Source organism: Puntigrus tetrazona, chromosome 16, assembly GCF_018831695.1.
Source record: "Puntigrus tetrazona isolate hp1 chromosome 16, ASM1883169v1, whole genome shotgun sequence".
Lineage (NCBI taxonomy): Eukaryota > Metazoa > Chordata > Actinopteri > Cypriniformes > Cyprinidae > Puntigrus > Puntigrus tetrazona.
The window spans coordinates 24059546-24178308 of NC_056714.1; the positions used below are offsets into that span (position 1 = coordinate 24059546).

The 118763-nt window shown below is 37.1% G+C and overlaps 4 protein-coding genes across 4 annotated transcripts in view; 2 read left to right on the top strand and 2 right to left on the bottom strand.

The window, feature by feature from the left end:
* pou3f1 (POU class 3 homeobox 1) overlaps positions 1 to 1598 on the top strand; it is a 2894-nt gene extending 1296 nt beyond the window's left edge. The window contains exon 1 of the mRNA XM_043260154.1: positions 1 to 1598. This exon is cut by the window's left edge and continues 1296 nt beyond it. The gene's annotated coding sequence lies outside the window, so the exon portion shown is untranslated.
* Positions 1599 to 24941: 23343 nt separating this feature from the next.
* Positions 24942 to 27794, bottom strand: utp11 (UTP11 small subunit processome component). The gene is made up of 8 exons (XM_043260240.1): positions 27595 to 27794; positions 27263 to 27324; positions 26700 to 26802; positions 26470 to 26583; positions 26291 to 26384; positions 25949 to 26079; positions 25456 to 25569; positions 24942 to 25245 (listed from the first exon to the last, which is right to left on the bottom strand). The coding sequence occupies exons 1-8, from the start codon at positions 27652 to 27654 to the stop codon at positions 25162 to 25164; spliced, it is 762 nt and encodes a 253-aa protein (XP_043116175.1). The 5' UTR covers positions 27655 to 27794; the 3' UTR covers positions 24942 to 25161.
* Positions 27795 to 31562: 3768 nt separating this feature from the next.
* On the top strand, positions 31563 to 64922 carry fhl3a (four and a half LIM domains 3a). Its single transcript, XM_043261907.1, has 6 exons — positions 31563 to 31734; positions 57377 to 57555; positions 58903 to 59077; positions 61826 to 61995; positions 62618 to 62804; positions 63322 to 64922. Exons 2-6 carry the CDS (start codon positions 57400 to 57402, stop codon positions 63471 to 63473), a joined length of 840 nt encoding a protein of 279 aa, XP_043117842.1. The 5' UTR covers positions 31563 to 31734; positions 57377 to 57399; the 3' UTR covers positions 63474 to 64922.
* A 10415-nt stretch (positions 64923 to 75337) lies between these two features.
* rspo1 (R-spondin 1) lies at positions 75338 to 94877 on the bottom strand. Its single transcript, XM_043260043.1, has 6 exons — positions 94455 to 94877; positions 89788 to 90375; positions 85780 to 85971; positions 83256 to 83396; positions 81288 to 81497; positions 75338 to 77033 (listed from the first exon to the last, which is right to left on the bottom strand). The coding sequence occupies exons 2-6, from the start codon at positions 89882 to 89884 to the stop codon at positions 76879 to 76881; spliced, it is 795 nt and encodes a 264-aa protein (XP_043115978.1). The 5' UTR covers positions 89885 to 90375; positions 94455 to 94877; the 3' UTR covers positions 75338 to 76878.
* Positions 94878 to 118763: the final 23886 nt, after the last annotated feature.

Genomic DNA, 118763 nt, shown 5'->3' on the forward strand with positions numbered 1-118763 from the left:
TTTGTTTAGGCCTATCCCAAGACATCAGAGACAGAAAGTTTGGGGAGAGTTCGCTGACAGTGAGCGGGACAGCTTACGGGACGCCAGAAATTCCGAGTAACGTGAAAACGCATTCATTACGGCGCCAGCTTCGCGCGCATTTATCAAATCAGTACCAGTGTTTACGAAAATCGTGTCGTTTTTGTGCCACTCTGGAAAAAATTCGATCTTTTCACCGCCGATCAAAAGGAGCTACGAGCCACAAAAAGGGCAACGTCTCCTTGGACAAAGGAGAGGGGACAGTGAATTTATTAAAGCGAGTAACCAGATTAATTATCACAACGATTTATACGATATTATTTGTGTTGTTTACTTTATTTTGGAATGTTTTAACGTTAAGATCTTTTTTTTATTTTTTTCTGTCTAGCGAGTATTTTACTTTCATTTCAACTAAGACAGATGAAATTCGTGATGTGAAAACAGGCACTTGGTCTAAACCTCCAAAAAAAAAAAAAAAAAAAAAAAAAAAAAAAAAGCAAGTGCACCAGAAACTGTTTACAGTGATCATTTCTTAGCACCTGATACCGTCTAAAGATGCATAGACGTTAAAATGGCAACGTGAATACACTGTCTGAAACGATATTTAGTCATTTGAGTTCTACTGCTTTCTCTTTTTATTTCCTCTTTGCATGAGGCACTTATAACGTTATTTTAATTTCACTCTTTATTTCTCAGTGCATTCGTTCGAGGTATAACGACATCAATGCTTTGCTTGTTTACAGTTTCCTTTTCCAATTTCGTGTTATTTTGAACCGGCACTATTCCAGCAAGTCTGCTCCAGCTAAACATATTGAGAGTGATGCGTCAAAATGAAAAAGAAAGAAATATCTCAGGTAATTTTCAGTGCCCAAAAATCGTGCTGTACTCTTAGTTCTTCTTGAATATTGGCCAACTCTTGACACTCTCTATGTCAGCTGTGCCCGTTTAGTTTATGTTAATTGCATTTTGCATCCTACAAATGAGCCTGGACACGGGGAAAAGTAGTTGTTGTAGTTAATAAGGGATGTGTTTTCGGGACTTCTTTTCAGGATTGGGGGAAAAAATAGGAGGCTGATAACGTTTCGTGTTGTTTCTCAAGGTCTGGCATTTTTCATTGGACAGCAGGTGTTCATTTCTGCAACGTTATTTGAAACAGTGTGAATATACAACCTTTTCCAAAAAAGTAATAAAAATAAAAAATAAATTACAAGAGAAAAAGATTTTAAATAAATAGTTGTCAGGATTATTTCCAATATGTAAATATGTCGAATATGTAAACATATGTATTTGTTTTGGGTTCGTTTTGTTTTGTTTTGTTTTCCGGGCAGTTTTGTACACTTACTAATTCCAAGAAGATATTTTAATATTTCATTTATGACCATTTATATATCTATATATTTATTTCCTACGTGTGTTTGGAGCTTTTTTTGTTCGGCTCTGTTGATTATGTTGCAGTGGATTACAAATGTTTTGTTTACTACATTGGTTGTACGTTGATTGCGAAATGTAGACTGCAAAGTCACGTTTATATTTATGTTATAGTAATATTTTATTACTTACATAAAACATATATACAAGAACACGACTTCTGTCTTTTTTGAAACGCATTTTCACGCACACGACGGTGACGGTGAACGAAAGAAGAGTTCGCGAGAGGACTCTCGTGTGTTTGTCGCGATCCGAACCTTAAAAGCGTCGACGCGTTCAAACCAGCTCGGCCATTCACGACGCATTATTTTGTTCGCGCGCGATGAGTTCACGAAAAACAGGCATTTACGCAATATGCCACACTTCAGCGTAGACAATCACGCAGTTAGAAAACATTTCAACGATGTTTTAAACTGTATCTCGCGGACAACAAATGCTGAAAATTCACTTTCGCCCTATTCAAAGGTAATCAAAACCTCAATAAGTAAAAACGTACGATCAGAACATTACACGATGGCGGAACTATTTAGTCTTAAGCAATGCTTTTATCTATTGAGGTGCGTCAGACATTTCAAGTGCAACCATTTCTTTATTAAATACCCATTTTTTTATTCCACAAACGTTAGTTTTAAAATACACAGCCTGCATTGTGGTTGTTCTAAAACCCAGTGGACTGTGACAGGCTATTAGCTTTCAGAACACCAAAATCCTTATGGTGCAAATTCATCTCCAAACTAATCACCGAAAAGCAGACTTGACTATTTTCTAGGAAAAATCGTAAATGCATAAAAGGACGTGGCTAAACTCACGTGAGAATTCACTGGGAATTTGCTGGGACGGTTTGTTTTTATCGCCACAAGCAAATCAAAATTCGGAGATTGTTTCTCCTTTAAGCATTTTCTTTTGATGATGCTGATTTCCCGTAGACAACCCCCTCGGTTCATGAATGTAGCTGTTAGCTCTCATTAATCCTCACCGTTTGCTTATGATAGCCTATATGTGTCTCCCGTTTAATAACTTTTAAGAAAGGCTTGAGACAAATCAAACGTTGTAGCATTAATGTTGTCGGGATGCTGATAAACGCTGCTTGAAAATAAACGCAGTCACGTAACATCTATAATTACAATGAGATGTTATTATTTAGTTGAGTGATGCAAAGAGCAAAAATTGCATCGCAATCTTTGCAGATGGGGCATAATAAAAATGCGATATTTAAAATCTGCCGTTGGATATGTTAACATTTGTATAATTTTAAAAAGTTGTCACTGAGCGTTTTATTCCTATTCGTTTTTCCCGGCTCTTCTCCGTTCGCACTGATTTTAGGTGCTTTGTTTAATACTGAACGTATATACAAAATTAGATTAAAAACAAATAGTCTCTGAAGTACAAACCATTTATACAATTAATGATTAAAAAACGTATATGTGTGGTTTAATTTAATCTCAGCGTCCCAAACAGGCTGTGCCAGTTGTCAAAATTAGTCAAAACCGAAAACAGGTCTTTTTAGGGTTTGCCTATAAAATTAACAAAAGGTGGCAGTTTAAAATTCTTATAGCCTGCCTTCTTTTCTTTTCTTTTCTTTTCTTTTCCTTTTTTTTTCACTTGGACAAATAATATTTCTGCTGTGTGAAATATGTGAAACGAGCCGTGTGTCCAATTATTCAGGCATCGCATTGGAAGAGAAGTTCTGAGGAAACAGTGATTCCCAAGCGCCCCCTAACGACGTAAAGAATTAGTGCACGCGCTACGGTGCACTGGCTTCGTGCTTCAATTTTACACAATCCTCTTCAAAAGTCAGCCTAATAATCCATTGGTTCTCAAAAGATGTGCTTCATTTAATCCCATGCCAGCATTTATCTCTAAAAAAGCTTATATTTCAAATAATAACTGAGAAAATTCCGTTAGAAATTAGTCTCTTTTTTTATGGGTTTTCTTTTGGCACACTTTCTCTTCCAATAAACCAGCTTCCTAAAACAGATGCTCCTTCTTTACAGTCTGCAGGCCAACTCTAACCAAATCTGTATTGCTCAGTTGTTTCGGCTAATGTAATGCTTGTTGGGAAAAAAAAGATGCATGTATTTACCAGTAATAAAAACTGTAAAGATCAGGAAACATATAAGCGTCTTGCATAAAAACCTGCCAGGTTTTAGCCCACCCTGACACAGAGCAAAGATGGTATAGGACTGTATGGTGAAGACTTTGGAAACTGAAGAGCGATGTTACCTCGAATGAGAATTTCTCTCATTCAGAGTAAAAGCATGAGAATAGAAGTTAGAATGGACAGTGACACATAAGACACATGTTTTATAAGCTATTACAGCTATTCATGTAAACAGCCTTTTCTAAATGTGACATCATATCAATCCAAAACTAAAAATGCATTACCACTGTGGATATAAATAGACACAGTAAACCATGAATGAATGTGTGTGGAATGAGTCTCCGGGGCCAGAGTTTGTCCAGATGTCACTATGAACGACAGCTCTGTAAGAAAGCAGATAGCATGTCCACAGCAGGCTGTATTCCAAAAGAGCTAGTCTTTTGTTCCAATGGGATGCATGCCCAGATTGACAGTGACTTATGAATCATTAAATTCTGGACCGTACATTTCCAGTGACCACCAGTTTAACTCGCAGGACAGGGGATGCGCATTAATTTATCCTGCAGTGAGACTGAAAGTTATTTTATGGTGGCTTATGGTCGTACGTTATAAGGATATTTCATTATTTCAGTTTCTGGTCGTCGTGTTTAAAAAATAACAGCTCGTATAAGACATTATTGATTGGTGCATTCTAGTAAAATTGGATTCTAAAACCGCCGTGTAAAGTTCTAAAAGTTCTCAAACTCCAGTATGGGTTTAGTGTATAAAGACACTAAATGCTTTAAGGTTGAATAAGAATCACCCATTAAAGAGAATCTATGGGAGAAGATCACTTAAATGTGCATGTCTGATGAGTACAGCTTTGTTACTTATGCATAATTAGGCCAAGATGCACTCTGGGATGGCCGATGCCATCAGGCCTACCTTAAAACCCAGTGGCTTCTCGTACAAATTGCTTCTAAGCTTATGCCCACGACTGGTGAACCACGGACCGGGGCTGATCCTGGGCATTTGAGACACAACGCCACCTCCTTCATCAGTAGAGTATCATCAAACACAGGAGATGTGGATTAGCAATGATTAGCAGGGATTATAGCTGGTTAATGGTGGGAAAATACATTAGGAGCCACGGGCTCAGGGAGGGATTTCGCTCACGCTAGCGGATTTGCATTGATCCAGAGCAAATGAATGAGGATTAGCCGCATCTATCTACAGATAAATAACATTAAGCGTATTATTTGGGCACGAGCTGTTATTAATGACATTACATACACCACAACAATGCCGGTAATTATAACAAATGGGCCGAATAATGCATTTAATGGTATTTTTAAATTTGTGTCTTGTTCTAAGAGGGTGTGAAGATTTTCAGGAGCTGAGATTCAGTGGAAATACACCACTGGAATGTAGTGCGAGATTTCTTATTAGAATACTTTAAAACTGGCTCTTAAAGGGATAGTACACCCAAAAATGAAAATTCTATTATTTACTCTCCTTTGTGTTGTTCTAAATTTGTATGACAACGTAAGACACATATTATGAATAAAAATTAGGGGTCACTTTGGATTTCAGTGTATGGAGGGGAAAAAAATGTTTTTATGACCACATCCAACCCTGAAAATTAAACACTTTTTAGCTTCTGTGCCTTTAAGATTCCTACAGCACGTAAAGACTCGTTTCACATATGAAATGAGTCAAAGCATATTTACACACAGGTTATAATTTGGATCTAATACAATGGTTTTTAACTATACGCTTTATCAATAACAAAGTCTACATGAAACCTGCATTAAAATCTGACAGATTTCCGAAACAATGTCAAAACATGCCACTGTAAAGATCAGGATCTTGTGAAAAAAAGAAGAAGAAAAAAAAGAGCTAAAAAAGTTATTCTGGTGCTTAATACAATTAATAATAAGATTAATCTAATTTATACAGAATAACTGAAAAAAAAAATACTGAAGTGCAAAACTGGGCAGCTGTGGGACATACTGTATGTTCAGAACGAGCCATTTCTGGAGTTTCAATTAAGGCTCTTATTTTAACTGTGAAGGATGTTTTGAGTTCTGAAAGTTGCAGTATGTTTTCGCAGCACAATGAACCCCTTTTCTCAAGAGACCAAGGAAAATTAGATTCTTCATGATATGACCCCTTTAAGCCGAATTTCTTCAGCGACGGCCACACATTGTGGTGCGTGATAGCATGCTGCTGCACAAGGCCGTGTTTGTCCCCCTCAAAGCGACTGATGGGAAGGCAGCGAGGAACAGAAGCACGGAGGTTGCACTGGCATCGCCAAAGTTACCCAGCAAGTGATCTGATAATCTTTACCATTGTTCTGTCTACCTCGTCTCCTGCGCTCACTACCCTCGTCGGCCTGCACTCGACTCTCCGCTCGCTATCATTTATGTAATAAACACCTGACCCCGACAGCGAAGGGCAGAGTGGTCGAGAATCAGAGGAGGAAGGAGTGGAAAATGTATTTTTTCATCAAAAATTCTCTCTCTTCCATACCTCAAGGTTTCACCTCAGAGCTGCATGAAAGATGGGCAACAATGTGGCCACACAGCGATCAGCTATTTACCATATGAAAAGCTTCGGCTGAGCACAGGAGGAGTCAGATGCTTAGTAATTTATGATGCCGAGGCCTTGTACCTATATGGACCCTCCTTCAATTTGATTCTCAAATGCAGACCTGTATATAGAGGATACAAGTTAAGTCATGGAGAGTCCTCCAACCTGTTCACTGCTTCTACTCTCCGCTTCAAGTGGGCCACAGCACCTGTCTGTGCCGGTGCTCTGGCGATGTAATGAATCTTCACAACTGTAAAGTAATTTTGGGGGTTAAAACTTTTGCTTTTAAAGATTTTAAACATTTTGAACTTTAAAAAAAATTATGTTTACAGTAATGCAGTTGCACCGTAGGGGGTTTTTCATCCGAAATCTGAAGTTTGTATTTATGCTAAAGAGCATACAAAAATATTTACTATTCCATCTGTAAAGTCTAAATCACCTTTGGGTTTATTTTGATAGTCCACTTTAGGCGTTAAGTAACTAAGTAACTCTGTAACTACAGGTCATATAATTCTCATTTATTCGCAAATACATACTAACTCTCAGACTGTTAACTAGACTGTTAGGGTAGGCTTAGAGTTGACGTATGCATAGAAAGTTTCTTATTGTCAGTATGTTTTGGACTCAGAAAATAAAGTGTTAGAAGATATTAAGCAGGCAGTCTACTAATACATGTTAGTTGAAGTTACTTACTATCAGTATGTATAGAGTTGGCTATCCAAGAACACATCTTAGAAGTGTAGCTATTAATTATATTTTTAAGTGTAAACAAGTAAAACAAAAATCTGTCAGGGCTGTAAAACAAAAAAAATTACATTTATATTTAAGATGCAATCTAAAACAAGTCTTAATATATTGTAAAGTGTTGCTTTTAGGCAAAAATTAAGAACTTCCATAATTATTATGCCGGGATGGGAGTATAGTTCCTAATCATATCAGCTTAGAAAATCACAACTTTTTTTCTTCTGGTCTTTTTACACAATATAACTTAGTACGTGATATTAGTTCACAATATTAGCATTTGTGAAATCCATGTTATTGCAAATACAGTATTATTGTTACTTGCTCATCATTGTGCATCAGTGTTGTATTCACATAAGCAACATTTTTGTCCTTAAATACAATTCTCTCTAAGGGGACCGCATTGTATGCAGATATAATTAGCTCTTTCTAAGTTAATAAAAACATAACAGTTGATTGTTTAAGGTCTTTGTACACCATTGAAAGCATAGTTACATATTTTAGATTGATCCTCCTAAATATTAAACACTGCACCTTTAAATCACAAGGTTGACTGTAGCTCTAGAAAGAAAAAAAAATAATAAAATGACAGCATCTGAAAGAAGGCTATGCTAAACAATGGGAAGGTCAAAAGGGCTGGGAGATGTTCAGGGTCCTTCACACAATATCTGTTCCGTATTGTATTTAGCAATTGAAAAAAAAAAATATAGAAACCAGATAAATAAACACTTATTGTGCTGTGCGATTGTTTGTATTCCCACAATTCTGCAAATGGACTTGGTTCAACAACGTGTTGCACACGAAGGTTTTTCTTTTTTAACAAAAGAAGAAAACTAATCAAATGTCTGTTTTTGCTTCAAAATATGTAACATGGCATTCGCCCACAACTCAACTTGACATTTCGTATTTGAGGGTGATGACCAACTTCTTTGAAATCTCTTTCATTTTTCTGCGTGTTCTGGTTCAGGCCCACCCTCCTTGCCCTCCAAAGCACTGCCACAAGAGAGAAGAGCAATGTGCAAACGAGCCCTTCGGCTCACAACTGCCAAAATAACAACAACAACAACAAAAAGAAATAAATGAGAAAGATGAAACGAGGGGAGACAAGGAGGCAGCGCGAGACGGAGCGAGATGAAATAGAGACCTGCCGCTGAGCTCAAGGACGCAGCGCGCGACTGCGTAATTAGAAATGTACACAGACGATTTAGATGCAGGGATGTGATTAGGGAAAGCAGCCCGGTCTTCATCTTAATCAGCTCACTTCTGAGAGCTCCTTATGGACGGGAGGGGGACAGACTCTCAGAGAACAAGACCGAAACCATCCACTCAGTCAAACAGACCGAACAACTGAAGGAGATACCAGCAAAGAGAGGAGAGAGACGTGACAAATAGAAGTGGAGAGTAGGAAAAGTGTGACTGGCAACAAAGAGATTGAGAGCTCTGACAGGATAAAGAAAGAAAATAGAGAAAAGGGCGAAAATGGAAACATCAACGATTGCAAGAGTCAACCATTTTCAGAAAACAACTTATTTAAGCCAATTAAGGGTAATGCAAAATTATAAATTAAAAAAAAATTATTAAAGCTACTAAATGTTTTCTTTTATATATATTAAAAATAATTACATTTGTGTATAAGAAATGTGTTAAATATTGTAATCATAATAATATATAAAATGTATGATTATGAATGATGATGTATAATTATTATTTTGAAATAGTTTACATGTAAGTAATTCAAATTTTTGGAAAATTTTAAATAATAATGCTAGTGTTTATTTAATATTGTATATCATGTATAAACAAATTATAGAAATAATAATAAACATAATTTTTGAAATTAAAAAAGGTCTTAAGTTAATATAATAATAAAAGAAATGTAAATTTAGTGGCAAAAAGAAATGGAAAATGGAATGTAATTTTAAGTAAAAAAACAAACAAACAAATCATCAGGTTTCACAAATGAAAGTAATAATGGGTCAGATCAGCAAGAAATAGCTAATGGTACATCACTTATTGCCGTTTATCCAAGGCCATTTTAATGTGTACATGCTGGGAAAGTCACTAAGAGACATTATACAGTGACTAAATAGTGGACAATAGAGGTAATCACAGACAGCAGAGGCACAGAGAACAAACAGAAAGCAGACGGATGCTAATGTCCACTATCCGTCACTGAAATGTGCCCACTCATCCACCTCTCTTATTAGAAAGAGAACAGGTTCTGCTCATGAGACAGAAAAAAGAAAGACAGACACACATAGAGCCACATAATGAGTGCGGGCATTTAAAAAAATACTTAGCCTCCATCCCTCTCTTTCTCTCTCCTTCTCCATATCACCAGCCATGTTATTGATCACCTTTAACCTCTGCTTTCAGCACTGTCAAAACTACCATTTAGGACCTCCCTGGGGCCGAGCAGCCATCAATGACACCCCTGCCCCATAAATCATTACCAAGCCTGTGAGGGTCTGCTGCCCAGGGGCCTGACATTCAGGGGCAAAACCCAGCCGATCTCCCCTAACACGCCCCCAGGGGTCAGAGGTCATCCCGTCAACCCTGTGCCAGGCTCTCCCTCGGCCCACTGCTGGCACTCGTTTGATTTTTAAATCAAAACAAAGGTCAGGAAGATCGTCCTCTTGCTCTTTGCACCACTAAAGTGACACTTTCACACCATTAACACTCCTAATCGGGCTCACAGCCAACAGGACGCGGTCTTTCGACAGGGGATCCAGGTGGTGTCAGAGGTGACGGCTCCAAATACTTCTGGAATAATCTATAAGTTTGGGTCAAAATAAGGTCTGGATCATGTCAGGTTCAGGGAAATAAGATGATTCGCTAAAATATACCATCAGATTTAGAAGACTAAGTTGTTTTATGTCCAAACCTTCCTCATAACTGATGTGGAAGTCTGTGTGGGCTAAAAAATATTGATTTTATGATTAATTGCGGTCTTTATTGCGGTCCAAAAAAAATTATAATGAATAATTAGCTTAAAGAAATAGTTCACCCAAAAATATTTAATAATATTTAATAAAATAATAAAATTATTTTGAAAAGCCAAACAGTTGTTGGTCCCCATTGACTTCCTTAAGGAAAGAAATATTGTGGAACTGAATGGGGACCATCAACTTCAAATATCTTCAAAACATCTCAATTTATGCATAAAAGGTTTGGAATGACATGGAGAGAAATTGGATGGAAAGACTGTAAATCAGAAATGACTCAGAAAATCAATATTGATATAATACAATTGGATTACAAATAATACAACAAGTAAAATACAGAAATATATTATTACAAAAGCACCAAATTTAAATTTAGTTAAACAAAATGTGTGGTGAATTCACTGCTATTCATATTAGTATATTAGTGACATTCATTCATTTTACACCAAAGAAATAAATGATTAAAGGTCACATCAAGTAGAAATGTCTCTTTAGCAGTACATGCCTATACAATTCAGTGCCCAATACAGAGCAGTGAAATTCAATTAGTATTCTGTACATAATAATTAGTATATCTGTGCGTCCCTATTCTCAGATAGGTCTGTAAAATAAAGATAGGTTGCCTTGAAATGCCTTCAAGATACATTTAACAACATAATCATATTCTCTCAGAAAGATTGAGAAGAGTCTCTGTTACTCACAATCCAACTCCAATCAAACACTCTCATTTGCAAGTTGCAAGGTTTTGTTTCCCAAAACATGAATGATGAGCTGATATAGGTGACAGCTGGATGTGAAGGAGCTCGGCATCCCCTCAGGAGGAAAGCCTCATCCCCCTCGTCTCTCCCCACTCTGGAGGTGAAACAGAGAGGATTAATTGGTTTAGCGCCTTTTTCGCTATGCTTGGTCCCAGCAATTAAATATTGGCCCTGGGCCCTCTGTGACCATTAGCGTACAATGCTGTGTTAACTGGGGCCGCTCCGGTCTTGTGTTTGTGTTCACGCAGGGCCACGGCCGCATTAGCGAAGCGTTAAAAAGTTAGCCGGACTAAAATTCATCTCCCCGTTCTGAGGGCCGGCGGTAATTGATTGTTGCGCTCCAAGTTGGTGAGTAGTTTCTCAAAGGGAAAGGAAAGAGAGTAAATAAGGGATTTCAAAAGCTTATCGGGTTTACTATTTACAGAAAAAGAAGGAAGGGGCAACGCACAAGAAGTTGAACGCATGAAAGAAGAAAAAGCAAATAAAGAAGCCAGCTCGCATTTTAAGTCTGTATACGCCGGGAGGAATAGTTTAGTGGGGTGGGTTTAGCAGCTTTCATATCTTTCTTTCGCTCTCTCTGTCTATGTCGCTTCCACTCCCTCAAGCCGTCAATTAGTGGTCCCGAGCTTCTGAGGGCCAGGCTCTTCCTCACATGTGCCTTTGTTGCAGTGACATTGACTCTCTCTCCCAGCAAGACGTTTGAAGGTTAGGATAAGACACTGTCCAGGTTATCCATGGGTGCTCTCTGGGGTGCTGGTCTATGCCTCCCAGGATGAATAGTGTGTTGAGGAAGCAGGCTAAAGGGCCTTTCAACTGCACCAGGCTGCACGCACACAAGAGTAGCTTGGCTTGGGGCCAGTATTTGTGCACTCACAGAGTGCTTCAAGTTGTCTTCAAAGAGCTATTGAATGCTGGAGTGTCCAGCTGTGGAAACTGGACTGAAGAGTCAGTGGGGACGTGCTTGCCATCTCCGCAATATTAATCCGAAAAATGGCTAGTTAAGCTCGTAGTGCGCTAACACAACAATTCGGATTGTGGCGGCTAAGGCCATTTGTTGTGGTGTTCAGTGTCGGATTATCATCTAGACCTTCTAGAGCATCTTTAGGACTACATTCATCACGGTGTCTGCTATTCACACCCCCTACACCCTGCTGGGGGACCGGCGCCATAACTCAACCCTGACATGACCGTCGATGTAGCCTCTCTGCACTCGTTCGGGCAGGTCCAGCCGGCTCCTGTCCTCCACCGGCCCCCCCACCTCTTCTCCAGCTCCATCCATCAATCCTGCCACGCTCAACAGATGAGTGGCTTGTGTGCAAAATGCCAGGAAGCCCCAAAAGGGACCAATTGGTGGAGAGTGACAATTGTGATGGCCTTTTGAAAGAGCAGGTTGCCTATCGAGCAAGATGTCCTGTGTTCTTTTCGGTCAAGATTTTGTATTTATCCCACATTAATAATGGAAAAAAAGGAGAATTTGTTGTGAAGTCTCAGCACTGAGTGTATTCATAATCTAGTCCAGAGCTTCAGAATGTGAGAAAGCTCGGACAATGGCACAATTGTATTCATGGCCCACCGTTATTAATTATGTATGTTTCGATTGCTGGACAACAACAAAACAAGTGCATGGCATTATCACTAACAATAACATTGACTATCGCTCCTACACAGTGTTGGTTTGAAAGTCTGTCTGTTTGGGTTCCATCCAAAGGGAGCGGATGCAAAAAGCCCACCTTTTCACTCATGGAAAATTAAGGTTTAAACCAGTCTAAAATTAAAAATAAATAAAAACATTTTTTGTCACCTGCAACAAATATAACTGGGACATAACTAGTGAAAAACTAAACTAAAATACATTTTAATAACTCAAACACCTAATCAAAATGAAACGGAACGAAAATAATATTGGTCTTTGAAACATTTTATCACACCTAAAACTAGTTAGAAATAAAATGAAGCCACTTCAAAAATTTACATTGGTAGCCCCAAAAACCTTACTAAATCAAACCAAACCCAATCATGGTCTTCATTCTGTCCTGGCTATTAAACCATTATAATTGAAACCATAAAGTGAAATCATTCCGAGAATTAACTGTGGTAGGCCAAAATGAAATAAAATCATAGTAGAGATCATAGCAAGCTCTCATAGTCTGCTCAAGACAAGGTTAACCCTTGTTACATATTACTTGTTATAAAATGCATAACATGAATGGATCCACATGAGCACTTCTCAGGGTTCAAGGGTGAACGGCCCACCCACGTCACTCCACGGTGAAGAGACACCCAGGAATGTTGAAGGTCAGTGCCACGCAAAACCATATCTCTAAACCCCCACGGGACGCACTCCCCTGCCCTGTCACACCCCCATCAGTAGCCCATAACCTCTCCTGCCCTGCGATCCCCTCAGTCCTGAGCATATGCACCCGAAAGCTTGCTAGAGCCCTGCGTTTGTCACTAAACTTCTGCGTCATTGCCGCCATACAAAAGCAACCCAGTGTTTGCGTGAGCATGCGAGTGCAGATGTCCCGCAGCGGTGCCGTGTCAATGCGTCTGTTGTGAATGCAGCAGGGAAACGCGTTGGAGGCCTGGCCTACACAGTGGCTGCCATCTGAATGGATGGAATTCAAGATGGCAACTCTGACGAGCTGATCATGCAGACGCGAAACAATACCCCTCTCTTTCTTTCCCCTCGCTCGCTTTCTCGGTCTCTCTCACAGTGGCTTTTCATTATTGTTTCATCCCATTCTCTCTGCTCTCTGAGTCCCATGCGGCACTTTGGCTGTGATGGAGACCTATCCGGAGTTCTTTGGTGTGCAGGGATACCATGCTTTGCCCCGGCAGACTCGGGCTGATTATTACGGGGAGTCCTTCAGATGTGTGTTAAATCACAGGGATGGCTTATAGATTTTTTATGATGAAGTGGGTAAGGCTTGAGAAGTGAAGAATGGCTGAACAGGGTAGTGTACCTCCTCTGATCTTCCTCTGTGCTGCTCCATGCTCTCGTTTTCGCCACCTCGGTCGCTTCGGCACACTGTCAAACACACTATTCATATTTTAAAGAGAAATGTGGCAGGATAGAAATAAATGTGTCATAACTACGCCCCGTTCGATGGAACGGTATGGAGAAGAGAGTGTTACCCTGCAGCGGAGGATGATTGATTGCAAACGATCATTATATGATTGATCTATTGATTATGTGTCCGGCAGCCCTCACCCTGTTAACAGGAGACATATGGCATCACTCTGGGGACATTAGGAAGGCATGCCGCAGCCCATAATGCACCTCTTCCATTTGCCCTATAGTCTCCCAGCAGGTGAAAAGGAGTCTGGAGAAGAAACAGAGGAAGTATAAGTACAGTGCATCAAGATTCACATTATAAAAACTCATCTCGCAGCATGATCTGAATGATTCATTTGAACGAATCTCATGTTGCCCTCTGAGCACATGTGTTTACATCACACCCAACAAGGTTTGCGGCTAAAGATTAATATATGATCCAAAGGGCTCGCTGTGGATCACTGACACCATAATGGGGGTCTTTCAGCGCACATGTCTTTTCCCACAATTAGCAAACAATGTAATTAGTGTAAAGCAAAGTAGTTTAAAACTAAGGGGTCTCTGGAGAACACAACCGTAGACTGAGGCTGAAAGCCAGCCTGTAACTAATTATTCATATAGCTTCTTTGAAAAGATATTAGAAGGGATCTGTGCTGTATCATTTCAATATCTAAAACAGAAAAACGACGGGTTCAGATAATAATGATTAAGAGGAATGGAAAAACATGAATTCTCATCAAACAGATAAAAATCACAGAGATGCTGATAAAGGCAGTTGATCTCCAGATGAGTTAATGAGTGAAGTACATGAGCACAAAATTCAGAATTAAAGAACTGGTTTGCATTCATATTTGTGAATTTGCCACACCTCACTGGAAGTTATAAGGAATATATCTAATTTTCTATCTATCTATCTATCTATCTATCTATCTATCTATCTATCTATCTATCTATCTATCTATCTTTGTCTATAAGACCTATAAAACACTGGTTACCATACTTTTCTAAAAACAAAAAAAAAGTTAAAATACAAATGTATTTAATTAACTGAATAATTTCAATAACCAAATGCTATCCTAGATTTATACTTTGCATCATAAATTAATTTTAGGATTTTTAATTACTTTTTTATCTATAGCAAAAATGGCATAACTAGATAATAATAACTGGAAAAGTGTACATTACAAAAGTACATTTGACAGAAATATAGATGAATTTGTAATATTTGATAAATTTACATAACATAAGAAACATGATATCAGCATAAAGTATATCAATTTAGTCCACTTTGCAGCCCTATTGGGGCCCCAGACCCCTGTTTAAGAACTATGGCTACAAACCCTCAAACGTCAGAGCTTTATAAACTTTTTTCAAACAAGATGTCAAACCAACATTTTAATGTTTGTCTTGACAAGCATTCCTTTCAAAGTTACACTAATTAGTTACGTGAAGTGAATTTTATTTTATTGTAATATTACTTGTTTTCTCAATTCAGTTTTGAAGTCGCCAAAATAAATTGGATTTTAAAAAAGTATTTATTTCATTTCCAAATGGTGCATTCTATGTACAATAGTAAACAAATAATTTAGTAAGAATGCATGTGAGAAAAGAGAAGGAGGGTAAGAGATAGCGAAAGAGTAAGAGCCAGAGAGTGAGAGAGTAAAAGAGAGCAACCAGCTCTTTGCAAAGCAGCCTCTTTGTTCCCAGGGATCCCAGCGGTGGGCGGATAGCCCTAGATGAGAGAGAAACATTATCTCTCCGAATAGAGCCAGTGCACTGGTTCCAGAAGCCGCACTGGCACGATTCGCCCTGTCCTCTAGGTAATTAATTCTCTGAGTGGCCCTTGTCTCATGGGAACAAAGTGGCTGCTTGTTAGAGCAAAGTGTTCGAAGATCAACCAATCTCGCTGCAGACATGCCGCAGGACTACCACTGTTCAAGAGCGGCCACGTGTTGGCTATTCCACGCCCACAAAGGGCCTCTTCATCGCAAAATTTAGAGTCTCATAAAAACATTATTGTGCAGCGTCGGGGATCATTTGTCCACTTCACAAAAGAATCGCAAACCAAAACACTGACCCCTCTGGTCTTTCGGGGTGCATTTTTTAAATTCTGCCCCCCTCCCTGCCACTCTTGTGCCCACACTGACGTCCCAGCAGTGCTCCTACGCAGCCAAAGTCACCATGAAGGTATTTCAAAGGTTGCGTGGTCAAAGCCTCCACCATAGAGGCCATTATGCTTTGGCCCTCGTCTTGCCACCAAACAGAGGAGGCTCTGTTGGGCGATTGCGTCCATCTACTGCGATTTAAATGTCTATCTTTCACTTGGATGATTCCAAAATGCGTGTTTTTGTCCCTTGTTGGTTCACCTCTCCTCCTTTCAAACATAGCCATGAATCAACGGGCCCAACTCTCCATCAATAATATTCTAAATATGGCTGCTCCGCATGGCTCCGCTCTTCCACACCGTGTACCTGCCAAGCGCTTGGGCAAGGTCATGTCAGCCTATTAACCATATTAAAACATCGCAATTATGGTAATTGGCAACTACTAATGCAACTTTAGCTAGCTTTGCTCCAGGCAATTAATCATAATGGATTAGCCACTAGCGTGTAGGGGGAGGGAGTCGAGAGGTACAGGGTCACATGCTTTAGGCCCATCCGACTGGTCAGAGCTTGACCCTGACTGCACCGAGCTCATTCAACTTCATTGCGCTCATCTAATTTGCAAACATCATAGAGGAAATAGACCTTGTGCAAAAATAGTCTTAATGGCTTTAACATCACTAGATGGCTAGTCGTGTCTGGTATATCTCAAGACGTGGATTTAGTCTCAGGTGATAAACATATAGAGTGAGCTATAGATTGTTGCAGTGAGCAGACATGCAAAATATTACCGTCTCTGGGGCCTCAGATACCTTTAAGGGTATTTTGTGGCATACATAAAACAATAGTTTTATTTAGCAAGGAAAAGCCAGTGTAAAGACATTTATAGTGTTACAAAATAATTATTTTAAACAAACACTGTGTCTGAACTCAAAGAATATCCGAAGAATTAATTTTTTTAAAATATTAAACAGAATGACTGTTTCTGATAATAATAAGACGTTTCTTGAGCAACAAATTAGAATATTAAAATGACTGATGAAACAACATGTGAAAACGAATAGAAATGGCATAATGAAAATAAATTCTATAAATATTTCATTTTGCCTTTTTTGGATTCAATATATGCAGCCTTAGTGAACATAATATACAATAAAACATCAACTTTTTTTATCTCTTACTGTGGAGAGGAAATGCCTACACGTTATGTAATACGTTGTTGGTTGAAGGTATCCTGCTATGTAGTTGGCCCAAGAAATTGCAGAGTTTGATTGGGAGGAAAGGAAGTGTCATTCCTTTTTGGTACCAACCTCTCCCTATCGTTCCACTGTGCAGACCCCCTCCACCCCTCCTCTCCAAGCGGCCCTGACTGTGTCTCTCCGGGAGGAGAGAGCATTCTCCTTTCATCCCCTTTAGAGGACAAACATCAGCCCCATCTTGCCGCCATCCATATTCATGAGCCTCTTATAAATATCTGATAGCGGCCGCTCTACAGCTGTTTAGCTCTGAAAGCAGCGCTTAGCCCATACACACACACACATAGGCTTTAACGTAAGCACTTATTGGTCGGTTCTCGGGCCCTCATCACCTAGTGTGCCCTGGCGGCCCCATGATACCATCGGCTCATTGCCGGGGTATCGCTCTCGGCTTAATTAAAGACTAAATGTGACCGCTAAATGAGAAGAGAATCCAAAAGAGCTGCGCTTACCTTCCACATGATAGCACAGCGCTTATCTAAAGAGAGAAAGAGACGGAGAGTGCTTGATAGAGAGAAAGAGATGGCAAGGATATACAGATTTCAGTTAATTGTCACTTCCTCATCTCACCAGTTCACAGTACAAGGTGACTGCTATATCAATCATGTACGCTTAAATTATTCAGTTATGTGTGTGTGTGTATAGATATCTGTGTGTATATATACATACATACACACACACACATATATATATATATATATATATATATATATATATATATATATATATATATATATATATATATATATATATATATATATATATATATATATACATATATATATATATATATATATATATATATATATATATATATATATATATATATATATATATCTATAAGTGCTGTCAAACGATTAATCACATCTAAAAGAAATAAAAGTTTCTGTTTACATATATTTGCATGTATATATTTATATATTTATTATCAAAAAAGTATATACACCAAAGTTGTCATATACACACACACACACACACACACATATATATATATATATATATATATATATATATACACTCCATTTTAAAGGAAAATACTTTATGTATATATATATATATTAATTGCAAATAAATAATATAAAATAAACAGTAGACATGAATAATTTTAACAAAAACTCGTAGTTTGGATTAGATTAATTGTGATTAATCCTTTGACAGTTAATAATTTCACTATTTAAAAAACTTTAAATGTAAAATGTTAGAAATAATTTTTATTTACTAATGATTTATTGCACTCTTTACAATATTGTTATATATAAAAGTAATTGCACTATGTATTAATAAACCGTCAAATAAATCTATATAAACAATTTAAATTCAGTGTCTCATCAAGTAGCTGTTATCAAGTAGCTCCTGTATACTCTACATCACTGTCTCTGGGTCTGTAAAGGTTAAAAGGATTCAGTCATACCAGAAAATGTTGTTGTCAGAATATCTAACCAAAAGACATCAGATGGCTTGGACTCATTACTAAATGCTAAACTTAACTAGTTTATGGGCTGGGCACTTTGTGTTCTCGAACACAAGGCAGAAAAGAACATTTGTGCCTGCCTGAGAAACTGTTCTTTTTCCCCTCAGATAACGCTTCCAGTCCTCCTCCAACTCATTAGAAATGTTAGAATTGCTGATCCAGGCAAGAAAAAATGCACTTTGCTTCGTTTTCCAGAATATCCTTGTTCTGTTTCCAAAACAAATAGCAAGAAATTTAAATATTGCTCTTGTGGTGTGTGTGTGTGTGTGTGTGTGTGTGAGGGGGAGGGCTAGAGAGTGAGAAAAAGGAAGAAAGACAGATTGTGAGGTTTAAGATAAGTATCACAGTACCCAGTGGACTGGATGGGTTTAAAGTATTAACATTAGAGAATACAGGACGAGGAGAAGCAGAACAAATCACAGGGAGGAAACGAAAAGAAAGAAACATGCGCTAAAAGAAAAGATCCCACAAATACCGAGGAAAGTAAAGCATTGTGCGCATATACATAAAATAAACAGGTATATATGAGGTGGGTGTTTCCTCTGAGAGAAAACGGCACGTCGGAACACGATTGATTTCAAGAGACAATAGGCAAAAAATAAAAAGGGCCTATGAGACACTAAGATTTTACGGAGTCTGAGGGGAGAGAAAAGGAGAGATGGGGGATTTCTTTACCGCTCATTAGCCATGCACAGTGATCTGGCTTTTCTCCCACACCTCGCGGCTTATTACAGCCCGAGCCCTGCCTGCCAGCACAGCCCCCCTCGCCACCCTCCTCCCCCGGCCCCCACAATCACGCCTGCAATCACAGCCTCTAATTAGGTTAATTAATTTGTATCAGCCCTTGTAGGGACTTGGCTGATGAGCCAGCCATAAGAGTATCACTGCTTGGACCTCATTAAAATACAAGAAAGACGACGAGATACACAGAATGTTGTTGTTTGTGTACGACACGGACAGGACAGGGTCGTAAAGCATTTCAGATCGGACCCCAATCCAGCTACAAACCCCCACCTGCTCTCTCTATCCCACCTCGTGTGACGAGGCCGCCCCGTTCAGCCACAGACAGAAACGATAAAGAGTTGGTGCTCGGAAAGGAGGGGTCTTCTTTTCGAAACAGAGGCATCACATTACAATCAGCAAGGGCCGCTCATCAGGACACTGACGAACACACTCTGATTAACAGCGCGATCTGATTACAGCAATCACACAGCCCCTAGGACCAGTCCCATGAGAGACGGAAAGAGAGAGTGCAAGGTTTGCTGGGAATGTGCGATAAGTATATTGGAATGCTCATTCGCCGTGTTCTTACAATGACGGGAATAATGCAGTACAGATATGCAGCAAATATCATAACATAAAAGTATTATTATACAGAATAATGCAGGAAATATTAAAGATTTAACCCTCGCATTCTGCTTGGGGTCTGAGAGACCACTAGAGCCTCAAAAACATTCTTGACATTGAAGTGTCAGTTCGATAATTAATATTTGAACACAATTTTAAAGTGATAACACCGACCGCATAAACTGAATGAAAAATGTTACACGTGTCGGTGTCCGCAGAGAAGCCAGATTTAAAGCAAGAGTAAATTTGATGGATTTATGCAAACATTTTCCGACTAGTGTACATACTGTAGACATGCTGACATTTGTTTCGTTGTACTTTCCACAATGTGTTTTGTTAAGGTAAAATCAAGAACAACCAATAATGTTATTAGAAAACATTACAATCAGTCAGGATGCAGGGATGCTAAAAGTCTGACGTCGGATGGGTTTTTTCTTTCTTTTTTGGTTGGTTGGTATGGCTGATAAACGATTATGGACACTATTTAAAAGTTCTACATTATTTTGTCTGAATAACTGCAGTTTAAAATACGAAAAACTAAAATTAATTTTTAAAAATGAACTTAGGGATGACAGTGTTATAATGTACATATATTTATTTTAAATTTAATAATGACAAAAGTCTGACCAATACCGATAAGCTGATAATAAAGTCATGGCTATGGCTTATAACCTATTATGGACAATTTAAAATCTACATATTTTTCTAAATCAATACAGTTAAAACACCAAAAAACCTAATTAAATTAATAAATATAATTATAATGTGCTGTATAATGTACTTTCTGTGCTCAGATTTAAATGTGTCATTAAACTATTATTGTTTGAAAGAATATATTTAATTGAGCATTAGAAGATGGCACAGTAAAAATAGAGAAAACTCTAGTATTCTCTGATAATCTAAATGGTACAGATATATTACACCACCCTGCCAGTCACATTTCTGAAATATGAACTGCAGTAAAAATGTAAAGCTTCATATGAACCTATTACTATAATTTAAAAGTGAAAATGACTCGTTTTTTACACATCTCACTCTGGAATATGGTCAGCTTCAATATTAAAAAGTTAAACAGAAATCACTCTACATAATATTTATGTAATTTCCAACCTTTATGGCTTCTTTCTTTTGCAGCACACAAAAGAAGATAATTCAAAGAATGTTGTAGTTCAAACAACATTAACCTTAGCGACTTTCAATGGACAAAAAACAAGAAAACCAGAGCCATACATGTTTAAAACAAGAGGGTGTCGAGTAAATGATCGCAATTCACATTTTTTGGCTGAACTACTTCAGTTTTTGAAGTAACGCTTGAAAGCACTTTACTAAAGCCAACAGAGACTACTATTGTTGTGGCAAACAACAATAAGGTGCATCCGTTAACGGGCCATAATAGACCATAAAGCCAGACTGTTGTTCTATAAGGCTGAGTGAAGCAGAGTGTGGAGGGATACGCAGAGATAGACAGACAATGACACCCGGCTGCCTGCAGACAAGGACAGATCCAGTAGTTAAAGTGTAATGAACACATCCCCCAGGCACACGGCTGCCAGTGGGAGAGTGATGGACTAACGGTAATACCCAGGCAGATGGGTGCGCGCCACGCCTTGTCCTGTCCTCTCACCCGCAGCGGGTCCCCCCCATGGGCCCGCCACGTCTGGGGAGCAGAGGGGGAAACGAGCTCCACCGGGGAGGAGGCCTTAGCGTGATTTAGACTCCCATGCAAATTTAATCAATTCGAGTGCCTCTTCCAAACAGGCTCATGGCTAATTAGTGACAATTTAAAGGGGTCTCTGTGATCCCACCTCACACACACACGCGCGCACACACTCGCACGCAGTGAGGGTTATAAAGATTTTCCTTCAATCGCTTTCCCTCTGGCACAGAGACAAACCCCCACCCCTCGAGCTCTAGCTACAATCCGCTATACTTCAAAAGCCGTGTGACAAACTGCGGGGCAGATATAAGAACCTCAGCCATTTTTTCTCCACACGACCCACCGATTCTACTGTTCACCCACTCGGTTACCCTGCACCGTAATTGGCAAATCGATTAGCGCTGTTCTTAACCTCACTCATGAAAGGAGTCTTTGAGGCACGGCAGAGGAGAGGCAGCTAAGGGCTTGACATCCAGCGGGCTCAGGTGCTGTAATAACAGCCAAGGCCATCGTTCTCTGGTCCAAACTACTCCGAGTCACCAACTCTCTTATGTACAGAGTGATTAAGAAACTGCCTTACTTCCAGTGCGTTTCACGACGCTCTATTCACTATACAGCTGTGAAAAGCTTTAATTGCCTACACAATACCGCTTTCATATTATTCATGATATACTATGTGAGTCTGTAATTACAGTTTAATCCATGGAAATTGTTACAGCGTGATGCATTACATGAAAAAAAAAAACTCCAAGTAAGGATACAAATAGATACAAATCGGCAATAAGCAAATTGCTCTGCTATGAAATGGTTCTTCCCACTCACTTACATACTGAGGGGCCCCAACATCATTTACAGCTCATTTTATTAGTGCTATTCAGAATCACTTCATATTAATTACTCAGGAGTCAGGTTAAGACATTATCCCAATTACACATCTTAATGATTTCACTACGGTATTTTTTTCTGTGAGAAACACTTGACAATTCTAATTGAAAATGACAAATACACGACCTGTATCCAGGTTCTTGATATACATTTTAACCCCTAATGTGGGCGTAAAACATCTCACAACATATTTTAGCATACAGTTTAAAGCTAAAAAGTTTAAAATGCTATTTTAAACAAAAGAAATTTGTCTTCATTTTAATTCGATATGAAATCCCCCTCATGTTAATTATCTTTTTGTGAATTCATCCATAGGTTTCTTTTTTTTTGGATTGACCTTGTAATGTTTTAACTCCACCTTCAGAGTGAAATCACTGACTTCTCTTTGTTGTAGTATGCTAAAAATGTCCAATGATTTAGTCTGCTTAAACCACTCCCCTTTCATACAATCAAATGCAAGCCAAATTCAGCCAAATCTGCCTCCATCCAATCAACTACAGACAGAGAGTTGCCAAGTTACGCTTTCATTTTCGCTAATTTGCTTCACTTGGATGTTCATCATTGTAACAGGGAAGAGCTGAATCATAGCTACCTCTGTTGCATTGTGACGTCAATGAAAAATTCACTCTTCCTCTAAAACTACTTGTTTCGTTGTTTTAGCTAACATTTGGTTATTTGATTTAGTGGGCAAAGCTCATTTTACAACTCAATAAAGTTGATAAAAAAACAGAAGTACCATCCAGTATAACACCTGGTTTAGATGTTCTATTACCCAAGCAAAACACTGCAAACAGCAGTTAACAAAGATTTTAAAGATCTTTACAACACACTAGCTAGCTCTTAAAACGTTAAACGTATAATACACAGCCGATCATGTGATCTCAAAATGGCTGCTCTATAATTGACCTACTCCTTGTACAAAAAAAAAAAAACTTTTTTGGGGCAACTTCGTGTTATTTGAGTCGGCGTGCAAAAGTTTAAATACGTTTAGTTAAAATTAAATAAATAATTTTTCAAGTCTTTTTGTAAAACTTTCTGAGGTAAAATGCGTTCGGAGGTAAACTGTGTACCTAAATAAATTCTTTGCAGGTCTTCAAAATCTGTTAAAAAAATCTATTCACCCAAAAGAACATGGTGATCTGTAGTCCCTCATCACACTTAACACCTCAGTACAGTTGTATTTACAAGACCAGAATGAACAAAGCAAAAAAAAAAAAAAAAAACGAGCAAAAGCACTGAGGGTCAAGCGTAGACTTCCAATGGCATCCCATGAAATGAGTCCATTCAAAATTATTGTCAAATCAACAGTCTTGCCCCAAACCTTTTAACAAATTTGAGAGCTCCGTAAGTGCCACAGGAGGCCTCTTTTACATCTAATGCGAATAACATTATGGGACAATGGGGAGGATTTTAACCGATATCTTTGAAATCTAGGGGTCACTACTAACACCGCACTGGTAGACCTGCAGCCATGACCCCTGTGCAAAAGCTGATCTGAATGAAAGACAGGCTTCAGTAAGAACAGTGGGCTTCTGTGTAACTGCAGACGGAAGCAGAGCGGAACTGCGCACACGGCTGCGTGACCCTCCACTCCAAACAGAGGCGGTCGCAGTGACGATTGCCCGAGCACATGACGCACAAACGCGCACACTTCGCCTGTCACTTCTTTTGGCTGAGGATTGTGCAAATACAGAAGGTCAATATTGATAGGTCACACAGAGCTGCTTTGTAAATATCACCAGGCTTAGACATGCATGTCCATGTCACCGTGTACATGTATTTGAAAATCTTTTTAGAAAAAAAAAAAAGAAAAAAGTATACAAGTACGGATTTAAAATTTCGAGTATATTAGAGTGCAAAAGCAGTAAGCACACAGCATTCGTTACAAACTGCTTTTCCTGCGGTCAGCGTTGGCACAGACAGGCTCCTGGCCTGCTCCTCCTGAACACGGTGACATTTCCCTGTTCCTGATTCACCCCTCCTCTCTTTCCCAGGAGAGAGTAATGGATGGGGCCTGTTTATGAAGCCGCTGCCACCTGCATGATCAATCAAGCCACGCAGAGACGACACAAAAAGCTCAGTCTGCGCAGACAGCGAACAACCTTTCACATGAACAATTACACAAGCAGGTACAAGAATGGTACGAGAGCGTTTAAAAGTGGGCCATTGAAAGTTGAGAAAATTAACTTCTGCGTTAACTCTTGATACATTATGCATTCAAATAAATAAGCAAAAGAAAAAAAAAAAAAGACTTGTAACATTTACTGAAAACCAGTGGGATTATTACCAAGTCTTAATGTAAAGATTATAAAAATAAATAAAAAATATTTATAATACATACAAAATATGCTTTCAAGTGTTTATATTTTTGAATTTTATTAATAATATTTCTGAATTATGGTGATAGGCCATGTAATATAAACGCTACATAACTCCAGTAACTTGAGAGTTGCAACTGAATTTTGAAGTCATAATTAGTTACATTTAAAAAAAAGAAAAGTTCTGCAGAAGACGCTGATCATTTTGTAACATGCTTGCAGATATGATGAGATCAGATGAGATGTGCTAGTGCCATCTACAGTTAAACTCAAAGAACTACAACAAAGTAAAGAAAAATCCAAAACCTTTATTTTAAAGCAACAAATGACTTTGCAATAAATATGTACAAACTCCTTGCCTTATAATGTGTATGATTCCCAGAATGGCCTCACAGACTATGTGATAGAAGTGAAAGCCAAATCCTTAGAATCAGTCCACTTCACAGATTAAACTGCTGATTGGCGGCCACAAGAGTGAGTTTCTCTTTTGTGTGCTGATTCAAAGATGTCATCTTTTTCTCTTGGCCTCAAATCTATAGACGGCTGGAACACTTTTGCTCTCCTCACGGACTTTGACTTTCTTACCCTTATCCTGCAAAACATAAAAATACAAACCAGATGTCACACAATGAAAACAAATGCATTCTGAAAGCACATCCAATACTTTGTCGTAAGACAAGATAGGTTTCTTAAACGTTAGATAAATGATAAATCCAAGCATTAACAAGCTGAAATGATTCTAATCAGTACTACAAGCGCCCATGTCGAGGGGTTTAGGTGATATGTAGATGAATGCACTTACTTGTTGTAGATCTTTTCTAGTCTGAATTTTTTGACTAATGACAAACATGTTCTTCTCTCTGTCAATACGCTGTGAAAGCCTTAAATACTGAAGTTCTCTCTGCTTCGCAAGTTTCTGAGAAAGATTGAATAAACAGGTTAGAGAAAAAAAAAAAAAAAAAAAAAAAAGAGGCCAATAAATGCAAAGCTGTAAAAAAAACCCCCCCAAAACAACATTTTTTACAACAAGATCAGCATTTTCATGGGACAAATATTATTACATATATACACATTATTTGACAAAAGTCATTACAATATCTACTATTCATACAATTATAACTATTTATTACAAAGTGAGAAAAAGTCACACTCATTATTATTATATTACTACTACTACAAATGGGTTATTGAATGAAGAAATAATTTAACAGTGCACTGTACACACTAAAATACTTATATTCTAAAATACTAAAAATAGGTTTAGTACATAGAATGCTATACAGGGAATACATTACTTTTATACTGTGAGGATCCACTGCTCCCATAATGCTTTTCTTTTCCAGGGTTTCTATTGTAGGTCTGTTATATGCTCGTCCCACCAATTCAGGTACTGTGTTGAGGTGTGTGGCCAGGTCAAAGTCCTCCACTAGCATGAAAAAGTAACAGATTTAAAAATATTATAAAAATGTAAAAAAATAAAAAAAATAAACAAAATGTCTAGTTCAACAAGGGGTCCGCAGCAATACTACATATTGGATAAATTATTGTTTTATTGGCATAGCCATGTAGACAGCATAAAATACTGTTTATAATAAAATTTCTTACACTATGCAACAGATGTAACTATACAATATTACCTTCTCTTTTTGAGTCAACATAAAAAACATGTTTATTTTTATTTTTCTCATCAACATCAAGAAGGTGGAGCTCTGATTTCATTCTTTCGATTTTCTGAAAAACAGGAACATTTAAGCCATTAATCTCATCCTTAAAGGGATAAAGCCAAATACAGATGAATAGGAAGAACCGGCCCTACCTTCATCTCCGACACTCGCTTCATTTCCACATATCTGATGTCCTGGGTCCTCATCACTTTCTTCTGCTCCTCTGTCATCGCGTCATCTTTTGGTTTGATCACGTGAACTCCATCCTGAAGAGTAGCAGAATAAGCAGAGGTATCCATAAAAAAAAAAAAACTAGTGTAGATGTGCTCTCAATGCAGTCTATGACAATCAAATGCAGCAGTAGTACTAAGAGATGACAAACCTTTAATTGACTGTGTATCATTTTAAAGTGAAATTCATCAGGGTTCTTATCCATGGCCTTCTTGCGCAAGGCCATAAGGGTCTTCTGTTTCCGGTGGTAGTCACTGAATTACAAATAACAGGTTGGATAAGTGTTTGTAAATCATAAAGTGCACCATTTCAACTATATTCAAATGAAATCTGAAACAAATCTGAAGTACATAGCCCTATGTAATATGATCCTTTTTTATTATTATTTTATTGACATTTATTACATCTAAACTCCAATACTTTAATACAATAAACTCTAATATTTCCAATCATAAATAACATACTATACATGTACATACATACATATACTACTTTTTCGTATTCTTGTTTTGAAAGAAAAAAAAATAAACATGAACCTTTTCCCACCTTTGAGGTTTAATCAATTCATAATAACAAATTATTGATTGTGTAACATCACAGAAAATGTCAAATAGAAGGCAGTAATATATCTAATGGTAGTGCGCCTAAATGCATAAACCAAAACACATAATACATCCAGGAACAACAATAAAGAGAGATTTTGTGATTTCTTACTCTGCACGAAGTTTGTAGTCCTTCTTTTTCTCTAACAGTCCCAAATGTTTCCTGAAACCGAGCTGAGATTGGAAAGAGTCAGGTTAATAAACAAGATATGGAAAGCTAAACCGTTCACTACTAGGAAATGATATATAAACTAAAGCTGTCGTCTGTTTTCCGCTTAGCCCCACTCTTCCGCTGCCACTACTACTACCGTACATTAATTTATAAACAATATATACAATTGAAACACTGTTAAAAGAGTTTAAACGAGGTTTCAGCAAATTGCTAAAATCGCTATTTAGCAAGGCAGCACGCGAGTAACCAAACTGAGGCCATCGTTAAGTTACCTGCGATCGCTCTTTGTGGTCTCGTTGTTTAGACTTCAAGGCTTTTCGAAAAGAAGACATGGCTGTAACTACTTTGTCTGAAAACAAACCCAACTGCGATTGTTTGAAAGAGAAGAAACCTAGACTGGAATTCGTACGTACACCACACAACCTCGCAAATGTGGTACTGAACTCACGTGGATACGATGGAGCACGGCAGTAGCGTGTTATTTCTCAGAAGCAGATTCGCGGGGAAGAATTATATTTCCATCTTTATCAAACGTGTAAATAATATTCATTTTTGGATAAAAAAAAAAACTATTGTGAAATAAAAAGTAATATAATACAACAATATGAGCAATATATAAACGATAGAGTAAAGAAAACAAATGTTTGTGAATCGCATATTTTACCTATTCCTATTCATCAGTATTATTAACCGTGTAAACACGTCATTAAAAACAACAACAACAACAACAACAGCAACAACAAAAAGCAGTTTGTTGTTGAGGCCTAGCTTAATTTTAAAATCAGTGTGAAAGAGTTTAGACAGCAGATGGCAGTGTCCTCCACTGAAATCACGCATTCATAAACTCTCATATCCTGCCTTTAAACTTTGAAAGTTCCATTCTGTCAGAATTGTTTTTGACTCCAGTAAATGTTGTGTTTTCAAATCCCATCATTCCCTCTTGTTTCAAAAACCACACTTTCTGAAAATCGCAAAGCTCCAGTAACAAGCTTAACACCAACCGTACACCACAACATTAACTTTATATGGCCATCTAATCAGTGATATCCATCACAGGAGTTGTCTACTGTTTTGTATGAGGAAGATAGCCAGGCTCACGGCAGGGAAGAACTCAATAACAAACCTTGGGTGCTGAGACACTTAGTTTATATATCCTGGCCAGTGTGTTGACGCTTTAGATCATTTTGGTCATGATAATGACAGCTTTTATCTGCCAAAGAGATTGGTTAACACTAACAAATAATACTTGGTGTTTCTCAAGCAGGGTCTTTAAAGGGTGTCCTACTCCATTCCAGATACCTAATTTGTATCTTTAAGCAGAAGGACAGGTTTCAGCCATCAGAGTGACAAATGTCAGAGCTAAAGTCTGATGACGACACCTGTGTGCCTCTTATAGCCCTGAAGGTCCAGTTCATCCATTAGTTGGCTCGTCTTCTGAGAATGAAAGGGGGGCAGAAATAGCCATTTGGTGTGTCAAAACATACAGGGCATGGGACATAAGCAAGGGCAGATTTGAAATAACAACCAGCTTTTCCTCTAGCATTACTCAGAAATACAGAACACCATGTTCCGGTGCTGCAAGTCTTTTCCCACTGTTTTATATATTTAATATACAAGGCACTGTACAGGAACTTACAAAATTAAGCACTATGAAAGTTATGAAACTTTTTGTTTGTAATTTAGCTGAAGAAGGACAAACTCATATATTACATCATATTACATGTTTGTCCATTTTTTCCTGTTTAATGTTTGAAAAAAAAAAATCACAAAACAGTTCGCAAAACTGTAGACTCTACTGAGAAGGAAACCCTTTCGTGGGATCACTTTTTCCAAAAGATGTCATAGCCTTGACTGACCCAGGGTCTGTGGGCTTTCAACTTCTTTATGCTAGATATATAAAATCAAGCGACCCGGTGGACTTTTCCTAAAGAAAATAAACCACAGTAAAGCATGTAAAACAAAAACATGAGATTTAAAGCATTTCCCTGACTGAATTTTAATTGGATTATATATGTTTCTCAACAAAGAAAAATCTTTAGGGAACGACTAAATATCCAAACCTGTGTTTAAGAGAGGGCAGAATGTCAAATGGGCAAAACGAGAGGTTATAGGTTTATGATAGCTTGGAGTTTCTGGAATGCCCTTGCTTGACAGATATATTACTGTTTGGTTTTTAATATAGGCCTTTAAAAATCACACAAATGACATAATGTTACTGGCCAGTAGCTGAGCTCAAGACCTCGGAATGCCTTTTTTAACCAAACTAGGGTTTCTATACACAAAGAGTGAGATTAATCCAAATCGAGAGGAGCTCCCATATGAATTACACTGTATCGTAGTTAAATCGGGTTTCATCTCATTTTTGAGCGGTCATATTCAAGTAATAGACGCAGTTTGCTTGATTCCATTTGTAAACGGTGGATAGTCTAGATTGTGGGAAAACTTATTCACGTTTTATTCCTGTGTCAGCGGGTTTTTAAGGAGTTTTTTTTAAATCAGAGGAAACCATTTAATAGATTTAAAACTTATAATTTCAGGTTTTACCAAGGATGTTAACAACACTGTCTGAACCCTAGATCCTTCCAGGAAAAGGTCTCTCTTGAATGTTTGGTTCTCACTCTCAAAATTTGACCACAAATCCCTGTAAAGAGTGGATATGGGACAATTAACAGTCACCCCGCTATTTACATTACCCAGTTTGAGCTGGCAGTACAAAATGTCAATAAAAAAGGGTTTTAAAGACATAAGAAACCTCTAAAGATATGACAGACAAGGACACAGTTGTCTGCTTTTTCAGGGATAAGTGCAATGATTATCTTAAGCAGTAGAGGTATTTCACGCTTTACACTTGATTAAATTTGGTGAAATTTGATAAAAACGTTCTTTTAAACTGTTAAAGAGTGGCAATAAAAGCCCAATGGCATTACAGTCCTGACGCTGAGGATCAGACATCTGGTACTTCATAACATGTTAAAGAGAAAAACACGAGGTGTTGTTCCTGCTAGGGGTGTAATTTAATGAATTTAAATTATGTATGAACTCATTGGGAAGTTCATGCACGACCTGTTCTGAAGCAATCGTTGAATCCATTTATTGTAAGTAAATCATACAAGCAAGTCAACTCAAGACACAGTTACTAATTTAGTTTCAGTTATATAATATCTAATGATATGGCTGGACACAAATTGCATCATTTCATTTACAACAATTGCTCAGTGTTTTCTGTGGCTGCCTGAATTAGTACAAGGACGAAGTCACTCTCTTTTTATCTTGCAAGAGGCTCTTTATATTGTATCTTAAGCATTAAATTACAGACATAACCACACAGCGAAAACTAATATTAATGCGACACTTACCTTTTTGTTAAAGAGTAATACATGTAAGTGCCTGAAGTGTTTCCATAGCAAATATCATGTAGCAATGATTTGTTCATCCATTACTAAAGAGTGAAAAAAGCGGTTTTAAATCACAATCATTTCCATCACCACACTCTTTTCATTTCTATCCCATCTCTTTTACTTAATACACTTTTTAATATTAAACACATAAATATTTTGAAGCATGAAAGATAAAATCATATTTTAAACCTTTTTTAATATTCTCCTATATTTTTACTTTCACGCTCATCACATCACACCCTAGCAACTTATTAACATTTTTAAAAGGTTTGCATATTTTTAAAATCTATACATTAGCGTAATTTACAAATAGGTATATTTAACATGTAAAATCTTAACATTAATGAAAGTTTCCAAAACATTTTAAATTCGATCATACACTTAAACTAAACTAAAGCTACATGGCATGTTTTTCACTAAAGAAGACAATTAGAGAGAGAGAGAGAGAGAGAGAGAGAGAGAGAGAGAGAGAGAGAGAGAGAGAGAGAGAGGAAACACGTTTTCTTTATTTTAATGATTAAACTATATTAGACAAAAAAGTAAATTAAGCTCTGTTGATCTAACCTAGACTAAAATATGCTCCATCCCCCATAAGCAGTCGGTTACGGAATGAGAAAAAAAGTTGTTCACTGCCATAATTCTCCTCAAGTAACGGGTATTGTGTTACTTTCATTTAGCACCGCTAGACATCTCTTGCGCTCTGAGCTAACTGCAAACGGCAAGTCAGACTGCAAACTGTCTCAATTTAAAGATCATTCAATGAAACTTTCTTCGCAAAAAAAAAAGGAAGAGCGTTCGTCCATTGGGGCGGGAGCTTGTGACTCATTCAACTTCCTCTATAGTAGCGCATGGAAGAGTTAAGCGCGAGCGCTCTCTCATTCGGTGCTTTGAGAGAGCGCTGAACGCTTCTGCACACCCGTGAGCAGCAACAGGACTACAGAGCTATTCAAAAAGGCCAGCTAAACTGACCCTAGCACACTCGACACGGACAGAGACCGAGAGAGTTTTGAAAGGGTAAGCCCTCTTCTCAACTTAACTTTTCCACCTCGTCATTTAAATTGAGACTCACATGACAGAGAGCTAATGATTTTCAAACCGTTCTTCATTCATAACCGGAGAGGGAAAATCGATGACTTGTGCAGGTTTTCTTTCATCCAGGTTATGGCAGCATGTCTTGTAGAAGTAGCTATTAGTTTTACCTCAGAAGCCCAAAACATATTTTGACCAACAATTATATAGCTTCCATGGAAAAGTTGGAAAAAAAAAACAAACATGCTTTTTTTAACTACAGTATATGAAATTATCAAATGAATGTTAGGTGCGTGAAAGAAAATCCTATAGCATCCCGTGTTAAAAGTTTTCTCATATTGGACTTTGGTGTAAAATATAATACATTCTAGGCCATTCATTACTCATACTTGAATGAGAGAAAGACTATTATCTTACACTATTATCATCACTCTCCCTCAAGTCAAGTTTCTTGACATACATGTGGTGAACTTTTTGTACTTCACACACTTGTAATTCTCAGTGGAATCTGACACACGTGTCACGACATGACAGTTATTTGTGTGAGTTTTCTCACAGTCAGACCTTAAGTCTTCATTGGCATTAAATGCATGCATGCAGATAACCATTAGAAAAACTGAACAAAGGCGTACATGCTGTGGGGGTCTGACATATTCCTGAGTTTAGTCGAAGCTGATCCAGGTTGGAACTTGATTGCTCATCTTTGAACACACCTCATCCCAAGACATGTTGCATTCCAAGGCGTAGTGAATACTTTGAGTAACTCCTCGTAAGGTTCCCGCTGCAAATTACTTCTGACAGTGCATTTTTACAGCCCCCTTTTACTGAGGTAATAAAATAAAGCCCATTGAGAATTATAATACTTACCGTTTTAATTTCTTTACTGATTCATCTCATAATATGTAGTGTGTGTGTTTATAGAAAGTAAGCTTGAGTTAAACATAAAACAGGAAATGGGTTACGCATATCAGCGAGTGATGTGATTCATAAAGGCACACCTTGAGTGATTGGAAACAGGTGAGTGGAAATAGTTTATCTCTTAATGGGTGGGTCCTCTTGATAAATAAGATCCGCTGAATGATGACTAAACTCCTTTGGCAGAGATTTGTCATTTAAGCAATTCTTTCTGTCTTAGGAAAGTCTTGACAACTGGGCAAAAACTGCAGCGAGTAGATCATAAAAGTTGACAGGAAGAACAGAACTGCGTCCTCTACTCATTTCCTCTTTCCTTTCTATTTTCAAACCCAGCTGCTGTGACTGGCCTCTGTTTTCTGGCGTCCTGTAGACATCGCATATAGGCAGCCAGTCAGTTGTCTCATATTCAGTGACTCATTGAGTTTTTAACCCTTAAAGTGTTTTTAATGGGTTGTGCTCAGCGATTTAAGTGTAGTATGACATGTGCTGGCATGCTTATTTGTGTGTGCGTGAGAAAAAAGCAGGGAGATCTTTTGAGGTGCATCACTTTGTCTTTTGGTGCATTAAGAAGCCTTTGAAAGTGCTTACCTCAGAGCCAGATTCCCATGCTGTCTGCCGCCAGCCCTCTGCCATTCCACTCTCATTCATTATTTTAAGAGGGGGGAGTTCAGAGGTGCTTGTGTAGAAACAAAATCATATATATGCCACAAACTTTATGAAGCCTTAGTGTGTCTCGCAGTACCACTGATTTAACTGCCTGTTTCATAGCAACTGATTGGCACATATGAAGCTCAATACTCTGTCTAAGTACTTTCTTATATACCAAACTTTTATACGTATTTATTTGTATTTGTATTACACTGTGATTCGTTATATATTATTTTTATTAAAATATACTAGCTTCTAAGCCAGCTTTAAATTTGTTCAGTGCTTTATCTTCCACGGTGTTTTATTTGAGGGCTTATCTAAGCGAATATTGATAAATAATGCAATAAATTCAGTTGTTATAATAATTCTATTAATATTTTTCAAAGAAATTATTACTTTATTCACCAAAGAATGCATAAACTGATCAGCACAAAATTCCAGCTGGAAAAAAATACATTTTAAAATAATTGATATTCAAAACGGTTCAAAAAAATTGAGGCTTGTGAGAATAAAAAAAAGAAATGTAAATTACCTTTCATACAATTGAGAAATATACCAGGTTTTTTTTTTACTTTCCTGTTTTCAGTATATACTATACATAAAAAGTGCTTCATCAAAAGTGGCTTGTGAATAACTCTTCATATTATCCATCAAAGAAATCCAAGTTCATAAATTGGGCCGTATTCCTTTTTTACTAACCACAACAGGGTTTTCTCTTAAGGGCCATGGTTTCTCAATTGTCCTGCTGTGACAACCAAATTTGGTTTGTTGTTTTTGTGGTTAAAAATCCGTGCACTCTTTGGTAGTCTGTAAGGTCTATAAAGTTCAAAAAAGTCCATAAAGTGTGATATTGACATCTTTGGGGGTTTTTTTTTTTTTTTTTTTTTTTGGTGTCTATAATATTCAGACCCATCAGAAACTGAAGGTGCATTTGTTTTTTCCCTGTTGGGTCAGGGCGATGTGACTGCAGTGTGATCATGGCCACATTCTTTGGAAGCACTGTGTGTTTTGTTTTCGGGCAGGCTTTATCTTATGCATAGACTGTTGTTCATCAGTGATTGGACAGAGTGCAATGCATTTTATGACAAGTTTCCCATAAAGTGAGCTCTGTTGAAAACTGCTTACTGCTTGCTTTTTTATGCAAAAAAGCATATTGTTCTAACTATACATGCTATATACAGCAGCACATAAAGAGTAGTGTGATATTCTATTCAAAAACTGCCACTTGTTTGGGCACAACATACACTGGACGTAGTTGTCCATTCACAAGTCGCAGGAAGACACACAAAAAGAACATACATGTGTGCCCAAGCCATAAACATTTATCACACTGCCCATATGCAAATCAATTTGACTGAACATCTGTCCATCAATAAAGCAGCTCTGTAGTCAAATGTGTAAGATAATAGACAATAAACCCTTTAATTCATCTCTAAAAAGAGTCCCAGATGAAGCAATGTGAATTCAGATGTCTCGAATTGAATAACACATACCAGTACACTGTGTTTACTGTCTTCTTTACATCATCATAAATTATTGCGTCAACTCTGGGACTGTCCCATACACAAGCTCGCTGTGCGAAAATCTCAAGATTCAGACTTTTTGTGTTCTACTGCCACATTTGTTTTAAAATGGCTCATGTGGGACATATAACTGGTTGTTTGGAGCGTTAACTTTGAATAAAGGGAAGTTACTGGGAGTTTCCTGCGGGGGACTCCAGGTGCATCTGTGATTCAGTGAGATGGTGGCTTCCTCCCAGACCAAGGAGAAAGAATGGATGAAATTAGATCCTCACAGCCTGGGCCCCAAGAGACTTGACCCTCTGCTCGGCGTGCTATCTGCTCGCTTGTACTGTTTGTTTACCTTTCCCCGCTCTTCCTCTCAGGCCTTATTGTCTTTCATAGACGGTTAGTGCCTTGCTCTGAGCCACTTGTTATTAAACTCCTTTGTCTGTCTTTCTTCCGGTCTTCACTCCAACACTTACTGTTTGCTCCGATATGCTGCTCTGTGTCACTGTAACCAGTGTGCCAAGATTTAGCTGGTTAAACCCCTTCTGGTAGACTATACTATCTGGCTTTACAAAAGTGTCTTTTTCCATTTTGTAAAAATGATTCTGTCAAAACCAAAGATAGTACAACTAATGTTGTCTGATCTTTGAAAAAATTACTCTTACGAGTGAATTAGATTGCAACTAATAATTGTAATCACACAAAATTGATCAATCAAATCAATTGCGAAGCTAGTGTAGTTCAGTTCTTGAATAAATCATTCTTATAAGCTCATACGTGCAAATACATTTTACTTACTGCATTTTGATGGCTTGGAAAACTTAAATCATTCCAGTGTAGTTTTGTCAGTAGTATTTTATAAAAACGAATGAATGATGACATGTTGCCATATTTTTATTTAAGGATATAAAATGTAATATATTTATGTACAGTTGTTGTCTATGTTGTCTTTTAAAAGACTGCAAAAAGGTCAATTAAAAAGTCAACATTGGTTATGAACAATATCTCATTGTTTGAAAACTTCACATATCACTAACCTAAATTTACCAAGTGCGACATATTGCTGGGCCAGCATCTTTGTTGACCCTGGAACAAAATTGTGATTAGCCAATCAGATTTGAAGAACCAGTTTATAATTTTTTGTAAAGATTAGGCTTAAAGTTTGGTGCTTTTCATTTATCTATCATTAAATCGGATTACTCATGGGTAAGATTAGGTTTAGGTGTAGAGATATGGTCAAGAAAAAATATGTTGACCTATGGACACACCTATGGACAACTTGGCAAAATCCGGCCGAGTGTCAAATATACGAAATAAATCACTAATAGAATCAAAATGGGACTCTTGCAGTTCCCATCATAAGCAGGCATTCAAAACTTGCTGAATCAGACCTTACAAGTATGATTAGCAATGCCAGATGGCATGTGTCTGTATGCATGAGTTGCATCAGGAAACATCTGTGGGTTACACGGATTAAGCAATCGCCATTTTTCTAATGGTCATCGCTTATTATGTCTATCATACCAGCTGTATCACAAACAACAGATGTTACTGTGCAATCTATCTATCCACACTCTTTTGTCACCCAGCCATAGTCCCTGATTCACCTTTGAACACCTCATCTCTGTACAGATCCAGGAATCCGGTCACAGAGGTGCGGGCTGTAATAGACACTGTAAGCGCTACGGTAACAGGGTTGGGTTCATTCACTCCTCGTCTCACACACATATCACCAACTCCCAAGAGGAAAATTTCCCAAATCTGTCAGACAGATGCATTCAACCTGACAATGAATACCCACATTGGAACGTAAACACTGGTCCGTACTTGTAAGAGTCACATAAAACGTGTCTGGTTGGCATTCTCAAAGCTGTGATTGTCAAACTTACTGTAACATGCTATCAGAATCGGAGTGAAATATGTGTATAGCAGCAGGGAGTTTCCTGCGAAATCTGGATCCAGTGCAAATAAAATCTGTAGTTTAAGGATGTTGGAAAACCAAAATCGCTACAAATACTATGATTTCATCAAATGCATCAAAAAGAGAAAAATAAATAAACATGGGGTATCTTTAAAAACAATTCTAGATGTCAATATATTGCTAATGCAACCTAATGAAAGAGCATATCTTACCTGAGTGTTAACAGCCCATTATAAATAGTGAATAGAGATGTGGGTTGATACAAGCTGCTCTGTTCATCTTCATGACTGGGAGTTTTTCTCCATCTGCCGGTGACTCACCACATGCTGGAAACTTATGGTTCAAACATCTGTCCTGCAGACTGATTAATTTGACTTGATTTATTTTTTCTGATAAATCAAACTGTTTTTAATGTTCTGTCTTGTGCCACCCTGTCCGTCTTGCTGGAATTAATCAGTTCTTTGCACTCAAACACAGAGAACTTTTATCAGTGACATCAGATTTAAATATTTAACCACACATTTCTAAGAAACATTCCAAGAAACAAAAAAAAAACATTCAGTGGTCACAAAGTGTACTGGAAAAAAGCAATGGGATTTACATTTTTTACTCAAAAGAGTATTTTTCCCAAATGATTATGAAGAAACATTGAAGTGAAAATTACATTTTATAGACAAGACTAAAATATACACCATAACAAGCACTTTATATTAAACAGATGGAGCATAATTTTACTGTTTAAGTCGTAAAATGCAAAATGCAACATCCACTTGAATGCAAGTAAATTATTTAATGCTGCTGTTGCCATTAAATTAAGTAGTGATTTAATATTTGTTGGACATCAAATATAGGGTTTACATAAATATTAATTGCCTTTTAATATTAACATCTTGCAATCTTGCATTATAAATCTCAAATTTTCTTTTAAACCATACAGTATTTACAATTGCTAAAAAATATTTTTCACAGTGTATGTTCCATTAAGCAAAGGAAATAACTGACCAAATAATCATTCATCTCTACATGACAATTTAAAATACTTTTACTGTCACCATGTCTTTAACACATGCTCACTTACAAACAGAAAAATGTGACTGTAATTTGTCAGATATGGTCAATTTGATCCAGTAAAAGCTCTGCTGGCTCTTCAGTGGTAAAAGCGTAGAAGCATTTAGAGAATAGTAAACTAGATGTAAAGCGTTGGAAAAATTAAAACTAATATTTAGACTTGAAACTACTGGTTGTAAAGCTGAGACAGCGGCCCAGCTGCTTAGCTTTTTACTAGGCCTGGAATCATCAAGAGGAGCCATTAATTTTCCGACAAGCTATGTAGGATTAATCACAATTGTTACAACTTGCACATGCAATTCACCACCACACAGTTCCTGTTTTTGCACAGGACTTATCTTAACCTATGCACACACATGCACAGATCCACATGTGTAGGCAGACACTTTTAAGCCCGATATAGGGTGCCAAGTCTGGATTGCAAGTGCTGATCACTTCCCAATGTTTAATTAGCCTCCACATCTGTAAGAGATGAGAGCAAATGGCTGTGACATCATTTCAGATGAGAGGAAATCTGACTCGAGTGTTTCCATTCCGTGTTTGTGCATCTGTTTTGTGTTTGTATGCAGTGATGAACGACTCATTTCGGTTGCTTTTGGACTTCTAAACAGACCTTGACTTCGACGGCATATGAGCTGTCATAATCTTTTATGGAGCACGATGAACCGGCTCGCCCGTTGCTGACCTACGGAGCACACTGCAATGGAATGCTTTAAAAAACCAGCGCTCGCTAGGATTGCTTCTGAAATTTTTTTGTCTCCTTCCCCTCCGATTTATGCTGATGTTTATGTGATGCACAGCTGTGCGAGAGTGTTCCACTCTTAAGTAAACAGCTGCAAAATACTTGCATCATGGAGAAATCTGGTAGTGCAATGCAGATGCGTGAACGGTCAAATGCACTTCTTAGTATGAGTGTAAACATATTCGGTTTGTCATAAGAAAATGTAGACAGGCACATCAATCTGAAATTATTATTAATTTTATTAATACTTAAACCGTGATGCATTTATTTTTAAATAAAAAATATTTTGTAACATTATAAAACTATATTTAATACACCCGTGTTGTATAAATGTATACTATTCTTTTTATTAATTTATTTATTTTAAAGTTTGGAATAGGAGTGTTACCACCAAAATATTAAGCATTTGCTATTTTCATCATTGACTATAATACGACTTTTTCCTTGTGTAGTAACATTAACCACAAGGCTATTGGCATCGACAAGTCATTTTAAAATCTAAAAATATCTTACAATATTAAAATATCAAAAAAGAAAAATGATTTGAAACCAGTTTGAGTCATAATGTGTAAATATGTATAGCTGCCAAAGAAAATCATGGCATTTCCCTTGTATTCATAGCCACTCATTTTTGGTAGAGTGAGAATCCTACCTGACGCAGAGGTTTTAAAGAGATTTATTCGTTTGCAATGTTCCACAGAACAGGGAAAGCGGAGGTAGCTGTCACCTTCTGTGAGTGAACACCTTCACAGGACTTTCACTGACCACGGCCCGGCACTTCACAGAAGCCCATAAATGGGAGAAAGTGTCCTTGTTGTGTCTATAAAAGGATGGCGGCTATAGTGGATAGAAAGATGAAGATGATTTAGTGCAGAGGGCCTGGATAAGAGCAGAGGGATGAGAAAGCAAAGACACTTGTTGTCTGACACTTGTTGACAAGGCTGCCTTGAGCAAAACCTTGAGAATACAAAGACAGAGCCCCTTTGAATGTTTCAGTGATTTGCAGTCGCACGTGAAGTCTAACCATGAATTACTTTTTAAACACACTTCTCAACCGTTTGGATGCAGCATATGTCCACATGCGAATAGTGTCAAAGCTCAATCGCTTCCATTATAATCAACAGTGCTGTCTACACTTCATGCATGCTATGTTTTGATTTTTGCGGTGTTGACAGCTGAGCTGATTATAATGGGGACCATCTAGTTTTGTTGCATTACGTCGCATCCTGTCATGCTGTTTGCATTACAGATTTTCCTCTTTCAGTGAAATTCATGCATCTCTTGTCTAAAGAGACAATTAGCATTTTGCCAGAACACAAGTTACAATGTAAACCATATAAAAGATATTATATGGAGAGACCTTATTTTCTATCTCTTTAGAAAATAAGCCAAAACAGTCCTTTATTACAATTTTCCCCATTGTTTTTTTTCTCCATGGCATAAAATTGCCATTCTTTTATATACAAGAGACATAGGGATACTGAACCAGTGCCAGAAAATGGATGAAATGCGTAATTACACAAAACAAGAGCCAGATTGCCTACACTCAAATACAGGAGTGCTGACACTAAAAGGCATTGCCTCACTCTGAAAATGTCTAACTGTTAAATGTTAAGCTTAAAAGCCTTTTTTTGTAATCACAAACTGTTTATGATTATGAAAACAGAACAAAATACTTAGCCATAAGAATAGGAATGCAGATATTTAATAATGTGCATTATGCTTCACATACAGGAATATTACATAGAGCAAAATGCCTTGACGCTGAATAGGCTGCAAGCTCAGCCCAAAAACTGCAGTCTTTCCTATTAATATGCAGCTGTCTTGACAAAATCTATATTTTTGGATGATCTATGATGAGATTTTCAGAAAGCCATGTGCAGAACCTGGCGCCACTCGCCACCTAAGACCGATGTCTTTACGTCTGGCTTTGGGTCTGTTTGGCTGTCTGCGTATTCATTTATCTGTGGTGAGCTGCTCCACTTGGCCTAAAAAAATGCACAACTGCACCGTGGAACTCAGTTTGTCAAGTAAATCAACCAGGTTTGTTTTAGTAAGTGGAACAGATGGAGGTTATAAAGGGTTGTGGGGTTTAATGAGGTTGGAAACATCATGGCAGAAAGCTGTGGATAGAGGAAGGTACCTGAGTTTGATAGACACTTAGATGAGGCCTTCTGATTTGATATCTGCATAATTATACAGTCTTATCTGCATTCGCCAAACTACCTATGCTAACGTTTTTTTGTTTCCACTCAAGAACGTACATTTTATCACTTGCAATGAACAAGGCACTGAAGACAAATGGTGTTTTTGCATGGCTGCATGATAAAGAGAGTCCCACGTGATGCAGCGAGATAAGACCATGATGAATTGCCCTTCTTATCCTCTGCAAAGTCAAAGACATTTATTTTTTCCAACTTGTCCCATCAGACTTAAAAATCACATAAGCAATCAATGTAAGTACTACAGTACTTAGTGAGTGCCTTGAAACATACTTACTAATACCTATGAGATGACAATTCCTACACTACACTGTAAACGAATCGGTAAAATTTATAGTAAAAAACTGGCAGCTGTGGTTGCCGGAATTCAACCTTAAAAAAATTGTTAACAACATTTTAGGTTTTACTGTTTTGCGTTAAATTTACAGTTAAATACTGTAATTTCATTACTGATATAATGTTAATATACAACCTATTAAAGTACTAAAAGCTGTATCTTTTGAAATACATTGTTTTTCACAGTTTTTTACCATTAGAATCATTGTAATTCTTTACAGTCATTGTTCCAGCTAGGTGAATGTATGCTATGCTAATATGCATGCTAATTATAGCCTTTTAGGTGCATTTTGTTATGCAGCAACAGTATACGTATTGCATTGTATCGGTGTATGTATTGACAGTAGAGAGCAGGGTGCCAAAACTGGGGGGAAGGTTAGGACATTTCTAAGGGCCCAACTAGGGAAAGGGGACAGATTCAATACAATACTAAAATCTTCATAGAGTTAGCAAGCAAGGAATAAAATAGTTTTTTTAATGTAGAGGTGCACAATCCTGTTCCTGCAGATCTACCTACCTGCAGAGTTCACTTCCAACTTGTCTCTAACACACCGGTCTGTAATTATCAGGTACTCCAGAAGACCTTAGTTAGCTGGTTCAACTTTATTCAATGAGTACTGGAGATGAACTTTGCAGAAAGGTAGAAGAACCAGGAACAGGATTGGGAACTTATGTTTTAACGTCCGCCAATTTAACCTACCATTGATCCGGCAACCAACCACAGGCGCCATGGGAACTGCAGAAGAGATCGACAGGAGGTTACCCACAATTACCTCACCCACCTCAGAACTCTGTGACTTGGGTTTCTGCTGTCACTTGACCTCATTTTGGTACCTCTGAGATTCAAACTTAGGAGCCACAGATATAGCATTTTAGCATTAGTTTTTGGTGAAGTTGGATTGAGAAGTTTTACAATCAAGGAATTGGCGAATGAAACAACGACCCGTACAGGCACAGTGCAGAAATCCTGTGCTCAGAGTCTATGAGGTAATGCTTCTCCACTAGCCCCACCATCTTGAGAATGACAGAAGGGATTTTGGGGGATGGTGAAGCGGATGGCGGGGGCACAACTGTTTGATTTATGGTCACCTTTGAAGTGAGCTCATTCCAGCAGCGTGGCCAGTGCTCTGCTTTCTGGTGCCTGGAGCTCAATCTCCTGTGAATGGAAACAAGAAAAAAAAAGACCCCTGGAGGTCGCCAACACCCACAGCCGTTTGCATGCAAAGTATACGCTTCCTCATTTTATGGCAATTTATAGGCATGCGTCTAGCCATGTGCTAACGTTTTTTTTTTTTTTTTTTCCTTGGTTTGCTTTTCTGCATGTGACATTTATCTCAAAGGTTACAGAGAAACGTGGCAGGAAAAAAGAGGGAGATGACGAGGAAAAGAAGGGAGGTGGTCTAGATGAGTCCTTGGAGAGTCATAAAAGAGGACCAAGGGAGACATGTTTAAGCCCAATCCAGCTGCCAATGGCGGTTGTGTTTTTCTTAGATCCTTCCACTGGAAAAAAAAGTGTTTGCACATGTGCGCACATGTACATGCAAGTCTATATTTAGGTGCATTTTTTTTGTCTTCTTCATTGAGTTGAAACGGTGTGGTTAATTCAGATTCTTTTCATATAGTTTAGCAAAGTAAATAACGTAGTAATAGTCTTTTTTTATTTTATTAGGATTGTAATATTTTGCAGTTTTGAATAGCTACATATTACTACTACCTACTCATATGGTAGGGATGCACCGATATTAAGGGGTTTTTTTGTATAAAAAAATGTAAATCTAAATAATTTAAAAGAAAAATTAATAAATTTAGGCATCACAAAAGGTTGTGTAGTAATATAAAAAAGAATATTTTTTCAGATTTGCTGAATATTAAACAGTGTTCAGGTATTTTTAAAGATTGTGCATCACCAACGTAAATACTGTAATAATGACGAGACCAAATAGTAATATAGTTGCCAGAGACATTAGTCAGTTTTCAAATATATTTAACTGCAGAATCAAGTATTCCAGAGTGCTATAAAATAGTTTTTTTTCATCCACTATTGGGAATTAGACCTGACAGTCTGGTGCAACTCATTTCCAAACTTTATCGCATTATATAATCTTATCTAGTCTGTTGGATTAGAAACGGGCCAATGTGGGGTTGTGGTTACGCTGTGGAAAGCAACCACCAACTGAGTTAGAGAAGAGATGTGTGTATGCAGCTGCTCCGAGTGTCAGCCCCTCCTGAACAACTCCCCCATTGTCTCTAGATCTTCCGCTGCGTTTATTTTCATTTTTGTGCATGTGTGCATCACGATTATCATCCTCCTTGTCTGTCTTGCTTTTTTTGTTACTGACAAAATTGTAATTGTTTGTCTAGCTGTCAGATGCTGTGTGCAGATCTCTTAGTAAAGGAAATTGGAAGATACTCCTGAGAAAACTGAGACTTTCAGTTAATATCCAATGAAAGGGTCCCAATATAATGATATGAGCGGTTTTACTTGCACTTACAGAAGTTCAGATGTTTTATAGATTAGGTCCGAGATCATCTGACAAAGGAAGACCCTCACTATGCAGCTGAGCTATAGGTCACTTTACAGCAGGAAGTCAGTTTATGTTGTATTACCAGCAGCTGAACAAAAGACAAAATACCAGACCTTCATGGCTGAAAAACAGCAGAAAAACACTTTTTGATATTTGCACTTGTTTTTTTTTTTCTATTTTTTTTCTGTCCATTTTTCCCTGGTGATTTTTACAAATGTAGGAATAAATTATATTTTAGGATGCATTAAAATATAATAATTGTTAAAATATTTACAGTTTTTACTGTAATTTTTATTAAATACATGCAGCCTTGGTGAGCATTAGAGACTTCACACAAATATTTTCAAAAATCTTACAGACCCCAAAAGTTTAAAAGGTAGTGTATACAACAGTTAAATCAGGATTGCAACATTCAATTACATTATAAATATTAACGTAGTGAATTGACTAATCTGGTTTGCTCTAGTCTATTTTTAAGTTTTTTAAGTTGAAAATCAGTTTCCCTATGAAGACAATGAATATGACTTTAAATTCTGGAACCCAGCTGTTGCAATCCATCCCACCAAACTTCCTGATTCAATATGAAAAACATCAACACAAGACTAAAAACTTGTGCTGTTCATTTAGATATTGGACTGGAACATTTCATAAGCCGTTGGAACCTGTGACACTTCATTTGGTTATGCTCTGTGAGGATAAGCTATCACGTGGGTGTGAGATGCCCATACAACTTACATGATGAAGGCTGGGTATTTTATTGCTCTGTTTAGCTAGGACACTGTTTACATGTTGCCAAGGAGAAGAACCATAAACGGGATGGTAGAAAAATAAAAGGATAATATCCTGGAATGACTTCCGATGGTAAATCATACTGAATGCTTCCCATTTAGCAGGATCCCTTTACATGTTGTAGCATAAAATTTTTATTTCCCCTTTTTTGCCAGCTTGCCTTTTCCAGGGACAGAATGAGCAAATGTGTCTGTTTCCTGACGCACTGCTAAATTTGAGATAAAATGTGATAACACATAAGACAAATATTTAGTATTAGCTCATAAGGCTCTTTTTTACTATTATTATTGTTATTATTATTATTTTTAGTCATGTTGTTTCAATTCCTTACTTTGTCTGTGGAACAAAACATTTAAAAAAATGTAGTTTATTAAGAAGTTTATTTACATAACAAGCAGTTTATTTAACGATTAATTCATCTGATTCATTTAATCCAGTTCAAAAATCACGACAAATTGAAATGAGACGAATTATCTTATGATTATGTTAAAATTAAAGTTACTGCTTAAAATTCATTCTGTTTCTCACACAAAGCTGTCATATGGCTTCAGAATTGTTGGAATGTAGCACACAAGTGTACTGTGTACTACTAATATAATTTATGTAGTTGTGGGGTTTTTTTTCTTTACAGCCATCATGAATTGGATAAATAGAAGTCTAAATAAAGATTCTTAAAGGGGTCATGATATTGCTAAAAAAAACATTATTTTGTGTATTTGGTCTAATGCAATGTGTTTATGAGATTTAAGTTTCAACAAACACGATTTTCCACAAACTCTACATTATTATTTTTCCTCTAAACCATGCCTTCAGAAAAAGGTCAATTTGATCATTCTAAAAAAGTGAGATGTGTTTTGATTGGTCAGTGCATTATGTTCGGCTGAATAAGTGTGTGACGGAAATGTTATGCCTCTATCGCCTTTTAGCGCTATGACAATAACTATAAAAGCCATTACAAATGATGCATTTGTTGCATCTAGTGGGGACATATTTACAGATTATAATGACTTAGCACTGTCTTTTTATGCGTTGCGTTGCATGGCACCTTGCTACACTGCTCAAAAATCGCATTTCAATAGAAGTAGCTGATTCTTTTAATAAGCAAATGTAACTTAATTAAAGGTTGTGAGTCAGAAGCACCAAACTGTCCATGCACAGTTGGAATGGCCTCACTTTATAGCCTGCAGGTTTTAGGAATTAGTTAATCAGTCTGTAAATGCTCTGAACACACTCTAATGCTTGGGTTGAACTGTTCTGCAACAGTATTGTAAATACAATTTAACCACTGATTTCTAGTTGCCTCCCCCTAAAGTATTTTCACTTTCAAAATGAAACACAGTGTCTCAGAACATGGTGCCGGCAGCAACACTACAGTGAGAATAATAGTTCTTTCTTTGTGTAAAAATTTGTCCGGTTTTATGAAAATAAACCCACTATGTGATTTAGAAAAGCGGGGGCGTGTTTAAACGAGCCATTTTAGGGGGTGTGGACAAGTCATAACTTTTATAAAGAATATCTCTTTGCTTTTGAGACTTTAGTCTTAGACTTTAGCTTCAGGGATCTTATCTATGCAACAGCTTGTAACACTCCAAAAAGAGAGGAAAACTTGAAATCGCATCATATGACCCTTTTAAAGATATCAAATGTTTTGCTCCAAAGAATTTATGCCCATTTTTAACAACATTAGAGTAAGTAAATAATCACAGAATTTAAATTTTGTATTAATTTTTATTCTTTTAAAATGGTATTGAAGAGTGAAGACATATTTCACTCAGTCCGGCTGTATTATTATATGGGTAAAAAAAAATTCTATGTTTTTTAAGGTTTAATTGCTTGCTGGTGTGCAACCGCTGCTGCTCTCATTCTGGTCAGGTTGACCTTGCTGAATTAGTGCCTTTTCATTAAAAAACAAAGTTAGGCGAAGACCACCTAGGAATGCCTAGATACCATTTTCAACCCAATTTAGTCCTATGTTTGTGCTGTGCAGTGGTTAAACCCAATAACATGAAAGTGAGCATACACTCTTATACTGTGCTGTGCTAAACCTTTATTATTACATTATTATAGCTAATACTCTATGATTATTAGAAGCATGAGTAGATAGATTCTCCTTTTATTGAGGTGCTTGCCATGAATGTAAACATTTGTTAAGCAAATCTATTATTAATACAGCTTAAATCTATTATGTATGAATACACATCTAGAAAAATAGATTAAAAAGCTTTAACCACTCTATGACCTAATTTAATTCCTGAGAACTTCATATGACATTAAGTGTCATAGTTTGTCAGAATCTTAATACTTCAGTGGTGAATGATGGCTGGAAAATTGTGCATTTTGTTCCAGAGATAAAAGGCACTTCCACAAATATAGCAAACTGTATTCATAAATTATTAAACCTAATTAACCTAGAATAAAAGGTCTGCTTGAAATGGCCTGTTCCACCGCTTATAAATGTGTAATGTGCTGTATAAGTAAAATAACAAATTAGGAAAACTAGGAAAAAAAATGCAGAAAAATAATTTAACAGATAATTTAAATTGTAATATAGTTCACAAAATTGCTGTATTTCATCAAATCCTTGGTGTGCTTAAGAGATTTTGCTTCAAAAACATAAAAATCATATTATATATAATCAAGAATATTATAAGAATATATATATATATATATATATATATATATATATATATATATATATCAAGAATAATATAAAACAAAATATATTTAATTAATGAGAAAATATATGTTTATCAGTAACTCCAACATTTATTCCCAAAATAGTATTTTCTACTGAGATATAATTAATTTAATGCTAAATTTGCAACCCTGACACCCATTCTGAAATAATTTTATATTGTAATAGCACAAATCCATTAGAAACTGCATTTAGATGTTATAATTGTCTTTTACAATTAACAGAAATAAACCTTTGTAAAACTGTGAAATAAAATAAAAACCTCTGTTCACTGACCATTTATTGTAAGACGTTTCAGCCTACGCTCTACCCTAGATTTTGAAAAACCAAGTGTAGTACTTTCAGCTAATTTACTTTGTGTTGACATGAGAAGGAATGTAGAAGATAGCACCAAAAACCTTGGAGACTAGACCTAACAAGCCAACACATAGCAGTTGTGACTAGCAGAGAGAAGTACAAACAAGGAAAGCAAATAGGAAAGGCCTTGAACCCCTGACAGCCTCCTACGTTATAGCAGTTGAAGGAAAATCACAACTTGACTCAAGTAATCAACTATGTTCCCGCTGTTCTCATTGTTTTCCTAACTTCAAACAGGTCACAGCATATCGACTTTGTTCAGAAATGACTGGAGCAAACTTGGGTTGTCAGAAATATCTTTTGGAGTGAAAAAGAGGAATGAGAGATTAAAAACGACATAAAAGAGGTTTGCGTTAAGTTCTCAGTAACCGAGTGGATGAATTTGGGTTCTTCAATTAGGCTATTGTTTAGTCGATCAACATCGTCTCAGTCATTTGGCAACTTGGTTTGGAAAGTCAAACATGAATGTTACGCTCAATCTACCTTGCCAGCGATTATTCTAACCATTGTAAATAATTTGTCATGTTGAGGATGAAGCGGTGTGCTTAAGACCAGTTTCCATCAACAACATCAAAAGACATCTGATCAAGGCAAGTGTTCCAGAGGTTAAAAAGCTCTCCGCTACATCATGCTGAAAAACCACCAGTGAAATTTAGGAGCCCACCCTTAGCCCAAGGAAATGCTTTACAAATGCCCCTTGTGTTTGCCAGACCACCTTTCTGTGTCTTTATTTTCTACCCGGCATGGAGAAGAACGAGTCCAGACATCTGACGTGTAGCACTGCCAAGCCTCTGCAGCACTCAGCTTTAATCGCAGGGTTGTTCTAGGCATATAAAGAGCGAGACGGGCAGAATTCAGGCATCAAGTGTCCACACTTCACTTCCGATGAGTGATCAGCCTAGAGTTGGTCCCGTTCAAGTCAAGTGTAATGCAGCTCTCATAAAGCTGTATGAGAAAGATAGTTACTGATTTTGCTATTTGGCTTTTGTCAGTCCATTTCACCAGTTCATAGTCTGTTTTCATTTTCTCCCTCTTTGCTTTCTTTTTTCTTTTCCTTCCCTGTTTTAATTTTTTTCTTTCCTGCTTTCCTTTTAATTTTCTACTTTTCTTTTTCCTTTGCCTTGCTCTTTTATTTCTCATTTCCTTTAAGTTTTGCTTGTGTCTTCCTTTAGCCTTTGATTTCCATTGAATTTTCTTTTTCCTTTGCTTTCTATGTCCTTTCCCACTTCTTTTACCCTTTGCTTCCTTTTTCTTTCCAAATGAATTACTTTTTCTTTAGCCTTCCTCTTATTTTGCCTTTGCTTTCCTTTTCTTTTTCCAAACTAATTTCTATTTCCATTTACCTTTACTTTTCTTTTGTGAATTTTTTTTCTTTTCTTTCCTGTTTCTTACCTTTTCCTTTCGTTTTTATTTGTTTTTTATTTCCTTTCCCACTTCCTTTTACTTTTACTTCGCTTTTCTTTTCTTTTCTTTTCCATTTCATTTCCCTTTAGTTTTTTTCCCTTTTTTATTTTCCCTTTCCCCATTTTTTTATTTGTTATTTTCCCTTATTTACTATAATTATTTATTATTATCCTTTTCTTAGCTTTTTTTTCTTTTCCTTAGTCTTTTCCCTCTTATTGCCCTCTCTCACATCATCACCTCATAGATGCATGTGTTGATATTCACCGGAACTTATGTGACTTTAGGTTACAGTTCTCAAAGATTAAAGCAAAGGCGCATTTAGTCACAGAAGGTTGATGACACATGGAGGACAATGACGCCAATGACCATGTTTGGTCATAAATTCTACTCTGCATAGCCACTGGGAAACAGAAAAGCGAGCAGACTCATGGGATTGCAATTGTGTTTGTTTGTTCTGGGAGCAATAATATACTCACTGCTTCTTTCTTACTGTCTTACATTATCCTTTGAACACCCCTACACCATCAGTAACCCAACTTTAGTTGTCTTTACTCCGGCTAAAAGATTCCTTCTTGTTCAAAACTCTCTCCACTGCTCTCATTTTGCCCTCCTTTTCTTCTCCTTTTAATGCAACAAAGCTGTGAACATTTAATTCACCAGGTCTTTCTCTGGTTTGTCTTGGATTCCATGACCTGATACAACTCAAACCGTACAAACCTCCTCTTTTTAAGCTTTTCTCTTCATCCCAGTCCACCCTTCATACTGTCAGTTTCTATCTTTGTATTCTTTTTGCCTCTGAAGCACTTACCGGCAAATACCACAGAAAGTGAAGAAAAGACAGCCCTTCCTGCATTCTTCGGCCAGTGACTCTCCAAAACCTACTTTGGCACTCTGGAGTCAACTGCATACTTCTGTCAATAGAAAGCAGATGTTAAACTGTAATGTATGGCCGTTTTTCCCTTCTGTCTCTCACTACACAAAGAAATATGTAGGCAAGAACCTTTTTTTACCATTTACATGGACATAAATACAGATAATGAATAAATCTACCTCTTTTTTTACCTTTTCCTTGCACAGTAGCATGAGCAGAAGCAGACCTGCTGAAATGCAGATACAGTCACAGCAGTTGAAGCACTAACAAAAAAAGTGTCACCATGTTTATATTTTATATCAACCTATAAAGTAATAAGTATTAGAGTATATAAAAACAATTATATCACAGTGCCATGCTACCTTTTCAGTACATTTTTTTAAATATATTAATGATAGATTTTAATGTAACTTTATAAATGTTTTTACTGCACTTTTTGATCATCATTACTGAAAATATTAATTTCTGATTTACTGATCCCAAACTTTGGAAGTGTATTTGTATTGTATACATACAGTGTGTCTGTCGTTTTGCTTATAATACAGCAGATAATAAACCACACAAAATTATTAAATAATATCAGGCTCAGACTAGCAAGCACATCACATAGAAACACAGATACCTACTGCATTGTAGCGAGGACTTTTGTATGGGCAAGCACCGGTTAACTATAAATGCAGCATGAATATAAAGCAGCATGATTGTGTTTGTTTTGTTTTGCCTCTCTCATACAGAGCTGTAATTTAGAATAAAAAATTTTGAAACAGAAAATTTCCTCCTCCTCAGGGCCTTTGCTGAAGCACAGAGGCTTTAGCCGGACTCTGCTGACAATGACTTTGGGGCTTTGCTAATTGACTGTTCAGCTCTGCGTGTCCTTTTTAATGACTGCTGCGCTAGCCTTTAGCTAAACCGTCTTGGCACAGATCGAGTCTAAAATGTCAAACAGCTATAGTAAAAAAGCCAAAAGGGTCAAATAAGGCTGTTATTGTTGTGAAGGGAGTTTGAGCTTGCCTTGGATGATGGCTTACAGACACATCCATATGTCTCTTGAAGAGGCCGGTGGTTTGTGAAGGTGATTTTCAGGGCATACATCCACACCTCCCTTCTGCTTAAAAGCTAGGAAAATGACATCCTTGTTAAGGTTAGCTCCTGAAGCAGGTGCTCATTAATGTTCATTGATGTTTATGAGGTGAACCTGACTTTGCCATCCTCATGCGGCCCAAAGCTGTGTTTTAAGGGCTCAGTGGAAATGACATGTTAGGCCTGGTGTATGTCTGTTCTTCTGGCTCGTTCCTGTCTCACATCTAACATGCTCTAAAATAGAATAGGCTCAGAAACTAACAAACAGACTCATACTGATCAGTCACCCAATAGTACCTGCCTTCTTGCGTCATTGAGGCTAGAAGTGATTTAATCTTTTGCAGGGGTAAATAATACTTTGGGTTGATAAAAAAGAGTTAGAAAGAAACAGCATTAGTTTATACGACTTGTTGTCTGGTTTACGTCAAAGCTTGTTGTTTTGCAAAGCTGTCTCGGTGTGGATTATTTGCTGATGATGGTCATTTTGAAGGATAAGTGTGGTCAGTGACGTCTGTTCCACATGGCTGGGCCTGTAACAGTAGATGGATTCACGGTATAAGTGAGATCAGGCCTTCTGCGGTTGCGACATTTGGTGTCTGGCCAGTACGAATGTTAACTGTTATCACTGTCACACTAGAGAAAATGTGTAGGTTTTAAACTCCGTGGCGGCAGTCAAACAGATCATTTACTAACACTGTCAAAGCGTCCTTTCCAGGGAGAGTAAACAACAAAGGCCCAATTTCACAAGCCCAGCCATTACCAATACTCATATTTTACAGCAGAAGAGATTAAACGGTGATCAAAATAAAATATTTATTTAGTCAATAAGGTTGTTTGAGAACCACTGTTCAATGTGTGAGGAAAAAAGCTATTTTATGTATTGTACTGTATAAAAAAACAAATGTAAGTGGAGATTATTATTCTGTCAAGCATCAAAAACTGATAAAGATGATGTGTGAATGAGCGAGAGCAAACGTTCGGATTTGTTTTTGAATGTTATCGCCTCTTCATCGGCAATTGCCTCCCTGCTTCCTCTGATAAGACTTGCTCTCCCTCTCTTTCCTCCTCTCTGCCGTTTTTGCTTTATCTGATGTGGCGAGAGCCAATCCTTAAAGGCAATACCAAGTGCACATGTACATCTCCACCACCACAGCATTCTCATATTAAACTGATACTGTGACTTTACAACAAAAAAAGTGTTTTGTCTGGCAGACATCACATCCTTCTTGTCTCTGGAACCTGTCAGCTCTTAATTTTAGCACTTCAGATTTGTCAAGAATGTCTGACCTCTGAAATTCAATATGGAATCGATTGTACTCCACTGTTCTCAAGTGTCATTTTAGTGTAGCATCAGTGAAAGACTCTTACTGTATTTGTTATTCCAAAAACGTTGTGGATAAAAGAAATTTAATTTGGTGAAGTCAAACCCAACGCCAACCAACTAGGGGCTCTGTTTGTGTCACCTGCATTTACTTACTCGTTTTCATCACTCTCACTTTAATTCTCTGGCAATGACACATTTGTGAAACTAAGCATGACATGAGCCTGACGAGAGGAACACACCAATCCATCGTTGCTCAGTCATGGAGCTGATGGCCCATCACTGGCTTAGTGTGTGCCGGCCTTTAAATATACAATGTTGCTTCCTCGGCCTCAGATGATATACAGTACAGTAGTATCTGCAGGTGGTGTGTTTTGTGCTGACTGAAAATCAAGTCTAGAGCTATTGCTGTGCCTGGAACTGCTCCAGTGGTAGACAGATTTCAGTGTACTGATGTCTGTTTAACCATATGCTGCATTTTCATTCACCTTATTCATTTTCATTTAACTTATAAACCTTTGCTAACTTACCTGCCCTTCATCACTCTGTTTTGCTACATATTACACAAACAGGCTTGTGGCAAATTTGACGAATGCAATATTTTCAGTTAGTATGCACTACTAACTGAAAATATTACATTCATCAAATTTGCCACAAGCCTGAAATTATGTGGCCAATCATGGCAGCCTCTGTATTAATCTGACAGAATCTATTCTGCAATGGGATGCTTGATGTAGAACAGGATGTTATTTCATTGACAGAATATTTAATTCAGTGATAGCTATATCTGATGATATACATTAAAAGTGAGTTATTAAATTTGGGGTGTTTTGTAATAGTCATGGTGAGGTGGCAAGCAGCCATTGCCTCCTGTTGCCCAGGCAGACGTTTGACAGGCCGAGCTCTGGCTGGACCCTAGGAACAGGAAAGGCCCGGGTCAGTTTCCCAGCGGGAGGCACAGCCGGCCCGTTTAAAGTGAAGTGGAGCGTGATGGGAGTTTGGTCAGAGGATTAGTGCTGTTGTCTGTGAAACTGCAGCAGAACGGGGGTCTGCGTGAACACGCTGCCCATGCCCCTACTACCCTGCTCCCTTTTAGTCTGGCCTCTCTGAAGTTAGAAAAACATGCCATTGTGGCCTTGTCATTCCCCAAGAATCTCACAGACTGTTCTGAGAAGGACCGCCATATCCTTCAGATACAGATAGGACCAGAAGGCGACAAGATAGCTGCTTTGAAATATTTAAAAGTTGGCCTAAGGCTGCTAAAACAATTATTTCTTTCATAGAATTGCAGGAACATGGACAGCATTGGAAATGTGACCAACTGTCACACTAAAAGCCGCGAAGCTGCATGTCATCTCAGAATGTACATTATCACCAAGCAAGCATGTTAGTTTGTTAGTATGTTAGTTAAAGGGATAGTTCACCAAAATCTTTGGAACACAAATTAAGATATTTCTGATTAAATCTGAGCGCTTTCTGACCCTGCATAGGCATCATGCTATTTTGTGCATGTGCCTAAGACATTGAAGAGAACAAATTGTTGAATAGTCATTATTTTTGTTTTCGTTGAACACAAAGTATTCTCAAAGCTTCATAAAATTATGGTTGAACCACTGTTATCACATGGACTATTTTAATCAATGTCTTTACTAGCATTCTAGGCTTTCTGTCAGTTGTGTTGCTATATGTATGTGTTGCTGGGGATGAATGAAGGTCTTACAGAATAACATGCTACATAAACTACATAAAACATGTTTTCCATGAAGACATGGTGTGATATGTTCTGATGGTTTGTCTAAAAGCAGTGACATTTTGCAGACTAGATTAAATAAACAGAGCTGATAGGTCATGGTGTTTTGTTGGACATCCTCAACCCTCAAGGACTGTTTTGCTCACAGTTTTGGTATTTTTACCTCAGGCCAGTTCATCAGTCACAAAACACTTTGTGCAAAGAAGAGGAAATTCCTGCTTACACTTTCAATTGCAATGTGTCAGAGGATTCCTCGTGGTTCTGTACAAAATACCACGTTAGCTTTCAACCAAAGCCAGCTCTGACTTTGCAAGTAAAGGGAGAGGTCTTGCTTCATTTTCCCAGCTTCTGGATTGAATCACTTTTGGCCGTCTAGCCCTGGGGTCACTGATGACATCATGCTCTCCACCTTAGTCCAAACTGCCCATTTACTCTCATGTTGCTTGTTTTATTTGTTGCTCTCGTAAGATGTCTCAGAAACTCAGCACAGAAAGGAAGTAATAACAATCCCCACCCTTGACAAAATAAGTATTTATATATCATCTTAGCTGGAACAATATTTCCCTCGTACAGTGAAGGACTCGGTCCTACCTCATCTTTAATGATTACCAGGAGGCGAGTTATTTTAACTAAAGCTCTCGTCTCCCCAGAGACTGTAAACACACTTGTAGTCAGGCTGCAGAACGGCTATTGTTGACGTTACTTGGGTGAACGATGAGGCCTTCGAAGCACTGTTGGTGATCTTTCCTGGCAAGTGCAAACAGCCCGTTCTGTGTTTAGATGAAATTCAATGTGAAATTTAGCATACGCCTGACAAATCAAAGAACAGAGATGCATAGATCTGTCAACTTTCATTATAAGCAATGCATTTTCTTCACATACATTTAAACGGTGTTTATCAGACCTCAGTGACCCTCTTTTTAAAACAAACTACATTTAGCATTAAGCCAGGTTTCCTTCTTGCAGTCTAATAAGTTGCCAGGTAGTGACAACAATTAGCTCTGGAGATCTAAAGAAAGATGAAGGAAGTAGATAGTGATTGTGGGATAGATCCCAGGTGTTCACACACCTGCACAAAAGCTGTCTCTGGTATTGGAAAAAAAGATCCTGTTACTTGTCATCAAAGGGCAGCAGTGTTGTTACTAAACATAAATGTTAATTAAAACACTAAAGCTAATAAAGTTGAAGCACTAAACTTAGTAACTGAAATAAAACTTAAAAGAAAACAAAGAAACAAAACGTAAATAAAAAATTTAATTATGGAAAAAATATATAAAATTAATAATGTCAAAACCACATAAGCAACATTTAAAATTAAAACACAGTATAAATAAACGTAAAAGCTAAATATAAAATAAAAGGTTACTCAAAATATTAATGGTACTACATAAACTATAGAAATATTGTTAACACTGTTGGGCATATGATATAAAGTTAATGTCTGTGTATCTGGATAAATAAAAGTATGTATGGCAATTTCTTAGAAACTCATTTAATTAAATTTGGTTTTAAAAACATTTTAAAGACACACTTTCCCATCTTACAAATCTTCAATTATTTTCAAAAACCTTTTAGATATTTTAAGAGTCAAAATGTAATTTTTATACATATTATAAATTATTAATTCGTAAGTATCGTACATTTTTGGAGAGTCACACCACATGACATTGTGGTCCCGACCTTGTCATGTCTCTACAAAGCCAAATTATATTTGACAAGAAAATTTGCATTTTAATCTACTTTTGACTAAACTGATGACCAAGACAAAAGAAATGATGTCATTGACCCATCTACGAGAAACACAGAACCATGATCCCTTAATGGGAACAGAGAAGGTTCATATTCCCTCAAACGCAGCTCTGTAATGATGTAAACCAGGGGCAGCCTCAGGCCACGGGAGCCTTTAACATTAACACTCCCTAATTTACGAGCAGATCCCAGGCAAAGAAGCTTTTAAAGCAGCTCTCAGCTGAGAGTAAGTGGTATCATCGTAGTAAAAGAGTGTCAGCTGATTATTTATGAAGCTTTGGGAGGTGTGTTGCCCTTTTTTTATCTTAGCCTTTCACACCCACGATCATTTGAGCCTTTTGTCATGCCAGGGGAAAGAGGAAAGATGAAACACGGTGGTTGATATCTTTCATCTTGCATCCAGTGATTACACCCTCCCTGTGGGCGTGTGTAAGACAGGCAGCGCAAATAGATTCATTATTTCAGCGGTGGCTGATTATTATTATTAGCTGGGTGGAAACTGATACACTGAGCTTGTCTCTTCCAGGGAGGCCTATCACTTATCATAAGGCTTTCCTCCAACATCTCTGTAATGTTTTGGCAACCTGATAGCGTTGCCGCAATGCTGTAACAATATTATTCCATGATGGGCACTCTCAGAGCCGTACGCTCACTTTTAAGGTCAAGCTGGTGTTTTTATTACACTGTCGGTTTATGTGATTACTGTAAATGGTTTTAACACCTTGCATTGTGAGCGTGGGGTATGTTTTTGTACCGAATGCGAACAAATCTGATCCGTACTCCCCTATGAAGATATGCGTCTGATGTAAGACAGGCATTGCAAAATAAAAAAACACGAACCCATCTGTGTTGTTTGGGATCAGTCCTTGGTCTTTCAAAAAATTTAAGAGTTCTTGTCACTTTTGCGGTTCTCTAAACAATCTCTCTAGGTGGTCTGCGCATCCAAGACAGAAGTGTTTACTTCACAAATATTTGCTGGGGAAGCATGCAAATGCGCAGACCTCCAACAGTCAAGAATATAGTCTTACCTCTGTGATCTTGCAGGCCTTTTATCTGTCAGGCCGGGAGGGTTTGTCTTTTTTTCGGCACGTGGATGACTAAGTGAGAAAGTCTGTGTTAAACCCAAAGTATACACTTTATTTATGTAGATGCAAACTAGCATATACAGTTGAACACGTAGCCTTTCAAAGTGCACCCCATTTAATGGTATGCGCAAACTCAGGTGGTCAACACTTGCACACTAGAAAGCTCCAACTTGGTCCAGTGTCTGAGGGAAAAAAAGGCTTTTTGCTTTTTGCTTTTTCTTTCTTTTAGTTTAAAGAAAGTACTTTAATCTTGCTACAGTGTCACAAAAACACAGTCATCACAGTGTGACATAGTGAAAAAAAACACTGGGAAACATTAGTCTCTGCTCAGCGGCCAAGCAAAGCAAAGCTCTTAAAATACAATTATCACCTGTGATAAATTATCAAGTGGGGGTCAAACTTAGAAATGTCTAAAAGTGACCACCTTTTGAAGCAGCGCTATAGCTGCCACGTCACATGCAACACACGGTTCCAGCTTCCTCCCTCTCATTTCCCAGCAATTATCACAGAGCAATAAAACTTAATAGACGTTTTGCACAGTGCTTGTGACAGACCTATTTGTTCGTGAGTGTCTTTCTCTCAGTGCGATGCAGCTGTGATTGAAAGCTCACCTCCCTGAATCCTCCTTGTGTTTGTTACAGGGACTGACTCGGATCAGAGCAACATGAGCGAACGCTTTGACTGTGACAACTGCAAGGAGTCCTTATACGGCAGGAAGTACATCCAGGCAGAGGACAACCCTTACTGCATCCCTTGCTACGACAGCCTGTTTGCCAACACCTGCGATGAGTGCAAAGAGCTGATTGGCCATGATTCAAGAGTGAGTTTTGCTTGTTAAAGAGATCATTTACTCACCCGTGTGTCATTCCAAAACTGTATTGCTTAATTTCTTCTGTTTATTACTTCTTTATTTATTTCTTCTATGAAACACAAAATGAGATATTAATCAAGCTGCTCTTTTAAATGCAATGACAATAAATATGGATTCTTTAAGGTGCACATTTTGATGGTAAAAAGGTCCATTATTATACTTTTAAATCTTTCTTTCTACTGGCCAGTGCATGACCAAATTGCTGTGTGAAATCTCATTAAATTTCAGATTTGAGTTTGTATTGGAATACAACTACATTTCTCCCACAGTATTTTCCAAATGACAGTAAATTTGACCGCACCTTTAGACCTCCAAACTTTGAACTTCTGACTCAACGATTCTCTAAAAAAAGCCATGCAAACAGTGCCTGGTTCACATTCACAGCAAAATTCTGATTTTACAGGAGCATATCCGTGGTGGTTGGAAAAATTTGAGACTCAATTACACCGTGAAAGCGTTTTTATGTGGTTTCAGGCTGAAACTGTCCGTTTAGCAGTTCTTTTGAGAAAGGCATTTATTGTCCAATTAGAAATGTCATTCAACTTCAGTCAAGCCAACAATGTTAAAAACCTAAGGCAAAACATTAGCAACCAATTGAGTTTTTAATCCTTCCCGTATTGAGGGAAACTAATCCCTTCAAAATTAAATAAAAGCCAAATAATGCAGTTCATTTACCACACTAGTAAACTCCCTACAGGAAATCGCGAGTCCATGAGCTTCAAGACAGAGAGTCTGATGACTTATTGACAATGAGGGACGGCAGATGCTAAATTAAGTCACTGTTTGTCTTGGCCATTTGCAGCACAGGTCATAAATTTCACCCTCCCTGTCTTATTACTATGTGTTTACATTTTTTACATGACGAGTTGACCCAGGCGCCATGTTCTCCACAGACACACACTCATAACTAGATGCACATGTGCTAGCGTTTGAGAGGCTGAATAGATCTTAATCAGAAATGTACTCGGGATCGAGGAAAAGCGGTTTAATTTGTGGCCTCTTCTGACTTTTTTCCTCATAATCATGGCTAATCTGTTGGTATGTCAACTTGTCTTTAACAATAACTACAATTTTTTGAAAATATTCTAATATGGAGACACCACTGCACCATCTGCTGCTAGTTAATATTTTTTTGGTGAAAACGTCTCGGGTTTCACTTTAAAAATGAACAATTTTTCATGATTTACTCACCCTCACTAAAGTACATTCTTCCAAATTTTACCTTGAAAAAAGAAGGTCGTACAACATTTTTGCATGAACTCTCCCCTTCATAACAACTCTGTCCTTGTGATTCAGGAGCTATTTTACGAGGACCGTCACTATCACGAGCACTGCTTCCGCTGTTTTCGCTGTGACCGTTCGCTGGCAGACGAGCCCTTCACCAGCCAGGACGATGCTCTTCTGTGCAATGACTGCTATTGCAACGAGTTCTCCTCCAAATGTGTGGCCTGCGATAAAACCGTCATGCCTGGTATGAACGACATCAGCACAAATCATCAGTCATATCTCAGTTCATATTCTGACAAATCCTGTTCAGACTGGTCTCAGCTCTAGTCCAATCGGTTTGTTCTCAATGCTGTTGTGTAAGACTGCAAGTCTTCACGCTAGTGAAACAGCATGTCACGACCACAGGTATGCAGGTAACGTTAGATTCATAAACATGAAGAAGCCAAAACAGAGAAAGGGGCAAAGTTCTGCCAAAGCAAATCTTCACGTACCAGCAGCATGACTAAAATAGAGAGAGAGAGAGAAGTGAGGGAGTATTGCGCAGGTTAGATGTGACAAAATAATTGCCTGTCTGCCTGGCTTGCAGTCTCTGAGCCAAATCATTGCGCATGGCTGCCATCCAAGCCTCTGATGATAGGAGGAGATAAGCCAATAAACTATTTCAGCGAGGCTGCATCCATTGGAAATGCAGGTAACAATACCAAAAGATTACGTATGTTGTTGTTTTTACAAGGCTTGCGAAGTGAGCCCTGTGTTGAAAGTCCTTTTATGTATTTTTCTAATGCCCACTGGGCATTGTTTTTCCATAAATGCGGTTGTGGTCAGAGTTTGTTTTTAACTCAAGTATCAAACTTCTGAAACTTATTCAGCCTAAACCACTTAAACTACTGTTCACAAGTTTGGGATCGGTAAGATTTTATTTCAGCAAGGACGCATTAAAAGGATTAAATGGAAGTCAAGTGATTTTTATTTCATATAAAACTGTTTTCAGCGTTGAGCACAAATCAGCATATTAGAATGATTTTTTGTGGCATTAAATTGCTAACTTTGCTACTACAAACTTTAAAATGGTAGTGTAATGTGGTTTTGTGAATAATTTCATTCTTAGGTGAATTAGACATTGTGTTGTAGCTTTAAACTTTGCACTGTTAAAATGTTCAGCTCCGTCAGTGTAAGCAACAGTGATGCCGTCATATATTATTTATTTGAATATTTATAGTATATGCAAAATATAATATTTGCATATTGAAATCCTTTTGGCCTGTTTAACCATCTTAAGGGTTCACCCAAAAGTGAAAATTATAAAATGAAAATGTTATTTTCATGTTACTTATCAAATAATGTTATTTTTGTTTTCTTTGCACACAAAAAGAATTCTAATAGCTTCATAATATCTTAATGTATGTTCCGAAGATAACCTAAGGTCTTATGGGTTGTAGACTGTCTGTTATAAGTACTGTTATATCCTCCTGGAAATGGAAATCTAGTTGCTTTTGGCATTAACAAATGTGTGGCTGTTATTTTCTGAGGTAAATCCAGAGAACAAATCAAGCAGTATTACAATCTCCAAAAATTGCCAAACCAAAAACAAGAATATAAAGAATATTCAACCACAATTTTGAGTCCTGGTTCATGCATGTAACCTGAGGGCAGAGAAACACATTGTTAGTGGTTAGGGCCACTGTTTGTGATGTGCAGATGACAAGGGAAAGACAAAGGATGGGGGCTCTCGTCTATAGTTCATACTTTGCTTTGATAAATGTGGTGACACATATTTTAGGGTGAGTTTTGAACTTGAGTGAGACAGCTCTACTGTAACTTAATATTTCTTCTAAATGTTTTTTTGTTATCCGGGGGATTACAACCTTTTTCATTTGCTCTCTGTGTAAAGCTTTGGTGATTTTTGGCAGCAGGCCCTCTTTAAGGAGGATCTCCATAGGGCTTTTGATCTGGGTAACGTGTGAAATGCTTAGAGGATTATGAATGTCAACCTTTAACCTGCTAATCATTTGATGAGCCTTGACTGTCAGATCGTCATTTTGTCACTTTGAAAGCTCATATTTTGTAGGGAAATCCCAGCAATAAGTAGTCTCTGGTGAAACATGAAGTCTTTTAAACTGTGCAAAGTGCTGCTCATCAGCAGAAAATATATGAGGATAAGATATATCATAACTCTATTCCACCAAAATTAACTAAGTTTTGACTATCCTGAGAATACGCTGACTTGAGGTCAAAACAATAACATAATTGACCATGTTTACTTAGGAATCTGTCCCCAGATAAACACTATGCATTGTGGTCTTTTGTTTTTAAGTCTTTCTTATAGTTTTGAGAAAATATTTCAGTTTGTAGTCTTTATCCAATCCTAATATAGCTTTAATAAAGGTCAAAATTATTTAAAATATACAGTATACATTAATATATATTTTTAACAATATACTTAAAGATTTTATTGAAATTAATTTAATTAGCATGTCATGTAAATTTGATCAAAGGGTTAAGTCAAATTTTTTTATTGAGATTTATGCAAGATTTATGTATGGTTTGTTATGATAGTGCAATATTTGGCTGAGAAACAACAATTTAAAAAAGTGGAATGTAAAAAAATTTTAAATATTAAAGACCATTTATTAAATAGTCTAAATTAAGTCCTTAGCGATGAATATCACTAATCAAAAATTAGTTTTATATATATTTACGGTAGGAAATTTCTGATTATCAGTGGAACATGATTTTTACTTAAAATCCTAATGATTTTTGGAATAAAATAAAAATAATTTGGACTCATACAAAGTATTTTATTGCTACAAATATTCCCATGCTAATTAAGTTTTTGTAGTCCAGGGTCACACTTAATCAATTCACCACCCTAGTTATATATGTAAAGTTACATTGCTAATTAAAGTTTATGGCGACAGAGTATACACATCTGTCAAAAACAAGGAAATGCTTTATTTTAAAGGCTTCCTTCCTTTTTCTCTCTCTCTCACAGGAACCCGGAAGCTTGAGTATGCCGGCTCCACATGGCATGAGGGCTGTTTCATTTGCAACAGCTGCCAGCAGCCAATAGGCTCCAAGTCCTTCATTCCAGATAAAGATGACCACTATTGTGTACCCTGCTATGAGAACAAGTTTGCTCCGCGCTGTACTCGATGTAAACAGGTCAGTGATGGGGTTTTGCTAGATTCTCTGTCTGAAATACGTAACCATGTGTTCCTCATCAGTCTACACACACATTCCTCCACAAAAAGTCAATTCTGACCTCATTTCTCCTTCCTGTTGCATATAAGAAGTCTTGCTGGTCACTGATTAACTCTGGCTGTCAGTTTCACATCCTGTCCTGACCAAGCACCATCTGTTTGGCATCTTGGCTCTACATTTTTATGAAATACAAAAATAAATAAATAAATACACACACACACATATGTATTTTTACACCAGCATATGTGATTTTCAGCATCCATTGCTACAGTTTTCAGCCTCACATGATCCTTCAGAAATCATTATAATATGCTAATTTGGTAATCCGTTGTTAGCAATCTAGTTAAAACTATCCAACCTCAAATTTTGAGCTAACTTGTAAACCATACAACCATATTGACCCATCCCTAGCATGCAATTCCTAAATATATCAATGTACACTCATGACATAAGGTTTCGTGCATGCATGTGAATTTCATGCTTTTACATGCTTTTTTCAGCATAGCATGGTTTAGGTCAAGTATACGGAAGCTCATGCTGACAGGTTAATGTTTGTGTCTCTGATGAACCCTCTCCTCCTCAGGCCTTGGCTAAAGGTGGTGTGACCTACAGGGATGAGCCATGGCATAAGGAGTGCTTTGTGTGCACAAGCTGTAAAGTCCAACTAGCTGGCCAACACTTCACCTCCCGCGATGACAGCCCATACTGCCTCAAATGTTTTGGCAATCTGTACGCCAAGAAGTGTGAAGCCTGCAAAAAACCTATTACAGGTAACATACATGGACGTCACTTTGGTGTAAAAATAGATACGGAACAAGTTTTGTATCAGGGATTACAGATGTCTTAGGCCCTGTTTACACTAGTGAGTTCATTTTAAAACGCATAACATTTGCTATGGTTAACCCTATCATTTACTCTGCTACAGTGTTTTTAAAGGTTGAAAATGGAGACTTTTCAAAACACTGCAGATCCCGTTTTAGTTTGGGTTCTGTTTCAGCGTAAACATAGCAAAATGGAGGCTTTTGAAAATGATGGCATGGCTGCCCACATTCTTTCTGTGTTTCTCTGTGTATACATATCTATGGTTGTACCTGCATGAATAGCCATGTGACATGCCTTTAAAGTTAAGTTGTTTAATGGGGATCATTTCTCAAAACGTAGCAGAAATGCCAGTGTAAACAGGCAACATTTTTATTCTAAAATGCTGTTTAAAAACAAAAACGGCCTTGGTTTTAACGTCATGTTGAAATTTCACAGAGATTTTACATGATTTTTGTTTAATTTTAGGTTTTGGTGGAGGAAAGTACATTTCATTTGAGGACCGGCAATGGCACCAGCCGTGCTTCACCTGTTCTCGTTGCTCCGTGTCGCTGGTGGGTGCAGGCTTCTTCCCCGAGCAAGATGAGATTCTCTGTCGCAACTGCAACGGCAACTTATAGAACGCAACCCCCATCCACACACCTTACCTTCCCATATGCACACATACATATACATGTACACTACATCTATTTTACACTGCTGTGCCCTCAAATGAAACTTCACCTCTCAAGTTACGCCCATGCAGATACTGCTGAGATCACAGCAAACCAGCAATCTGCCTTCAAACAATAGCTTCACCAAAATACTCAAAGAATAGGCTTGATGGTTTATGACTGGATAACCAAGACTTTTAAAAGATTACCAAAGATTGCTGTTGAGTTGTGAAATCCACGCGACGCTGAGGTCCAACTACAGTCTCCCCGTTGCACAATCCAGAATCAACACTCCATAAACCCGTAGGCACAGACAAAAATATCTGATCTGCCTACTAGTTATTCCCATCTTTATTTTTCCTGGCCAGCCAGAACTGTTATTAGGCCGGTAATGGTCATTAATGGGTGGATGTAGCCTGTGTTTGCAGCCTGTAAAAGAACTCAAACAGATTCCTTCATAAACACTCAGAGGTCAAAGGTTTGGTGTTCTGTTAAAGTGACTGAACGCCCATTTAGAACTGTTCCAAACACTCTGTGCCAAGCTAAGTGTAGGCTGCATGAATGAAAGCACAACTGGGTTTTGTGTACAGTAAAGTTACACTTCGAGAAGCAGCCACCCAAAGCTAAACATCTAAGCATTTACACACCATATATGTCACATAAATATGTGTGACTGCTTTAGTTAGTGAGCACTTTTTTCTAAAACTTCACTAAAACCTTTTGTCTAGCAGAACTTCAGCATCAAACAGCATCTGATTCATTGCATATGCATTCAATTCAGTGGGAGTCTTCCAAAATGCATAGCAATGTCAGAATAAAAATAACAGCTGAAATGTTTCTGCAGTCCAGAGATGTGTGGGAAAATGAAGTTTGAAATGAATGCATTTTGTATACAGGTGGAGGACAGACTTGCATTTGCACTACTATAGCTTGAATTATCTATAAAAGCACAGAAACTTTGAGATACAGCACGCATTACACTGTATATACACTAACTACATACTATTTCCTGTTCACTTCCTGTTTTTTAATTGTTTGATAATTCAATATGACCTACAGTCATAATTTCTTAAATCTTTATAAACATGTCTCCTTTGTGTTAAGAGTGAATGAAATTAATTACAATATTTGTGTATGTCAAAAGTGATAGTATGCATGTCGTCAGACTTTTTGCTTCAAATTCAGAAATTAAGTATTATTTTATTGATGCCAATTTTACTAGTTTCACCTTCTGAGTATTTCTAAATGTATAAGTATATATTCACTTTGAGCTTTAATGCAGGAGAGAAAGAGTTGGCTAATGTGCATTTCTTAATGAAAGCGATTCAAGCTTTGTAAGTTTGAGGTGTGGTAAAAAAAATATTTAATTTTGTTTTGTTTAAAGTTAATTGTTGATAAATATTTTATAAATTAAAACCGTTGTACTGTGTTTTTTCAGACTACATTATGCAAATGCACCAAAACAAATATTTTTGGTATAGCCAAAAACCCAAGAGCTTACTAGTATCCACAGTCTTCAATCTCATTCAGGGTTACCTCGTGCCTCTAGATGGGTGTGTTTATGTGCAAACGTGCTGAGTGTGCTATTTCTTCGCCTTGATGAGGCATAAGAACTTAAAACAAACACGTGGCCAAATCTGTTCCCTCTCAACGCTGGTGAAGGTCTTCCTCCCCTTCTCTTTTTCAGCATTTTCACCAAAGAAGGAAATGGAAAAGGAGAATGGGACATGGTGGTGGGGGAGGGAGGCCTTCTGGTGGACGTTGGGAGAGCATGTGGGAGAGAACAGCCGAAAATTAAAATGAGAGGACGATATAGGAGAGAGGGAGGGAAGATTGAAGCTTTTGGAACTGGTCCATGGCACTTCCACTGGGGTTCAGTTACATACACACAGTCAAGAGGTTTATGGGAAAAAAAAAAAATAGAGGGCCAGTGAGGCAATGGAGGAGGGTTAGGAGGATCACATGAGTGGTGGGTGAATCATTACTAAGGAAGGCCTGTGGGAAAACCGGACACTGTGTAGCTGAAGTGATCCAAAGCTTCTCCGACTTAAGTGGCTCCTGTATTTAATTAATCATCAAGTGATGAGGCCACCAAACCTGATACAGTCACCGAGATGAGTGATGAAGCCCTACAACTGCTGAAAAGTGCTTGGATGAATGATGAAACCTCTTCTATTATCCAGTCGATAATAGATTAACTTTTGTCTGACATTATCATGTCTATATTTAATAAGCCAAACAACCATAACAAAGAGCTTTGACAACTCGTTTAAACTTCAGTATAAATTAGTAAAACCGACTGTGGCTGAAACTCAAGGTATAGTATGAGAATATGAGAGTAGATCAGCAGATCAGCGAGCATTGTGGGGCAAGACCAACAGGTTAATGATATGCTAGTGAACATGACGCCTGCTGGTAGATGTGGGTACTACACTACAACTGTTCAAAGGTAGCGACGCTATGTATTGTCAAAATATATTTACTTGCAAAAAAGATATCTACTGTTTGCAAACTGCCAACACTGTATTATTTAGTAGATCTTTTACCAGTTTACAAAAGAAAATAACCAAGAAGAGATCCCTGGGGAACACCTCTTGTTAAAAAGCCTGGAGGGATTGTATTATTGCAAAAAATAAAACCTACTGCAACTTTCATCAGGGTAAGTAGTGAACCATAAGCGAACTGTGTCAGCGATGCCAATTGCTGAAGTATATTGCTGCAGACAGCATCGCATGCAAAGCCGTTCATGGTTGACAGTTCAAATTGAGAAGATTGAGACAACAGAAAGGAGAAGGTCATTAACAACCTGTGGGGAACTGTCTATGCTATATCGAGGATGAAATCCAGACTGGAAAGGCTTATTTAAAACCTGGTGCAACTAAAGCTGACAGGAAAACTCTCTCCAACACATTTTCTTCAAAAGGGAAATGCAAGATATGTGTGTGATTATTTAAATCTGCAGAATCTAGACAACATTCCTTCAGGATTCGGGTGACAACACCAGTATTGTTATATACCTCACAAAAAAGGGAGGACAGGTAGAGGATGAGTGAGGGATGCTGTTTTATAGATGATGTACTAGATTAAAGAAGGTTTAGCAATTGAGGAGAGACTAAAGAGGTTATTTTTAAGAGTCAGTTAAAGTAAACTTGTTTGAGAGTTAGTGGTCAGTGAATCATATAGTGGTTGGTGAATCATATAATGATTATTAAGTTGTTGAATAGGTCCAAAAAAAACGTTAAAGTATATATTTGTAAATCCAAACCCAGAGTGACCATAAAAGTAGAAATAGCAGAAATAGCAGATTTTCTTTTAATTTTCTTCAAACAAGACGTCAATGATGTTTGGAGACTGCAGAAGTTCATTTTAAACCAAAATAATATCGCTGATGCAATTTGTGCAAACAGAATTAAGCGGCATTCCTTGGATTCTACTTCAATTCTTATTTATCCGACTCATGCCCAGAGATTCAGGAGAAACGTCCAGCCATGAGAAAGCGTGTGATGTCATCTCACTTTATCCTCAAGTGACATCTAAAAGCTTTGTATATTAAGTGCTGAAATGTCCATAACAATTAGCCTGTCCGGTGAAGCCAAATGCTCTCTGAAAATACCAGATGATTTATTGTACACGCTAGTAGTTCCCATGATGACACAAGTGCTGAGTAAAGAAGCACTGTGGGAAACAATAGCTTGTTTTGTGTGCACTTTTATTTGGCTTTATGTGTCTCGATAAAGCATTTGTGATTGTGGTCCTCCTATTCCATAAGTCTCATAATTTATTTTTAACAGATAGCCTAAACTTAACAAAAAATGCAATACCGGTTCATGTGTCTGCTTGTTATTATCGAGATGGGTTTTCTAACGTATGCCAGACAGTGATTATTTAACCAGAAAAGACATCACGCTAAATTTGCCTATAAAATTAGTAGGGGGTTAATGGAACTTAAATGCTCATTAAAACCAGGACTCCAGCTCGACAGAAACTTGCTCTATAAAGCAAAGATCAGGTTATTTGGCAGTATCCTTGTTTTTGCATTAGCACATAGGTCACACCGCATGACAAACACTTGACCACAATTTAAACATTATTGTTACCCGTGTCAAATGCCTCATTTTTCTTTTGAAAGCCTGTGCTTCAGACAGCCAAACTGAACAACTTAGATTGAAGTCAGCATGTTGTTGAAATGAATTTCCAAGAAGTGTGTTTAATCTAGTTTACCTGAATTGCCTTCATAAAATCTGTGGATGACCTGAGAAATCAAGGACCTATTTGCACGTAAAGTAGTCGGTTCGCTCTTCTTGACGAATTCTGGCAAACACAACAGAAACCTAAAAATAAGGTGGCTAAACAAGGTCAAAATCCTAAGCAATTATGGGAGCAGAGGAGATTCACAGTCGGTGAGAAAAAGAGAATCCTTATGACTCACATCGATTACGCATTTCAGCTCAGTTCTTCCATGTGTCTTAACAATGAGGGAGAGAAATCATAAATGATGTCAGAGCTGATATCGTATCGCTCACAAAACAGCTGCGGTTTACAGGGTGACAGATTCCCAAAGGGAGACGTCTAGACAAGCTTTCAGAATTAGTCAGCTTGCTTGGTGCAGTGTGCGAGTATTTCTAAAGATCCTTTTAAAAAGACTGTTTTCTGATATCATTTAAGGCCAAGATGACAAACTAGGGAACGTGGTTATAGTTGACATGAACACTTGCTGATTTTACAAGTCACTGACGAATGAGACAATTCCTGGCACTACTACGGTCACAGCTGTTTGAGTTTAAGAAGCTGTGGAAGGGACGTGGAGGCACTAACATTCACAAAAGAAGTAGAACGATATAAATGCATGTATAGAGGTTTCCTTTCTTTTTTTTATCCAAATGACGTTAAATATTTTTCCAAGCTAAACTATAAGTAATCGGATTAATGTTATCAGCGCAACGCAATGTCACTGCCACTGACAAAACAAAACTTTTTCATTTGATCTGGTGTTACGGAAGTTATTTTCAGCTTTGTAAAATGTTCTGCAGTAAGATGGAATGTAGATAATATTAACTTCGCTAAAATATTAAATCGCTAAAATGTCAACTTATCTTAATACATAATTGGGCTGGTTTTGTATACATACATTTATAGTCATTAAGTTAACTGTCCAAAATAACTAAATAAATACACAACATTTATGAAAGTGATGTGTATAGGTTAGGCTTTTTAAAAGATGTTTTTTCTTTTTTTTTTTCTTTTAAATAATTTCAAACAAAACTGGTCTTGGTTTTATAAAGGTTTTGGACCCTTTTCAGCTGGATAAGCAAAGAGACACGAACTAACACATTTGCATCCCTCAGAGCCTGTTCTCATTACTGTCAAAAAAATATGGCATCTGTTTTAGAGTGCTATAATTCTGACTGCTTGTCCATAAATCAATGACAAACATAAACATCATCGCTTCTTAATAAGTCTAGACACAATAAGTCTCAACACATCATCTGCATTTAGTCATGGCAGTGTGCACCAAGACAGAGAAAGTGATCCTTCCAGTCAAGAGCTTTAAATATTTTGCGTAGACAGTACTGTACGGAATTGATTTTTTGCTTCCATTCATGTCATATTCAGGTCATATCCGGACAGTTTTAGAAAATAGGCAACATCATAATTTAGAGGTTGGTGTGTTTAAACTAGCGAGAGAAATGGAGCGAGAAGAGGAGGACGAAAGAGAATTGTGAAAGGGAAAAAAAAAGAGATGACCTTTCACTGTTGCCGCTGTGAAACGTGGCACTACGAAGGAGCCGTGTAAAACCAGGCAGTGCATTCCAAGGGGTTATTCATAATCCCAGAGAAGCTCTCCACCGGTCTCCAGCGTTCGTTTTAGTGCGGTTGTCCATTTGACGCGGCCCTGTGTTGCTACAGACACGTCTGTGCAGTCAACACTTGGAGAAACAGACGCTTGTATGTGCAAATCAAGCAGAATCGCTATATAAAATAATAGGCAAACATTACAGACGCATAAAGAAAGATGATCTACTCCTGAAGGGAATTAAAACTGGTCTCAGGGGATGTTTCTCCATCAGTATTAATCCAGTTCAAAAGTACAGTCAATGTATCTGATATTTCTGTCAGGGACAACATCATTGAGGTCTGTTTCGGCAAACAGAGCCAGATGTATTTTTGCTGTAGACATTTTTCAAAAACCTCATCACTCTCGATTGCTGTCATCACAACAGGCCAAAACGAGAGATGAGAGAATTTGTAGCTCAATGGCAAAACACAAAGTCATCTGTCTAAGTCTTTAAGTGACACCCTCAGGCTAGATGTTTAATGGTAAAGGTCTGGAAGCTGAGTCTGTGGTTTGGCTTTCCCCAAAATATATTCTTCCTCCTTTCTCTATGTCTTTATCTTTTTCTCTCGCTCTGAGGTCAAGACATTTCTTTCCTGTGGATGGACTGTGATGGTTTGAGTGGTTATCCGACACTCCATTCTTCAAGCAGCCATTTCTGTGGGTGAAAAAGGGCTGCGTTGTCTAAATATAACAATGTGTCAGGCTTACAGCAAGACAACACAGCCTCCGCCATTACATTTGTGTTGGTATATGACCAAAACTCCACTTGGAAGAGCAGCATGTACTTGGATGTGTATACAGAGCTGAATTCTGTCAAGTTGTGGTGGATGAAACAAAACATGTATTTGCATTATCAGCGGTTTTCTTCCTGAAATTTAAATAGGATGTATTGCACAGGTATTAAAATTCTTGACAACGCCTGTAAACTGCGGATAATTTTCATGGCTGATAAACAATATATTGCTGATGTTAAAAATATCATATCATGAAATATTATTACAATATAAGATAGATGTTTTCTATTTTAAATTATATAGTTTTTTATTTTAACATGCTTTTTATTCCTGTGGCGACAAAGCTAAATTGTTAGCATATAAATGTCAGAAATCATTATAATATGCTAATTAGGTGCACAATAAACATTTCAAATTTTTTGAAAGACAGAAAGAATTTAAAATGTCTTAGTTAAACAACAAAAAAGCGACTAAACACACAATTGTGTCCTTGTGTGAGAAGACTGAACAGCAAATGTGAAGCAGATGAGGTGAAGAAGACAATTACAAACACTCTACAATTAATGCTCTCAAATTACTTTGAGACTAAGGAATTCAGTCAAAAGTGAAAAACAAGGAGGTCTGTAATACTTACCAAAGGGTAGCTTATCCATTAGCCTTCCTATTTATCTTGTGCCAGAAGTATGCTGTTACGCCAGGTGACTTAAGTGTCATGTTGACACTGACTGAAAAAAAAAAGAACATAAACATCTGAACAGAAGCTATTTTTTAAGATAGGAAAAACCTAAATGTTTCTTTAAGCATGTAAATTTTATTTGTATTTTTAGTTGTCTATTTTTCTTCACTTTTTGGCTCGTGCACCTGTAAATCAGGTCATGTGAAGCCAAGCCTAATTTATTAAAAATACTACACATGGCCCATGAAAACAATGCCTGTTTCAGGAATTACTGCATTAAATTAAGCATTAAGAGTTCAAACGGGACGGCGAAACTAAAATTGATTCAGCGTGACAACCTGCCATGTGGCCCTGAGGTGCTTCACAATAGTAACACTGATGTCTAAAAGATTTGACCTGTAATACAAGTGAGGCTGCTTTCACACATAAGTGAATTATTTAAAGGTCATAATTACCCTCAACATTACCCACACTTTATAGTGTCTCATGAGTCCTTTTAGCAAGCTTCCTGTTTTTAGACAGGACCAGACTGAAAGCAGCAGTATTAATACGCTTATTGCATTCATTCGTATGCTGTGATTACAAAAACACTGCTGCTAATATAAGTTTTTTTTTTTTTTCACGTGTAAACAGTAAAAAATGAATTTCTCCTTCTTCGGAGTAAAACGAGAATTTATTGTGATGCGCCGCCCTCTAGTGGACAAAGGATAATTCACATCTTTTCTGATAAAATAATGTTAAAACCGTCAAACTAACTTAAGCAACAGCAAATAAACTAAGACAAACAACACCAGCCCTCAAGTTTGAAAAAAAAATACAGATAAAACTTCATACTGATTAAAGAAATGCATCTTGTAAGTTTATGAATATTCCGATGGACATGTGTGAAATTATTTTGATCGAACGTCCATGATGTTAATTTAAGATAGCTTTTAGCTTTGCGTATTCATAGTTAATATTCTACAAGTTAGTGTTAGAGGACATAAACTACCTCATATTTATACATCTAGTTTGCATGTTCTAATGTATTTGCTCATGGATATTAGTTTATTCTACATGATGTTCGTCCTGTGGGCCTAACGTATTTTTTTGGCTGAACTGTTCAGCTGGTTAAATGCGCTAGCTATTCTAGTTGCTGGGACGGGAAAAAATAAAAAAATAAAAAATAAAAAAAATCAGTCGGTCGCAGTCTGAAACTTGCACAGAGTTTATGTGGCTTCCATTGAAGATGATAACGATGACACGGTGATTTACAATAATATCCTTACAATCGCTCACCGTGGTTCAGTCTAAATTGCAAAAACTAAGGCTATCGTGTAATTAGTTGAGGAAGAAAAGCAAAATAAGTGAACAGCTCCTATAACGAGTTCGAGGCCTATCTCCGTCAGTCAATGATAGATAGATAGATAGATAGATAGATAGATAGATAGATAGATAGATAGATAGATAGATAGATAGATAGATAGATAGATAGATAGGTCATGTTTTTATAAACTATGGTTCCATGCAATGTGGTATTTAAATTTAGTTCCTCTCGGGTTTGCATAAAGTTCATCACATCAACTGGATATATTTCAATAAGCTTTTTATTATTACTTTTTTTATAACACATATATGTATGTATGTATGTATATCCTATAACATTATAAACTATCTAATTATAATTATGAATTATCTAGCTATAGCCAACAAAAACATCTGAATAATTGTATTAATTAAAAGGTAAAATGTATTGATAATGTAAAATGATTGTCGTAGGCAACAAAGAGCACTGGTGCTGGAGTACAACACCCGCTAGGTGGCAGCACTTTACTACTGTTGCTAAAACTCAAGACACTGTGTATATTCAGAATTAAAATGGCATGTTGCTTGACTTCATCCTCTTTTTTAACACTGTCTTTATGTTCATTATAATGCTAAAAAGTAACGAAGTCGCCAAATGAAATTTCTTTAGAGCTGGACTTCGCATTTGACCACTTCGATAAGCGGCTTTCAAACAATGCAATGAAAATGAATTCTTCGATGACCTGAGTACATTTCTATATAAATGAATTAAGCTTGTTCATTTTTTTCCCCCTCGGGCATTATTTTTGTCACTGTCGTTCCAACAGCCCTATAATAAGCCTGGAAGAATTATTTCACTAACAAAAAGCTTGACCGTGCGGTCTGCGCTTTATCGGTCTCGATAAAGTTGATTTAGAAAACCCGACAAGAATGATGCTTCAGCTAATAAGAGCAAATAAGAAAGTGCCTAAACTGTGAATCAAACGCTGCTCTCCAGTGGTTGGAAGCAGATGTTTGCGGAGTTCCCAGGCGAGTCAGGCGCAGTTCTTGGCTCCGGCTCTCTCATCCTGACACGCACAGGAGTTTTATACCCTGTCTGCACCTGCTGACCGACGGCTGTTTCTGTTCGCGTGGATGCCCGTCATCTGAAAATCTCGCGCGCGTATGAATCATCAGAGAGATCGTAACGAACGCTTTCGCAGTTCTAATGTTTTTACGCTTCCATTTGGAATATTGCGCTTCATCGATTCGGTTATATATAGCTTGCATGTCTGAGTCTCATAAAACCTCTGGGGTTCCAGTATCTCCTGCGCTGGCAGGGCGCCTCGCTGGTAGACACCACAAACACCGTGCCAGCTTATAAATCCCACCACCCACACACTCCATCACGCTCCGTTCCAGAGGCACCCCTTCAGAAACATCCCTTTTTGGCCTCCGTTTCTCCTCGCTTCAGATCTCGATCCATACGAGAGAGGTTTTAGGGCAGGAGAGATGAAAACGTGGAGCGGTTTTCTCTATGGGGAATCCCTGAGTGCATGCGAGGAGAGCTGGATTCGGTTATGATTTGAAAGAAAAACAAAAATTGGGTAATTGGTAATAACAGTGGGAGAGCACATGGCTTTTACGCGGAGAGTATGCCTATATGACATGCAGGGAGACTCGCGGCCTCGTTTGCCCTGAGAGGGAGGACGGGGGACATCTTGAGTTCTGTGACTAAGCAAAAAACGAGGTGAAATATTCAGACAATAATATGATGGTGTTTTTCATAAGGTTCACGTTGAAGCTAGGCCTACATTGCTGCTATCAGACAGGCTCGTCAACGTAGCCCCTAAACGCGAAGAGGACGAAATAGATGGGACACAATAATAGTCTGTTTCGATCCTTTAGCCTTCTCTCGAATAACTTTTGAAATCATCCCCATTGAAATTCTGTGTTCGCTTGAGAAATATTCGCGATACAATTTGAGGAGTGAGAATTTTTTAAGTATTTTCTCACTCAAAACGACTGCAAAGTAGCCCGTGTCGAGGGAACGCGAGGGAAGTCTCCTAAATCATTTTGCGCTCCCTGTAAGAGAAATGTTGTATTTGACAGTAATCTGAGGTGGGAGGAAAAACAATATTTTAATATTTCTGCGTTCCGAGACCGATATATTTTGCGCACAAAACGTTTGTAAAATAAATAATTTAAAACGTTTTATTCAAAAAAAAAAAAATAATTAATTTCTAAAACTGCGTTCAAAGCTTTTGTGATAGAAATCGTTTTTAGGAAACAGGACAACGGTAATTCAGCAGACTACACTAACAGAAAGCAAAGTGTTTTCTGGGGACAGTAGGCTATTTCTGCAAGAACGCAAATTCGAATTTATAATTTTCGGATTTTTCATCGCTGCTTTCCCCTTAGGGGCTCCTTGTTAACGTGAAATGGAGAGCTGATAAAATGGAACCGCGGCCGAATAAATGCAGGGGGACCGAAGGGGAGGCCCGGGGGGTGAGAGAGATGAAACGAGGGAGAGAAAGGATGGGAGAGGAGCGAGAGAGGGTGAACGAAAGGGAGAGCTCCGTTCCATGGAGCCGGCGCAAGAATTTATGATCAGGAAGGGGGTTGAAAGTGTAATTTACGGTCCACTCTCTACCGTTTTTCTGCCCTCCCCTCTGTAATGAGAAACTGCTGTTGCGGTTGGAGGGTGCGAACCCTTTTAAGCTCCTCCCCCTGGCGATGACACATCATTAGTTTTTATTTCTGTCCCAAGTTTTACGGCCCTCGCCCGGGCACCAACTAGCGCCGTACACGCTCAACCACAATCGCTATTCCGTTTGAACGCCAATCACGCATGTACACACACCTTCCTCCCCTATCCTGAGACAGACCACCCCAGTGAAACGCTGCTGTGCTCCGCCACAGCTAAATATTATTATTATACCGATCATATGCACTTACATTATTTCAACAACCGCGCGTTGTCATCTCAGCCAGACAGGTATGCAAAAATTGTGATATATGATGTACAGGGGAATGACAGTTCATGTCCATGCATATTTGGTTCATAAAGAGATGTTTACTTTAAAGGCTTCATAAAACATGTATGTATAACATGTAAAGGTCCCCAAAAATAAATGCAAATTGTCTTATTTCAACGAGATGGAGGCTAGTTGTCATACTCTTTACATCTGATAGTTCATTTTTGTATTTCCGTTTGTATTTGCACATCCCATGGCCATTAAAATCTATGCCATTATCAGTCAGGAAAAAAAAAACAGCCCTGGACTTCCACTGAAATGTACTACACACACAAAAAATAGCATTTAGAAACTGCAACCGATGTTTATTTAGATGTTTATTTACCTTGAAGACTTTTATAGAAATAGATATACAATAACAATAAGTATATTGCATCGAGATTAACGGAAGCTGACATTTTCAGTGTCACTCTGGGTGTATATGGTGAACACCCACTGATCGGGGGTTGCATTTCCCAAAAGCATCGTAAGCCTATAGATCATAAAAACCATTAGCACCGGTGGTCTCTACAATCTACTTTTGCTTTTGGAAAATGCGGCCCGGTCAGCAAGCTATGGAAGGCAATCAGACTAAGAAAAGTGTGACTGGATGCTACATGTAGATAACTGTATGATGTACAGCATTACTTCCACAGATATTGATACTGTATGTTGCAAAGCATTATGAATGATGTGATATATTGTATTTATTTGAACCATGATAACTGAGCAATGAAAAACCTACAAGACATATAATCAATGCGATTTAAGCATTATGCTGGTTTAGTTCCTCAATGGCTTGGTCACACAAAGTGTACTGTAGGTTTCTGCTGACCTCTCTCTCCCCCTCACTTCACAACATAAAGGTGCACACAAGAACACGGATTTAAAAACACACAACACATTTGACACACACACACACACACAGAGACAAAATCTTTCATATACATACTTCAACACTGTACATTCCTCATATTATTGCTGCCTTCTTCTGTGCAGAAAATACTGTATTTATTTCCCCCTAATCGCAAGACTTTTATTTTACATAAACCACCCCATCAGTTGTAAGTCATAAGTGCTTTGTCTCTAGATATATAATAATACTTTTTTTGCATCATTTTTGGATAGTTTCTTCATCGTTAAAGTTCTTCTTTCTCCACATTCTCTCTGTAAACCACAATATCAGTTCCAGTGCCTTCTTTTGTTATAAACAACAGAAAAAAACAAGATATAAAAAGCACTTAAAAAAAAAAAAAAAGAAAAAAAAAATTCACTCTGAGACAGACTCACAGACAGACTCCAGACTGTTTGCTACCTGTCACGAACATAAGGAGATCCAACTCTGGAGAAAAAGAATGTGATTACAGCTGGATTAGGTGAACCACAAGAGATTCTAATGTATTTTAGATGTTCTTTAAGCAATGTTAGGACGGTGGGCCTCATTTGCAGTGATGTCTATAGTTCAGAAGCCTTTCCAATAGGTCTAAAGAGGAACATATGGAACATTTCGCCAACCACAAACAATGTTGTTTCCTGTGGGAAGGCTTACAAAAAGATGACCCTGCACACGCACAGCGCACAGTCTTTCTGGATGCTTCCAAATAGCATGAGACTAACCAACCTAGCTCCTTGGTTCCCTCAAACTTCACTCAGTTCACACAATTCATTATTCAGTACAGCAATCCTCCAGTTCTCATTGAGCATGTTTAACGTGTAGCAGCGTTATTCCTTTTTTTCCTTTTTTGCATAACTTTGATATTGTCACAATCAAAAACGGTTTGTCTTCAGCCGATGAAGATGGGCCAGTCGTTCTCCTTTCTTAGGCCCACCTGACACCACCATAAGATTAGGTCACCATGCTCGTTGTAATAGTGGCGACAGTGGTGGACCGGTTCGGGGTCTTTTTTTTCTTGTTGCCCCCTTTGCCACTTTCTTTGGAGTCCCGTCCACGATTCTTGACGTTTTTCTCTCCGCGGTTTTGCGGATTCTTCTTAGTTTCTCCTGAATAAAAGAAATGTGCAATTAGATGATTTAAAAACCTCACTAAGTGTTATATTCAACTCGTATTTTTAAAAGAAAAAAAAATTCATTTACTAACTTAATGTAAATGATTTATAAAAAATAGATAGCTCTAAAGCTGTGCTGCACATTTTAGTGTATATCCAAATGTACAAAAATGCATAAACGTTTCACATAAAAAATTATAAATACGGATAACGTCATGCTGAACTGTAGTGCTGTCCAAAAAAAAAGTACTGAAAAACACAGGCTGGTTCGTTTCCCATCAGCTTCACTTGCACTACACTACAAGGGGGAGTCAGGGCCTCCAAACTGACTGATATTTGTTATGAAGTGAGTGTTGTGAGTCTCAATGTTCCCTGGAAACCAAAGTCAACACTCATTTGGTGCTGGAGAGCATTCACTCTGCACTTGATAACATGAGCCACAAACACAGCCACTCTGCGACTCCTGAAATTGGCTCTCTGCTCTTCTCAAGGGCCTGATGTTTTACCACAAACTGTTGCATTTGTTTCTGCATAAAATGTATGATTAAAAATAGAATAGAAATGATGCGCACAAACATTTGTTTAATTAAACCTTTGATGGTTAATGAGTTATATAAAAAGCATTTTCACTTTTACAGATTTTTTTTTTGACTGGAAATGGCATCATCGTAAACACATAAAAGACAACTTTCCTTGGCAGAGTTTAATGGACTTGATTCGAACAACAAAACAAGCAATAATTAGCATTCCCTTAGTTTGTCTAACAGAACTGCCAAAGCCTGTAAAGCACAAACAGCTATTCTTTTTGCTATATATAAGCCTATATCAAAGATATGATGTTGATGCCTGTTACATTATTGAAGCATCAGCAACTGAATATTTCCACAATATTAAAAGAGAAAGTGCTGTACTGCTGTGCATTTCAGAGTAACATTTTCTGATAAAGTGTCACTATACATCAGTGTGTTTTGAACAAATCAGCTTATTGAATGATTCAACAACTTACTCAATGACTAAAACCATTTAAGAAGGCCAATTTGGAGTGAGAACAATCATGGTCGCCATATTGGAGGGCAGAAGTGCATTAAACTGGCCACCTCAAAGGGCCCTTCAAAATAAAAGACTTTGCTTCCATGTTTCCAAGTTTAATTGTGCAATGGCGTCACTTTTGTTGACTCATCAAAATGACGTAAAGCGTGTTCCAAGTAACAGAAGGGATTTTGAAGGAATAAGGAATTGGGATGAGCCCTTCCGAATGGAACAAAGTGAGTCACTTGTTTGGTTCCTGAATGAATCAGTGTGTTTCCAGATTAGAGAAGCAGAGATAACTGGTGTATGTACTGTATCACAGTCTTATTGTTGAGATGATTTCTGAAGTGTTCCACAAACAAAAGCAGTCTAACACAACTGTATCGTTTAGTATTCACTGCTTTGAGAACAGCAATGCCGTGTGAAGAATTCAAAGGCCTTGAGTTTACAAAATGCGTTTACTCCAGTGTCGGTTAATCATGATTTTAAAACCAAGGTGAAACGAAAAAACATGGAAGGAAATGGAGCTTTAAACTTTGGATCCACATGGAGGAGACTTGTTAGCTTTGATAAAGCGGTAAGAGCGCTTGGGGAGGATCCATTCATTTATGACAGCAATAATTACAGTGCTGCTCAATCCAACCTAAACACCGTTGCCTGACAAAGGCAATCACGCGTTTAGCGTATTCGGTTTTCGTGCAAAGACATTTATTAAGCTACAGGAAGGGGAAGAGAAATGGGGGGGGGGGCTTGGCAAAATCAACACAAAGCGTGAGATCTGCAGACCAGTAAATCACCGGTGTTATACAAGCACTGCCCCCTGTGATTTTTACAGCAGCCCTGTCAGCCAATTCCTGCAGATGTATTCACAGCCTTGCTAATTTAGCACGAGGTGCACATTTACGCACTGAGAAAAAAAAAAAGCCAATCGGGTCATGCAACCCGTTACCTATGGGTTTTTGACACCTGAGCTGCATTAATTCTTTTCGGCCTGAGAACTGCAGTGGTGTTGCTGTGCTTTTCTGGCTAAAAACATGTTTTGACTCCAGCCAGCACATAACTGATCCTATCTTAACACAGTTAGGGAAAGCATGATATTATGAGATTGAACTACAAACAAATGAGTTTACATGTGTCCAGGCCTATTAGTTCATTATGGTTCTCTCTCTCCGAAAGCTTTTCCGACAAGTGGACTCTCTAAGTTTAGAAATTTGGCAGGCGACATAGCACTTTTATGGGGCAGTTTATAATATTTCACTGTTAATTATTCTTATGGACCCTGGGTGGAAATTCTTTCCACAAATACGGGCGTCATGCAGAGTAAATTTGCCTCTCATTTCTCAAATGGCGCTGTCACACCTAGTCCAGCAAAGCATGGAGCCTACTTCTCCCGACAGAAGAACAGTGAGCGCTTGATCTTGTGAGGCTGTTCGCACAGATGAAGACGTAATTTCCAGGAACAAACTGTTTCTCAACCGTGTGAAGACAACTAAGCACTCTAGAAGGTATGTTCGGGTGTTTATTTTAAGAACCACTCAAAGCGGGATGCTACGATTAGCTTAGACTGAGTCATGGATCATGCCATTTCCTAAACTTATATGAATCACTCGGAATACATGATTAAATTAAAGGAGACCTCTGGTTTGGGAGATATATACTGGAAGACATTAAAGAGAAAATACAAAAATAGATGATGAGTGAAAGCAATTACAATCACACAAACACTATTTATTAGCCTGGATTGATTTCTGAATTGGCACTGGCACTGCAAGGTCTGCTGTAAACCATTCAGTTGTAAATTTCATAAAACGTTCACGAAAACAATCTGAGCAAATGAGCTATTTTATGTTTGAAAGTTTTCAAAAGGTCTGACATTCGAAACCATCACGCTGACTACAAACACGAGATCCAGTAAGGTTTGAGGCTTTTTGCAATTCCTTCTTTTCCACTCACTGTACTTTCTTGTCTGCATGGCAGATTTGAATATTCAGTCTTCACACAAAGCAACTGATTGACTTCAGGAATACAGCATACAAAATGTAATGGCTGTTTATCATACTTTTAAGTGATTTTTTAAGCTTGATAATTACAATCATCTTCTAGTCCTTGTTTTCAATAATAAAAATATCATTCAAGTTTAAAGCTGCACAAGGGTTTTTGTTTTGAGCAAATTAGTCCTTTTATATTAGCCTACCTCTGTATACTTTTGAGTCATTTATAAATATAGTATATAAGTACTGTGTAAGTATATAATGTTGTAAAAAATTTGTAAGTTATTTTAAAATAATATTAGAATTTTATTAGAATATTGAATTTTAATGCATTTAATAAAAATAATTAATAACTAAAATAATTTAATAATAATTCAAATTTTAAATATTGTTCACTATTTTATCTAAAAAATAATTTATTACTGTGATGGGAAACCTGAAAACAGTTGTGCTGCTTCATTTTTTTAAATGTATTAATTTAATTGTTTTAGAAACCTTCACATTTTTTCATCTTTGATGAATAAAATTATATAAAAGGACAGCATTTATTTTCTTTTTTTTTGTTATGCAAAAATACTAATAATTTTAACACATCCGTACTGAGTAATTTTTACTCAAATTAATTTTTGAATGATGTGTAAGCACTCAATTAACCGATGAGCTAAAAATTATTGTTTTTGCCATTTTTTTGTAGGCTCAAACTGTTTTCTTCCAATCAAACGCCTACATTTTAGGCTGAAATCTACACACGCCATCCAGGAGAGTATAACAGTCAAGCATTTTCAGACTTTTACGAACAAGATTACAGCCAACAGGTCCACTACAGGTCCACTAACATTCATTCCGCTCGAGAGCCAGAGCAGCATATTAACCTCACTTTCCAGTAAGTTAAAGCAACAAACAAAAGGCCGCCCTCAGATCCGCAGCCAGCGACGAAAAGATTACAAACCAGCTGGGCTTCTGTTTATTTACTGGGAACACTCAAGGATTTATTTACAGTGTATTATGTCAAAAAACCATAAATAAACGAAATCAAATTAGTTCCAGGAGACTGTTTACATGTTTTTCCAAGTGGCCAAAAATGATAAATGATCAATAAATCAACGAATCTGTAATTTGCAAACATGCATATTGAAGTTGGATAACAGATTTCACGCATTCCTTTCAGCACAACCATTTCCTATCCATCCACTTTCCAACATTTTTGTGTTGTTCTTTCTCTGATTTACCTTTGCAAGGGATCTTTTTCTGCACGGTACATCTTTGGGTCTGTGTCTCTGGGACGCAGCCCGAGGGTGGAGAGGCCCCTGTGGAAGTGGCAGGACTTGGAAGCTGTAAGGGCTCCCTGGTACGGGTCTGGTTACCCTTTTTAAAGCCACATGTTTTGTTTTTCTTCATGCAAGGGCCCCATGGACTCCACTCACTTAGATCACATTGGACTGCAACACAGACATAAAAAAAAAAACGGAATAACCATTTTTTAGAATGAATCTAGTATACACCAATTACACAATTTACTATATTTTCAGACAACAGGGAAAATACAGAAATTACTTGGGGTTTGTACATTTTGTTCCTCTGGAAGGGGTCTAAGAAACAAGTTACTCCAAACAAAAGTTGAAGAAATTGCATTAGGAAACCCCAAAGAATTCACAGCAGAGATTCAGACTTCCATTTCCAGATTCATTTTCCAATTAAATTTAGCTAAAAAGCAGAGCATGTGTTATGAGGTAGGCTCCATTTTTATTTAACGTAATGACAAGCTGTCAGGGTTCAGAGCCCCTATTGCTTTAAACGGTTTCAAGCAGTTTTCAAGTCTTTTCTAAGTATCCTATTTTTTTCGGTCTAAAGTGGTTGGGGGCAGGATGGTCAAAGGGAACTCATCTCAGCCAAAAACAATCACAGACTGAAAAATACACATTAGAAGTGGTGCACTGACCCGCTGACGCAGGTGAGGCATCATAAGCTTTGGCAAAATGTCACACTGAAAGCGGAGGCTCCCCATTTAAAGGCCAAATAGCCTGGAGGAGCCAGCACCACCATTGCGAGTAATGCTATTAGCGCTGTGTTTGCTTGCTTCTGACAGAAATACTTTCAAAAGAAATCAATAAAAACCCTTATCATCCAACAGGCCTTTTGCCAACGTTCCAATCATCAGCGATTGAGAAACCACAGAAAAAAAGAAATCAGAATAGAAGGAAAGAAAAGCACAAGGTATTCGAGAAGTTTACAATTTTATCATTCCATTAGCGTAACTGAGTCGCAACAGCTATTCATATAAAAGTCATTCCCTGAAAGAAGTGCCAAGTGACACGCACTAAACTGAAAACCTTATATACTAGCTATATACAAAATAAAACCATATCAGATTCTGATTTATGTATTACGGTTATAAAATATTATATTATTGTGTGATGATAGTGTACTGTAATACAGTAAACTTTTATATTTGAGCCTGGACCACAAATGTCATAAGTCGCACGGATATATTTGTAGCAACAGCCTGCATGAGTCAATAATATCGATTCGACTTTTATGTCACAAATATTAAGCAAATATCATGTAAGATCATGTTCCATAAAAATATTTTGTGAATTTCCTATCGTAAATATATCAAAGCTTAATTTTTAATTATTAATATGCATTGAGAGGCTGAGAACTTCGTTTGAAGGCGAATTCCTATTTTTGTTTTTTTTATTCACCCTCAGATTCCAGATTTTCATATAGTTGTACCTCAGCCAAATGATTTCCTATCCTATGAAACCATGCACCAATGGACAACTTGTTTATTTAACTTTCAGACAATGTATGATTCTCAATTAAAAAAGAAAAATACCCTTATGACTGGTTTTGTGGTCATGGTTCGCATATAATGGAAATTTATTAAACACTGTATTAACTACAAAATACAATTCTGTGTTCACGGTGTCTTTTGAAATCACAAACATGTAAAAGTATGATGTAGAAAACTGTTGTTCTCTTTTCCGGATTAAATTTTTGGACGCATAAACAATATACAGTAGTAAACATATGAAGTGGATCAAAAAAATTCAGCAAGACAAGAACACATTTTGATTATAGTTTTTAGGACAGCTTTGATGAAAGCTTTTGATCCACTTATATATAATAGAAAATGCATTTGTACAACCTCATGCAAGTATAATGCTGTAAACCCCTGGCTTGTGCAGCTCACTCACCTACACACTCCATGGTGCCATTGACGGTGAATCCTTCAGGACAGCTGGAGAAACACCGCCCTCTGTGTGAGTACAGGCCCTCCTTACATTTTGTGCAAAAGTTTCGGCTAAAACATGCCTCACAGTTTTCTATTTTACATTCTGAAATGAAGAAAAACAATAACAGTTACATATTGATTTTACAAAAACATTTTACTTAAATAATTCTTTTGAACGAGTGGACCACCAATCTGGTGACTGGTGATTATTATTAAGGCTCTTAGAGAGTTTCTTACCCAAAAAGTAGTCAGTTCAAGAATGTCAAGACTCTCATTGCAAGCCTGTCGTCTTTGATCAAACTTACAAACTGCGTCAAATTGGGGGCAATTGTGGATTTTGGCAGAATAAAAACCAGACAACTACCAAATGAAACAAAATCTATTTCCCCACCCCTAACCCCTTCAAAATGATCATCATTATCTCATTTTGATAAACAGAGGTTTTAGTTCTTAACCATAAATCTCATTCTTTTCTTTTGGTGATTTTGGATAACTCCTGAAAGGATTTACAGTGAGGTTCAAAAGTCTAAAACCTGATGATCGTGTCATTCAGAATGATTTGAGATGTTTTAAAGTACTTCAGTGGAAGCATGAGCAAATGTTCTCATTTTAGGTCATGTTTGAAATCCTAAAACTGATTATTTCCCGTTTTAAATGTGATATTAAATCCCCTTTTCTTCCTCTAAATGACACAGACTGAACTTTAAATGGAAAAACTACAAATATATTCGCAGTACAGATTTCGATGCAATTGCAGTGAAAAGGTGCAAACATGAGATTCTTAAATTTTTGTTCGAATACCTGGGACATTCTCAGAGCAGAAGTGCACGGATATCTCGGATATCACCGAGTCCCGGGCCAAAAGCAGAAGAGGGCCTAACAACATACTTGAGCTGTGTTTTTTCTTATAACCTCTGCTCTCAATTACTACTTTAAATGCCTGACAACTAAATTAGTAATGTTTGGAGCAAATTCTTTTGCACTCAAGCATTTACAAATGTACCCTTAATGCAAGACAAATGTTGTTAACAAGACATCATGGGGATCTGGAGACAAATCAAATGCAAGCAGTTGATTGAATAATTGCAACGGGGCAGCCACTCAGAGGCCTGAGATGAAGGAGGGATTCGCATGCACAGCTGTCTTTCAAAAAAAGGACAAAACACTCGAAATGAGAAAGAAACCAACACGTCAGAGGGAAATGTTGACAAGAAGGCGTCCGATTTGGAGTCAACACCTGTGGATACGACGTATTTTGGTCTCAATGTGTGGATCATAAAAATACTTAAGCTAACAAGCGGACAGCTGCATGTGGTATTTCAAAGCAAGTGTAAAGTATACAGTCAAGAAATGATGAATTAAAGGCTCCAGAGGGTTGTGAAATAAAAACAGCGCTCCACTAATTTCTCACTTCCCTTGATGCTAACATTTAAATTTAAGGTTATCTAGAATGAAAGTTTAAATCAAAACCATCTGAGAGGTATTAGGCGGAGTGATGCAAGAGTGTATCTTGGTAACAAAAGTATTTTCTTCCTATAACAAAATATAATGACTCCAAGCTGTGGTTCACACTAATTGGCTATCAAAACATGCTTGAAAAGGGAGCAGGACGTTCAATTTACAACTGGAAAAGCTCTTTTAGGTTGAAGTTAGAAAAGGCTCATATAAAGCTATTCATTTCCTCCCACAACAGGAGTGAAGAGGTACCACCAATCAATTTACGAGAGGTATTTCCTTGCTTATCCACCGCTATCCCCTGCTTTGCCTTTATCACTGTAAAAATGCTCACGCACATGATGGGAACGGGCAGCCGAGTCACTGGCTGAAACCTAGAGAGCACTATTAAAACAAAGAGGATGATTAAAGGTAAATCCTCATTATGATTTTTGCGTAGGTTTTGCGTAGAAAGACTGAAAAATATGGCCAGAGTTGAACTACCATGAACTCTGTATTTACAGCCTACAATAATAACACAGACTTCCTAGAAGAAACAGACAAACAGCCGCGTATTACCAATGTTTTGCTTTGCCTTACATCCCCCAACCCTGTTTTTCACCCACAGAGTAAGAGAAAACAGATCACTGGCTCAGCATTTGGCATCCACTGGTCCGATGCGCTAGTTTAATATCACTGGTGGTTACGGTATTAATGAATGTGGTGAATAATGTGATTGTTTCGGAATTGCACAATTTGTGCCATCTTTCCGAAGATGTTAAACACTATTTAACTGACGTTAAAGCCTTGCAAATGGGCTCATTTTATGATGCTGTGCTGTTCAGATAATTCATCTTCATTGTTCAGGAAGAGAGCGGGCAAGCTGCACATATTTTTGTTTTTTTATGCTAATACGTCTAAAGAATATGAAAACAGTCATATTTTGGAAAATAGGGACGCTGTTCTATTTTTTGATTGGCTCAGTTTACCTTATTATCTCCTACTTATTTACAGTTTTGAAACTAGGAAAATGTACCCAAGCAAAGACTCACGTGTGCATTTGTTCATATCACGATTTCGAATGCCGTAATATCCAACAGGACAGGCAGCGAGGCAAATGCCTATCTGACGGATGTCATTCCGCTCCAGTAGGATGAAGAGCCGGGGTCGACATTTAAGACAGCCGTTGTACTCTGAGCAGTGTTCACAGCCATTCGAGCACGATGGTGGTACTTCAGTGCTTACTGATGGAAGAAAAAAAGAGAGAAATCAGAGTGCGCATGATACTGGCAGCATTTCCTTACGGTTTAGAAGACCTTTTATAATAAAGTGCTTACAATTACTAGTTAAGTAAACAAGTTATGTGCTTTCCAGATCACTGCTACCTATATTTTAACGTGTATACAGAACACAACCAAGATAAGTTTACCATCACCCCTGAATATCAAGATAAATAAACTCACATCATACAAAAAAAGACAGACCAACAGATAGATAGATAGATAGATAGATAGATAGATAGATAGATAGATAGATAGATAGATAGATAGATAGATAGATGGTTATTTCAGCAGTGCTGTATATAATAATACAAAGGCTATAAAAGTAACATAATTCATTTGGGAAAGCACTGTCAGGGTCAGCTATGGAGAACGAGGCCTGAAACTTCAGTCTGTACTTGTTCTGTCCAGGTGCCCCAAAACGCTGACACACGACAAAATAAAATCAGTTACAGATATCTAAGAAAGCTCACTCATCCCTTGTGACTTCCATGCCTTGCTTGTAACATCCAAAAATTTCTGCGTTTGAGGCCAAGAAGAAATAAACGATTACTCCGAAAGCATGTCAGAGTGAACATCCTGTTCCTGGTAGGCCGACTGGAGTCAAAACTGCGGTCATCTGCTTTAATTTACGAGTCTATGTGTGTAGCATTAGCTCTAAATATACACTCTCAGAGGGCAATCAATCTCTGTGCTGAAAAGTGTTAAAACGGCATCCCACTGTAAATAAGCTGCGAGTACAGTGATGTAACGTAATAGATAAATACAACCCAAATTTTTACATGACAGACATGCCTATTAAATCACATGATCTCATGCATCAAACTAAAAAATTGATTTTAACCACTAAACGTCAATATTAATCTACTATTAATATTCAGTAGCAAGGACTCCCTGGTGGGTCCAGCTGAAAAGGAGAAAAAAAAATCTATAAAAAGATTATTACAAGTGGTTCTACTCAGGCAATGGGGTGTCCTTCATCCGATTACTGCTTTACTCTCACAAGCTGAAATAAATGAGAAAGTCTCTCAGCAGGAACAATAAATATGAAACTAGGATTATAAATGATAAATGTCAATGATTGTTTTGCACGGGTCTATTAAGCAGCAGGAAGGTTGGTTGGAAATCATCATACAACTTATAATACCCTTCAAATCTTTATTGCTTCAATGATAATCAAATGATAAATTATTAGAGAATCAAAATCTTCCCTGAAACGAAAAAGCAGTCTATGTAGTAAGCGCATCATTAAACATAGGCCTAATAGACCAATCCATAGGATTGGACATTTAGCTCAATGTAGTGTATAACATAAACTAAGTTCTAATAAATCAATCCAACCTGAACTTGACAGCACCATCCATAAAGTAAAAAAAAAGTACTCTCAGATGACTGTAAACCATTAAATTTTAATTAAATTATTGCTTTGTATTATATTTTACATTAGCATGTTCACTGTTTATGCATTTACATCATGGGTTGCATCTCAAAAAGAATGCACAGCAACACTTTTTTTCTTAAAATCTGGTCTAAAAAGAGTCCCTAATTTAAAATTGGCCTTAAAATATACTTGAAGAAAATATAAGATAGCAATGTTATTTTTTGTACACATCTTGCTGTTTCAGCTTATTTGTATTGTGTTTTGCATTTCTTAAAAAAACAAAAACAAAAAGAAAACCAAAAAACGTTTTTCTTTTTGCAGCTCACACGTTTCCCCCTTGAAACCATAAAATGAGCAATTGTATCCAGTTGAATAGCATAAAACTATTTTGCTATCCCAGAGAAACATTAGGTGTGGTGATGAATTGTACTTTAAAAAATTAAAGCTTTCCACTTCATTAACAGATAAGTGTGAAAAAGACCAAAACCCCTGCGGGAGTTGCCTAGAATTTGCAATGACCTAAAACCTTAGAGAGGAACAAAAGTGAATTTTGCATTGAGATATTTCTTGGAAAGTAGCAAGAACTGTTCATCAGCAGCATTTTGAGTGTGTTCAATAAACAAGACTTTTGGCTGCATCTATCACATTCATTGATTCAAGGTTAGCTGGAAAAAAAAATCATCCCACTTACTGCATTAAACTTTGCACAAGAATATATCTTTACTTATATTTAATTTACGTGATTTTCTTTTCCACTAGCAAATGCATTTTGTCTCGTTTAAAACATTAGCCTAATAATTTTTTTTAAACGTTTATGCTTAAAGCAAAGGGAAATAAACGTAAATCAAAATATATTCCCTGCAAACGCATCTTATTGCTTACGCAATTTTAAAAATTTAAATTCATCTTGTTTAAAGAATGGCAGAAATACAGATTAAAAAGTATTTTTGCTATGTACATATGTGAGCAGAATGGCTGAATGCCTTTTTGCCGCGAGAGGCGCCGTGCCATGAAATTAATGTACGGAGTGGTGTCATAATTTAAAACAGTTTATAACGAGCAAAAATAAACACTTAGACAAAATGAAATATTAGATGTTTTGCTGGTATGGTTTGGATATTTTATGGGAAGGGAAAAAAGCAGTGTGACTGCTGATCAGTCACTTGTGTAAAAACAGCTGTCAGAGGTGTTTGCTTTCATTTTGTTGATAAAACTGCTAGAAAACTCCGCTATCAAGAAGCACTGGTTAGACAAGCTTACGCTGAGGTCAAGAAGTCTTAACAGATTGTGAAGCACCAGCAGATTTATTTCTCCAAGTAACGCGCTGTTTATTTCTCTTCAGATAGCTTTACATTCTGGCATTGTTTTGACTTGCACTTCTAGGCTTCCTCGTGTTACATGATTTCTAGCTTTAGCTACCAGCTATAACTCTCACAACACAATATATGTTTATTTTGTTGCTTATAGCTTGTGGCCGGTCTATAAATGTAAATAATAGTACTGTCTCTTAATAACAAAATGAAATAATAGCAGTCTAACTAGTCGCAAATGCCACACAGATTTGTGTACAGACAGTGTACTTTTACCTACAACCTCCTCTAGAGGAGGCTGTACACTCCTCAACACTGCCAGCAGGGGCCAATGTACAGTTTACACTGAATAAAGACAATATTAACCTTTAAGGTCAAATTAGAAAAAAAAAGTAAATCATCAGGTCGACTTTCTAACATTACACCTAATGCTTTATTGCGTATTTGATAGCAGTACAAAAAAATGGGACTTTCCAAAACCATAAAAGTGTATGAAATACTAAACCTGCATCAATACTAAATACTAAACCTCTTATTCTGAGATGTGCACACATATATAATATTGGGTTAATTTTTCCTCCATTATTCCGAAGCCTCTTAAGTATTTACTTCAAGAATATTTGATAGCGGTATACGAAACAAAGAAATGAGACAAATAAGAAACACTAATTCTGTGTCAGTGCTCTTTCACGCATAAGAAAATATTTCAGTTATCAGAGTGAGTTCTGCTGCAAAAAAAAAACTGAAAAGTCATTAAAAGGTAAGTGCTGCTTTGAAGATGCAAAAATGAAATGTGTTAGGCGTTATGTTAATTTATTCAGGCAAATACAAGGCTCTAATAAGTGAAATTTGGCCATGCTTAGGAACATAACATGCTCATTTACAATCTACCCTTAAAAACAAAGTTACTATTAAAAGCGACAGAACAGGTTCTACACAAGCAATATCCCACCAAACGGTTTAAAAAAAAAAAAAAAACTCCAAAAAACACAGAAATGCGCAAATAATGTTGCATTGTGTCTCAAGGGACAGTGAGGTATCTAATGAAGTGACCTTAAGAAAGAAACAGAAAGAGACATCAGAACTCACTTCGTCTCTGTCTTCTTGCTTTGGAGGCCTTGAGGTTATCGCCGTGACCCATGGAGCCGAGGAAGATAACTGCCAGCGCCACCAGTCCCAAATGCATAGTCCCTGCTGCCCAGTCACGCTGGGTCCCGCCTGCAGGCAGACAGATCACAGCTGAGGGGGCCCCTTTCACGCTGTGGCAGGTGGAACGAAGTCGACTACAGCCGGTCGCGACGCCCTTGGCTGAAGGCCTCTGCCGCTGCAAGTCCGTACATGTTCAGAGAACAAACCATAGCACTCGCGAGGATGAAGATGGGAACGGTGAAGTTCTGGGTACAGAGAGCCGGGCGAGAGGAGTGATGAGATCTTGTGGACAACGCGAACTACCCTTCAACCCATGAAGCCGGGGGCCAAACCGAGAGGAGAGAGAAGCTCGCGGCGGTCGCAGCCAGGAGATCCTAACGTGAGTGAGCAACCCAGCCCAGGAGCATGTGTCTTATTAGGGATGCTGGGAGGAGGAGGGGGAGTGCCGAAAAAAAAAAAAAACGAGAGAGATGGAGAGAGGTTCTGGACTCCTACGCGTGACAACGCATCCGTCAGTGCCAAAATCTGCTGCGGAGAGACAGACAAAAAGGGGCGAGCGAGGGAAGGAGGGAGTTGGATGAGGAGAGGAGTGGGTGAATGGGGGAGAAAAAAGCACAATGAGACATGTATATAAAACGGTACTTTGTAAAGTCAGCATGTCAAAAGAAAATCCAAATATCTTGCCCAAGGGAAGAGGTGCAAGTTTTTCAATTTTATGCTTTGAAAAGTGAATACTTTGAAAAAAACTTTTAGATTTTCTGTAAACTGTCATAAAATACTTTTTGGAATCAAGGAAAAGACGATGGAAAGAAAATAGCCTTACGCAGGGCTTACATAACTGCACTCTTTCATCTCTATCACTGCTCTTTCTCAACGAAGTTCAGCATTTCTGCGCTCTAAATTTGTTAAATTGATTCATGAAAGTCTGGTTTGGAACTATAAATGCGGACACAATAGTTTGAGTAACATAACCCCGAAACTGGTATTTTGTCAGTTTAAACCACACATTCCTGCCATGCTTATTTTTTCCTTGGCCAGATAGATTCATGAGCCGGGAAAGCAAACAAAATGTTTCATTTTAAATGTAATTTCCCATTAAGACTGACAAGAGCTGAAGTGTTCGGCCGCTAAAGCTAAAGTTGATTCGACCAGAAACAGAGCACCGTGAAACAAATACCACAATAACCTTCGGTCGATGCACATCCAAAAGTATGAAATGAAAAAAAAAAAGAAAAAAGAAAAAAACATGTTTACCCCATTTGTCAGAAAACAATAGTCTGAAAAATGTCTCTCAAAACAGCGAAAGCGTTCACATTTACACCTCTCACTATGACAGATAGATATGTTTATAGAATGATTCTTAATCACATTCCAGCAGAAATGGATGAGCGTTCTGGTTTTACGCAAGAGAGACATCATGCCTGGAAGTATCAGGAAAGCAGGGCCATATTTGGCCACAGGTCCTCTGGATCTTGTATCATGTTATTTGTTAATTCTTAGCATACCAAAAAGTGCTTTTAAATGCCAACAAAAACTCTACAGATCTATATTTCATTTAAGCAATTCAGCACTCCTCAGAAATGAGAAGCTGACTCTATAAATTGTAATTTATGAACCAGCATGCAAGACAAACATGATTTTCCCTCGGTTTGGTTTGAATTTGACTTCAAACGGGTGAAAGTACACACACTCTGTGCAAATATGTCATGCAACAGTAAAACATTATCAAGGAAAAGTGTAAAAGTGTTTAATTGTAGCATGACAAATATCACAAACAACAACAACAAAAAATCGCTCTCCTTGCTAAATGGCTGTTAACAGGATCTTTTGGTTACAGTGATGTGGTAAAACCAAGCGAAAGCAAAGATTAATAAACCACATACACAGATGTGGTAGCGGATGTGGTTTAAATGAAGGAAAAATAAGGAAATAATATTTATCTTGCACATCAGGCATTAAAACGATGATCTCTCTCCAGTCTGGAAGGAATAAGAAGGAATCTCCTCTTTCCACCAAAACTTACGGACATCTTCGCTCCACTAAGTTTATTTATCTTAGACAATGAATAATACTCAGATGTCTTCGACACTTTCTCCGTATTTATCAGAAAGAGCCAAAACCTCCTGTTGTCTGCTGTTCATAGCACTCGTCAGCAATATTAATTAGGAGAGATATGTCAAGACTGACGCACAGATTTATCCAGAAAATAAAAGATGATGTTCTGTGAGAGGGAAACAAGCTCAGGTGAAGTCAAAAAAGGGAAAATATCTGGAGATACAAAATCTAAAGGAAAAATCTAATCAAAAGGAGAAATCTAATCAAAAAACATTGCATAAAGCCTTCCTCTTTTACCAATATTCAATATCTACAGTTAAGTCTAATCCAAGCAAATCTTTAATAAATTATACTCTTGTTTCACAAAGAAACCTCTGAGTGTGACAAGAGGCATCCCCACCATCTGACTGATTATCCCTTGAGCTTTTCTTAGGGCACTGTGACAACTTTTCATGTTTGAAGTCTCATCCATTAACAGACAGCAGATACACAGTTTTTCTGTTTCGCTCATTCAGTCCCTTTTCATGAGAAGTAGATTAAATTGTCTTTTGCGTAAATTCTCTTGATGCATCAACTGCAAAGTGCAACGATACATCTTCGAATCACAATAATGATGATTAGTTAAGAACTAACTTTTTCGGGCAGAAAACCAGTTTTGAATTTCATTTCTGTCTGCGACTGCTCTATAAATTGCTTCGTTCCAAAATGAAGATAAAATCACACTTAACTTTGAGCTAAAATAAATGCAGCTAAATATATTAAAGATTTTATATATGCATATAAACTATAGTAATATTAACATTGTATTACGAAAATAAAATATATGAAAATAATATGATATTTAGCCTATCAACAATCCCACCAGTGGTCTAAACTCTAGTCTTTTTCTCTATATCCACAACTGTTTTTCTTTGTTTCTTCTCTCTGCCTTTTTCCATCTTGTATGACAAAGGCCAACAGCCCAGCTTATTGCACAGAACATATGTTCGAGCCGTTGCATTACCCAGCAAGTTCAGGCGGAACCATGAAAAAGGTCAGAGCAATAAACAGGCCATAAACAGAGTCTGTAATAAAGCAGAGCAAACCCAGAGTGGATGTCTGTCTGGCCTGCTCTGGAACCATGGCTCAGACCCCCTGGAAATCCTCCGCTCCAGGAAACCCAGAGAAATGAGGAAAGACAGTTAAACGTTCAACATCCCTCCCAAACCGCTTGCTATAAAAGCTTATGGACTAGACTCAAGATGGTGATGCACAGACAAAGAATTAGTTCCGGTGTTTAAAATGGTTAAATGATTTTTTCAGTATACATGGCAGCCAAACGTATAAAACTACAAAACTAGCCAATAATCACGCAACAACTATTACTAAAGCGTACAATAAATCTGATGTCTTCAGTCAGCACGGTAACTCGTGTGATTCAGTACGCTTAAGGATGACCACTCTTTGCCCTCAAGATTACACGGTCTCGATCTGAAGTCAATCTACGCCAGCACCCATGAGTCAGGAACACAGCACCGTCATCTAAACGTCTGTCTGTGACAGTAAGTGATGCTGTTTAATCTGTGTACTGGCAGCATGCGTGCATCTGTCAAACTGCACCTGTCTTCATATATATTCCGTCATTTCTCCCTCTGGACTGGTCCTCTCAACAACACTTACTGGTTTTACTGCAGAAAGCTGGTGCCAGATTACCTAACACTGGGCCAGAGACAGAACAACGGATGTTTAAAAGCCATGAGATCTGGATTTTAGGAAATCCATCACTTGGAAGACCCTCCATCTTTAAAGGTTCGGCATCTCTAAATAGCTGCGTGCTCACTGTTTTTGCTTTCTATTTGTCCCTCAATAACAAATGAAAGACAAACGCTAATTTTTTGGTCTAGAAATCTCAATTCTTGAATAAAAATAATTCCAAATAATCAATACAAAAAATATGTATTTTATTCTTATTGGTATTTAGAATAATTAGCTAACTAAAACAGAAATAACAATAACACTGTTTAACTCTAATAACACAATAACATATTTAACAACTATCATTTTTGTTGTGAAATATTTTTATTTTGCAATGTAATTAATATATTTTTGCAATAACAATATTTCAAATAATCATTTTGTTCTTAATATTAATAATCAACATTTCGTAATACAATATAAAAAAGCTACAAAAAAGATTGTTGCTGTTTTTAATATTTCATTTTTATTTCATTCAGAAATATTATTATAATAATAATTATGTTTAGGAATTGGAAATAAGTTTAGCCTTAGAGTATAAAATCTTGAAATAATAAAACCGAAGTAGCCTATGAAACATAGACTGTCCGTCGTAGCCTAAAAATCGCGACAGATAATCAAATAATAAAAATATTATCAAGGACAGATAATAAAAATGCTCTCTATTGTAACAATGAAAAGTTTTGCGTTTAGAGTCACGGTCCAATTAAATCGGCTTTTAAGATGTTAAAGTAAATTCATTCCTTGGCGATCTCTCAGACGTAAATGTATATTTTAACGCACTAGAAATAATGAAGTAAGCCGATCGTATAACCTACCTACTATGTATCGCGAGCTTCCTATTGATCCACTGAGCGCGAGGCTCTAAATGTGTCTGTAATACGGGCTTCTCCTCGCGCTGCTAGCAGACACCAGCGGCTGACCAACAGACTGCCTACTGGGATTATTATGGGACAAGCGCTTCTTGACTTGCTTTGACTTCGGTTAAAATGTCATGACAGTTTACATCAGTGTCCCAGTGCGTAATCTGAGCAATAGTGGGCATGGGAGAAAGGAAAAGAAACAAAAAAAAAAGACTTTAAATAGAAAATCCCATGGATAAATCCCCTAATTCCACTGAACTGCGTTTATAATGGAGACGACAGAGGCCTGGTTTATTTTGCGGTTCTCTGTCGTAATTCTGAAGCAAGTCCCACATAAATCCACTTTTAAACTCCGGACAGCATCCAAATCATTGCGGAGAGCTTCTACCTCACGAAGTTTGCATCCAACTCCATCTAGAGCCGTTTCGGCGTGCTGGAGGTTGAGCTGGCCCCTCCCCTCGAAACACACACTGAGAGACAAAAAACCTGTGATGGAATTGAGGAGAAACGTTGTTTATTTAGATGTTCACCTTAACAGCACACATCCATCCGTCTGTCTGTGATAACAAAATTAATAAAAAAAACTTCTGTCGAGACCATTTTTAATGCATTATACGTTTAAATACTTCATGCTGTTTAAAGTAAAGAATTTTCCAAACATTTAGTAGTGAAGTGCCCTAAATTATTTGAGGAGTATGAATATATGCATTTTATTATTTGGAAAAAAAAAAAAAATTCAACCTTAAAGTTCTGACAATCAGCATTTGTCTTGTTTGCTGTCTCCTGTGCGTGATAATCTATAACCACAGACAGAGAGCTGAATGTTTTCTTGATTTGCTGTGTAAACACATTTCTTACTTCAGTGTGGCATTATTAGGTATACTTGTAGATTCAGATGTAGCCTTTATGTCACCTTTGTTTATGAATGGGTTTAAATGATAATAATAAAATGATAACGCTTTGATAACTAATTCAGAGTCTGGATCTGGGCTGCAGTTCATTCATTCCTAACCTCTGATTGAAAGGAAAAAAAAAACAAATGTAAAAAAAAAAAAAAAAAAAAAAAAAAAATGGGCTAAATGTTTACTTGATCCTTAAGGAATTATTTAATGTATTATGCTTAATATTTATTCTGAACAGCATATGTTGACTTTCAGCATAGAGGTCATATTATTTTACTTGGTGTGATTTATCCTCCTCCGCCGAATGTGTGCATCAAACAACCTCTTTATTTAAAATCTTTCATTATTTAAATTTGCACATTTGCAGCATAAATATCTTGGTCTTTTGTTCCCAAAAGCACACAGTTTATACTGTAAACAAATAACATTGATGTAACCATTACATAGTCACATTCTAGCTTTTATTTCTGGGTGGCACCTGATAATGGTTCTATGCCCAGAACACATGGACAGCATCCAGAGCAACACATTAAACAGCATAATCAGCATGTTACAAGGCTGACATTATAAACTCTGTCAAATCATTTAGCAAATAAAGGAACTTTATACCTGCCAGTGAGCTATTAGCCTGCATATGCTTACTGCTGGGAAGTCACGCTATCATTTGATATCAACGAAAGCTAATTCTTTACAATACGCTTTCAGATGTATTCAGGAACCCAAGCACTGCAAAATCATTTTTTACGTCACAACAGCATCAGTCTTGTTGAGGATAAGCTCCATAGGCAAGAAATCACAAAATAGTAGTGAAGAGTGGGCTGTCAGCAGTCAAACTCTGATGAATGACTGAATTACGTCATGTCTATAGCCAATCAGGAAAACCCAATGCGTTTTACAGCGACGAGAAGCTACTTAAATAACTAACCTAAATTAGGCTAACCCTAATTTAAAGTTGCTGTTTTAAAAATAAAAGTTACTGTAGAAAAACCTAACAAAATAAAAGGTCAAATTAAGTCGCAAACACAGTAAACAATCATAATTTATTCAGATTTTAATCCGTTTGTGTATGCGAACAGTCCGAACGAACCGATTCAGTACAATTTTACGATGAGTCGTTTCACAGGTTGGTCATTGGTTTTAATAAAAACAACTGCTGAATTACTGAAATTTTATTTAAATAAGCAAAATTCAGTTAGTTACTCACCGTCACGAGCGTTTCTTCTTTGCAGTTTAGTGCCGCCCTTGACTAAAGGCATGGAGAGCTTCTTAAAGCCTCAGATAGTATAGATTTGTGTAAAACTGGCCGGATTATCAGGATAGTTATGCTAGATAGTGACAACTGTGGCTTGTAAGTTAAAACAAGTGCAAGATTATAATTTTTTTATTAGGTAACCACCATTGTGTACTCATTCATACTCAATCTGGGATGTAAATGCTGAGGTAGGTTAATTTATTCATAACTCTCTTGTCGGCTACACTAGTTTTGACTGTTTTTCAGCTTGATGGAAAGCACTGTAGGCTACTGAAATATTATTCACCCTTGGCAATATACACAAATGTCTAGGTTCAGATCTTAATAACAATTAAATAACGAACTAAATGTAAAACTAAGAATCAATAGCATAAATAAAATTAAAAAAATTTTTCCAGCTGTTTCAGAACACATTCAAATGTATTGTGAAATTAACTGTCAGTGTTAAATCTTTACCAATGCTTGACTTTATTAGCACACATCCAGCTATACTTGTCATTTAGGTCTACTGGAAGGTTTTCACAACTTTTTACAAATAATCCTGATCTAATGAGAAAATGTAACTATTTTACAAGTTGTCTAATGCTTTTGTATGAATTGGTTTGTATAAAAGCGTAACATTTTTAGAGCCAAATACGTACAATCCAAATCCAACACAACCAGCCCCTGAGTGGGGCGTAAGAAGATTGTACAGAAATGTATGAATTTTTAAGGTTTTATAGTTGGTAAAATAATAACAAATTACCAGGAGAGTGTGTTGTCCTGGCCCAGTCCGGTTTGGGGCTGAGCCTGCAATGTTTGTGTTAGCAAGTTATGTTTTCTTTTTTCTTTTTTTAACCACCAGCTTACATATCATGATGATATCTAAGTCATCTAGATTTCCTCAATTGTTTTAGCTTGTCTTCTGCTTGACCAATCTTTGGATTGCTTGTCAGGACAAAGTTTAGAGTGCGTGCCATAGTCTAATAAAGAGCAGGAGAGTTTTCTTATGAGTTTTGGCTGAGCTACCAATATAAAAGAAAATATGTATTGTTTACACCAGATCTGGCCTCATATAAACCAACCTTGCATGACATGGAATCATGCTAAAAGTTTTTCCTAGTTCAAGGATAAATGTTTTATCAAAAGTTTCCACTGAAAAACAGCACAGCTTCCCTCCTTCCCTCCAATAGCCTGTGAGTTTGAACAAGGATTAGGTGTTGCCGTTTTCATTTAGGTAATTGAGAGCCATTTCCTGTCTGTTTATTGTTACCGAGAGGAATCGGTATGAAAAGTGAAGAATTTCTGGATATTTGTATCCCTTTGCATCTGTAGACGAGAGGGTTAGGGTAGTCAGATTATCATTTAAAATCAGTTGATTTCCTGTATTGATTTTAGTTATAGTTTTTTAATCCAATGTTTATTGAGAGTCTGTGCAGCAAATCGAAAGAAGTGCTGTGCAATTCTGAAATCAGTATTCGGTATTTTATGGTCCATTCACAGCAGCTAAGAGTTGACCTGACTGCATATGAAGCTGACATCAATCATAAAGCACTTTCCATTTCCTCACAATCCAACAGGGGGCCATAAACATCAGTTCCTGGCGATTGCTCTAGCCTAACCAGATACCAGGAAAACTTTGATCCGTCCACAGTTTTTTTAAATCTAAAATCTGCTAACAGGTAGGTTTAATGTGAAGTATTTTGACTTGCCTTGATCTGTAATATTCTTTGAATATGGAGCGAGACGCAAAACAATTTAGTTTTTTTATTTGAAAATTACATTTATCTCAGTTAGTTTAATCCTGCTGAAGTGAAAACCAACTTCTATAAATTCGTCTAGATCGTTTACAGGGCCTGCTGCAGAGAAATATCCCGACAGCATGATGCTGCCAAGGCTGTGACGACCTCTTAAGAAGCTGTAATTAGTAATTGTACACACGGCTCACCAACCTCGACCGTCTTCCATGGCGTCACTGGCCAAGTAAGCGGTTTCAAAAGTGAGACAGAAAATGTTACGACATACAAATACTGCATACAAAACGCGTAAAAACAAAACGACTCTAACAGGAATATGGGAGTTTTCGTTAGATGTGCATGTTACTGATGTGAGAAAGTGGGTTGCTATGAAAGTGAGACTTGTAAAGTTATCTGCCAGCAAGCTTATACATGCATGCTGTCAAAACAAAAGTAGGTATGAGTAGGTAAAGTGCAAAACAATTAGAAAAGAGTGCAGAAATGTAGCTTGTTCTGATTCTGTACAGGCATCGTTATTGCTAAAAGACTGTTGAGAAAAAAGTAAGAGTATTTAAATGAGCAGCATGAATGTCTTTATCGATAATTTAATGCATCGCTGCTGAATAAAAGGGTTATTTAAAAAAATGACTAAGGCCAAACATTTAAGCAACAGTGTATATGCAATAAAAGTACGCTAAATAACTCACATTATTTGAGGTATAATTTATATGTTTAATAATTAGGTTTAAGCTTTGATCCGGACTATATGTTCGCATTATACAGCCCTCCAATACTGTGCTATCTTCTTGACTTTAAGTGTGTGTGTTTTATGATATTTCCTGGAAAACAAATGTTAACATTGGCAATAGGTTGTCTTACTGTAAATAATTCCACATTCAGTATATAGCAGTCCTTATTTATTGTTAACGTTTTGTCCAGATATGGACAGAATCGCCGCTTGATTAATCTACAAATTTCTGAAAGCGTTGTAATTCTTCTGCTCTGAATTGCCTATGAAGTTTTATCTTTAAACCTGATCTTTAAGCCTTTGTTCTCAGAGGAACTTGAACTATAGGTACCATTGATCATCTTAAAAATGTACTCAGTGGTAGCGATGATTTACACTGTTTTTAAAAGTATCAGATACACAGCATCTGTTTCTTTTCACTGGCGCTTTGTAAAGTAACACACGGCAATGACTCTTGCAGACACCAGGAGATGAAGGAGTTCTATTGTCCTGTTCTTTTTCTCACAGATCATACTGTACCTTTGAGCCTGCAGAAATTAATAAACGGTTATTGCCATAATCCACCCCCTAGGATTTTAATCCAGCACTCCCCATGAACACTGAAGCGAAAGGAAAGCAGTGGTGGTCTCGCTCATATAGAAGAGTATAATAAGTGTCTTCAAGAAGGGTGAAGAATTCACAGTGGATGCAGACATTAAAGAAAGCATTAGCGCTAAAGAAATGGTGGGAAAGGGGGTTTCTGGAAAGGGGGTTTATTCAAGGGAATAAATCCTGTCTGAGAGCTGCTTTATATCAGATACAATTCCACATAGGGGAGGCTGGGGCTAGTTGTCACACAGGGAAGATGTGACAATATACGTTATCTCAGTAAAACATAAAAAGGTAAAGTAAAACTGTATACTAAAGTCAGGGTAAATATTTAAAATGTTAGAAATTTATGTCATTCGTTCTATTTATGTCATTCGCGCAGTTCTATTTCTATTCGTGCTGTTTTTCATAATTGTTTTACCGTTAAAATACTGCTAGAAAATGTGACATAAGTGTGCTAAAGAATTCCCAAAACTGCATCTCTTTAAGAGTAATGGTTATTTATTGGAATAAATGGTTCCATGAATCTTCAGCATTCATGAACAGGTTTTTCAGATGGTTCTTCCGTGTCACTGCTTTGAAAACTCTCTTTCTGATTTTTTTAAAAAAGTGTGACTAGTGACTGTGACTAGACCCATTGCCCCCTAACTATTGCTTTCAATTCCTGGCAGTCTTGCTGTCAGTTAAATCTTGTAATATTTTGATGAGCAATTTAAAAAGGCACATACAGCATTTACTGAGATAAGATTTACGACCTTTGGTTTTCATTTGGGAAGGACTTGTGAAGTTTATGGCCAAACGCCTGCTTGCTATCCCTTCAGACACCCCTCTTTCTTAGCAGGGAACAGAAAGCAAATCTCTATAATGGTTAAAGCAACTATCATGTGTCTTGTACAATTTGTCGTTCTCACATGGAATGATTTAGTATTGACTGTGCGGTTGTCTCGTGCAGAGCCATGATATTTAAGATGGAAGTTTTACGATCTGATGTAATTTTGCACTTGCCATTTTCTTCAGATGGATTTTTGTTGCAATTTTTTCTTTTTATTTTCACAAGTGGCTTATACCTAAAGGACCAGTCAAACCAAAAATGAGAATACTGTCAGCATTTACTCTCCCTCATGACATTCCTGTATGTATTTCCTTCTGTAAATTATTTTAAAAAATGTGGGTAACCAAAGAATTTCAGGTCCCATTGTCATCCAAACCAAACCGGTTAGCTTAAAAACATTTAATATTCAGAACATTTAGAATGGCATGAGAGAAAGTAAATTAAAGGGCCAGTCTCTTTAATGTAACATCCCCTATACCATTCCCTTTTCAGATGTTATTCACCTTAAACCTCACCAAAACCAACTGTTGCATTTTTTTTTTTTTTTTTTTGGTGTGAACTGAAATTGTGTTGTTAACCTGTGGTGCAAGGATCAGCAGGATTCTTCACACTTTCCATGCCAAATCAAAAAGCATTCCCAGCTCCCACCATCATTGCTATTAAATGTTAAAGTTAAATACCCATAAACAGTGTTCTTGGACATTGAATTTTACTAGCTTTGCTGTGATCGTTAATTAAATTTACAACACGCTTCTTAAATTTGGTGATTGCAGACACCTCCAGCTGTATTTGGTCTCTGGAGGTCTGCAGCATGCATCATATTTCCAGCTAAAAGTGTAGAGAGACTGTGGTGGTGAAGGCAAGGATAGAGAAGGCAATGACATGGACTTTAACCTAAAATGCAATAAGATGACTTGGAACAGAGTTAAAAGCCCATATTTACTCAAACAGCATCACTGCGGTCCCTCTCCAAATGGGAGTGCCACACATCACTTAGCCTGCCAAAAAACTTCCCCAAGGGAGCACTTAAAATGAGCCAGACAGCCTTTGCAGTGTCAGATAGAAGATGCTTGTGCATGCAAATATTATAAAATAGACTTTATTAAGGTAATAATTTTTGCTGAAGTCCATCAGCCAGTGGTAGTTAAGGTTGTTGTAATACCTCCAGGGTAGACTGCAGAATGGCCGGTTTAACGAGGGACCTGGGGATTAATGATGTTTAATGATAGGTTTATGACTCCAGCATCTAACCGTTCGGAGCAGCAGGATGTGAATGTCAAAATAAAACATATGGATGTTCTTCAAATCTGTCATGGCTTAAAAAATGGAAAACAAAAAACATCATCATAATCCTTTGGCTAAAAGAGGGAAATGAATAATAGGCCAGAGTAAGAAATAAAATAAAATACAATGCCGTGTTGTCGCTGGTTAATGGATTAAACATTTCTGGTTGGTCCAGAGAGAGAAAGAACCGTGTGAAATGTCCATAACAATGTCCATAGAGAAAGACAGAGCGCCAGTTTGTCACGAACCCGTGACTCTGCACTTCGAATCATACATGATTCAATATGTTTTGTATGTGAATATACACCGCTTCTCTGTGCATATAGATCATTTTTGTCTTTTCATTCACATTAGGTAATTGATTTCAAATGACACCAGAAATGTAGTACATTTTACGTGAACGGCTTAGAAATGCCTATAGGTCCTTTAATGGCTTATAGAATATAGAATTTTTGGAATTAAGTAGATTTTTATTGTATTTAATTTAGAGAGATTAAAAATGATAAATCATATTTATTTAACATATATTTACTTACGTTTTATTCAGTTCCATATTGCTTCTTGTGCTTTCAAAAAGGAATTCAGATTTAAAATGAAAAGGTCTTTGAAAATGAAAAAAGTCTTTTATGTACACAAGCTGCTTTGCTTTTATAAAAAAAAATTTTAAATATTTTTACGTTTTAACATTGTGTAAAGTGTGATGTGTGGTCCCAAACATGAATTTTCAACATCCATCGGAAATCATTTTAATATGCTGATTAAACATACCATTTAATTTTTCCGATATTAATCTTAAAAACAATTAAGCTGCGTATTGTTTTTGAGGCATTTTTCAGTTTCTGCTAATGAAAACATTTAAAAGCATCATTTATTTGAAATACGTGCCCTATGATGTGTGAGTGTTTGTGTTTTAATACTTAAACATTTTAACATACTGTCAACCTTTCCAAATATATTTAATTGTATTATTTCGAAATGCACAGGATGTGTGTGATGCGTTAAATTAACTAGTTGAAACTGTGGCTTTTTCTTTCTTTTCTTTTTTTTCTTTTTTTGAAACATAACAGACATGGTAACTATGAAGTACTTGGAAACGATTCAAATTTTTGAGAGGACTGATAAATCTTTTATTTGTTATTAATAATGTCAAAACGGTTCCATCCTTTCTGTCTTTTCACAGGGATATTCAGCGCTGTGCATGATTGCCTCCTGTCTTCACCACTAAACACTTCTTTTGTTCATGTTAAAGCTCATTTCATCCATCTCTTATGTTTCACTGCAGAACTCACAAATTGTGAAGTGACACTTCTTTTCTTGGGCTCCTCAGTGCATCCGTGATGTGCTTTCTGAGTTGTGCCTGTATGGTTTTCTTCATATGGTAGTCATTGACACACACTCTTTGTACATGTGTTACTGATGAAAGACGGAATCATTTATATTATAAGCAGGCATTAATTTGTTTGGTTTTCTTTTTCTCGTCATCTCCATATGAGATCTTTTCATCATTGCAATACATCAGAGCAAAAAGACCACTATGTTGATGAAAAAAATGCAATAAACTTAGGAATTCCTGAACTCGGTTTTAATACATTTATCCTTTTACATTTAACAAGAAATCTGGTTTATATGTATATTTTGCATTGATCGACTTTCTTGTGCATTACAATAGTATCACTGAAATATATAAAGGACATAAAAGCCCGTCCATCCTCCTCTTCTTCCAAACCAAGAAACCAATAATGGCAAAACAGCGTGAAGTGTATGAGAGAGACGTGCCGTCTGAAAGTCAAATCAAATCGGCTCTGAAATCAAACCAAAGTGGCCTTTTAAGGCTGCAGAACGCGATACATCCTGGCACCAGGAGTTTGACCCGATCCTACAGCTCTCTTATGGCTGGGCAACATTCCATCTTCACTGATTCGACATTTCTGCACACTTAGTCTGAAAGGCAGGGTGGTATAAACAGGGTGCGATGCAGACACCCTAATCCCTCCACAGCTCATACATTGTCTGCCATCGGGTTAGTCGCTCACTGGGGGTCTGCAGCATTTGCAGAAATGTTAATCCCCTCCCAAAAGGAACATGGCCATCATCTAATGCTGAAGTGTGGGAACTGCTTAGTAATGCTTGGGATATAGATAAAATCTCTTTTTCTCTGTTTCATAGCAGCCACTTTGAAATGTCTTTGTTTTTTGTGTTAGTTCTGGCAAGCAGTACTATTCATATTTAATATGTATGCTCTTTGTTAATAATAATTATTAAATTGCTAAATCATATTTTACATTTTATATGAATTATAGATCTTCCAAAACATGTTTTATTCTTAAACTGCGAGAAAACCAAAGCCATAAATCTCGAAATTTGGCTTCCAAATTTTAGGTTGATATATCTAAAAATTTGCTTTCGGTACCACGCGGTACTACACATTTCAGCTATGCAAAAAAATAAATAAATAAAGTTTCCCATTCATTTCCAGCGTGGTCACAAAGAGCAACAGTTTACTTTCTTTACAAATGAATGACTGATTTGTTCACATACACAGATTCATTCAAATAACCCACTGCTGTGTTTGGAGACTGACATTCATAAAGGAATGGTTCACTCAAAAATGAACATTTCCTGAAAATTCATACTCATTCTCAGATTATCCAAAATGTAGATGAACATGTTTCTGTATAGGGATAGCTTTGAAGAATGGGTTATCAATTGCTGGTGTCCAAAATGGGGTCCATTAGAATCCAAGTCCAAACATCTTAAAAAAAAAAAAAAAAATGTATGGACTTTTATTTTGGCTACAATGTATGGTTTAAAGTAAAAATGGCTTAACAATGGATTTTTTTTATTACAAACACACAGTTTTTTGCTTCACAAATGTTTTTAATGATAATGGTATGCAACAACTACATGCAACAATTCATATGATTTCACTCGCATTTTTGCTAAATTGATGAATTTTTTTGCTAAAATATGAATTAGTACAAATGACCTACACCTAACACTGCCCCTAAACCTACCCATCACTGTGGTTTAGACAAATCGCACAAAACTGTACAAGTGAGGTCGTACATATTGGTATGAATTAGCCACCTCGTAAAATATGTACGAATTGGTCGTGAGATAGAGTTTACTGTTCAAAAGTCATCCAAAATCTACAGAATACATTTAAATAAAATCTTGCCTTGCCATGCGAGTAAATATGGAACTCAAGAATGTTATGGGAAGCATTTTCTTTGAAACCCTTCCCACTGCTTCAAGATGAGGATTGATCATGCTAGAAACAATGTGCCCAGAACATCACAATGGCCAACATGTGCTGGCCATATTATGACTCATATGACCAGGCAAGAATAGCGCTGGCTGCAAGTAGCACTTAGCTGACTCGTCTCAGCAGGTGCTGTCACTTTCAGGTAATTGTGTTTGCTTTGGTTTGTTTTGGTTTGCTGTCATCTGTAAACCAGGTGCTGGTTTGTTGAGGTTTGCTTGTATCGGTTTGTTCTTTTGGATAGTGCAAACAAAATGCATTTGCTTATGACTCGTTTGAGATACAAATCAAAGAATCCTTCAAGATTCCTTTTAGAAACATGCTCCAAGAACACCTTTCTGTCTAATGTCTAATCAAGGACACAAGGGCTTTTCTGTAATCACGCAACCCAATCCATGATGTTCTCCATTCCCTTTCACTCGACGCTGTCTCTCAAAGGACACTGGAAACGTTGATTGAAGTACTCTCAAGACGATTTAAAACAGGTGCGAGTGATGTGCTCTTAGTTTTCAAAAGAACAACATTCTTGAGTGCATCTTTTAGACTGTGATCTAAAACATTTTCTAAAACAGGTACATTCTATTTTGCTGGTTTTGGGGCCAAATAACAGCTAAAAGAAATTATGTATCAAAGGTATTCCAGCATGAAAAGTTTGCACACGTTTGGATTCTCAAACTCTAGTTAAGCCCAGCACCGTGATCTTCAGTTTTATTTGAAATGGTTTAAAACAAACAAAACAGGTCTGTATAAATTTTAGTTTATCTGTTTTTTACATTTCTTTTTTTTTTTTTTTTTTTTTATAAAAACAACGGGATCTCTCTCTCTGGTTATGTATGTTGGATTGTAAATTTTGGGGAGATTATTTTATTGATAATTCTTTAAATTGCTAAAAAAAAAAAAAGGTCACAGTAAAGACAATGTCGCTAAATGTATCAATTTTAAATATATGCTGTTTTTTTGAGCTTTCTAATAATGAAAGAGTCCTGAAAAAAGCAGAACAATACTGATAATGTTTCATGAACGTGTTTCATGTTCCTTTAGAAATCATGCAATATGCATGGTGAAATGAGTTGAATGATTTCTAAAGGATCATGTGACACTGAAGAATGAAGTAATGAATGCTAAGATTCAGATTTGAATCGCAGGAATAAAGGACACTTTATAATATATACATTATAATGTATTTTTAATCTAGAACAACGAGACATTGTATTTAGTTTCTCTAGCACAGAAAACGGTTTTGTGAAAACACTTCTGCAAAGCTTTGAAAAATCTCCAGGTCATCTTCATCTCTTTCAGAGACGAACTGTTCCATCATTAGGTTTTGCTCTCTCCATTCCTGTCTTCAGTCAGATACACAGACATTTTTTTACAGAGCCCTAACAAGCAAAGCAATTTATGTCCTATGGTATGAGGTCTTTGGGATTGAACTCAAAGGCTGTGCCCTTATTTCACCGACACTACTCATCTCCGGGAGGCAAAGGGAGCCTGAGGTGAAGGTAAGGCCCTGAAGATCGAAGCCATAAAGCTGAGGAACGGCCTGGCTTTTGTGCAAAAGGATGATCTATACTGGTTGGTGGAGCATAAAACAATAGCTAAGGTTACTGTTTGCCAACCTGATGTAGGCGTAGACAACAATCCAGTATCAGCGAGACTCCATTGATCATAAACTGAGACACGCAAAGAGGTGGTGAACTAACAAGTTGGACACCACAAAAATTCTTTTAAAGATTCTTTGTTTCTCCAGGTCAAAAAAATTCAAGATTTTTCAAACTACCTGAAGGAGGAGGAAAAGGCGGCTGTCCAAAGCCATGTTTTATGGGTTTATTTATCTTACCACATGTTCAACCATGTCATGCTTCCAAGATAAAAATAAAATTGTTAAAAACAATTTAAAGTGCCTTTAAAAGGCATATTTCATCAAGGTATAATGCCAAAGTCTGACCAGGATTTTGATATTGAGCTGGTTTACTTGTCTGAACTCTTTCAGACAATTATAAATGTTTATAAATGTAATTCCCAGTAAAATACCTCCGAGTATTTCTTTTCTGGGGATCAGGTTGAGAATCTTTATGCTTCTCAGTTGTACCGGAAGACAGCTCTGGATTGATATTTATAGAGTAAAATAAATATAGCATCAAAGCCAGAAAGAAAAGCTCCTGTGGTGCAAGCATGAATTTTCAAATCAATTTCTTGACTAGTGGCACATATTCAGTCTGAAAGTGGTTTGCTATTATACACTTTTCTTGAGACCTGGGTGCTTAGCAAAGGAAACCTTGCCTCTGACTGTCGAAAGTGTATCAGAGCAATTATATTGATGTGATTCATGGTCAGACTCAGACCTTAATGTTCTTGGCTCTCGAACTCACGCAAGATGATGTTCGGCCAAGCTAATATAGGCAATACATAGCCTCAAATGGGTTTTACTTGTCACAGACAGATTTAAGATGTGATTTTGGTATCAGCTGAGACATGTGCAAGTGTTGTAGAGTTTAAGCAAGGATATTTCTAAGTGATTGGCACATTCTGAAATTTGACCTTTAAATGTATCTGAACTATTGAGATACAATGAATGAGTGAAAGTGAATTTAATCACTCACTCAACTGTGGATCCTCTGCAGTAAATGGGTGCCATCAGAAAGAGAGTCCAAAAAGTTCATAAAAGCATCACAATAATCTACAGGTAACCCACACATCTGCACTTCATCAATTAACATTTTATGAAGTGAAAATCTGTGTTTTTGGTCATTATGCCATTTTACCTTTACACATAGTCACTTTTGCCAAATTTGTCCAAAAAAAGAGTTCATATCTATGATCCTTAGTAACGCTTCCTTCTGTGAAGGAGTCCATTCCCTGTTGTCTTCTCGCATTAACATTTCTTTGTGTAGAACTTTTTTTGAGGATGGTGCTTCATCTGAGCATCTGACAATGTGACTTGTCCGCTTGAGAAATCAATAGAGGACCTGTATTTTAGCTGGAAGCAACCATTTGAAGTTAAAAAATAAAGTCATGATGGATTTGTTTCTTTCAAACTAAAAAGCTTTCTAGAGTCATGTGGACTACTTTTCGATTATTGTAATGTTTCTATCAGTCCTTTGAACTCTCATTCTGACGGTACCCATTCACTGCAGAATATTGATTATGGAGCAAGTGATGTACAGCTAAATCTCTTGATATCTGTTGGTAATGGTAACAAACTCATCTACATCCTGGATGTCCTCATCATGAGAAAGTTGCATTATTTGGGCTTACCTATTCCTTTAAAATGGTATATGTATACAACAAAGGCTAGACCAGAAGCTCTTATGGATCTCTTAACAAAACTATTATATTCATTTTCTTTCTTTCTTATCTACTTTTTTTATATACATTGTATTTAATATACTATAAATGACATAAAAAATCTCATATTTCACTAAAGTACTTATCTAATGCTCCCTAATTTTGGTCTTTGTACTGTATATCATGTTTCCACTGCTTTGGACAAAATCAAAGAAACCAGGCTAATATTTCCTAAATGTGTTTTGCTTGGAACAGACTGTGCTGCAATCCTTGAGCTATATTTAATGCTTCCAAATGTGTAGTTATTAACAGAATAAAGTCTCCCGTCTCAAGCCCTTTGAAAAGTGGAACAACGTACAAAGCTTTGATCATTTTTAAAAGATATAAGTGATATTGGAAAGGAAAAAGCTGGACATCTTATCTAGCTGGATAGTACATCAAATGTCCTGGCGTCTGGTGAAGCAGTGGAGGAGGAATTTCTGTGAAAGTAAATGAAAGCTTTAATATTTTGTATTCAGGTTTTTTTTGTTTATTTAGACATTTTTCCTACTTGGTCACTACTGTAAATTGGAGTCGTCTTGTATCCGTTTGGCCAGTTGTTTGTTCTCAAATCATTTTTTGACACTGATGAACACTCTTCTCTTTTTGCAGAACATTATGCAAGACTTGCTCTCCAAAGCATTATTTATTGGCCCAAGGAGCTACATTAAATTTTAAATCTCAAGAATTCACATCAGAAGTGGTGCAAAGTTTTCATGTCCCTGCCCAGCATATACAAGCTCCATGTATTACCCAATAAAAATCTGAGTAATCATATATTTTTTTTTAAATATTATTAGGAATTTATTGTTATTATTTTTACTTAATACCTCTGCACAGATGTTTTGGAACTGTTAAAGGTGTTAATCAATTGAAATGTCCTCTTTTTCACTCTGTCCCGTCTCTGTCCTGCCAGTATCAACTCTGGTGCTTTTTACATTACAAGGCTAATGAGTTCATTGACATAAAATGGAAGTGATTGTGAGAAACATTCTGCTCTAGGTCTCTGAGCATTTGGTTGCTTGAATTTTTGCACCTCAGCTCTTTTTTCCTTTACTTTGAGTCCAAAATTCAGCGCTGTAAACTATCAAATTCAATAGAAAATGTAAAAACAGTAGATTTTACCTTACAAATTTCATTAACATCGTGACCTTTGACTGGCAACTCTGAGTCTTTCATCTGCTGTTGTTTTTTGAGAAGTTTTAGACGGCTCTGGTTGTTTTTGGAACTCTTAGTGTGTAAAAAATATAGATCAAATCCAGTTAAAAGATCATACTGCTGATACAGAAAGAATAAGTCAGACATCGTTTCATTGTGTGCCAGCAATGCTGAACAAATACTGATAGAAATACCTGTAGATAGATCGTAGTGGTCGATATGTCTTTATTTGACTTCATTTCGTGCTTTCTGCATTATCTCCTCAAAAAGTGTTACTTCAGGTTATCTGTTGTATTATGGAAAAATGGCATAGCTGAATAATACCTGCCTGTTTAGCTATGTGTAACCATTATTTAACAGTTTAAATAAAGAGGGATTTGTCACAATGGGAATCGTGTTGTTTTCATGTTTCAACAATTTAAATATTGAATATAATGAACATTAAAAAGAAGGCATAAGACTGATCAGTGTACTTGATGCCAGTCTATAATAGACAAAGCCTTTGGTCACACTGAAGATTTCAGCATCTGCAAATACACAAATACATCTGGTTATTGGACATATCTGACAACTTGTTAGGACTGGAGAGGCTGTTGCAAACATAATCCAAAATAAACATTTTTTGTAAGTTAAGCATTTTTTTAGTGTCTGAAGCAGGAACAGATGTATGATCCAGCTGATGAATTGAAACCATCTGAAACAACTTTTACAATCTTGCTCCATAAATATACCTTTCAACATGTTTAGTGTGAGATCAGAAAAAAAAAAGCAATAAGAAGGAGAAAAAGCGACATGTTTGTCAGCCTTGTCTCCTGGTTTCACTGGGGCAGATGGTAAGCAAGTGCTGCACCTGACAGTCTTAATATACCAGTTTTGTTTGTTTGTTGTATAAATAAATAGAAAATGCTTCCTTATGAGCTTTAAAGTATGTATAGACAAGAACATCTGAATGATTGCATGATTTAACTTTAATTTGACAGAATTAACATGTGTTCTAATCCAAGCCCTCTGGGTCATGGCACCAGATTTAAAAACCGACATTTTGCAAGTGCTCGCAAAACACTTTTTAATGTATACAAAGTTAGCTCATATTCCTTCAGCATGGGGGAACATTGTCTGTTTAGCTCTTGCTTTTTATCCAAAGCAATTGAAGACTATATGGATTGATTTACTGACACAGTCATATTCAATCAAGCATATTGCTATTGCTCACAATATTCCGCCACACATAATACATGCTACATACCAAATAGCATACAGATGGAATCAATAAAGTACAAGTGGAGTAGTTTTATTTAAAGTATATTGATAATTTACTAATAGGTAACATTCATCAAAAATGGTACAGTCGGTAAAGACAGTAATCCCCCAAAGTTCAATAAATGAAATTAACATTGCATTAGCAAAGAAACAGGACAAATAATAAAAAAAACAACAACCAATAAAACAATTTAAAATGGAAAGGGCAAGTTCAACACTTTCTCACTGTTCAAATAAACACTTTCAGCACTTTCAAATAAACACTTTCACGCTTTTCAATCAAACACTTTCAGCACTTTCAAATAAACATTTCCATGGTTTCATTTGTTTTTGCCAAATGGAAAAAAAAAAAAATTGAAGATTCGGGTCACACGGGTCAAAAGTTCTTGCTGTTTCCAAAGCTGCAACAGAGTGCAACAAAATTCAGCTCTTTGAATAATTCCAAAATACTGTAAACTGAAAACTCATCCGTTAAAATAATGACGCAATATTAGAACCGCATCTAATGCGCTATTACTGATTTTCCAAAGCCTAATGTTTAAAATGCTTGAGGAATTACACTCAACCAGGGCTGGTTTTAGTCAAATACAGTGACCAAAGCCAAAATGCAGGTCACTACCATAAAAAAGCAATGTTAAGTGAATCATTTAGCAACAGCCAATAATGCATATGGCAGTTGTTTTCAGGAGTGTGCAATTGTGAATTAATATGGAGTTAAAATCACATTTACATGAGGAGGGATGTCCCAAACCCAAACCACAAAACTTTTGTTATAAATACACAGTCCTCAAATCAGATGATCAATGAATGCGCAGCATCTCTTTTTATCAAAATATATAGGCCTTATATATAATTCACTTCTCCGTTTTGTGTACGGCTGTTAAGTTTCTAATCAAATGAGAGCTTTAAGAAAGCAAAGGCTCTTATAATTTACCTTGTTAAATACAGTCACTCTGTACACGTATGCAGACAGTTTTAACTTGTTCAAATGGATGTTGAAATTATAATTGCAGCAGCCATATTCTATTATAAAATAAGTTTTGTTATCATTTTCAGAAAACCCAGCCAAGAAGTGCGACTTTTTATGAAGACTGTACTTTAAGGTCATTATTTAGTGAATACGTTTGTCATGACATATTAATCTTATATTTAAGATCTCACACAACATGCTTGCAGCGTATTTTTCCATCCTAATTCTTGATAAATTTCTGTCTTACATTTCTGTCTGAAGTAATTTTTTATTTTAAGATTGTTTTAAAGGTAGTTTTATTCGCTTGAAATAGAGCCAATACATTTCTCAGAGAAGATATACACGCTTACTTTCACATTACTGTAATCTCTGGGAGTATAGATGAGCTCATCTCTTGGCAAGTTCAGTTCAACTCTCCTTGACTGTAATCCTCTTTTAATACAAATTATGTCATTTTCTTGACTAAAACATACTGAAATGTTGTCACAATTGCTTTGGTTAGTGCCTTTAATAAAGAAACTTGAGTTACTTAATCACTGGTTTGTCCTGGTTATATTATTTAATATATATTTAATGTTTAATATGTACATTAACAATAATGTATTAATGTCTCTATATATTCAGTAAAAACTAATTATATTTATCAACAGTGAGAGTGTCAGTTCTTCTGAATCTTGTTTGTATAATGGGTTACATTTAGCAGCAATGATTTTTACCATAAGATGATGTTTTTTGAGCATCAAATCAGCATATTGCAATGACTTCTGAATTCAGCTTTGCTATCACAGGAATACATTTCAAAACAGTTATTTCATATGTGATTATTTTTGCAGTGTTAGTGTTTTTACTGCATTTTTGAATCAAATGAATGCATCATTGCTGCTGAGCATACGAGACATTCAAACACATTAAAAATTGTTACTGTACCAAAACATTAAACTATTAACAGTACACTAGCATGGGATTCAAGCTAACGGACATTTGCTATAAACCAGAAAACTCTCATGCCGTACCTACTGTGTGTCCTAATGCGTTACATTTTTTAATTGGGAAATTTCAACACACAAGCCATGCATCTCCTCGATGCCTCGAGGAATTTCTGATGTTTTCCATTTTCATGCAGTGTGATAAAGCGACAAGGTGAAGTTTGCAGGCACCCATATGGACCTGCTGTCTCATTATCACATCAAATACACTTCTCTTGTGAACCTATAAACTAACCGAACTGTATGTTTTTGTTCTCCTAATTGTTCTACTAAAACACACCAAAGCCCTTGTGCTTTCTGCACACACGCAAATGCCCTACAGCTGCTGGCTGCCCGTGTGTCTAAATGAGCAAAATGAACGCAAAACACTGCGATGGAAAACACACCATATGATGAAAAGGCCTATTGCTGCAAGAGCCTCATAATATGAACGCATAATAGTCTTATAGCCTACTATGTCTGCTTGAAATCAAGGCTTTGCACCAGATGCTCTCACAACCTGCATTCCTGCAGCAGGAGCGTGCATAGTTCACACATCCTATCAGCCGCCTCAATTTAAATATTTTGCAGTGCTTCTTAATTTTTCTTCAACCTTCTCAGCTGATCCATTCCAGATGTGCGAGCCACAGGCTAAGTGAGGTGGCAGTAAATTGCACTCTTATGTTCTCATTACACACCGGCCCGGCAGTGTGTGTGAGCGCACAGTACAGTACATATTTATCATATGACAAACACACGTTATGAAAATGTTATAATATTGCTGCGCCAGACGGGCTCTGCCCTTCCAACTACATCAGGAGCCAAACAGTTGTACGTGATATTCAACACAGGTACTGAATAACAAACTCATGAAGTTATGGCAGCAGACACCTCTTATTTCGTTCAGCTCCACCCTGAAAGACAGAAACATGGACTACCCTCAAAATTCCCTTCATCCTTGAAAGGATAGTTCACTTTAAATTGAACACTCTGTCATCGTTTACTCACCCTCGTGTCAATCCAAAGCATTTTTTCACTTGGAATACGAACATAATAATAATATGTGTTGAAGCATGCAGAAATGAAGGCGTCACTGGAGCAGAACCTTTTCAATAGGTACACTTTTGTACCTATTAGGTTCAAATATATGTATTTTAATTACTAATATGTACCATTAAGGTACCAAAATGAGTCATTTAGGTACAAACATGTACCTTTTGTGCCTTTATTTCTGAGAGTGTGGATTGAGATTGAAATTATCCTAACAGTGTTGTAAATTCATCTACAGGACTCTCATGCAAGTATATTCTAAGCTGAAGCCCTATGACAGTTTACACGTTTTGTGTTCCAATGCGTTCTTTTCAAACTATATATAAATAAGAGATGCTCAATGAAGGTTCTATTTCAGAAATTTTTTAAGGGTCTTTTTTTAAGTAAGAACTAAAACTCCTCATTTAAACATGCCTCCACAAGTCTATGTCACTTTAATAACCAGTCGCATTACAGCCTTGAGTTATACGACACCTTTATGGATACCATAAGAAAGAATAAAAAGTGCCATAAGCTGAATTTCACCTGTCACAAAAAGTGACTTCTCTTATAAAATATTTTTTAGGTGTAAAATCTAAAAATAGTAAACAAATACTATAGCACCCATTAGATATTAAGACAACCCCACACTAAATACTACTTAGCAATACCTTATGACGACTTCTGTAGGCTGTGCAGCCAAACACAGAAGCATGTCCTGCTTTTTTTCAGTATGAATTCTGATATGTAATTATATTTCAAAGGTTCATAAATAAACATTGTTCAATAAACAGAAATTTACTTTTAAAAGTATTGCATTACAATATTATGTGCCTAAAAAGTAACTAATAGCTCTATTTTCTACTTACTAGTTACTTTTATGGAAATTAATGTGTTGCATTTAATTTTGTTGCATTATTTTTCTAGGCTGGCTGGATTGTTTTCAATATAAAAAAGCTATATTTTTGGAAAATATAAACACCTTTTTACACCAAAGGTGAAATGAATAAGACACTGAAGGAAATGTAAATTCACTCCTGTACAGTAGAGTTCAAAACTCTTAAAAAACTATGTGATAGAATGAGCTAACTTGCATTATTTAAAGAAATATAACTAAAAAATATTATTGTAAATTGAAAAGTGATAGTACTTTACTAGTTATTTAGCCATCAGATTGTGTAGCTTGTAATATGTTTCACCCAACACTGTAAATCATGCCCAAGTCATATTCTTTTGATTTGGATCTTTTTAATGAATCCTTTGATTCAGGTTATAAATCTGATATGAATTATTCATTCACAGCAATAAAAAACTCCCTTTTTGCTGAGTCATGTGGATTACATTTGTTACAGGCTACTTTAAGCTTAAAATATCTTGGCCTATATAATGCAGCTATTTTAAGCCTAGACAGCCTATATAAAAGGAGAAAGCGAAGTGACTTTTGTGGCCAGGTATGGTGACCCATACTTGTAATTTACGCTCTGCATTTAACCCATCCAAAGTGCACACACACAGCAGTGAACACACACCCAGAGCAGTGGGCTATTTTCAAAGTAAGCCACTGGACGTTTATCATGCTTTAGGCCACACTGAAAAGGGTGATCTGAGGATTGTTTACTAAAACGCCACACTGTTCAAATGAAATTAACAGGTACTTTAAAGTCATGAGTCCTGGGTCTCCTCCAAGGGCTGATTGATTTTGCTTTCCTCTGAATGGATTTTTGGAAGTGCAGAGCTGAAAAGGAAGGAAAACATTTAGTTGGAATGTGAAAAAGAAAAATGTAATGAAGATGTTTCTTTATTGTGGGCAGATGACTACGTTGATGTCATATGTTTTCTCTACAATTTTGTGGAGATCTGCAGATAAAAATTAAATCAGAAAAAAACAAACAAACAAAAAACATTTTATTTACCACATGCAATTGACCACAGTCTACTAAGGCAATTGTTGGTATAAGTATTGGCATGCATTCTGAATAAAGACTAGTCATTGGGAAGTACATACAAAGCTAATTCATCCCAGAGAACATTTGGAGCTGTGTTCCAAATGATCTCCTTAAGCTGTTGGTGATGTGCTGGTAAAAGCCCCATTCACTCAACACACAAAAGAGTATGGACTCAGTAATGAGGTGCAAGACATGACTTTCTGTCAGAACTCAGCAGTTAACTTTCATATCACTTCATTGGACGTTTGCGAAAGTGCTGAAATAAAGACCAAGGACACAAGTCTATTATTCAAGGATGACTTTCCCCACGGTGATGCAACTTTGCCTTCCTCTATTTGCATTTGCATTAAAACAATCTTTTTTTTTTACTTGACACAAAGCCTGGGCAGACACAAATGGTGTGACCTCGATTTCAACTAAATGAGAGGCTAAATTTATGGAAGGAAGTCGAGTAAGACAGTTTTGGCAGTGCGAGCGCCTGTGCAGATGCCTGCCCGGCTAGAGAACACCATTATCTGGCAAGGCTCATTCATCAGAGGAACATGGGGGACCTTACTCTAATTTACAGGTCCTGGAGCATGCATCAGATTGAATGTTATATTTGGCTGAAAACGTCATCTCCGCTGAGAGCTGGCTGCGAATTAAGAACATTTTCTCATGCTGCTGAATATCTGTTAACTCTCCATTAATACTGCAGGTCATCTTGACCCATCTGAAAATTTAAAGGGGTAGTTCACCCCAAAAAAACTCAATCCTGTCATCATTTATTTAGCCTCACGTAACATACCTGTATGACTTCTTATGATTTCTACTGTGGAACATATGTTTTGTGAGGAACATTCTCAGATGTAAAAAAAAAAAACTAACAAACAAATGTCTTTGTAGGTACCATTTTTGCAATGTAAATGCATAATAAAATTTGATAGCCTAAAAAAAGCCCAATTTAGCGGCAGTTCATACATATAAGGTGGCTAATTCCACCTGTAATTAGGTCATGCAAAGGATTCTGGGTAATGTAGGAGAAGCAAAAGAACAGCAAGAGTTCCGTCTGATGAAGATCATAGGGCACTCCAGCTAGTGAGTTTAACAGGAATATTGAAAACTCGTTTATAGTTTTTATGCTACTTTTTTTCATTGCTGGAGCTACTTTTATTAAATGCTAAATAAATAAATAACTAAAGACATGCAACAAAACATCTTTATTTTGTGTTTTACAAATTATGTTTTCAGGAAACCTAACCCATTTCAATATTCTGTGAAACAAAATTCCCACTAATTTTATTATGCTTTATCTGATCAAAGTCAATAAACCTTGAGTTAAATTTTGGGACCTTTATTTAACAGAAAATAAACATCAGTGTTTCATGTTTGTTTAATTCTAAGCATTAGAGCTGGTCAAGAAAGATTAGTCATCGTTGTTGGTAAAAGGGAAAAAAACTGTAAACACAGATCCACACTGAAAAATTTTACAATCTAATTTATTTCCTCAGGATAAACAGAAAGTTTCAACATTTAGCGAAATTTTAAACAACATTCAGATGTCAAATGAATAAAAAATATTGTCAGATTTACATGATAACCCAGTTAAATTCCTCTTTTTATGACCAGACTCCGATACCATTAAATGAATTGAGAGCAGCCGTACAGAACGTTGTTTTGTTGGACTGTGCTGGGTAAACATGTCATGTGTGTTGGATGTTAAAGCAAATCTCTGGCGCCTTGCTTTGACTCTGGTTGATGCAGGTTAGTCATTATGACCTGTGTCTGGAGAGGAAGTGTGAAAACACACAAGAGAAAGTGAATGTGTAACCTTAGAAGGCAGCAGAAGCACCTTGGAGATGCTCTGTTATATTGCTTGATTGTGGTTACGCAGGGCCCATGCCCTCAGTAAACCTGGGCATCAACACGCTCCATAACTCTTGTGCATTTACATCCCAGGAGAGCATCAAGTGTGATGGATCAATGAAACATATCAGAAGACTCTTCAGCTGAAGCCAAGGATCAAAGAAGCCTAATTACATTTGGCATATACTTCATTGAGTTTCAAGGGCACACAAACAACATGCCCACCCTGTAACAATGAAACAGGAGTATGTAGTGATTCACCTTGCAAATGTTGGCTGGTTTAAAAAATAATTTCACTATGGTTCTTTCAGACATTAAAGAATTTAAAGGTAGGATTGAGACTGGCATATGACGAGTCATAGACCCATATTTACTCAAACCGCATATGATTCTCTTGGAAACAGCTGCTGAAAAGTCAAGGCCATTTTTTGAATAAACATCATCAGACCCAAAGACTAATCATCTCTGGTCAGTTTGATGTCAAACAGACATGGGCCTGAGTAAAGAGTAGAAGAGAAACGGGAAAAGTCATTTGATTTCACAGTCAAAGGCGGCAAGGAATCTGAGGAGAGTTGGCTGACTGCTCTGAAATTCTAAGAAATAACTTTTTTTGTACAATTTTCCCTGTTGTCCTATAAAAAAAACTATTTGCTGACACTCAAAGTCAATATTTAAATAACATGCTTTTTGGCCTGTATCAATACACTCATTTGTATTTGTGTACGTGTGCTGAGGGAAAAGAGAAAGCACCAAAAATCTTTGACGAGGTGCAGTCTTTGACAAAATACACAAAGACATATTCACCTAGTTCAATGTAGACGTTGAATCTACACAAAATATATACCTCTGGCCCACAGAAATGAGGTAAAATGTGATGAACAGACAGGCCAAATAATCCAAATCTCAAATCTGTTTGGTCCATTCAGATGTGAAAGAACAGTAAAACCCTTCCCCCCATCCAAACAACAGAATAGAGATCTTTTGGCCTCTTGGAATAATGTTGTAAAGAAAATTTATTGATTTTCAATTCTTCAAAATATTTCCATAGCATAGCCGACAATTCTCCATGACCAATTTAATTTTGAAACTTACTTATAGTAACTACTACTAACTCATATTCTATGGTGCTTCTGTAACACAATTACACAGCTAACAATTACTTCTTAAAATTGAATGAGATTACA

Coding starts and splice junctions, on each gene's coding strand:
- utp11 (XM_043260240.1), bottom strand. CDS start 27,654: ATGTCTTCTTTTCGAAAAGCCTTGAAGTCTAAACAACGAGACCACAAA. Junction 26,080..26,290: donor TGTTGACTCAAAAAGAGAAG/GTAATATTGTAT, acceptor TTTTCATGCTAG/TGGAGGACTTTGACCTGGCC. Junction 25,246..25,455: donor CTAGAAAAGATCTACAACAA/GTAAGTGCATTC, acceptor TATGTTTTGCAG/GATAAGGGTAAGAAAGTCAA.
- fhl3a (XM_043261907.1), top strand. CDS start 57,400: ATGAGCGAACGCTTTGACTGTGACAACTGCAAGGAGTCCTTATACGGC. Junction 59,078..61,825: donor CGATAAAACCGTCATGCCTG/GTATGAACGACA, acceptor TCTCTCTCACAG/GAACCCGGAAGCTTGAGTAT. Junction 61,996..62,617: donor GCTGTACTCGATGTAAACAG/GTCAGTGATGGG, acceptor TCTCCTCCTCAG/GCCTTGGCTAAAGGTGGTGT.
- rspo1 (XM_043260043.1), bottom strand. CDS start 89,884: ATGCATTTGGGACTGGTGGCGCTGGCAGTTATCTTCCTCGGCTCCATG. Junction 85,972..89,787: donor AGCAAGAAGACAGAGACGAA/GTGAGTTCTGAT, acceptor TTCTTCCATCAG/TAAGCACTGAAGTACCACCA. Junction 81,498..83,255: donor TGGCACCATGGAGTGTGTAG/GTGAGTGAGCTG, acceptor TCTGTGTTGCAG/TCCAATGTGATCTAAGTGAG.